Source organism: Notamacropus eugenii, chromosome Y (assembly GCF_028372415.1).
Source record: "Notamacropus eugenii isolate mMacEug1 chromosome Y, mMacEug1.pri_v2, whole genome shotgun sequence".
NCBI lineage: Eukaryota > Metazoa > Chordata > Mammalia > Diprotodontia > Macropodidae > Notamacropus > Notamacropus eugenii.
This window is the reverse complement of record NC_092880.1, coordinates 776,328-898,223: the sequence shown is the minus strand read 5'-3', so window position 1 is coordinate 898,223 and position 121,896 is coordinate 776,328. Positions and strand designations below refer to the sequence as shown.

General features: G+C 38.7%; 1 protein-coding gene, 1 long non-coding RNA gene and 3 pseudogenes across 5 annotated transcripts; 1 reads left to right on the top strand and 4 right to left on the bottom strand.

Moving 5' to 3' along the window:
- Window positions 1-540: 540 nt before the first annotated feature.
- On the bottom strand, window positions 541-94,418 carry LOC140516813 (uncharacterized). 3 transcript variants are annotated; one of them, XM_072627716.1, is made up of 6 exons: window positions 93,970-94,418; window positions 46,314-46,485; window positions 8,521-8,688; window positions 2,639-2,872; window positions 2,297-2,485; window positions 585-1,228 (listed from the first exon to the last, which is right to left on the bottom strand). In XM_072627716.1, exons 3-6 carry the CDS (start codon window positions 8,539-8,541, stop codon window positions 1,007-1,009), a joined length of 666 nt encoding a protein of 221 aa, XP_072483817.1. In that variant the 5' UTR covers window positions 8,542-8,688; window positions 46,314-46,485; window positions 93,970-94,418; the 3' UTR covers window positions 585-1,006. The 3 variants fall into 3 exon arrangements, with proteins under 3 accessions (XP_072483814.1, XP_072483817.1, XP_072483815.1); XM_072627713.1 differs by having other exon boundaries at window positions 541-1,228; window positions 2,297-2,872; XM_072627714.1 differs by lacking the exon at window positions 46,314-46,485 and having other exon boundaries at window positions 2,297-2,872; window positions 93,970-94,059.
- LOC140516766 (chromatin modification-related protein MEAF6 pseudogene) lies at window positions 25,164-26,440 on the bottom strand (annotated as a pseudogene).
- On the bottom strand, window positions 28,328-29,843 carry LOC140516562 (L-lactate dehydrogenase A chain-like; annotated as a pseudogene).
- Window positions 94,419-102,228: 7,810 nt separating the features above from the next.
- LOC140516812 (uncharacterized) lies at window positions 102,229-110,222 on the top strand. 2 transcript variants are annotated; one of them, XR_011971425.1, is made up of 3 exons: window positions 102,229-102,349; window positions 103,582-103,756; window positions 109,632-110,222. It is a non-coding gene; the product is annotated as an uncharacterized lncRNA (long non-coding RNA). The 2 variants fall into 2 exon arrangements; XR_011971424.1 differs by lacking the exon at window positions 102,229-102,349 and having other exon boundaries at window positions 102,891-103,756.
- A 7,888-nt stretch (window positions 110,223-118,110) lies between these two features.
- Window positions 118,111-119,275, bottom strand: LOC140516680 (olfactory receptor 4P4-like; annotated as a pseudogene).
- Window positions 119,276-121,896: the final 2,621 nt, after the last annotated feature.

Genomic DNA, 121,896 nt, shown 5'->3' with positions numbered 1-121,896 from the left:
TCTTATGATTTGGCTTCCCCAGTATATTGCATATACATTCCCTTTCCTTTCTGTTCTCACTGCAGCTAACCTAGTGTAGACCTTCATCTACAGAGCTGTTAATAGCCTGCTTTTCCCCGCTACATTTTCATTCCCTCCCACCCCACCTTTACACTGGCAGTGAAAAATTCAAACAGAAGGGAGCCACCAAACTACACATAAGAATCCCTTGCAGGGTGCATATTGACTTAGAAAACTACAAATTAACGTTATGTATATTCTATTGTATCTTTGTTTTATTTTATTTTTCAAATCAGTTTTTATTGTTATTTTCTGTTTCTTATATCACTATACTTATCCCATGTATCCCACTCCCACCCCTCCCAGAGAGCTATGCCAGAACAGTGTTTTTTTTTTTTTTAAGAAGAAAAAAGTCAGCACAACTAAGCAATACAAATGAACCAAGCAATACAAATGAACCGCGTATTTTTACTTATTTTGCTAAATGCTTCCCAATTGCCCCGTCCTGCAGGGCCAGTATGAGTGGGGAGATCGAGGAGAACGCCTACCTGAAGGGGATGGGTGAAAAGAGGAGTGAGACCAAAAAAGGGTGGTAAGCAAGGTCTGATTTTATTATTAGGGCTGCAAGCTTTTATAGGACGGAGAGGGGATAGGTATAGGAGGAACTGGCCCCAGGGGCTTTCCGGGGCGGTACTAAAACATTCTGTAGTCAGGACATCTGCTGGCAGGAACGTCTTGTGGTTCAGCTTGTCCCCGAACAGGCTACTGGGGGTGTGGCTTTCTCATGGGGTGAGGGGGCCCAGGCTAAAGTACTGGTCTCCAACATGTCCCCCATTTTATTTAAGTAATGCAGGTGAGAGGCCTGTCTTAGGCTATGAGGCCGGTTTCCATGCTCAGGGTGCGTTAAGGCAGTGTCCCTGTCTTAGGCTAAGCGAGGGGACCCCTGAGTGGTCATACCACAGCGGCCTCGCTCTACTCCCGTCATGGGGAACCACTGCAGCTGCACCTATCTTCCTGATGCATGGGGCCTCAATATTCCCGTCATGGGCTTTCTCACAGCTGCTGCCCTACACTTTTCCCTGAAAGCCTTCCACCACCGCGTGCAGCGGGACTCCGACTGCACAAGCTTGGAGAACTGAAGTCCGTCCTCCTCGTTGTCCGCAGGGTTCTCCAGAGATGCCAGGCGATGATAATGGATATTGATAGGGCTTTTAAGAGAAGCCTCAATCTGCGTTTTAATGAAAGAGGTTAGTCTACTAAAAGCCCAGGGCCCAAAAGAAAGAAGTAGGAGGAGACCAATCAAGGGTCCAAGGAGAGGGAGGAGGTATGGGAGGACTCCATTCAAGCCACTCCAGACGGGATTTTCGAAAAGTTCTTTACGTCTTTTAAGCAGATCCTCCTGTAGTTTTTTAATTTTATCCCGAACTACCCCAGATTTATTTGCATAGAAGCAACACCTTTCTTGTAAGGCTAAACAAATTCCCCCTTGTTCTGCCGTTAGTAAATCTAGGCCTCTCCTATTTTGAAGAACAACTCCTGCCAGAGAATCAATCTGGTCTTGAAGGTCATTTATAGTCCCCGAGAGGGTTTGCACATCATTAATCAATTGATGGGACAATTTTGTATAGGAGTCTACGGCGACACTCAGACCGGCCGTGCCGGTGGCAAGCGCCCCCATTATTCCAAGTCCCACAAGAAGGGGGATAAATACCACGGCCCTCTTAGGTCTCCCAGCAATGTAATCTAGACTGGGCAGTGGGACAGGTTCATCCCCTGGAATAATGTCAATATTGGGGAGGATTGATATTTGTGCGCAGAGTCCTGTCCAATTCTGGGGGAGGGCAGAGTAGGCCATATTGCCCCCACAGACAAAGAGTTGACCTGTTAGTGGGCAGAGGGGTTCCTGAGAAGTGTGATTAAGGATTTCAGAGCAGTTGGCAAAGGTTGCGAAGCCAACATCAATATCGAAGGTAGAGTTCCGGAATGGGGCTTGAATACAGGGGGAGGGACACAGATCTACGGGCTGAATCCTAAAAGGCGGACTGAGGGTGCAATTTGTAGAAGTAGAACCATTTTTAGACAAAATAGCTAGGGGCATAGGCATACCAAGGGCCATGCACAGCCAACAATTTGCTGCTAATTCAGGATTAGAATAATTAAGAGCCTTGAGCATAGCTTTAAGAATTTCCGAGGTCTGGACATCAAGGTCCGTCCCCCTGGATTTTGGCAATGCGAGCGGGTGGTAATGAATAGGGGGGTACATGCTTCTAATAATCTCATTTATACGTTCCCTTACCTCAAATTCTCTAATCTGGTCCGTGGGGCCACCCCCATCAGAAATATGGGTGGGTGCACGGGGGGGCCAACAGACATTCTTTCCAATATTTTCCTTGCCGCAAGAAGCCTGAGCATGTTTGTTAGTGGTACCACGAGAGCTGGGGCTCATCCCTAATTCACCTCCAAAAGTGCCAGCATATTTCCTCTCCTGCAATGCAGTAAGATATACTGTCCCTGAGGCACTACTGCACTGCTGGGTGGAGCTGTAGCATGTAGAGTGCAAGGCCTCAAGGTACTTGCAATCAGTGGGGCAGGGCCCAGGCTGGTCACCATTTGGAGGGATGACTCGGGGTTTTCTTACGCATTTCCAGGTTTGTTTGGAGATGCCTGTGGCCGTATGATGGTAAGCGAGGTAGGCCGTCCTGTCTGTACAATCGATCATTCGCGTATAGGTGTTAGGGCGGACAGTGACCGTACCCCCGCTGCAGTCACAAGGGCTCCCAAAGAGGGTATGGCTAAGCGCTTCTGGGTCGGGAGATTGAAAACCGCTGTGGCTTCCATGGAGCAGGAGGAGAAACGCTAGAAGTGTCATCTCCTGAAAAACGGGAAAAGAAAAACAGATGTGTCTCAGGGAGGTGTAGTCCCCTGGACGGTATTGTAAACATCTGGCTTGTCCATCAACTTGATCAGCCTTTCAGGCAACCATCTAGCATTTTGGCACTTTGAATCATAAATACAAGCATGGCCTTTGCCCCAGATTAACACAGGATCAGGGCCCTGCCATTTGCCAAGAAGGGGATCTTTCCATTTTGCCTGAGTGTAGGTTTGGGCCGTAGAGGACTGCCAAAGGCGGTCTGCTGCACTCTTTGCCGCAGCGTCAAGGGTGAGAAAATTTAAAACAAAAAGGGCGTGATTGAGCAACGTTTTGGCATTGCCAGCTCTGGGATAAAGAACTTCCCCCCCGACTGTAATTTCAGGACCATGTTTTTCAATGTCTGATGGGCCCTTTCCACAATTCCTTGCCCCTGAGGATTATACGGTATGCCAGTTACATGCTTAATATGTAGTTGTGTACAAAAGGATCTGAAAGAAGAGCTGGTGTAGCCGGGGCCATTATCTGTCTTAAGAATTTTGGGCTGCGGGAGGACTGCCAAGGCACTAATGAGGTGATTAATGACATGTTTGGTGGCCTCTCCAGGTTGCAAGGTGGCAAAGATGAAACCACTGAAGGTATCAATGGACACATGAATATATTTAAGCCGACCAAAAGGGAGTTAATGAGTGACATCCATTTGCCAAAGCTCCCCGGGAATGAGACCTCGGGGATTGATGCCAGTATGAGGTTCAGGGAGAAGAGTCAGGCAGCCAGGGCACTGTTTCACGATCTGTCTGGCTTGTTCCCAGGTGATAGGGAACTTGAGATGAAGCGTATGGGCATTAAGGTGATGCAGCTTATGGGCTTGCATGGCAGCAGCGACAGGAGAGGTAGACAGAGCAAGTAAAATGCGACGAGTTGCCTGATCAACCTGATCATTCCCTTCAGAAAGGGGACCGGGAAGGTCGGAGTGGGCCCGAATATGTCCAATGAAAAAGGGATGCTTACGGGAGAGGATTAGAAGCTGAAGAGTGGCAAAAAGAGGAGACGCATTAGTGGAGGGACGAATATACGGGGCAGTTTCCAATAGAGGGACCGAATGTGCAATGTAGGAGCTATCAGTACAAATATTGAGAGGACCCGGAACAGATTCAAAAACCTTGATGACCGCTGCAAGTTCCAGCAGCTGCGCAGAGACCGCTGCAAGTTCCACCAGCTGCGCAGAGATGAAGGGTGTGTCAAAAGAGGTGGCCTTCCCATCAACACTGAAGGCTGCCTTCCCTGTGGCGGATCCATCAGTGAACGCCAAATGGGCGCCTCGGATGGGCTCCGCCTTGGTAATCCTTGGGAAGACAACAGGTGTTTTCTGAAAGAACTGGACAAGCTTGTCTGAGGGATAATGATTGTCTATAATCCCTGGGTAGGAAATGCAGTTAACTGCCCAATCGTCATCATTCTGAAGCAGCCATTGAATCTGCGAAGCGGTGTAGGGGCAGACAATATGATCTGGTTCCCGACCAAAAAGCCGAAGGGCTGCCTCTCGCCCTAGGCGCAGGAGGCCAGCTGTTAAATGCGGGTAGGAGGGGAGGATCTTTGTAGGTGTGGCTGGCATATGAATCCAAAACAACGGATGCTCCTGCCACAATAATCCAGTGGGGGAAAAGGCGGTAGAAAAAATTAAGAGCCAAAGAGGTTTTAGAGGAGCGTAATACCCAATATGTTGATCATGAATAGCTTGCTCAATTAAGGCAAGGGCCTTACGGGCCTCCGGTGTGAGAGAACAGGGTGAATTTGGGTCGGGGTCTCCTTTTAGAATATCAAACAAGGGTCTCAATTCCCCCGTAGTGAGCTTAAGATAAGGCCTGAGCCAATTCAATTTCCCCAGAAGCTTTTGGAAATCATTAAGGGAGCAAAGGTGACTTACTCGCAAGCGAACCTTCTGGGAGAGAATGCGATTAGCTAAAAGTTCAAACCCCAAGAAGAGCTGCGGGGGGTAGGTTTGTATTTTGTCGGGGGAAATTTTAAGGCCCCGATTTTCCAATGCTCTAATGAGCTCCTGTGATACCTGGGTCAATTCCTCATCATCTGAACCTGCAAGGAGGATATCATCCATATAATGGATGATATAAAGCTTGGGATACCGCAAGCGAAAAGGGTCAATTGTTTGTGCTACATATTTTTGGCACAGCGTAGGGCTATTAGCCATGCCTTGTGGCAAGACTTTCCACTGAAAACGAGGGGAAGGGCCCACACAATTGGTAATTGGAACACTAAAAGCGAAGCGCTGGCAATCGGAGGGGTGGAGGGGAATGGAAAAAAAGCAATCCTTAAGGTCAATTGTATTTTAGAGAAACCTTGTGGTATGGCTACAGGGGCGGGGAACCCAGGTTGAAGGGCCCCCATAGGAACCATTGTTTTATTGACGGCTCGCAGATCATGTAAGAGCCGCCACTTACCTGACCTTTTCTGGATAACAAAAATGGGCGTGTTCCACGGGGATGTGGACGGTTCTATGTGCCCTGCAGCTAATTGCTCCTGCACTAAAGCGAACGCTGCTTCCAGTTTTATCTTGGGTAAGGGCCACTGGTCAACCCAGACGGGTAGGTCATTTTTCCACGAGATCCTATCTGCCTGGAGTGCAGGAGGACCCGTGGCCCTCACGAAAAATGGTTCTGATTATCTGGGCATTCAAGGCCAAGGCCTGCTCGCCCTTTCCTCCCTTCAGCAACAATTGGGGACGGTCGTCCTTGCCCTCTTTTGCCTAGCCCTTGCCCTGGGAGAAATCCCTGGGAGAGCATCTGACGGGTCACAACCGTATTTGGACTGCACATAATTACCCCCATCTGAGAAAGAATATCCCTCCCCCATAAGTTGACAGGTAGGCCGGGAACCACAAAAGGCTGGACAGTCCCTTTATTTCCCTCCTTGTCTTGCCAGGGCAACCATTGGGAACTCTGTAGAGTATAATGGGACTGGCCTATGCCCTGAAAGTGCGTCATGGATGGTTGAAGAGGCCAAGAAGGCAGCCAGCTATCTTTTGAAATAACAGTTGAGTCAGCTCCTGAATCTAATATTCCTTCAAAAGATCTGCCTTGAATGGTAAGCGTAAGCATGGGGCGATCCTGGGAAATGGCCTGAACCCAATAGATGTCTGAGGACCCGGGCTTGGAGTGGCCTCTAACGGTGGTGAGGGCAGGGTATGGGGTTTGTAGGGGGAGCGGGAGAGCCTGCGCAAGGCAAGGCGTTGCCCCTGATAGACAGTGAGGGGTCCCTGTAGGGTTGAAGCAAGTATCTGGATTTCCCCCATATAATCACTGTCAACAATGGAGGGGTGGATTAGAAGGCCATTAATAGTAGTGGAAGCGTGACCAAGAATAAAAAAATAAAAATTGGGGGGCGGGGGGCCAAAGATGCCTGTAGAAATTACATGCACCCCACCTTCAGGGGTCAATATTGTGGTGGAGGCGGCACACAGGTCCACCCCTGCGCTTCCTGCAGTGGCTCTGTAGAGTTGGGTGTGGGCGGGCTGGTCCCCGAGGCCCGCAGGATGGGGATCGGCTGGGGGGCCCGGGGCTGGCCCCTCCGGCCGTTTCCCTGCAGGGGGTGGCCATTGACATCTGTCGTGGAGCGACAGGTGTTCGCCCAGTGCTTCCCTTTCCTGCATCTGGGGCAGAGGGTGGAAGGTTGAGAACCCCTATTTTGGGTTGGAGGAGGAGGGGTATCTGGCGAGCTGGGGCACTGCCGGGCAAAGTGGCCAGGTTGCCCACAGCGGAAACACCCCTTCTGGGAGTCCCCCGGCTGGAGAGCCGCCCCGATAGCTAAATGTACAGCCTGGGACATTTTTGTAGTAAAAGGATCTATGTCTCTGCAGAGGCGTATCATCTCCTCTAAGGTTTTATCCCTCCATTTCCCGCGCAAGGCAGAGCGACAAGCAGTATTGGAGTTCTCATATGCCAGGCGCCTCACAAGCTGATCATTAGAGGCCTCCTGACCTAGGGTCCGCTCAGTGGCCTCCAGGAGCCTGCTAACGTATTCAGAAAAGTCCTCCTGAGTCCCTTGTATTATTTTATTAAGCGGGGCAAGAGGAGAACCAGAGGTTGGTAAAGCGCGCCAAGCGGCAAATGCCGCGTTGGCGGTTTGCGCCAAGAGACCTATGGGAAGGCGGCGTTGCTTGGCCTCACCTGCATATTTGCCTTGACCACTCAGCTTTTCATAGGTCCATTTTGAAGCGGGGGAGTTGGGGGACTTTTGATTGGCTGTCGCTGTGGATTGGCAGCGATCGTAAAAATCGGCCTTCCATGTTAAAAATTGCCCCCGTGAGAGAACTGCCTGAACCACGCGGAGCCACTCCGCTGGCAAAAGATACCCTCCACGGGACATGGCCTCGAGGGCGGAGAGGGTGAAAGGGGCGTTGGGGCCATATGCCTTAACTGCGGCATTGAGATCTTTAAGCCCCTTAAAATGCAATTTCCGTATTCCGGCCGTTCCCGTTCCGCCTTCCTACTGCTCTGCCCTTCTTCTCCCTCCTCTTCCTCTTCCTCCTCCTCCTTCTTTTCCTCTTCCTCCTCCTCTTCCTCACTCGTGGAGGAGTCCGTTAAGTTCACCCGCCCCAGGGGTTTGTGGGGGCCCAAGTCGGCGGGACCGAGTTATAACGGGGAACATCATGGGCTGCGCTTTTTTTGAGTTTTTAGTCTTAGCGCCAGTCCTGTTGGACGGGTCCTTGGTCGACTGGGGCTTACTGGGAGAAAGAATGACTGAGCTCTGGAGGGAGTGCTGCAGGGAACTCAACTCTGAAGAGAGCTGTACATATTGCTTTTGTAGGTCTAAGACTTCTCGGAGCTCCTTAACCTGGGTGGAAAGTTGGTGTCTAGCATTAGTAAGGACCGAGGGAGTGGGAACAGGGGGCAAAAGTACAGGGGCGCAGGTTTGGGATAAGTAAGGAGGAGGCAGATGTTGAAGAGCGGGCCAATCGGGATCATTATATCGGGCGGCCTCATCCTCAAGTTCCGCTTCATCCCTGGGATCTAACGTATCAGGGTCAGGATTCTTTAAGGGAGGGGTCTTGTGTTTAGTAATAATAGGGAAAGTTAGGGACTCGGTTGTAGGGTGGGGCCCTGTAGGGAGGGGAGGATAAATGGGCTTTGGTGGCTCTGGCGGAATGTCAATGACCACGGACGGGGGCCTTGGGGGACTTTTGGCTATTGAAGCTAGTGATTTTACAGAAGCCGCCCGTGGTAAGGGGCGCTCTAGTGACTTAACAGAGGCGGCCCATGACAAAGGGAGCAAGCAAAACTCTGCCACCGAAAGAAGCTGTCGTTCACCTGGATCTCCGGAGGCGGATTCCACTATGTCTCTAATGATTCCCCAATAGGAAAAGGCAGAAGGGGGGACGGCCTCCAGGCCCTCAGTTTGCAATTTCTTATTAAGCTCTCTCCCAACCTTTTGCCACTTGCCCGGATGGATGTCCGGCCCGTTAACAATAAACCAGGGACAGACCTCATCGACAAAAAGAAAGAAGTTCACTAAGTCCTTTTTCTTAACCTTAACTCCTCTATCCTTAAGGGCATGCTTAAGGTCATGGATAAAGACCTGTTCCTTGGAAAGGTTGGAACCCATGATTAGAATGAGGCGGACGAAACTCAACTTACCAAAACGCAGGGGCTCTTCATGAGCGATGAGAAGGAAGGGGTCGCGACGAATCGTCTCTCAATGTTGGTCCGCCTGGCAGAAGTCCGGACCTCGAGCCCCACGTCTGGGCGCCACTTGCCCCGTCCTGCAGGGCCAGTATGAGTGGGGAGATCGAGGAGAACGCCTACCTGAAGGGGATGGGTGAAAAGAGGAGTGAGACCAAAAAAGGGTGGTAAGCAAGGTCTGATTTTATTATTAGGGCTGCAAGCTTTTATAGGACGGAGAGGGGATAGGTATAGGAGGAACTGGCTCCAGGGGCTTTCCGGGGCGGTACTAAAACATTCTGTAGTCAGGACATCTGCTGGCAGGAACGTCTTGTGGTTCAGCTTGTCCCCGAACAGGCTACTGGGGGTGTGGCTTTCTCATGGGGTGAGGGGGCCCAGGCTAAAGTACTGGTCTCCAACACCCAATTATGGTTTCGTCTGACTGGGTGGCACTCAGAAATACTGAGGGTTGCATGTTTAACACCTCTGCTTACACTATTTCCAGAAAAAAATCTTCCTAATAAATAGCTCTGATCTTCTTTCCTCTATTCAAAAACTTTCAATGGATCCCCATTAAGTCCCAAATAAAGCAATTACTCTCCATGTTGCTAGCAGTTAAGACCCTCTTTAATCTGGTTCCAACCTAATTTTCCAAGGAAATCTCAAAATACTCTTCTTTCCTTATTTTGTATTTGAGCCAAACTGGAAGAGATCTTCCCATGTCATTCTGTCCTTTCCTGTCCTTTTGTCTCTTTTACCCAGGAACCCTAAAGGTCTTCCCCTCCCACTTTGATTTCTTTTTTTTTTTTTATTATTAAAGGGGCCAAGCCTGCAGTAACTTAAAGAAGTCTATTCATTGAATGGGTATATCTCACTCCAAGTAAGATTCTGATAAGACCTTAGCCTGAAAGGGTCAGAGTCTCCCATTGCCTCCTGGGCCATCTCCAGTCGTCCTGATGAATATCTAGTCACTGGATCCAGAGGGCTCAGGAGAAGAAAGTGAGGTTGATGACCTTGAACAGCCCTCCCTCACTCAAATCAAAATCAACTGCAAGTCATGTCATCAATTTGATGTCATGGTCCTCTTCCAGAATGAAGGACAAAACACACAAACAAGTCATTTCCTTTCTCTGGACCTTTGTCCATACTATCTCCCTTACCTGTAATAGAATAGAATCTCCATCTATTGAAGTCTCTCCATTTCTTCAAGGCCCAAATCTTCTACAAAACCTTCCCTGACACTCCTCACCAGCTCCCTTAATTCCCAAAGAAAAGTGATGTTTCACCTCAAATTCCTCACAGTACCTTGTCCAATTCCTCTCCTTTATAATTATCACAATCTTCTTTGTATTACTGTTGCATATTGTATCTTTTCTCTTATTAGATCATAAGATTAAGGCTTTAGAGGTGAAAGGGACCTTACAGGTCACCCAGTTCACCTCTCCCAGTTTTATAGTGAAGGCAACAGAGTTCCAGTGAAGTGAAACAACTTGCGTCCAAGATCACACAGGTAGTAAGTAGTAGAGCCAGGATTAACGTCATTTATAGTTTTCTTTGAAACCTACTCTTCCCTGAGATATCTTACAAAATAATCCCTCAATGCTTTTAAGACTGCATGCACAAATTTTCACATGATGTACTTGGTATATCCCAGCTGCTCTTCCCATTGTCATCTTTTCAAGCAACATTTTAATTTAATATAGTACAGCTGAGAGTGAAGTGTTAAGAGTCAAAATGTGGTGGTTCTGCTATGACTAATAATGAAAATAATTCTTTATAAAAACAGTGACAAAGTTGTTCAATTTTCCATTTTTTTGGTATCATCCTGGCAGCTCCATCTTGGAATCTGGATTAGCTGGTTCAGGGGAATATCATGAGAAACTTTGCATTGTTAGCCAATCTCACTTTCAATTTTGGTGAGATCTTAAAGGGCAAGGTCCATGACATACCCATCTTTGTAGCCCCAGTACCTAGCACAGTGCCTTGGACACATAAATGCTTAATAAAGCATTAACTCTTTTTTCTTTTTTTTGCGGTTTGTGGAGATCAGATTACTTTGTCACACATTAAACATAAAAGTTAAAATCCAACTAAGATTCAGGAAGTAAGAACTATTCTTTTCATATTTCAAATAACCATGTAATAAGTAGTCCTCATTAGAGGGAAGCAACATAAAGAAAATCAGCGTTCAAAGAATTAGTTTTGGGAATCAACACAATCCCATTTATGATGGGAAGCCAGCATCCATTTGTCTCATGGACTTACATCATATGGGGAAGTTGATGCCTGACAAGAAACAGGGATAGGTTAGCCATGTACCTGTATGATAAAATCAGATCCAGAATCTAGACACAAGAATAGTATTTGTGAATTTATGAGCAGAGGAGGTCCTTGTTGATAGCTTTCAGCAGCTTTGTAATGAGTAATTAGGCTGCTGATAAAACCAAAACAAAGCAAAATCAACAAAAACCAACTCTAGGTTCCCAACTGAATTTCACAGACTATTATTTTTTCGCATCTCCCATAAATGCATCTTCTGACACAAATGATCCCCACATATGCAGACCCTCAATACTTCCTGACTGACTATAGACAGAGGTCTTGAGGGTACATAACCCAAATAATTGTGTCCTTAGCTATTTACATTCATAGCTTTTAGAGTGCAAGATGGCCTGAGGCAGCAGAAAAAAAGTAAGTAAATATGACAAAAATAGCAAAGAGTCTTGTGAAGAAGCAGAAGAAAAAGGAGAAAAGTTGCAGGGAAAGCCTATTTGAGTGGGTGGCCAGAGTAAGGACTGAAAATAATTCTCCACAATATACAGATAACTGAGAGTTAACTGGGTTGTTAGTGACACAATTTGCAGAAGCTTTTTTTCTTTTTTAAACTTTATTGTTATTTTTTTAAGTAACAAAAGCTGTTTTGTTTTCAGGTGCTCCTTAGGAAAAAATCTCATCTAATCAGCAGATTTTAATCAGATCATTCCTTGGAAAAAGTTAAATCTGTTTCTACAAAGTCAAAAGCTGCTGGAGGGCCTGTTTGGACTACACATACAATTCCACCAGGGCTGCCCATTCAAGCTTGTCAGTTTCTGAATTAACCCCTAACCAAACATTAAGGTCCAGTTCCTCCCATATGTTTTTATTAAGTGATTAATTGCAGTTTAAGTAAATTCTCAAGTTTAATGTGTTTTTTAGGTGGGAATACCTTGGCAGGAAATTTCATTGTTTGAACTGACTCATGCCAGGCAGAAAACAAAGAGAAATATAGCATTGGATCAGAAGACAATCATTTAAAAACACTGTTAATCTTTATTTCATAACATCACCGATTTGGAGCTGAAAAGGACCTAGTCTGATGTCATTTTACAGATGAGGAAATTAAGGCCCACAGAGGTCATAACCTATTCAATGGCACTCAATGGTAGTAGTGACCATGAAATTAGAGCCCAGGTACCTTGACTAAATTCTTTAGAACATGTACCTTGATTTAACTAAGAAAATCAGAAATTTCACATGCCTGCCCCCTTCCAAATTTTTTTTCTTGCTATGTAACTTAATCTGGCAGTCAGTATTGTTCCACAGTACTATTATTCATCTGTCTGATTCCCAAACACTTCCAACTGCTGATATTTCAAACCTTCCTCACCTTCCTCAAGGATCTATTTTCACAAACAACTGCTCTACTAAGCTCCATCCTCTCTATTTCCTGCCATAGTTCCATGATATTTCTGAGTGCCAGTAGTTTCCCATCCTCCCACATCTCCAGTTCTCTCATTACTTATGCTCTCCTCCCTTTCTGTTGATGCAAAGGAACCCTCCAGTCCAAGGCTATTCCAATTAAATAGTCTCAGCAGTTATGTGCTGACTTGTAAGCATCCAACCCCCAGCACAGAACAGCAAGAGCACAATTGCGAGTTCCATCCTGTCTTCTCTAGCATATTTGCCTCCTCTACAATCCCAACTCTCGTTTATCTTCAGTCTCTCTCAGTCTACCTACTGCATCCCTACTACCTTTAAATATGTCCATGTCAGTCTCATTTCTCAAAAAACCCGCTTGATCCATCCATTCCTCTCAGCTATTTTCCTCCTTCTTCCATTTGAGCTAATCAATCAATGAATCAATATTTATAAGTGCTTGCTTTGTACCAGGCGCTGTGCTAAGCAATAGAGGCAAAAGACAGTCCCTGCCTTCATGGGAGAAACAACCTGCAAGCAAATACATTTAAAGCCAGCTAATACAGGATAGACTGGAGAAAACTGACACAGGGAATGCACTGGAATTAAGAGGGGCTAGGGAAGGCTTCTTATAGAGGATAAGATCTGAGTTGGGACTTAAAGGAAGTCAGTAGTCAAAGTGGATAGCCATGGGGGACAGCCAGAGAAAATGCTTAGAGCCTAGAGAGGGAGTGTTCAGAGATAAGTGTCACTGGATCAAGGAATATGGGTCAGGGAATAAGTCTTGAAAGACTGGAGAGAGAGAGGTTATGAAAAGTTTTGGATACCAATCAGATTATTTTTCATTTGATCTCAGTGATAGGGGAAGGGGTGGAGAACATGATCAGACCTACATTTTAGGGAAATCATTTTAGTGACTGAATGGAGAATGAGTTGGAGTGGGAACACACTGGGGAACGCAAACTCACCAGCAGGCTATTGTAGTAATAAGGGTGTGAGGTGATAAGGGTGGGTATATGAGTGGTCGCAGAGGCAGAAGAGAGAAGCGGACATATATGAGAAATATTGAAAACATAAAATGAGTAGGCCTTGGAAAGAGATTGGATCTAGATAGTAGGAATTCAGGATAACTCTTAGGTCATGAGCCTGAGAGACAAGGAGTATGGTGTAGCCCTCTACAGAAATAATAAAGTTAGGAGTGGGGGGTGGTTTAGGAGGAAAGCTAATGAGTTGTGTTTTGGACATAATGACCTTAATATGTGTACTGGACATCCAGTTCAAAATATCAGAAAGGCATCTGGAGATGTGAGATTGGAGATCAGCAGAGACACTGGAGAAGGATAAGTAGATTTGAGAATGCTCAGCATAAATGATGGTAATTAAATCCATGGGAATTGATGAGATCACCAAGTAGCACAGAGGAAGAAAAGAAAAGGGTCTGGGACTTCTTTTGGGACACCTTTGATTAGAGGGTAGGATCTAGAGAAGCATCCAGCAAAGGAGACAGAGAAGGAGCAGTCAGGTAGGAGAAAAATGAGGCGAGTGGTATTCTAAAAACCTAGAGAAGAGGGTACAAAGGAGAAGAGACTATCAAGGATTACAAAGAGATCAGTAGTGTCCAAGGCTGCAAAGGGTTCAAGGGGAACCTGGACTGAGAAAAGAGCATTGGATTCAGCAGTTGAGATCATTAGTACTTTTGAAGAAAGCAGTTTCAATGGAATGATAAGATCAGAAACCAGATTATAAGGAGTTAAAAAGGGAATGAGAGGTGAGAAAGTGGAGGCACCTATTGTAAAAGGCCTTTTTAAGGAGTTTAGTTACAAAGGGAAGAAGAGATACTACACCACATTTGTTGAGGGGTGGGGGGAGGAAGGAGTAGAAGGATCAATTGAGAGATTTTTCAGGATAGGGCAGACATGGACCTGTTTATAGGCAGTATAATGAGACAGTAGACAGGAAAAGAGGCAATGTTAAAGGAGATGAGACGAATGGAATCACTTAAACAAGTAGATGGGTTAACATTGGTAAGAAGTAAGTAAGTAGCAGAAGGCACTTGAGTAATAGGATATAAAGAAAAGGAGAAAAGAGGGCGCTCATGGTGAATAGCTTTTATGTTTTTTTCTGTAAGATATGAGGCAAAGTTCTCAGCTGAGAGAATGAAGAGAAAGAGGGTTATGAGAAGTTTGAAGTTTGAAATTAAAAAGTTTAGAAACACCTCTGTGGAGAATGGATAGTATGTGGGAAGGGAAGGTGTAGTAGAATTGCCTAGTAGCAGTGAGGGCCCAATCAAGGTTGTACAACATAAATTTGTAGTGAACCCAGTCAGAGTGTTACATGATTTTCTCTACCTTTGTTCAGTAGTGCAAGTGTAGGGTCTAGGATAATAAAATGGTGGGAGTGATGCAAACTGAGTCTTGGTCGGGTATAATCATCAATATGAGAAGAGAGCTAGGAATTCAAAAGGAGTTATTATAGAGTTGAATTAGTTGATTAATGCAGGGGAAATGGCCTGAAGGGTCAAGGGATTAGAGATCATGATGCCAATGAAGAGAAGGGCAGTGTGACGGAAGGCAGAGGAAGAGGTGAAAATCCAATAGGTTATGGTTGGATAAAGTAATTTCAGAAATTTTGAACATGGAGGTGGTACATTTGTGGGTAATGACAAGATCAAGTATATGGCCGTCTTTGTGTGTGGCTGAGGTGGGGTAGAAGAATAACTCATTGAATGTGAGTACCTTTAGGAACTGAGTATTTAGAGTATTTGAGAATCAGTTTGTATGTTGAAGTCCCCTAGTGTGAGGGCAGGAGTTGGGGAGGAGAGAAAAATTATAAGTCAAATATCAAACTCTTTGAGAAGGACACAATAGCTACTACATTTTTGATTGGGTAGTAGATAGGAATAGCATGAATGCCAAAGAGAGACTACTGAGTGGTATACATATATTTATACATATGTATGCAAATATACATCTCAATTTACCTTGCATTCTCTTCTAGATGACAAAATTTTTCAGTCTATTCCTTGACTTTTTTCATTATTCATTCTTTCTCTAGAACCTTGCAACCAAGTTTCTTTACCAGGGCCTTTACTGAAAAGTCTGTACTGAAAATGGCCCCAATGACCTTATCTATAAAATAAGAGAGTTCAATGATACAATCTCAAAAAGATTCTTTTCCATTTTTAATGCTTAAGATAAACTTCACATACTTATGGAATTAGAAGGGACTTTAGATTCAAATTGCCTCATTTTACATGGGGAAATCAATAGTTGGAGAAGTCAACTGACTTGTCAAAGGTCATACATCTAGTGAGTATCACAACTGGGATGAGAATGCAGATCTGCTAACTCCCGGTTCCAATACTCTTTCCAATAAACAACACTTACTACCTGATGGGCTTCATGAGAAATGAAGCCTATGAGAAAATATGTGAAGGCTTAGGAGGTGCCACATGGAGAAAGAAGAATCAGAGCAACACATATGCTGCAACTACGTCAACACCATCATCATCATCATGGCAACAAAATCCAGAGGAATTTACAAAAGGAAATGTTGAGAAGAAAGCAACATACTTCTTAAAACTTATAAGCAACAGAGTTTGTAATTTTACATGTGATTTTTAAAAATATTTTTAAAGTATTTGGTCCCAGACAAAGTTTGCAACCTAGGGACCAATTTAGCTACATACAAAAATGTTCATTCGCCTCGGTGATGAAGAATTTCATGGCAGTCCATGAAACAAAGAAAAAAAACTTTCTTAATGATTCTCAGTCTTGTGCAAGACCCATCCTTTGGATTCTGTTGTAGCAGGTAGAAATAATGAGATGAGGTAAGAGCACTAAGCATTCAAGACCATCTTTAAAGATTAACTTAACTGTAAAAACTGTAAATGGGATATACTTGTTCAGTTACTGACCAGCTGCTATTCCTGGAAGAACTGCAGCCCAGAAATATTGATATTCAGAAGATCAGAGAAGCTAAATAGCTCATGAGTTCTCTTTGGAGAGGCAAACAAAACATCTGGGGTATCTGGTTTCACTGTACACCCCAGGACAGTAAGAAACATTATGTTATGGAACGTCTGGTCTTCTTGTGTTCAGTGATGAGCATAACCCCCAAGGCCCAAAAGGAAAACAACCATTTATATGCTGGCATTTGCTAAAGAAGACGAAGAGGTAAAGAAATTCTATTAACTTATTGACAAGAGATTCCAGACCAAGTCAACATTTACTTTGATTATTTTACCAAATCAGGGTAAAAGCAGGCAAAGGGGAGGTAGAGAAAAGTATGTTGGAAATCAGGATCCATGTTTGAGACATGAAAGAGACCAAAGATCAGTAGAATGTAAGCTGCTTATGGGGGAGGTAAATAAGCATTTTTTTTAAGTGCCTGCTATGTGGTAAGTGCTTTTACAAATATTATCTCATTTGATCCTCACAAGAACCCTGTGAAATAGGTGCTATTATCACCCTGATTTTACAGTTGAGGAAACTAAGGCAGGCAGAAGTTAAGTGATTTTTGCACAGGGTCACCCAGCTAGTAAGTGTCTGAAGCCATGTCTGAACTAAGGTTCCTGACTCTTGTCACAGTGTAGCACTTAGGTGATTTAAAGGCTAGTTTCATTTTGTCTTTGAATCCCCACCACTTTCCAGTACTTGTGGCACATAGTCAGTACTTAAATGCTTACTGAATTAAATGGAAAGTGGCTAAAATGTCCATATACTTTGACCCAGAGATTACACTTCTGGGCATTCACCCCCAAGGAAGTCACTGACAAAAAGAAATGCCTCATATAATAACATCACTTTTTGTGGTAGCAAAGAACTGAAAGGCAAATAAATGCTAATCAGTCGGGGAATGGCTTGTCAAATTATGACTTAAGCATGCAATATATTACTGTGCTTTAAGAATGATGACTCTATTGAATACAGAGAAGCATGGGAAGGTTTACATGAAGTAATGCAAAGTGAAGTAAGCAGAACCAAGAAAACAATACATACAATGACTACAATAATGTAACTAGAAAGAGTCACAACAAAATAATTGAAAATGAAAATTGCAAATTTCTAAAGGCAACATTGGCTTGAAAGAAGAGTTATGATCAGGTACTTCTTACCATTTCTCTGAAGAGGTGGTGATGGTGGTGGGTGGTTTGAATGAGTGGTGAGTATTACAAATAGGGTTTTCTAGGTAATGTATTGATTGATTGATTTTGTAGATGTTTGTCCTCTTTTCTTTCATTTTAAAAAATTCTTTGTTACATGGATTAACTTTATGGGAAGGGAAAGGAAGGAATACAGTGGGAAAGTCAAGTGATATAAAAACAAAAGATATCAATAAAAATTTACTTTTTAAAAACAAGAGAATTGCAAGGTGCTAGTACGAAACATCACAAACAAAAAAGCAAAATGGACCCTTTCTCAAGAGAAGAAATGATAGGTTAGAGGCTGAAGACTTACGAAAATCTGTTCCTATGTAATCAGTGACTGACTAATTAAAGGTCAAAGTCCAACCAAAATAAGAATCAAGTTGATAGGGCACTTGCTGTTCAGGAATGGTGAAAATCAACATCAGTATCTTTGCCTTTTTATATTTAAAATAAAGGTAGATGTGACTCAGTAGATTTTGGAGTTAGGAAGATGAGTTAAAATCCCATTTCTTATGCATTATCTGTATGACCAAGGTTCATTTGCTATCTCTGAACCTCAGTTTCCTCATCTATAAAATGAGGATAATAACACTTATTAGTAATAAGTAACTCAACTAGGCTAGAATGAGGCATAAATGAAACAAAGCACATGAATGAAATGTTTTGCAAACTTTAAAATACTACTGTTGTTGTTGCCACTGATTATCACTATCTTCTCCAAAAGTGCCAACAAGATAGCCAAAGAACCCCCAAATCACATTACTCAGTAGGTGTCTGAGTGCAGGAGAGAACAAAGTTTGACCATAGCACAAAGAACCAAACAAAGTTCGACCCTTAGCACAAAAAAACAAATGAAAGCAAACAAAGAAGTTTCTGGTGGGACATATGAGTAAACACAAGAAAATGCCAAACACAATGAATAACATTATGAGTTAAAACAAGCCCCTAGTTAGAACAGACCCAGAAGAAGAGTATAGCTAACTACTCCACAAGTAGAGCCTCAGAGAAAAGAATGATTTTCCCACAAAGGCTACTAGAGTGGCTAGAAACGACACAACATGGATGAATTACCCACATATAAGACACTGTGAGGCCGAAGGAAAGTCTATTTAAATAAGGCTATTAATGGTTACTAATTCTAGAATAGCCAAAAAAAAAATTTTTAAAGAAAGCAAGTCTTCATTCCTGAAATTCACTTGTCAAGACAGAAATGTATATATATATATATATATGTAGTATATGTAATATACATATTCCTATAAATGGTTAATAACCCACATATTTACTGAGAGTCTTGTAATGGAGTATACAGTATCCCTACCTTAAGTTTATAATTAATTGTTGATGATCTCTCCTCTCCTCTCTATCCTCACCTGGGGTGCTCTACCCAGGGGAAAGTACACTTCCACCGCCAAAAGCTACCTTTTTCCTGCCAGGCCTAGAGGCCTGAGGGCTACCCGAGTCTTACCTTACCTATCGCAGGTCTTTGGCTGGCCAAACCGGATAAACGTATGAGAGAAGAGACTTTCCAGAGTCGAACAAGGGTTAGGCTTTATTCAGGGTCTTGGTTACATGTGCAGGGGGAACTCTTCCTGAGGAGAGAGGAATCTCCCCAGGAGGCAAAGATCTTAATGGAAGTGGAAGTGGGGAGAGAGGGGAGAGGGAAGAGCGAAGAGAGGAGAGAAGGAAGAGGGGCCTTCTGTCCTGTCAGGGCCCCTCAGCGCTAAGAGCGCCTTCAGGCTTTCCTGACCCTACTTAAGCTCTCCTGCCGCATAGTTTGCACCTGAATACCGTGCCTGTTAGATAACAATAGGTGTGCTCAGACCCGGGCCAATCTCGAGGGCGGGGATGCTCTCTCCCAGCACGTTTCCCATCCCACGGGAAGAGGCGGAAATGCACGAGATATCCCGGTCTCACACCTCAATTCCCTGCTGTTCCCTGGGGGGCCTCATGAGAACTCTAAGGTTTAGAAGTCCTCACTTTTACCTGCCCGAGACTGTCCACATGGAACTGAGCTTACACCCCCAACATTTTCCCTTTGGGTTTACTGGCTCGACTTCTTGCTCAAACACCAAGCCTTAAGCCCAGTTGGACAACGGGTCCCCACCCCACTTAGCACAGAGTGAATGTAAATACTAAATAGTGACTTTTTCTCTTTTACCTAGGAACCTTGAGGATCTTCCCCTCCCAGTTTGTGTTTTGTTTTTTTTTTTTTTATCAAAAAGGGCCTTCCCTGGAGTAACTACTTAAAGAGGTCTATTCATTGAATGGGTATATCTCACTCAAAATGAGAATCTGATAAGACTTTAGCCTAAAACGGCCAGGGTCCCACATTGCATTCTGGGACATCTCTAGTTCTGATGAATATCTGGACCCAGATGGCTCTCCAGGAGAAAGTGAGGTTGGCGACCTTGCACAACCCTCACTCACTCAAATCAAAGTCAACCACAAGTCGTCATCATCTTGATGTCACAGTCCTCTTGAGAATGAAGGACAAACAAAATAACAATTGTTGATGATGGGGGGGGGGGGTCAAACCTCTTCCCTGATATCCAATAGATATCCATAGAAGCATAGATTAGCATTTCTAAATAACTTTGGATTGTAAAGGGCTTTACAAATATTTTGTCATTACAACTCTGGGAAGGTTTTTACAGATAAAGAAACTGAGACAGAGGTGACGTGATCACACTAGTGTCCGAGGCCATATTGGAACTCAGATTTTTCTAGCTCCAGGTCTAATACTCTATCCAGCGTGCCACACAAACTTATCAAATTCACCATATCCAAAACAGAACTCATTAGATTTTGCCCAAACACAATCCTCCTCCTTCTTCCTCTCTTTTTGTATCAATAGCTCTATCACTTTTAGTCACTCAGATTCCCAGCCTAGAAAGGAGGCATCCATGCCTCTTCTTTCTCCTTCACCTCATCTCAAATCGATTACCAGTTCTTGTGAAGTTAACTTCTTACTTTAACATTACTTGTCCAGGGGAGGCACTGGAGACAGCTCATACAAGTTCTCAAGAGTTGGTTGTTAAAATTTCAGTGTGAGCATTTATATCTTAGCAAATCAATAAATGCTACAAATTAGGGCTTGATTTATTGTTTTATTGATTGTCTAGATTTAAGAATATAATGGAAAAATGTTAATGAAGATTAAACTTAAACATGGGTCACACACACATACACACATTTTTATTGGAGAGTCGGTTGTTAAACATTTACCAGCATACTCCCAATTGAATCAGTCCTACTCTCTTCACTAGAATTACTGACTCTCTGTTTCAGGCTGTCATTACCTGAATGTAAAGTCTCCTTCTCCTAACTGGTCTCATTAGGCCCATTCTTTTACTTGTCCAGTTCATTTGCCAAACAGCTACTAAACTGATATTCCTAATGTGCACATCTGACGATAACATTCCCTATGCTTCAGTGGTTCTAGGATAAAACACAATTTACACTAGTTGTCATTTAAAGTCCTCAGTCTGGTTCTTGTCTACCTTTCCAAGTGGTATTAGCTACTATTCTCCCTCACATAGTCTGTATTCCAACAAACTGCACTATTTATTATTCCTTATGCATTCCCTTTATTGTTTCTGCATTGTTCATGTCCCAAGTCTGGGAATCCTCTTAATCTCTAATTCTTGGAATCCAATTTCCTTGAAAGCTCTGCTCATTTCAATCATTAACTACCAAAAGAGGGTTTTCTGGTTATTAGTGCCCCACCACCTCAACCCCAGAAATTGCTTTGTATGTATCTTGTATTTATTTATCTCTGTAAACTTTGTAAATTCCAAGCTGAATATAAATCCCTTGAAGGCAGGGATTATATCCTAATTTTATCTTTGTAGCATTAGTGCCTGACATAAAAAGCACTTCATAAATGTTGGCTGATATGGCTGATACTTAATCATTGCTTGTTGAACTGAATCAAGTTGAATTTATCCTAGAAAAGAGAAAATTTAGGGTGGACAAGCATCTTTAAGTACTTGTGGAAAGGGATTATTAGCCTTGCTTTTACTAGACTATAGATATTCAAAGGTGTAATGGGCTCCTAGATAAGGTGTTAAATTCCCAACACTAAAAGTCAATTAGCTTGTGTTGCTGTAGTTTAGTTTTATTCAACTCTTCAAGACCCCACCACCACCACACTGTCCTTGGGGTTTTCACGGCAAAGATATTGGAGTGGATTGCTATTTCCTTCTCCAGTGGATTACTAGTCAAACAGAGGTTAAGTATGTAGGTCACACAGATGGTAAATGTCGAAGGCTAATTTGAATTTAGGCTTTCTAGACTCTATGTCCAGTGCTCTTTCCATTGGGCCACCTAGATGCCTCCCATTTGGCTTGTACTGCACTTTTAATTTCACATTCCTCTTAGTCTATTGTATTTTCTATACAGCCTTTGCTGCTCTACTCAAATGCTATCTCCTAGAATGCTTCCTTGTTCCCTTTTGATTCACAGAACACTTTCTTCTGTATAGCTTTTCACATAGGTACTGCTGTTTGTTGTTCTGTTATTTTAGTCATGTCCAACTCCTCCTGATTCTGTTTGCAGTTTTCATAGCAAAGATACTGGAATGGTTTCCCATTTCCTTCTCCAGTCTGTTTTACAGATGAGAAAACTGAGGCAATTAGGGTTAAGTGACTTGCCCAGGATCACACAGCTAGTAAATGTCTGAGGCTGGATTCAAACTCAAGTCTTCCTGACTCCAGATCTTGCAATCTTATATATTATTTGTTATGGTTATGGTTATGGTTAACCTGAGGGCAGAAATGTGGGCTATCTTAACCATAACTATTTGTTATATTAGATAGTGAGAGATCTGGGGTTAGGGTTAGAATTGAGAGCTCCATGAGAACAGGGACAGATTTGGTAAACTTCACTTCTCTCTATTCTCTCTCCCAATGTAGCAGCATACAGTGCACACTGTGTAGATATATAACAAGTAAACAAGTTTGCTTAATGAATGAATACTATATAGAGGGGATTCCTGCATAAAGAAGTTTTAGGGTAAAGGAGTTCTGAGGTCCCCTCCAACTCTGAGCCCTGATTCCATGGACTGTGTTCTTGCTTTTCATCATTATTTTACTTCACACAATTGTACTCAAAGAATCCTAAATTTTTGAACTGGATGAAAATTTATCCACTCTAACCTCCTTATTTTAGAGGTTAGGAAACTGAAGCATGAAGAAGTAAGATGATGTGCCCAAGTTACAAAGTTTGTAAAAAAGCTGGGACTGAAAACCAGCTCTCCCAATTCTCAATTCAACACACTTTTCAGTAGACTCCATCCATCACACTGCCACTGGCACCACCAAGACCACCTCATGCCCAGAGTATTGCTATAACCTGCTGGCTAATCTCCCTGCCTCAAGCCTCTCCCCACTCCTGTTCATCTTTCATTCAAGTATCAACTCTATAAATTCCACTGTTTCCCTTATCTATCTCTAGTAACAAAAATAAAATCCTTGTTTTGGTGCTCAAGCCTTTCCTGACCTATCCTAATGTAAAATATGTTAAGACTAACTGAGATTTATTTATCTTTTGAAAAAATCTTTCATGTTAATTAACCATACAAACTTATTCATAATAAAGGATGATTCTGTATTTTACTTTTAGTAGATATGCTGAAGTTAATTATACATTTTCCCCCTGCTTTTTCTGAGGTATGAGATAACTGAAATCTTTTTAACTTTTGTGCATGTGTTTTACATGTTTTTTTCCACTAATAGTATTTCATTTTTCTAATTACATGTAAAGATAGTTTTCAACGTTAACTTTTACAAGATTTTGAGTTCTAAATTTTTTTCTCCATCCCGAACCAGCCCCCTCCTCAATAAGGCAAGTAATGTGATATAGGGTATATGTATACAATCATATTAAACATATTTCCAATTTAGTCACTTTGTGAAAGAAGAATAAGAACAAAAGGGAAAAACCATGAGAAAGAAAAACCAAAACAAAAAAGAGAGAGAAAATAGTATGCTTCTATCTGCATTCAGACTCTACAATTCTTTCTCTTGATGTGGATAAAATTTTCCATCATTGCATATGTTTTTAAGGAAGAAAATAGCAGTGGCATTCAACATGTTCATACTCGCCAAGTCTTTGCAAAATCTGCAGGGCTTGAATTAAATACATTAATGTAAGTATTTTTAAAAGTATATTTCTGTACCAGTCAAAATATCAGCCAGGTCAATTAGCAAAACATTTTATCAGACTCCTTTCCAGGTTTCTTCCAATTCACACCTTCCCCATCCCACAAAGTACTTTTCAACCCACTGATGAGTACCTACTTGCTATTTGAGCACAAAACAGTCCATTCTCCCAACTCCAGGAATTTTCACTGGCTGTCCTTCATGCCTGGAACACTCTCTCCTCCTATTTTCTGGCTTCCCTGGCTTCCTTCTGGTCCAAGCTAAAATCTCACCTCTAACAACAAGCTTTTCCCATCCCCCTAAATTCTTAGGGCATTTCCCTTTAATTATCTCCAATTTATCCTGTGTGTAGTTTGTTGTATGTTATCTCCTGCGATATCCAGTGAGTTCCTGGAGAGCAAGAACTCTTTAGTTCCTTTGTATCCCTAGTGCTTGGCACAACAAATGTTTATTGACTTACTTCCTCCGTCTAAGTGGTTTTCTGGGAATACAAAAGATGAAAAAGCTAAACAGTCCTTGCCCTTAAAGAGTCCTACAATTTACAGTGACGAGAGGTGGCAACCAGGTGGGGCAGTGAATGGAGTTCTGGGCCAGGAGTCCAGGAGACTCATCTTCCTGAACTCAAAGCTCATCTCAGGCAAATACTAGCAGTGTGACACTGAACAAGACCTTAATCCTGTTGCCTTAGTGTCCACATCTCTACGATGCGCTGGAGAAGGAAATGGCAAACCACTCTATTATCTCTGCTAAGAAATGAAATCATGAAGTGGTGAACTGAACGACATGGGGTGAGAGGGCAAGTTGTAGTAAGTCTCAATAACTCCCCTTTCTTTCTACCATTCCCCTACGTTGCATTAAAATAGAAGCTTGTGTATCCCCCAAACTTTGGGGGGCATAGTTGCTTAATTAATGGAATCAGAAGGTAAATATAGTGGGGTGGGGAAGGGGCAATAAACTTGAAAGCCAATATGATTAAAATCCTGTAGTCCTAGAACCATTACCATGAAAAAGGTAGGTTGGGTAGGGGATAGAAAGTTAGCCTCTGCCCCAACTCCTCTTCCCCCAAGTCCTAACTGATGATTGACTCATTGGTGGTCCATCATAACTGGCTAGGCTCCCTACTAGCATGCCTCACTGTATTCTACTATTTCTTCACCACCAGCAACGTAGTAAGGTATCCTGTTATTCCCTACACTCTTCCACTTTTGGAACCATAATCAAATCAATATTGATCCTCCTCCTAGAAAGGATACTACTCTTTATGGCTCAAATCACCATCACAATAATCTTTCCAAACCAGAATACCATCAACCCCCTGTCACCAATCTCACTTTATGCATTGTGTCCCCATTAGCATGTAAGCTTGTTAAGGGAGGAAACTTTTGCCCCTCTTATTTTATACTTTTATTCCCAATACTTATCATAGCGAGGTGTCCCTTAAATACTGAATAAAAACTTTCATATTTATTCATTCATATAATCAGCAAAGAATTGTCCCTCTACATATGCCTCCCATCATTACACCTTGTCTTCTTTTTTTTTTTGAAGCCTGTGAAATTTTATTTTTTATACAAAATAATAAAAACTTATATTTTTAAAAGGATTCAAATTTGTGTTTTTTAGCTATTGCTATTTGTCTGTACATGAAAATTGCTTCCAAGTCAGAAGATGAGAAAAAAATTAAATAACCCTTTACTTTCACTCTGCAAAAAGACAAATAGGACAAGTCATCCATTTTATTTATGCTACTAGAGATTATCTGTGTTAGGATATCAGCCTCTAAGCCAAATAAAGATAATCAGATTCCAGAGAAAACAGCAGGAAGCCATAAGCTGTACAACTGTCTTACAAGAAACCCCTCAAAGAAAGCAAGCCAGTAACAGCAAACAACACATAAGGCAGAATAAGGAAATGCCTGATATTTACAGCCTCCATATTGCAAAACACAACTGGGTGCTGGTTTCAGCATAAAAAAAAAACCAAGACATCTCTCGATGGGTATCACAGAAGAATGTGATGCAGCCAGTGCTGGAAAGTACTCAATTCCAAGAATGGAGAACTGCACAAAGTGGGCAACCTAGGACTGCTCCGGGCCTTGGTCTTCCTGCAGTTCAATTACTAAAAATGACACGAGGTAAATGGTGTGATGCGGTTTTACGGAAAGGCTTTTCTTTCATCCCTCTTTAGAACAAACTACTCCTCAATGCAGGCACTGGGTCTGGGAGCGCAGACATTAATGGCTACTCAGTGGAGGGGTGTTTCTCTTGGTGAAGTTGTATGAGGGCAGGGCTCTACAGCCTGTAAGCTTCTGTATTAAAGGGTCTTGTAATAATCGGCTCTTGGCTTTTTGTTTAGCTTCAGATCAATCCTGTGTCGGTTTTTATTCTTCCTCTTTTTATGGCTGCTGTGATGACTCCCTGAAGAGGTGGAGGAAGCAGCCTTCTGGGGCTTCACCCCCTGCACGGATCCCTCCAGATCCCCTGTGTCCTCTTGGCTGGGTTCATTGTCCTGATTGTGAAAGTCTGGAGATGTGTCACTCTCTGTACCACTGCCTGGTTCCCTTTTTTCAATGAGTTGTTCCTGAACTCCAGCGAAAGCACTGACTGCCGCTGCTGAAGTAACTGAGGATTTACTGAAGAGTCGCTCGGCTTCCTTAAATTTTCGGTTCCTACGATCATTTTTGCTATTGGAGTTTTTTTGATTTGTCAGATAGCGGTCCCAGCCCCGAATAATTTTGCCACACATCTGGGTGTCTTCCACGTAGCTCCCTTCAAAAGCATAGATCTGTCTCTCCAAGTATGCCAGCGTCTCCGCCAGCTCCTGCTTGCGCTTCACCAGCTCGGCCAGTTCCCGCCGGGATCTGCGGCGGCGCCGCCTTGTTGTGCATCGCCATGTTGGGCCGAGGCGCGAGGAAGGAGGCAGAGAGAGAGCGAGCGGGGTGGGGAGGGAGCGAGCGAGGGAGGCCTACACCGTGTCTTCTTGAGGGTGAGACTGTCCTCCAAATTCCAGAAGATGTGGTTGCTGTAATTATAGGAACTAAAAAAACTGCCAGCTTACTTGTTTGTATCTTGTCTCTCCCCCCTGACCCCCATCAGACTGTGCGTTGTTTCTTGAGAGCTAGGACTGCTTTTGTGTTTGCAGAGGTTAGTAAGAACTTCTTAAGTATTTACTGACTGTCAGATCCAGTACCAGGTGCTGGGGATACAAACACAAAAGTGAAACTATTCCTGCCTTCAAAGAACTTACATTTTATCAAGGACACCACATGTACTCATATAAGAATATACAAAAATTAACACAAGATAATTCTTGAGGGAAAGACACCAATAGCTTGGAGTACTGGAGCAGAGGGAGGGTCAGGAAAGGTTTCCTGAAGAAAATGAAGAGGGAGAGGAATACTGAAGGAAACTGGAGATAGTAAAGTATACATTATGATATATTGTTTACTAGAGGGGAGAAGAGATGGGCATGATTTAATCTGTAGTATATTCCCATCTTTTGATAACTACCAGTAAGGTCTTAGTGTATGTCCTCATAACAGATGGTTCTTCCCCTCATTCCCCCAATACCTTGTATTTACTTCTTCATGATTCCTGTCTACTTATAATATGTATATATAACATCGTGCCTGGCATATAATTGGTGATCAAAAATTTTCTTCTAGAATAACATAGCTCCCTTTCCCCTTATCATTTTCTGACGTACACACACAAACACACACATACATACACACACATCACTGGGAGGGGAATTGCTCTGAGCTAATTCATGACCTGTCACAAGTGGCCAAAGAAGTCCCATTCCAGTGGAATAAAAATGAAATCCTTTCCCTGAGGTAAAACTAAACGCCCAACTTCCATGGTTCTTGGTTCTGGGGTGTGAGATGGAGATCAACCATTGATCCAATCCCATTTTAAATAGCAAAAAACCACCTCCTAATCCCTTGTTTCCATTTCTTACAGGAGTGACATCAGAAACACTTATTTCATTCCACACAATAATTCACTGCAATCCAAGGGAGCACAATGAGGGCAACACCATCTCCCAAGTGCTCATTACATCAAAGGTTTGCAGCCCAAATTCAATTTTATGATGTTAATCTTGGACCTGCCACTCAGAAATTTTCTCCAAGGGAGATGATTTTTCTCTAGATTTCATTTTAAAAATGATTTTCTTCATCTACAATCAATAAAGATATGTTTTCATCAAAAGACTCTATCTTGGCAGAATTCAATTGGCCATTTCAATCCCTTTTGGTGACACAGTATTAATTAAAATAGTTTATGTTGCACCTCAGCTGGAAAACAGGCAGTAAAAACAGCAGCCACTCAGGACACATGTACCAGACACATCAGCATGGAGGACGGAAATCATCTTCACCTTCTTCAGGTGACAGACATTAGCAATTCAAGAGAGGTATGCTATACGTTGGCTTATTACTGTAATCCTCCTGCAAGATACAAAGCTGCTCCTGCTCTTATATTTCTTCAACAGGAAATCAAAATGTATGTAAGATGGTTAAACAGCTAGTTTCAAAAACACTCCTTGAAGGGATCAGAAAGGAGAAACATGGAACCATATAATATAGCATTATTAACTGACATTACAACAGTTCCCAACTGATAAATTCAGACTCTATTGATAGAGCTTTGAAAAAATCTGCTTTGGAGAACAGTAAATGATCACTAAAATAGAACAACTTTTCTTCTTCTGACATAAGCAATATATAAACTCTATGGAAATTTTTTTTATCAGTTATTTGTTGATTATTCAGTATTTAGGGTTAGTATGACACTTGAAGAATTGGTTGTGTTGTTGTACATACACAGATCTTTTTTATATAATATGGAAATTTACAGGCAGACAAAATCAGGTCCTCTAGAAAGGTGATACATGGGGTCATGCTATACTGCCCTAATGGAGGACAGCACAAAGGTAATCAATGCATCAATAAAGAATTACTACTGTATGGTGTTTTGTATCCAGCAGTGTTGTCTTCTGGACCTGAGGGAACTTGTAGCACCTACATACAAAGCAGGTAGTTTATATACCTGTGGGGCATTGCCTCTGCTTGACACCAACCACTGAGACTATACAGGTCATATTCAGCATCATAGGCAAACTACAACAGGGTTCTATTCCCCATTTCTAACTGTAGGAAGAAACTAGAGTGTGTTCACAGGTTTTACACTTCTGGTGTTTAGTCACTAAGCAGAAGAAGGATTTGGTCTATCTGAGAAGCAGATCATAGATAACCCCTCAACCCCTGTCCTGTTCTCTTTACGGCAGCACATTCAAAGGCTTTAAAATTGCAGCTCCTTCTGGATTCCCCAAAGAGTATCTATGCTCTTCTTTAAACGGGTCTCCTCCTCCGGATATAGGCTGACCTTCACCACATCTGAAATGCCATTCTGCCCCAAGACACATGGGACACTAAGAAAGACATCCTCTTTAATGCCATATAGGCCCTTAATCATGGTGGAAATTAGATGCACTCTCCTAAGATTCTTCATAATGCTTTCTGCCAGATCTGCCACAGACAAGCCAGTGGCCCAGGAAGTGTAGCCCTTCAGTTTGATTACCTCATAAGCACTTTCAACCACCTGTTTATGAACATCTTTCCAATTTTCTGCATCAGCATCAGTTCCCAAAGAAGGATGAAGGTTCTTTAGAGACACACCAGCAAGATTCACACCGCTCCACGCAGGAACACTGGAGTCTCCATGTTCCCCAAGGACCCATCCATGACAACTTAAAGAATGGACACCAAAGTCTCTCCCCCATTAGGTAACAGAAATGGGCAGAATCCAGATCGCAACCACTTCCAATAACATGGTGTTTAGGAAAGCCACTTAGCTTCCAGGCCACATATGTCAAAATATCCACTGGATTGGAAACAATAAGCAGCTTGCAATTAGGGCTGTATTTAACAATATTGGGAATGATGAATTTAAAGATATTCACATTATGCTGGACCAAATTAAGACGACTTTCTCCCTCTTGTTGACGTGCCCCAGCCGTAACAATGACCAGCTTTGAGTTTCAATCACACTGTAGTCTTTGCCAGAAACAATCTTTGGCGTTGGAGATCCATCATCTCTCCCTTTAGTTTGTCTTCTATTACATCAACTAGGGCAAGTTCATCAGCCAATTCCTTTGTTAAGATACTAATGGCGTATGCCATGCCAACTGCACCAACCCCAACAACACTGATCTTGCTCTGGGGAACCTGGTCCTCCTTTAGGACGTTCAAGATAAGCTGATCCTTGACAGTTGATGCCATTTTGGATGGTAGCTGGAGGGATAGCTGGTCAGGCTGCGAAAGTTCTGAGATAGATGTGAGGTTGCTGCTCCCAGGCTTGCACTCTATGGAAATTTTTTACCCCACATTAAGATGGTAAAAAAAAAAATAATGGATTGCAGTATGGAAAATCAAGAGAGTTTTACTTCCTCACAAAGTTTTGAAAGTCTGAGGAGTCTGTGTGACTTCATTTGAGGGTTTTCTTGGCAGAGATAGTGGAGTAATTTGTCATTCCCTTCTCCAGTTCATTTTAAAGGAGAGGAGCTGAGGCAAACAGGGTTAAATGACTTGGCTAAGGTCACACAGCTAATATATATCAGAGGCCATATTTGAACTCTCGAAGATGAGTCTTTAAATTCAGGCTTTTATAATAACAAAACAATCAGGTACAAAATAAATTATATACAACTTCTAGGGAGTTCTTATTAAGTCACAGGATCATAGACTCAAGCCTGAGAAGGATCTTTGACAACCTAACTCTCTAATATTATATACCAGGAAACTGAAGCCCGTGGATATTAAATGAATTGACTAAGGTCACATAGGTAGCAAGTAACATAATTCAAACCTAGGTCCTCTTTACTCCAGACTCATGACATTTCCAATGTAATACATTGTTTTCTGCACCATATTCCTTTCAGTTTCAGGGACTGATCGCCCAAGTCATAATGACAGATCACAGATCACAGTCTAAAAGAAAAATACTCCAAAAAACAACATGATTAGAAGATATTGATGAGTACTTCTCCAAAAGCCCTGCCTTGGGCCCTCTCCTCCCTCGATACTTGCTAATCTCATCAGCAACCATGGATTCAATTATCATCTCTATGCCAATGACTCTCAGATCTATTTATCTAACCCTTATCTCTTGAATGACCTCCAGTCTTGCATTTCCAATTGCCTATTACACATCTTGACCTGGATGTACCATAGACACCATAAATTCAACAGGTCCAAAACTGAACTCATCATTTGCCCATCCCTCCCAACATTCCTTTGTTGCTCACTTCACAATATTGTAAAGGGTAACGCTATCCTCAGGCACCAGGCTTGCAATCTGTTTCCTTCACTCCTTATCTTCCTCATCCTCCATACCTATCTGTTACCCAGATCTGTGGCTTTCACCTTTGTGACATCTCATGCATAGAGCCTCTTATCTCCATCACCCTGGTCTGGTAGGACAATTGCTGGTTGGGCGCCCATCAAAACTCTCTCTACACTTCGGTTCAGCTGTCAAAGTGATCTTTCTAAAGTCTGAGTCACAGCACATCACCCCTTTCCTACCTACTCTATCAACTTCAGAGGCTCCCAGTTATCTCTACAATCAAATATAAAATCTGTTTAGCATTCCAGCCTCTTTCCACCTTATAGTCACACTCCCAACCCCCACATTCTCAGATTCAGTGACACTGGCCTCTTTCCTAGAACAAAACACTTCATCTCCAGATCCCAGGTATTTGCACTGGCCCCTTTCCATTCCAAGCTTGGAAAGCTCTTCCCCGCTCATCTGTCATCTGGCTTTCTTAAATTCTCAGCTAAACTCTCACCTTACAAGAAACCTTTCCTGATCCCCCTTTATTGTAGTGCCTTCCCTCTTCTGATAATCTCCAGTTTACCCTACATTTATCTTGCTTTAATGGTGAGGTCCTTGAAACAACACTGGATATGGGGTCAGAGCATCTGGGTCCAAGAATGAACTCTGATACTCTCTGGCTGTGTAATCTTACCCCTTCTGAGATCCAACTTCATCACTGGTTTGAAAAAAATGGTACAATAATATCTATATTACCTTTCTCAGAGGGTTGTTATCTGGAAAAGTGTTTCCCTGGTATCCTACTATTTGGCACATATATGAAGGAAGTATTACTGGAGAAATGTCTGAACAAAAAGGTATATTACTAAATAATACTGTAGCATATGAGGCATCTAGATGGCTCAGTGCATAAAACAGTGGGCCTGGAGTCAGAAAGAACTGAATTCAAATCTGACCTCAGACATCTGAGCAAGTCACTTAACCTGTTTTCCTTAATCCAGTGGAGGAGGCAATGGCAAACCACTCCAGTATTTTGGCCAAGAAAATCCCATAGACAGTATTGGTGTGATATGGTCCACAAGACCATGAAGAGTTAGACACAACAGAACAACAACAACACCATGCCATAAGAAATCACAAACCAGAGGCATTCGTAGGAAGATGCGTGCCCAAAGCAAAGCAATACTCCACCTTGGCTGGGAAGGACTTAGAATGAAACATGGCTTCCTCCTCTTGGCAGATAGGTGGAAGATTATACACTATTAGACTATGCCCGGGGCGACTCCCGGGCCTTCGCCTTCTACGGTCTTCGGACGTCTCCGGTCCCTCTCCCGGTTGGGGGAGGGCAATAAACAGGCAGAGCACCCGAAAGGAGTTGCAGTCAGCAAGCTTTATTGCGTTTCCTCTCCTCCAGCTCTCGTGGTCATCCCCTTTTATTATCCCCTGTCTCCTCCCCCGTACCTCCCATGGGCGGGCGAGCTCCTCCCAAGTGCCTCCCCGTGGGTGGAGCCAGCCTGTTACCAGGGCCATCCCAGTACCCCACAAGGGGGCAGGTTCGGACCCTCAGGCATCTCACGGTCCTCACGGGGGACCCTGGTCCAGAGCTGTCCCCCAATAAGACTAGTCAATGTACTAGTTTGTTTTGCTTAACTATATTTCTTTACTATAAGGAGGGGGTGGAAATACTGGGAGGGCAGAGAAAGGAAGAATACATTATGAAAATTTAAGGAAAGAGAAATTTTTAAGTACATTATCGAAGATGTAGCAACAATATTTTAAATTAACTTTAGTGTTGTTTCTGCTGAATAAAAATATTCCCAACTACCTTTCTTTTACCAATACCACAAAATTATACCTTCACTTAGATACAGGAACTTTTTAGTGTACAGAAAAGAGTACAATTGCAATTTCCTTCAAACCAAATTTCCTTCAGACACAATGCAAACTCACAAAATAAAACCCACCTAAAACACTTATGTGTTTTAGAATCATTCACATTCAGTGATTGATGTATGCTTCGCTCTAATCTAATTGAATCCTGCTGGACCTCAGATATCCAACAGGGTTATGCTGCTGTCTCTACATAGACTCACAGGATCATACACGATCAAATATAAAATGCATTGTTTGGCATTCCTTTCCAGGCTTTTTACAGTTTACTCCCCTCTACATATTCTAGCATTCAGAGACACTGGACTAGCTCTTCCTTCCTCTTCATCTCCACACTCTTACCTGGCAGTCTCCCAGGCCTGCATAATCTCCTGACTTCTTAAGACTCCTCTATGTCTTCTTTCCAGATTCAGTTCAAATCCCATCTTCTGGAAGAGGTTTTTTCTGGTCCCCCATCCACTCTTTGACCCCTCCCACAGCTAATGCGTTCTATCTGAATTATCTCTATTAATGTTGTATTTATCTTTGATCCAGCCATACCATTGCTAAATCTATATCTCAAAGACATAAAAAAGGTGGGAGGGGAACCTATTTAAAAATATTTAAAGCAACTCTTTTTGTGGTAGCTAAGAACTGGAAACCAAAGGGATGCTCATCAATTGGAGAACGGTTGAACAAGCTGTGGTATATGATTATGAGGGAATATTATTGTACTATAAGAATTAACAAGCAGGATGATTTAGAAAAATCTGGAAAGATTTACATGAACTGATCCAAAGTGAAGTGAGCAAAACCAAGAGAATGTTGAACACAGTATCAGTAACATTGAAAAACTATGAACGGTTTAGTTATTCTCAGCAATATAATGTTACAAGACAATCCCAAAGGACTAATGATGAAGTAAACTATTTGCTTCCAGAGAAAAAACTGGTATTATCTGAATATAGACTGAAGCATGCTACTTTTCACTTTCATTTATTTTGTATTCTTGTTCAAAATGACTAACATGGAAATGTTTTACATGATTGAACATGTATAATCTATATCTGATTACTGTCTCAGAAAAGTGAGAGGAAAGGTAGGGAGGAAGGAATAGAATTTGAAATTCAAAACTTAAAAAAACCCAAATGTTTAAAAAATTATTTTAACATGTAATCTGGGAAAAATAAAATATTGTATTTATCTTGTAGTCTCCCCCATTAGAATGTTCCTGCCTGGTCAGGCCAGAATTTTTGCCTTCCCTCATATTTCTAAAGCTTAGTACCCAGCCTACCACATAGTAAGTAATTAATACAACTGTTTGTTGACTGACTTCTCCCTCCCACTTTATTTTCTTTCTGGGAGGCAGTTAGAAAGGCAGAGGTCTGAAGGATATTTTCATGAAGTCAAAACAAAGAGAGATGGGGATGGGGGACTTGCTTTACTAAAGACAAACCAAAAAGAAATATTAAATTTAATTATACTCTGAAGCTAATCTCCTTTGCTTGACCTTGGAATCCTTTAGCATAAAACCCTGCTGACAGAGCCAGATGAGTGTTTCCTTCATTGTTTTGAGTCTTAGTCAGCTATGTTGAAATGAAAAACAAAACTGCAATAATTAAGGGACAGTGAATAAGGAGGTAGAAGGCCTCCCAATTACATCCATCTACTACAATTATCTCTCTCCAATAGGGCAAAAATAATCATTTTGCATTTTGGCATTTAGAGACAACTACTGCAACTCAATATATTTTTTCTACTTGCACCCCAAGGCTTGGTACTTTCTATTTTAGACAATGACTCCTACATACTTTTTTATTACTGTCTCAGTGATATTTAGTATAAATATTAGATGGAAGATTTCTTACATGAAAACTCTACCACGTCTTAGCCCCTTTTAGGTTCTCCCCAAAACAATTAGTGCAATTCTGACCACAAAGCAGAAGCTCAGAAAACATCTTTCATTGATTGGCTTGTGCCAATTGTCAACCACCTTCCCTGGCTTCCTTTAAATCCCAACGAAAATCCCATCTTTTCAGGTAGCCTTTTCCTATCCCTCTTAACACCAGTGCCTTCCCTGTTAATTATTTCCTATTTATCCTTTCTATAGCTTGCAGCGTGTCTGTGTGTGTGTTTGCATGTTGTCTTCCCTGTTAATTTCGAGCTCCTTGAGGTGGGTCACTGTCTTTAGCCTCTTTCTGTATCCCCAAAATTTAGCACAGCAGGGGCTTACTAAATATTAATTGATTGAAATAGAGGAAGAGAGCAATCTCATTTATCAGTAGTATTCTTCAGGGGCTGGCTGAATAACCTACAGGAGTTGATTTCTGAGTGAGCAAATAGAAAGGGAAAACCTTAATCTCAATTAATAATTGGTTATTAATATGAGCAGACAAAACAGGAGCAGAATAAGAATTGAGCAGTTCTACTTAATCTCTGTTGGCTGTTATCCCATAACCAAATAGCCCCTAGCTGTGGGAGAAAACAGGCCCCAGGGCAAGTGTCCCTGGTGCCACCCGCTGGCTGGGGGTTAGAGGACCAGGAAGAGAGAAATAAGGAAAGTCAAGTCTTGATAGAGCCCTGAGGAGGCAGTGGTCAGTAATGAGCATTTATTAAGTGCCTAGATATTCCAGGCTGGGGACTAAACTTCAGCTGGATCAGGTTTAGCTAAGGTAGATAGTTGAGAATTGCCTTGGACCTTGGATTTCCAGTTCAATTAAAGACGCATTTATTAAGTGTGTACTATGGCTAAGGTAAAAGCAGAATGACTTGGTGGACGGACGTACCACCTTAAAGAAAGGGAGATGGAGTTACTGATTTCCACGAATGGAGCAAGTTTCCACACCAGGAATTCCCAATACTGATGAAATTACAGATACCCCAACTCCCCCAAAACCAAAACGTGCAAGGCACTGCTAAGTACTGGTGATACAAATGCAAATATGGAAAATGGCTCCTACGATTAATCTTCAAGAACATGTGAACACAAAGATGAGGAAACAGCAGACTATTTGGGGAGCAAAAAGCAGGAAGTTTTGTGCAGAAAATAGCAGCTGAGATGAACCTTGAAGGAAGCTGAGAATTCTAGAAGGTGGAGTTGAGGTGAGAAGTACTCCAGGTATTGATGGGGCAGACAGGAGTAGAGAGGGGGGAGCCTCCTGTGCAAACATGCAGTGGGGGAGAGAGAAGGGAGCAGACTGGTCAGTTTGGCTGGAACTTAACCACCTATGAAGGACAGTGATATGAAATGCTTAAGGGGAATCAAGTGCACAAGATTTATGAAGCATCTGTTTTTGTGCCACACACTATTAAATGCTCGTGCTAAGGGGAAAAAGACAAAAAAACAGGTCTCGCTCTCAAGGAATTCACAGTTCAATGTGGGAGACAGCATGCAAACAACTATGTAAAAAAAAGATATATATGCACATGCATGTATATACACACGTATACACAGGATAAATCAGAGCTTCGGCCTGTGCTGGTCGTTCCTTGCCGAAGACGACCATGCCATCAGAGAAATGATGATATGACTTGCACTTGACTGTTTTGAGTGAGGGAGGGCTGAAATCAGAGCCAATGAAGAGGGGAAAAGACAGTCCATTTAAGGAAAACTGGGAAAGGCTCTTGCAGACTTCAGTTGACTTCTGCCAAACAAGGAGGTTGAGATAAGAAGCTGCAGGAATGGAAGAACACCAAGTAAAATGAATTGCCTGGAGTCTGGAGATGAAATGTCCCTTTGGAGGACCTTCAGGAAAGTCAGTATCACTAGGTTATAGAATATGTAGAGAGAAAACACATTTAAGAAGACTAGAAAGGTAGAAAGGGCTTAGGTTATAAAAAGCTTTAAATAGATTTCATACTTGATCCTGGAGCCAACTGGGAACCTCTTTAGTGTACTAAATAAACATAATCTGGAGTCAAATTATGAATGATGAATAAATGAATGAATGGCAAAGCATTTATTATGCACTTACACTGTGCTGTGCCCCTGTCCCCAAGTAATTAGGAGAAAGACCAGCACTTATAGAGGAAAGGTAAGAGTATATTGTTCTGGAGAGGTAGAAAAGTGGCGGGAGGAGGTGACCTGGGTTGCTAAATGGATGGAATGTGAAAACAGGTCTAATTATCTAAGGGTAGCTGTAGATAAATTGGCTCAGTGGACTAGTTTGTACACACTAAGTCACTAATCAACTGAATTGGGCCCTGGCAAGAGAGCTCCACAAATGAATGGATTGAGTTTCTTTAGGGAATGGAGTGTGGATTCAGGAAAACCTAGTGGGTAAGGCCAGGTGTTGTCTCAAGGTCGGGGGTACTGGTGGATTTTCCCCTTTTGGGAAGAAGTTATCAGGGAATATTCTGTACTCTCATATCAGGTCTATGGGTCATAATGATAAAAGGGATATAGACTTTTCAATAATGATAAAAGGAATATAGACTTTTCAAGCATATACACTTTTAAAACTGGGGGAAATAAAACACCATGGTTAGCCGAAATTATCGTTCCTGCATTTTTTTTAAGCAAATATAAGTATATCTGCTTTTCCTGGATTATTTTACTACTACTGTATTTTTACTTTGCAAGTTACTTTAGATTTTTTAAGCCTTAGTTCCAGAGGCTCCTCAGGATAGTACCAATGAAAGTGGGGTGGTGGTGGTGGTAGTGGTAGTAGTAGTAGCAGTAGTAGTAAATAGCATTCTTATAGAGCTTAAAGTTTTGCACATCATTTTACATATGTTATTAACAGAGAATTAATATTTCCTTTCTACAGTTAAGAATGCTCAGGACCAGGTAGTGCCAGGCACATGCTTGGATGTTGCTAAGGAGGTCTTTTTCTAATTTGCCTGGAGTAATGACCTTGGGCAAGTCACTTATTTCTTTGAGTCTCAGTTTCCTTATCTATCAAATGGGTCTTGAAGCTCTAAATCTATAGTTCTATATTATCTCTGTTCTCTATTGGCCTAACAAAAGAGCAGGTTTCCTAATTCCTAAAATCCTTACAATTTATCTCCTTTAACTTCTCCAGTTATTTAAGAGTTCTCCCCACTCCACCCCACCCCAAGCTGAAGGGCTGGGAGGCTGCCATTTCTTTAGTCTGTTTTGTACTCACAGCAAAGTAGCAAACTCCCCTTTACCCATTTCTACAAGCAAAACATCTCCAGCCTCAGTCCTGTGAAACAAAAAAACCTAAAATGACTGCTCACTTTATAATTCATTGGGCTAGGGGTTTTGTTTGTAAAAATGATTCAAGAAGGTCTGTGAATAGAGAAAAATTTCCCTGGTAGCTCTATTGCATTTTTATGATACTTAGATTGTTTCCACCTCTCCTCTTCTTAGTATTAAAGGGTTTTGTAAGGCTAAAATATGTCTCCACAGATGCCTGGGTAATTTGCCTTCTTTTCAACTAGACTACCTGGCTTATTAAACATACTGAATAGAAATAAGGCCTAAGGAAATGAACTTGGTCAAACCAATTGAAACAAACGAAAAGTATTTGTTAAACATGCATCTGTGATGGTGCTGAGCTTAGAAATGAAGAGTTTGTGCTAACCCAAATAGAGACCTGAATTTAAACTATGAAATAAAAAGGCTTGCAGGCCTGCAGAACTATTGACCATCAAATGAATACTTCACTATTGTGGGTAACTTTTAGGCTCTAAACCTGATGAAAGTGTAAACAAAGCTGCTGAAACACAAAACTAACATCTGATATTTTCCAGTTTACTTCAAAAACCTTCACACACACACACAGACACAGCCCAGGCTCCTTGTTGGCATCTGACCAATACAATTTTTATTTTTATTTTGACTTTTTAAATGAAGCCTATCCATTTGACAGCTTGGTGTCCTGTGACTGAAGCAATAAAATAAGGTGTTTGTTTTAACAGTTCTGCCTCCTTTTGTGCCTGTTGTCACAGAATCACAAAATCTGAGTCCTAGAAGGAAGATCAGGCTCCATCTAATTCAATCTACACAGAAAAAAGAATCCTTAATACAACATGACCAACAAGTGATCATAGAGTCTCAGCTTGAAGACCTCCGTGGAGGGGAACCCACCACCTATTGAAGAAGGTTTTGAGGTTGATTACTCATTGGAGGAATTTTGGTTCCCTAATCTTATCTGTGGCATTTAGTGTGGTGTTTTCCAGCTCAAAGTATATTATTATACATTGATATTTACATGATCTCATCCATGGTATTCCCTTTACCCATACAAATCACCAGCAACAGTTAGAAATAGTTTCACATGGAGCACCTTAGAATGTGTGGGGTGGAGCCTAAAGTATAGAAGACATTGGGCATGGCACAGGATGTATAGAAGACTGGCAGTCTGGTAATGAGTGGTAGGACAGCAGCAGCTCAGAGGACAGTCCAATTGTGTACAGTTTTCTGGGAAAGGGCATGAACCATCCTCCAACTTTGCAGGAGCAATGACATCAGGAGGATGATGTTTGGACTTGCAAGTGGATGGGATTTAAGTGAGGCAGAGCTGTGCTAGGTAATAAGCCTATTCCATCCTCCAGATTCATCAAGGTCCAGTGGCAAGACATAAATCAAGAGTAGTGATGGCTCCTTCCAGATTAAAAGCACAAAGATGGCAGTATCCAGGCTCTGTGCTCCCTGGTATGTTGGTGGTCTGAGTCAAACCCACCCACAAATTCTTATCCTCTACAATGCTTTTCCATATCCTTCTATAAATCCACCATAGACTACTTATCCAGTGCCCTGGACATTTTCCTCTAGATTTTTTTTTTTTAATATTTAGAGATATTAGTTCAATACTGGGGTTTCCTATCTGTTATCTTTCACCTTTACTAAATGACTGGTTCTCTTGCTTTTTAGATCAGACAACATCCTTGAGATTGCCCTATGCACAAGTATGCTACAGTCTTTAAACACCTTCCATGTGGCATCCCATGGTTTGCAATTACGATTTTTCTGATAATGATTGATAATGGTTTTCTGACAGTGGTTCCTGGATGGCTGCTATATGTTATCTATTACCTGCTCCTGCTGACTATTCCTGTCTTGTCTAAAGTTTAGCTTTCTAACTCAGCTTTTCTATTCTATTGTTACCCTCTTGATCATACATGCAGGGTACAAGGAGAAAGATGAATCAAGGTTTTAAGTTTGTAGGTTTTAAAGATAGATCTTTGATATTCAAATTATTTTAGTTGCAAGGAGGTAAAAGTTTGCCACTACTGTTTACCTTTTAAGTTTGAAGTCATCTGGTGTGGTCCACTATACAATAGACAGAAAGTAACCTCATCTGTAAAATAGGTGCAGGGAGCATGGAATATATTGAAATTGATCATCTCCCAAGTCTTTTCTGGCCCTAAATCTTATAACATCGATTCAAAAGGAACTATCTTTGGTAATTTTATAAAAGGCATAAATGAAAATGAGCAGTAGATAGAGGTTACAGAGATAGAGTTGTACTGAGTAAGCTCTTTAAAAAGGTTTTAAAAGCTACTGAGTTCTTGGAACACAAATAAACTCCTTCAGAAAAGCTATAGTCTTTTCTCAGCCTGGTGAAAGGAAAGGAGTGTTAGATTTGGAATCAGAAGGCATGGATTCTAATCCTAGCTCTACTGCTTACTTCTTGTTTTGCCTTAGGCAACTTATTGAACTTCTCGGGCTCTCAGTGTCTTCAACAATAAATTGAGGAGACTTTAAAGGTCCCTTCCAACTATTATTAAATTATTACTTCAAGAATTAATAATTAAATAAATAAAACTCTTGAATAGTGATTATTGATTTAATTAATAATTTAATATTTAAACTATTACTAATTCTATTATAATCAATGATGATAATAGCTAACATTTATATAGTGATGGCTATGTGCCACATGCAGTGCTAAGTGCTTTACAATTATTATCTCAGTTGATTCTCACAACAATCCTGGGAAGTAGGTGCTATTATTATTTCTATTTTACAGATGAGGAAACTGAGGCAGATGGAGGTTAAGTAACTTGCCCAGGGTCACACAGCTAGTAAATATCTAAGGTTAGATTTGAACTCAGGTCTTCCTTACTCCAGCCTGGTATTCTATCCACTGTACCACCTAGCTGCCCTATGATATTACCTAATAAGCTAACCATTCTCAAAATTTTTTGGCACCTGGACCCCGTTATTGAGGACCTCCTAAAGAACTTTTGTTTATGTGCATTACATATGTGTATATAAAACTATATTAGAAATTAAAACATCTTAGCATAATTTTGAAGATAGTTTTGACCTTGAGTACCACTAGAAAGGAGTTCCCCAAACCATATTTGAGAACTGCTCCATTAAGTAAAATTTTAATGAAAAGCAAGCAAATGTTGGGCTGGGTGTAAGAATCATGGTTATTGTGAAAGAGCATTAACATTCCATGTTTATTTAGTAAATATGCTTCTTTACAGCAAATAAATGTGTTTCTTAGATTGTCTGAGACATTCAGTCTATGAACTATCCTAAAATGAATTCAGTCTGACATTTTTCTTGACAGCAGTTCTGTGGAAAAGGGACAACCCTTGAACTTGGCCTCCTAATCAATAGCTTTATGCCATTCCAAATCAACATCTTTAGTTATACCTAAAAATGAACAATAACCAGTTCAGTTTTCAGGGCACAAGAATAATGCAAAATCTAACTCTGTTTTTGCTTATAATCATTTAAGGAAGAAATTGTGAAGAGAATTCATTTCACAATAGAATTTGTGGTTAATGGAGTTCATTAATTGATTACTCGATTACTTAATAACTAATTAGTTACTGAGATTCCACATAGACTTCCCACTATATTGTGACCTGAAATCAGAGATTCCATCTTATGCAAATTGTGTAAAATTGATTTGCATAGTCATAAGTTCTAAGAATAGGACCATAGGATTTTAGGGATAGAATCAACTGATAGATTTTCTATTCCAAAGCCCTCATTTAATGGTGAGGGAACCTAAGTACCAAAGAAATGAAATAAATGACCCAACATTACACTTGTAGTAATTTCCAATTGAACACTCCATCCAACATACCTACTCTTGATCAATAAATATTTGATAATGCTGAACAACAATTTTAGGACGTTGTTATTATTTTAAATAATTTGTAGATGTCTTTTGTTTTTATAACACAGTCATTTCCCTTAATATCTCCTTTCCATATGCCGTCAAAATTCTTCCCTTATAATAATGATTTTAAAAATTAAGAAAAACCAACAGGTGTAGGCATACAACATATTTCACCCGCATTTCAATGCATGATTCATAACAAATTCTTTGAGACAAGGAATATTTGCTATAATTAAAAAGAGCCTGACTTGCCTTTTCATTTACATTTTTGCAGTCCTGTGGATTGTTCTTCTGGTTCTACTTCCTTTGATCTATGTTAGTTCCCACGAGTTTTTCTGACTCCCTCACATTTATTGTTCGTTCCATCATTCCATTCATATGCCACAATTTGTTCAGCCTTCCCCAACTGAAAGACATTTGCTTTGTCTCTAGGGTTTTCTTTTGTTTCAGCGTTATTTTGTTATGTTACTCTTATTATTTTTATTTTTTTGCCACCACAAAAAATCCTGCTAGTAATATTTTGCTAAATATGGGGAAATTACTTGTGACACATTGCTTTAAACCATTATGCCCAGAAGTCTTACTCTATGTTGTAGATCAAGTGATTTCTGAGGAGCCTTGTCTCATAAGTCTAATTAATAAATGACAGAATTCACATATATTAATTTTTACTAGAGAGTATTTCAAAGGCTTACATAGAAAGCAAGTGAGATTGAAATTAAAGCCTTTTTTATAAAATTGGTTAAAAATATCTTTCCTGAATTAAGACCTTGTACTGCCAAGTTTTTACCTCGGACTGACTTTTCAAAGTAGTTATAAGACCCTGAAACTTGAAGTTAAAAAAAATAAACGATGGCAGATTCTTGATTATAGCAGTGCCATTGAGCAGCCTGATAATATAATATTTTAGGTGAAAACTAACATTTAGACAGGTTATTTTTCTTACACAAGCTTTCAAGGTCAAATGCATTTCTGCTTCAGGTTTTGGAAGTGCCTCCATTGAAAGCAAAATGAGACAAGACAAGTCAACTTATTTTTCAAATGATAGAATTTTCTGTCTCAGAAAAGGTGAACAGTGAAGCAATTTAAAGTTGTCACTGCAACAATAGCCACAACTAGAAGTTTCACACACAATTTCTGTGTCTCAGGAAGAAGGATAATGATATGAGACAGTGTAGCAGAATGGGTAACTCCCCGACAGTCTGAGGTTTGTGATCTCCTTGTGAATACTGTCTGAGAGTCTTAAATAAATGACTGCAACATCCTCTCTTTAATCATCAGTAAATGGAAGTTTCCATGAGAAAAACTGCCCCATAGATTTCTGCACAGTATGACATACAGTGAAGGTTAATTCTTAGAACTTAATTTCATGACCCCAGAAAAGGTCATGAAACATGGGAGTATGTAGTTAGTCTCTGAGCATTAGATTTGTTATCTCAGGCAAACCAATCTTAGGAACTTGTAGTCATCTCCAATTTATAATAATAAAAATACTACTCTCTACTTGTATGGTGCTTAATACTTTCCAAATCACACATATATGTAATATGTGTGTACACACTACATATTTATATGCACATTTATATACACTATATATATACGTATATATATACACATACTATATTTCATTATGGAAAGTGAAAAAAGACATTAAAAATCATTTACGTTTAGCTAAAGGATGAAATCAAAGAGTGCCTATGATGTTATTTACAAAAGATTTACAAGAGATTTCCTAAGTGTCAATCCTAAGCACTTATTTCCTACCCTTCTACATATTAAGTGCACAAAAGGATGTATGATTCCTTCAGCAACCCTTCTATGATTTAATAGGTAAGTCTGAGGTACCTAGGAATTAAGTTACCTGTCCATGTTCACATAGCATGTTTCATACCTACACAATGTCCTGCAAACAACACAAAATACTGGTTTGGGAAATTAAGTGTGTGTGTGTGTGTGTGTGTGTGTGTGTGTGTGTGTGTGTGTGTATGCATGCATGCTCACATGTCTGATACTTTCTACAAGCTCAGCAGAGAAAATAAATCACCAAGGAATCACTTTGAACTTGGGTCCATAACCAATAGAGGTCCAAAGTAACTTGGCCATTCACCTGAACACTGTAGAACCAAGAAGAAATTGTGTCAATCAAAAACACTCATAGACAGAGAAAAACACTCTGATATGTTCCTTTCCTGCCTTGGCCTTGCCACCTGGAACCTTGGAATTCTGCTAGGTTCAGGTGGGAAGAAACAATATTAATTTTTCTCCTCTACTAGTCTCTCACACCCATCCTTGGGGGAGCATTGTCTTTTGCCTTGCATCACCCAGCTTTGGAAAGCTCCTCTACTTTTGGTGCTCTGTTTCTCCCTAGAGTCAAAAAATGATTGATCTAGGAGTGGTATATATAAGGGATTGGATCATAAAATCATAGATTTTGAGATCTAAGCACACATTGCATTCTAATCCTCTCATTTTATGGATGAAGATAATGAGGCCCTGAAACTTTAGCTGACTTGATTACCAGGTAGAACTGAATTTGATATCATTTGATGTTTTCTTTCATCCATCACTTTCTTATTTTCCCATCCCTGAGATATGTCATAAAATAATCTCTTATGGATTCCAAAATTAAATTGTGTCCACCATGGATTTCTTGTTGGAGTAGATGATCTAACCCAGTAATATCAAATTCAAATTAAAAAAAGGTCATTAACCAATATGTAAGGATCCCTCAGTCACATATTTAGTTTCAAAATGTAATATGATCAATGCTTAGTATGTTTTTATTTATTTCACTAAATATTTTCCAGTTACATTTTAATCTGCTTCTTGCAACACTCATTGGAAGATAACAGCCAAATCTAGGAAGATGACTAAATTCTCAAAGGACTGAAAGGAAAAAAGGCTGATGGCAATTTACAGACTTTTGGTATAGATACAACAAAGAAAGGAAGGAGGGGAAGGAAGTTAAGAGAACATGACAGAACGGCATCACAAGTAGGGGGAAGAACAGTTTTGGTTACTGGAAGGTGGAAGGGGATAAAAGCAAAGATTGCTCACTGCAACAGTTTCTCCAGTTGCTTTCAGTCTTGCTCCTGAGTTTATTTTTATGGAAACGAGGGACATTACTAAAGCATGAAAGAAACCTCTTCATTGCCAGTTCCTTTGCAATTTTGCTAAGTAGAGTGGCACTGTGCCTAGAGTGCCAGACTTGGAATCAGGAAGACCTGAATTCAAATCCAGCTACAGACACTCACTAGTTTTATGACCCTGGACAAGTCACTTAATCCTGCTTGCCTCAGTTTCCTCATCTGTAAAATTAACTGGAGAAGGAAAATGGCAGTCCATTCCAGTACCTTTGCAAAAGAAAAAAACAAAACAACACAACAAACAAATTAAGTTACCTGTCCATGTTCACATAGCTTTACTCTATCCCTTCACAACAACACAACCAACCCAAATGGGGTCACAAAGAGTCGGGCATGACTGAACAACCACAAATCCCCCAGGATGTTTGAAGGGAGCTTAGGTTAAGGGGACCCAGTGGTATGACAGGAGTTAAAATAAATTTCAAATCTTAATTCAGATCAAAGTTTTACTGAAAGAGCCCAAGGTAGCAAAAGAAAAAGCAGTTAAGAACAGAACAAAACAAAACAAAGTATCAAAGCCTTCTTAGCCGGCTGGGCTCTGCCTAACGAAGAAAATAATGGTCCCCCACAGGAAAGAAACAGCATTTTAGTTTAGTACCAGGAGGAGGCAATAGAGAACATCACCAACTCATCAAATATGCAGCAGATATGATGATGTCATCCAACTCTATAGCTCTAAAAATGCCCTTCCAGATGTGTTTCCCACTCACAAATCCCCTGTATGTGTTCCTTTCTTCACTAGTGGAGTGTCACCTTATGGGGAGCGTATCCTTCTATGGATGAGGGGAGTCATTCTTGTCATTTACTTTGCTTTGTTACTCAATTAAGGTATCTTTTGCTTTGAACCAAGAGATCCTCTAGTTAGACTAGTTAGAGAAGATACATCAATGGAGGCTTGTGAGATCTGGCTTTTGAGAATATGCTGACCCATAAAATGCTTCTAACCTGGAATAGCTTTCCGGCACATAATATATGTATGTATAGGGCAGGTTCTATACCCAAAGCTAAGGGGATGCATGCAGCAGGGGAGACTTTGAAAAGAAATGGCAGGGCTAATAGCATGAAATGTTTCAGATAATGAGGAGAATAAAGAGTGAGAAATGGATTTGTGGTTAGAAAGTCATTGTTGACCTTCCAAAAAATGGTTTCAGTAGAAAGCATTCCAGTAGTGGAAATGAAAGCCAGATTTTAAGGGTTTAAGAATGAATGTGTGGCAAAGAAATAGAATCAATGGGTATAGACAGTTCTTTTGAGAAAAGAAAGTGGATTTGTTCTGGTTGGACCCAGAATTAGGAGCAACAGGTAGAAATAGTGAAGGGGTAAATTTAGGCTATGCAAACTTTCTGATAATTCAAGGGGGCAAAAGTAAAATGGGTTACCTTGAGAACTGGTGAGTTCCTCCAGATTAGAGCTTTTCAGACAAAGAGTGGAATACAACTTGTCAAATATGTTGTAGAGGGATTTCTTTTTTCATGTATATAGTAACGTAGAAATGATCTCCGAGTTACATTCCAACAGAGAAATTCTGTGATTCTGAGGAGCCTCGGGTGGCTACAAAGGAAAGAGATGTGACAGTAACTTTCAGTGATAGCAAGGTCAAGAGAATGTTTCCCAGGAAAGAAAGGATTTGACAATGTTTGTAGCCATGGAACAATTTAATTAAGACGGAAAGACTGAAAATATTTGTTGAATAATAATTCATTTTTATGCAGTAGAGGGAAGGAAACAAATATTTATTAATCACCTACTATGTGCTAGCCACTGTACTATACAAATATTACCTCATTTGATCCTGACAATTCCCTTGGGAGATAGGTTCTACTATTATTCCCACTTTTACAGATGAGGAAACTGAGGGAGACAGGGATTAAGTGACTTGTCCATGTTCAAACAGTAAGTATCAGAGGCTGAATTTGAACTCAGGTCTTCCTGATTCCAGACTCAGCACTCTATCCTGCACTTTTAAGGTTTACAAACCATTTTCCTTTTAATAATCCTATGAGGTAGTTAATGCAAGTATTAGTGATCCTTTTTTTTTTTAATTAGAAAACAGTTATAGAGAGAGAAAGTAACTTTCATGTTATTGTTCAGCTGTTTTAAGTCATGTCTGACTTTTTGTTACCCCATTTGGGGTTTTCTTGGCAAAGATAATAGAATGATTTGCCATTTCCTTCTCCAGCTTCTTTTACATATAGGAAAACTGAGACCAATAGGATTAAATGACTTGCCAAGGATCACACAGCTAATGTCTGAGGCCACACTTGAACTTGGGAAGATGTGTCTCCCTGACCCGAGCCTCAGTACTCTGTCCCCTGTACCTTCTAGCTACCCAGCTATAGCTTCTAGTCCTGTGACTTTCACACAATAACATAACTAGAAAGTGTCAGGACCAGATGGTACAGCTTCTGATTATTAGTCTAATATATTTTCTACTTTCCTATGCTGACCTAGGTGAATCGATCATTCAGTTGTTCAGTGACTGAATTCAATCTATCAAGAAGTTATTGGATCTCTTGTTCTGTTTTTTCTTTCTCATTTTCTTCCCATTTAGTCTCATTCTTTTATACAACATGACTAATGTGAAAATATGTTTAATAAGAATGGATATGTAGAGCATATATCAGATTGCGAGCTGTCCTGGGGAGGGGGAGGGAGGGAGAAAAAGTTTAAAACTTATGGAAGTGAATGTTGAAAACTAAGGACAAATAAATACTTTTTTTTTTTTTAAAAGAAGCATTGATCTAGAGCTTAGGTACTGTGGTAGGTACTGTGCTAGATGCTGAATATACAAAGAGGGTAAAAGAAACAGTCTTTGCCCTCAGGGATCCATTATATCAAGGGAAATACAAAAATAAATCCAAAATACATAAAACATAAATACAAAGTAGTTGGGGAGGGTGATGCTGCACTAGTAGCTGATAAGGTCAGAAAAGGCCTCATGTAAGAGATGATTGATTTGAGTTCTGAAAGTTGTTGGGGATACTAAGAGGTTGTACAGAGGAGAGAGAAGATTCTCAGCATAGAGGAATAAGCTTGGGTAAAGGCACAGAGATAGGAAAAGGGATTTCTTTTCAAGTCCTAATCAAAACGTGGGAAGGGACCTCAGAGACATATCCTTTCAACATATCCTTTAGAAAACACTCCCCTCACCCCCTGCAATAGTCATGAAGATTTTGCTTTCAAGAACTCTAAGAATGGAAAAGCCATTGCTCCTTTGAGGCAGCACAGTCTACTTTTAGATCATTATAACTGTCAGAAAGCATTTTCCTTACATCACACATAAATTTATCCCTTTGAAACCTTGACCCATTGCTCCTAGATCTGCCCTCTAGAGCCAAACATAACAGGTATAATTCCACTCCCACATGTACAACCTGTTTCAGATCAAGATTGCTGACATAGTATCCCATAGTCTTTACTTCTCTAACATAAGCATGCTCATTTCTTTAAATGAATCCTTATATGTTGTGTATTCAGTGCCTTTTATCATCCAGGTTGCCCTTTTCTGGGTGCACTCAAATTTGTGAATGTTTTTCCTAAAATGTTCACCGAACTGAACACAGTAGGCCAGATGCAGTTTGTTCAAGGTAGGGTAGTACAAAATGGTCCTCTCCCTTTTTCTGGACAGTGTCTCTCAACACAGATAAAATGGCACTAGGTTTTTTGGTCTACATGCCATATGCTATTGATTTATTTTTTGTTTATTGTTGTCTAGACATATTCTTTTCCATTTCTATAATTATGAAGTTGATTTTGTTTAACCCAATGGAAAACTTTGCATGTGTCCCCTTTACATTAAGTCATTAGATTTGGCCTCTCATATCAGCTCATTGAGATCTTTTGGAGTCATGATCCTATCATTCAAAACGCTTTGATGTGCCTACTACTTTTTTAACAGCAACTTTTATTAAAACACCAGCCTTCATTCAAGTCATTGATAAAAATGTTGAAGAATAAAAAATCTCAGATAGATCCAAGGGGACATTCTACTGGAGACCACCCTACAGAGTAATGTAAACCCACGACTGGTTTTTGGGCCAAATCTTCAAACAATTCCAAATCTACCTAATTATTCTATCAGTTATCTCACATCTCTCTGTCTTGTCAACAAGAACATTATGAGAGATTTGTGAAATACTTTGTTGAAATCTAGATGTTTTTACCATTCCCCTGAACTGCCAGCCTGATTACCTTGTCAAAAAAAGGAAATGAAGTTAGTAATGCATGACCTGCTCTTGATAAAGCCTTCCTGACTTATAATGATTGCTGTTTTCCATTCTAAATCATCTCTTTAATAGTGTGTCTTAGTTTTTTTCCATGTAAAGAAGTTAAGGTCTCCTTAACCTCCTTGAGCTCAAATCTGTTACCCTTAACCTAGCCTGGCTACATTGTCTGTTACCTCTTGATTGCCCCACCTGCTTCCCACCCAAGCCCTCCATTGTCTGATACTTCCCAATTGCCTCCAGCTGTTTTCCACACTTGATTACATCACTAGTTACCCTAGTCTCATCAAGATCCTCCTTAAACTCTCCTCTCAGACTACTAAACCACTCCCAGATCTTTCCCTTGGTCTTTCTGTTCCATCTTGCCTCCATGAAGGCACTCAGATTCAATCCAGCTCTAACTCTTTCTAGTGGAGATTCTATGTGGCCCGCTTGTCAATATAAGTGTCACAGTGTTTAGACTCCTTAAGAGTCAACCCAGCATAGCAAACCTTTAATAAACTTTGTTTTACTTTGGCTGGAAGAAGTCTTAAGTCAAATTTATTTGGCAGGACCCAACGTTTCAGCATTTTGGAGTCCCGACTACCCTAAACCTCATGATTCTCAGACCTCAACATCTAGCCTGCTGTTTTCAGATTCTGCCATCTTTCCATTTTTGGAAAATTGAAGCAACATTGGCCTCTCTTGATTCTGGTGCCACCTCTCCCATTTTCTAAAATCTTTTAATGATTGATTGATAACAGTGAGTTAGTAATCACAGAGTTTTTCTTTTCTTTCAGTACTTTGGGATAAAGAGGCGCAGTAGAAGGCATAGCTTTGGATTGTAATTTAGAGGACCTGGATTTAAACCCCAGGTCTGCTATTTACTACCTGTGTGACATTAGGAAAGTTAGTTTCTCTGCACCTCAGTTTCTGCATCTGTAAAATGAGGTGACTGAACTAAATGAAAACTAAATCTATAATAACATGTATGCCATGTGGTTGTAGTCATTAGAACTAATTGAAGTAGCTAAATTTCTTTATCATCTCTTTATTTACTCCATTAATTATTTTAATTTTTTCCCCATCTTACAGATTATTCTTTTGAGAAGAAAAAAAATGAGCTGATTAGTTCAGTCAGTTTTATGTTATCATCGTCCCATGTAACACAAAAGTCTATATTATTACTTCTTCCATCTTCCTGCCTCAATCACAGATTCAAAACAAACTAAAACAAAGCACTTTGAATTGTTCTTAACAGAAGCCTTAGGCTATTCTCAGTTTGGGCATGGCTGATATCATCCTTACAAAATGGTTATATGCTTTTGTATTCATCTATAATGAGAGTTAAACATTTTTCCCACACAATAGGCCTCAGGTGAGCTTGATTGGGGAGGCTTGTTTACTTGAAGGCTTTCACACCTTTTGGTAATTGGGCACTGAAGCATGTGGGTTGTGATGCCTTCTGGCTCTATATATACTCTGAGGGGAGGCTTTGCTTTAGGGCTCAATCTTTGGGTGAGTGTGTATGTGATTAGGCCCGATGAGACTTCGGGAAGCCACTTAGGAGCCCCCCCCCCTTCTCTTTGAAAACCCAGATGCTGATGCTTCTCTCACTGGTAACTATATATGTATGTATGTATGTAACTGTTAGATGTCTACTAATCTGTGGTGTATGTATTGCCTTTGGTCAGACAGTTGAAAGCCCTGCCTCCAATTGCTTGTGTTTTCTCTGTTCGTAGATATGTTTGATTAAAGTGATTGGTGACTCCTCAAAAGATGCTTTCCTTTTAGAAAAGCAGATGAAGGCACTTGTGTGTGATAGGCTCCCCTGTGTACGTTAGGGTGCTTCCTGATGTACCCAGCGCAGTACCTTACAAATGATAAGGAGGTGCTTTATAAGAGTTTATTGAATTAAATTGAATTAAAATTTACTAGTTGCATAGCTTAAATAAGTCACCTAACCTCTATGCTTTTGTTGTATCCAATGAATTAACCTCTTAAGTTTTTTCTGTCTCTATGGAACAAAGAAAAGAGTAGAGATCATTGTAGCACCTGGAATTTTAGTTATTAACTTAATAAGCATTTGTTAAGCACTTACTATGTGCCAGATACTGTGCTAGGCTCTGAGGATGCAAACACAATAGTTTAAAACCATCTCTAGTCACGTGAACTTTATGTTAAAAGGGGATAGGATCATATAACACATGAATAAAGTTACTTTGAGATAGAAGAAAGGCAACATGACTATGGGACAAAGAATCAATGGAAGAAACAGATAAAAACAATGATATTGATTCTGATGCAGCCTGTACAAATTCTGAAGATGCTTGTCTCAATTCCCACCCATACAGATGTATCTCGGGTCCTGTAGCAAGGCTACTTATCTTCCTCAAGTTCTACAGGTACCCTAGAGGAGTATGGGTGGTGATGGTGGTGGGATAATTGTTTAATACCATTGGTTCAAGCCCCAACTGGTGTGCTTCATCACAAGATTATCAGTAGAGATTGAGTAGAGATCCACTACCCTCAAGTAGCTTTTTGAAAGGGACATTTAGTAAGATGGTACAATGTAACAGCAAGTAAAGTGGGATTTTTTGTTTGTTTGTTTGTTTTCTTTTTGGAGTTCAGTTTCCCAGGCTCAGACTACATTGTAAGCATCTGAAGGCTCAATCTCCTTTGAACCCTGAGAGTTCACAGCTGTGCTGAGTCATATAGGTTTTGTGCCTACTGACTGAGCCAATCAGGGGCTGAGTCTTTGTTACGTATACTGGGAGGTTGGTATTTTACTTTGGGGTCTCCCTTATGAGAAGGATCTTGTGATTCCCTGATTGAGACTCTGAGTTGGGTGTATGTTCAGATCCCCGACTGCTCAGATGTAAAGGCTCTCTTGATCCAGGGGTATATGTAAAGTACATAGCAATATTGCTTTGATTCAGGCAGTAAAGCCCTGCCTGTTGGTCTTTATTTCTTATATTTTCTCTGTATTTCCTCTGTTTGTATTTTCTGAATGTAATTTAAAAGGATTGTTGATCCATTAGACATCTGTCTTTCCTAGTAAAGCATCTCCAAGAACCTGTGCTAGCAGCCATACTGGGTATGCCAGGGTGGTTGCCTTTCTATACAGTAAGAACAGCTGGTTCAAAATATTACCCAAAAAGGAAAGTACTTGTAGAGCCTATATATGCCATCTCGGGGAGGGAGGGGAGAATAAGGATTAGGGAGTGGAAAAAAAATCTAAGCTATATGGAAGTGATTGTCAAACACTGAAGCAAATAAAATAATTCAATTAAAAAAAAAAACACAAAATATTACCCAAAAGTATGTGATACTTTCCCTCACATGTATATGCAAGTCCTGGGGAAAGAGGGCTCAAGTTTCAAGACCACATGTGGCAGAGTGGTAACTCACACGCAGCTCCTGTCTTCTAGAAGTCCTTTTCTCTCATCTGGAGTGATCAAGTTCCCATCACTATAATTTCTTTGGTATGGTATAATTTCTTTCATGGACTTCTTGTAAAACTATGACTGTCAAATCTGTCCTTAACTCCCAATACAGTTGCTGTAGTCAATTGATCCAGAGACACCATTAGGAGGTCCAAAATTCTTTGTATACTTTCACATCTCTCAAGGAGACTTCCAGGCAAAGCAAGTGGGAGAAGAGACCCGGCCAAGGCTTCTCTTCACCCCACCCCCCCCCCACCCCCCCCCCCCACGGAAGTACTTTCTTAGGCATTTTATTGGAAATTCAGGCTTGCCTCAATCTCTATAACTTCTGATTTGCCACTCATTGAAACTCTTCTACTCCATCTTAGTGCTCTTATACAGGAATTGAAGGGCATGAAAAAAATTCCTTAATCAATTAGAATAGGTTTCCTATCTGGTTCATTTACATTATCAAATAGGTATCAAAGACTTCTCACACTCAGTCTAAGGACTATGATTGATCGATTGATTGAGACTTATTTCTATCTAATAAATGTAGAAGGGACAAAATGGGGTGGAGTGTTTTCAACTTCATTGTGATATTTAAAATATATGCTGCAACAAAGTTATTAGGCCTATCACCCTCCAAAAAATGTCTTTGCATTTGCCATGGACACACTTTTTTTTTTTTTTTTGCTTGCTTATTTGTGCAAGTTCCATGGGGTTTGAATCTCCATTAAATCTGTAAGTATGCTGTGTCTTCTAAGGAGAACTAAACTGCTTGAAGGCCTAGATTGTTTCATGTTTGATTTTGAATCCCTAGCACTTAGTACAGTGTCTGGCATACAGCAGATACTTAAGAAATGCTTATTGAGTTGCATGGAATTGAATTGAAGGGGATTCAGGTAACAAAATTATAAATTTTAAAAGAAGGAATGAAATAAACCGATGGCCAAAGAGGTCAAGTGATTTCCCAGAGGTCACCACAGATAAGAAGCAGTAGAGATGAAGTTTGAACCCAGAATTCAGCCCCTGTGGTTAATGCCAGAGCCTTTTCTCATTATCGCTCTTTATCCCTTCTCAATCTCGTACTCTTACATGCTTACATTTTACTTTCTGAGGGCAGGACCTGTATTCTGTTTTTGTCTTTGTGTCCCTAGTGCCTACCATATTGTCTTGTAGATAGTAGGCACTTAAATGTTGAAATGAATTGAATCTTCTTCAACCACATCAAATAAATATAACTTTCTTCCAAGTAGTCACCTTGGGAAGACGGATATTGATTTCAAAGATAGTGCCCTCACTCAAAACAGGTTCTGAATTTCTCTTTATGTAGTACCTTCTGAGCCACACAATTAAATCAATGTCAGCATTTCTTACACTTTGGTTTTGAACCTCAAAAGGAGGTTCTATTTGTTCATTCACTTCATTCATGGCACTGAGCTCTGGAAGGTTTTTCCATTGCTTTTAGAAATCAAATCTATTTTCAAAAGTCTAGAATTTGTCACAAATATTTGAGAATATTTAAAAGAATATGCCTTAGTCTTAGAGGACTTCCCAAAGAGAGCTTTCCGCAGATGTGGGAAAAAATGTCAATTTCTTTAGAACAAATGTGTACCTTCCCAAGAGTTCCACACCAAAAATGAAATGCATTCTCAAGGATGTTCAAATTTGTTTAAAAATCAGGTCACATCAGGTTATAGCTATAGCTCATGAAATAATTTCCTGATTCCAGTAGTGTCAGAGCTGAGGGACAAAAGCAGCCTGTTGGTAGAGCTCCTGGATTTTAGCCAGCTACAAATATCACTATATCCTCCAGTCAAGAACAAGTCCTTGTTCCCTACCATCCCATCAGCCCTGCATAATTAGTGCTTAAAATCACCCTGGACAGATGTCATCATGTTAAAACATGGAGGAACATTAACTTAGAGTACATTAGGCTAGTGTCAAGCAGGGAGGATTTATTATGTCATCTTACCTCTAAGTGTGATGAAATGCTGATGGAAAATATGTCACTTTTCATGTCAACAAGACATTGTCTGTAAAGATAAACTATAGGTCCATGCACTCAATATGCACATACATACATATTCATATATACACACATTTATAAAATACTTATATGTGTGTTTATATATATGTACAAATATATAGCATGGAAACGTATCTAGATGTACATAGATCTATGTAGATAGATGTACATACACACATATATTAATAGTTAACTAGCATTTATTAAGAAGTTACTAATATGCCAGGTAATATATTAAACACGTTTATATGCACATGTACATATATAAACTCACATGTTTATGTGTCTATGAATGCTGGAAATTGAATCTGCCCTTTGCTAAAAGCATATACAATTTTCACAAATTGCTTTAGGGCAAATGTCTTTTTGGTCATATCTGATCCTCAAAACAAGGAGGAAGTTCTTCTGAGTGCTGACCAAGGAATGTTTTATGTGGAAAAGAAGAATTTTATTGATTTATTTTCATATAAAGTAAAAATATTAACCATAGGCACATGTTTATTTTGGAGCATCTGTTGAAGGAATACAATGATATACATGGGATGTTAACTGTTACTGACTTTACATAGTATTTTACATGTATTATCTCCTCTGAGTCTCACAACAATGCTGTTAGGCAGGTAATGAAAGCATTATCATTCCCATTTGCCAGATGGGGAAATCAGTCTTCAGAAAGGCTGTTCAAGTGACAGAGGCAGAGCTCAAACCCAGTATAATAATAGCTAGCCTTTGTCGAATGCTTTGAAATTATGCAGCTCTTTACAAATAATATCTTATTTTATCCTTACAACAATCCTGGAGGTATTATTTCCTCCATTTTACAGATGAGGAAACTGAGGTATACAGAGCTTAAATAATATTCCCAAGCTCACTGGATTTGAACTCTGGTCTTTCTGAATCTATTTGATTCAGTAAATATGTATTAAGTAAATAAACCAAGTATTGGGTTAAGCTTTAGGGATACAAAAAAAAAAGACAGAAGATAGTTCCTACTCTCTAGGAATTTACAAACTAATGGGGGAGACAACGTGCAATATATATATATATATATATATATATATATAAAACAAGCTATAGATAGTTTATAAATAGGAAATAATTAACAGAAAGACAGAATTAAGTTGGGAATTAAAGGAAACCATAGAGGTCAGTAGTTGGAATGGAGCCGGGAGAACATTACAGGAATGGGGGGATAGCCAGAGAAAGTGCCTGGAGCTGAAAGATGGAATGTCTTGTAGAATAGACAGGAGGCCAGACATCTCTCCATCTACCTTCCTCATGTAGTATAATATATTAAAACCTGAACATAGGCCCTCTGACTCCAAATCAAGTGTTTCATCCAGCATAAGACAATATTATTGTTCAGTAGTTTCAGATGTGTCTGACTCTTCATGACCTTGTTTGGTGTTTTCTTGGCAAAGATACAGGAGTGTTTTGATATTTATTTCCTTCTCCAACTCGTTTTACAGATGAGGAAACTGAGGCAAACAGGGTTAAATGACTTGCTCAGGGTCATACAATTAATAAGTATCTGAGGCCAGATTTGAACTCAGGAAGATGAGTCTTCCCGACTTCACATATAGCACTCTATCCACTGTACCACCTAGCTGTCCTCTAAGGGAAAAACTTGGCCCAAAAAATCAGTTTGAGTCAAGGAAATGATTTAAAACGTGGAATTTCTTACCCCCTTCCAAATTCTCTGGGACTTTGATAATGAAAGAAGAGCAAGAAATAACTTATATTTCTACATTGCTATAGTTTCCAAAGCGCTTTCTATCTAGTCCCTTATTTTAGTTTCTTAGCAGCCAGCTGGTGCATTTTTTATTAATCTAATTTTACAAATGAAGAAAAAAAGGCTTGTAAGAGATTAAATAAAAGTCTTGACTAAGTTCATATAGCTAGCTAGTGTCAGAGACAAGATTTGAACCCAGAGCCTCTGGATTCTAAGTCCAACATGCCTCCCTGAAACGTACCAAATAGCCTCTCTAAAAAATGATAATAAAAATATAACAATAAAATGATATATAAATATTATAATAAAACATACTTTCTGATAAAACATTTAATTATGTAAGATAATGTGTTACAATGGAAAGAGTATTGGATTTAAAATCAGAGGTCCTAGGTTTGAATTCTGATTCTGTCACTTACTACTTGTATGACCTTGGGCAAGACAATTGATTTCTTTGGTTTCAGTTTCTTCATCTGTAAAATGAGGGAGAAGGAATAAATTACCTTTAAGGTCTATCTCTTTCAATTCTAAACCTATTATCCTGTGATCTCTATTTCCTCTAGTTGAATGAATTATTTTCACAATTCTATGTATCAGTCAGTTGGAAGCAATTTTAGCATTTGCATTTCATTGGGTACCATCATAAAATGTGTTGGTGTATTTTTTTGTTTTTCTTTTCCTTTCCCCTCTTCAGTCTTCCAGAAGAATGTGAAGTTGTAGCCTTTCAAATAAATAATAAAAAACTCAATTAGCCAAATGAAGCCATGATTTTCGATGACAAGATTATATGGGGTACAATACATAGAAGTGCTTTCTTCTAGATGAGTAATATGGTCAATGAGATCTATCAGTGTTGATAAGAATTTATGAGTCAGATGTAAACTAAGTAGAGTAACTTTAATTGTTTTCTTTCTTTGAGGTTCAACAAAGCTTAAATCAGGATTGAGTACCATATTGAAATGCCTGTTTGGCTTATTTTTTTAGGGTCATGAACTTGACAGATACGAACATACATGATAATTTTCACATAAAAAGAATAGAAAAAGGGGCTTGTATATGAAACTGACCCTTTATTACATATAACTTGTTTTAAAGTATATATTAAGCAACTCAGTAGATCTTAGACTGCTCTGTTTATCTGTATCTCCCTATGAACTTCCTTCTCCTCTCTTCTAAATATTTCTACAAATATTTCATTGACAGTTGTTTCTTTCTTTTCCTCTATTTTTAGCCTCATTATCACCACCCTTTTCTTCTACCTACAAATCCCTCCACACATACAAATAAAAGCCTTCTCTTATAACTAATAAGAATAGTAAAATGAAACAAGCCTACACAGTAGTTATGGCTAAAAACATGACTCATTATGCACTTGTAGCTCATCATCTCTCTGCCAAGAGATGAGAAACAGGTACCACCATCTGTCTTCCAAAGTCGCAGTTGGTCATCACAGTTCTTATGGTTTTTCAGTGTTGTTTTGTATACAGTATTGTAATCATTGTATAAATTGTCCTGATTCTGCTGACCTTACAGTGTGACAGTTGATACAAATGTTCCCAGGCAGTCAAATTATTTTATTTTTTATTATTTTATTTTCTTGTTTCAATTAATGAGCATTTACTTGCCTCTTACCCCATCCTCAATTGAAAAAAAAAATGAAAAAAAAGACCACCTTTTTTAAACAAATATTAGTAGTCAAGCAAAACAAATTCCCACATTGGCTCTATATGCCTATCTATCTATCATCTTTCTATCTCCCATATCTTGAATCCATCACCTTTTATCTAGGGGTGAGTATCAGACTTCATCCTCAGTGATAATGTTTGGTCACTGAGCTGACTGATCAGAGTTCTTAAGTCTTTCAACATTATTTGTCTTTATAATGTTGTTGATATGTAGGAATTGTCTTCCTCTTCCTATTCCCTTCCCTCTGCATCAGTTCATACAAGTCATCCCAAGTTTCTATGAACCCATTTCTTTTGTCATTTCTCATGCTTTATAGCTCTTCTGGCAAGGATGGACAAACTACCTCAAAGGAGGCATAAATTGGTACAGATCCCAGGAATTGTATTTGTTTCAAGCTAGAAGAAAGAACAGGGCTGTGGACCAGAGAGCTGCAGGCACAGCATGAGTTAAAACAAAATCAAATTAAAAAGCTCCTTGGAGAAGGACTATAAAAGAATCAAGACAGAGCATAATGATCATGTTAATGGCAGCAATTGGAGGATTCTTCCCCAGGAAATTGAGTCACTTCTTAGAATTGGAAGCCCATTCCTTTACCTGGCTCCCAGCTCCAGTTTATTAAGAGAAGCCAACAGAGAGCGACTGAATTCTAGCTTCTTGAGAAATCACTGGTAAATTTATTCCACTCACTCACTGTCTACACTTTTGTTTATTGCCTGAAGGCAATGGGTGACAAGGTTAATCACTAAGGGCTGCTTTGGTATAGAAATGTATTTGCGGGTGTGTGTGTTTGTTCACTAGTTTTTTATTTTAAAAAACAATATGATGATTAGATAACGATAAGATGATTTTAAAGGGAACCAGAGTTCATGTTTTGCAATAGAAAATGTGAGAGAGAGAAGAATATTTGGATGCCGATAATGATTCCCCCTTGGCAATCAACAGATGGTCTTGAAACATATCATGAGATATATTTTTCAATGGATATTTTAAGGTTTTTTATTTTTAGCTTTGGAGAAAAAGAAAGCCCCTTGGAACTGGGAACTTCATCTTCCATTAAATCCCTCCTAAAGTTTGGTGGGATTTCCCTACCCCCCACCCCTCTACCTTCCCACTGACTAGAGATTATATGTGTGTAAGACATGGTCAGTCACACCTGTAGAGAATGGGGGAGGGCAGTGGAAACCTCTAGAGTGACCAGTCACGGTGAACACTGCTGGGACACATACCATAATATACTATTTATACCATAATATACCATTATATCAGTATATAGATCAGTCATTCCCAAATTCATGGGGGGGGGGGTTCAGATTATTTTTGATAAGACCACATCCATAATATTGATAAATTGTATGGAGCTAGAATACTTGATACATTCTGGTTGATGGTTATGTTTCTCTTATAACCTCCTTAGGACCTCCATAATCTGACCCCAAACCTACTCTTCCAATCCTATTTTATATTACATCACTCCATAGACTTTTAAATCCAGACATACTTGTGACTCAAGTCAAATCTAGTCAAATCAATAAGCATTGAAGTATTTATTATATCCCAAGCACTTTTCTTGGAGACAGAAAAGGCTAAAACAAAAGCAAAAAAAAAAAAAAAAAAACCCCAAAAAACCCAACATAAAACAATCAGTCCTTCCTCTCACTTACAATCTTTTTTTTTTTTTGGTTTATTTTAATGTTATTCATTTTATTTTTAACTTATGAAATAAAACCAGCATTCCCATAACACAGTAATATCTTACACCATTTGCTAAGGTCAAAATGGATACCTGACCGAGGTATAAAGAGAGATATTACAAGAAAATTTGAAGAACCTAGAATGTATTACTTCTCAGATTTATGAATAGGTGAACTATTTAAGAATAAATGAGAGAGAGCAAGGTGAGGTATAAAATGGATAATTTTGATTACATTAAATTAAAAATGTTTTGTACAAATAAAACAAATGTAGCCAAGGTCAGAAGGAAAGCAGAAAACTGGGTGAAAATTTTTATAGACAGTTTCTCACATAAAGGAGGTTACAATGTAATGGAGGAGACACCAAGTAAACAATTATGGGTAAATAAGATATAGGTAAGATAAATTGGAAATAATTACAGAGGGAAGGCACTCAGATTAGGGAAATGAAAAAGGGGTCTTGTATAGGTGGGTCTTTAGTGGAGATGTGGGGGAATCAGGGAAGCCAGGATTTGGAGATGAGGAGAAAGAATATTTTACTCATCAGAGATAGCCATTGAAAATGCTTGAATCTGGGAGATAGAATGTCATATGTGAAGAACAACAAAGAGCCTAATGTCACCGGATCACAGAGTTTATGGAGGCTAATAGTGTGTAAGACGACTGGAAAGATAAGAAAGATTGAAGTTATGAAAGGTTTTTAAAAAAAACAAACTGGATTTTCAGTTTGATCCTTGAAATAACAAAGAGTTAGTGGATTTATTAAAAGAGTCAGATCTGTGCTTTACAAAGATCAGTTTAATAACTGAGTGGAGAATACGCTGCAGTGGAGACAGACTGGTCAGAGATAACAAACAGTGAGCTATTTCAGTAGTTCAGGTTTGAGGTGATGAAGGCTTACATCAGGGTGATGTCAGTGTCAGAAAAGAAGAGGAGATATACAAGAGATGACACTAAGGTAAAAACAACAGTACTTGGCAACTGGTTGGAGATGAGGATGGGGGTAGAGAATGAGGAGTGGAGGATAAAAGGGGGTGATCAGCGGAGGTGGGGGATGAAGGACCTGAGTGACAAGGGTTGTCAGTTATAGGGATGTTAGGAAGAGAGAGAGCAGGGTTTAAGTGAGAAGATGACTTTCATTTAAGAGTGCTGCAAGACATCCAGTTAGGCATGTTGAGTAGGCAGTCAGAGGTATGAGACTGGAGATCAGGAGAGAGGTTAGGGGTAGACAAATAGATCTGAGAATCATTAGCCACATTCACTCAACGTCAAACATTCATTTTGCTTTCTACCATTGGTAATTTTCCTTCTACTGTACAACTCTCTAGAATGATAGGTAATATTTATATTTATATGGTACTTACCATGTGCTAGGCATTGTGCTAAGCTCTTTGCAACCATTATCTCATCTGATCCTCACAACAATTTTGGAAAATAGACACTATTATTATTTCCATTTTACAACTGAGGAAGCAGTGACTTGCCCAGGGGTCACACAGCGAGTGAATGTTTGAGGCCAGATTTGAACTTCGGTCTTCCTGACTCCAGGTCTGGATGCTCTATCTACTGAACCACCTAGTGCTACCTTCTCCTCTGCCTATCCAAATTCTATCATTCCTTCAAAGTATAGCTCACATTCTACATCGGTGAAAATTTCCCCCATCATCCTTTGTTATTTGTTATTTATCCTTCCTCTAAACTCCTATGGAACTGATTATTCTGAATTATTAGTACTGAATTTGGAATCAGAGCATCTGATATGAAATCATTCAGTTATCTTTGTGATATTGGTCAAATCACTTCATATTTCTGGACCTCAGTGTTCTCTGTAAAATTATGGCGGTGGAGTAGATGACCTGTGAGATATCCCAAATTTTCCTAGAGAGGGCCAGGTGGATGGAGCCATGCCATGGTCCATAGAAGCCTGGCATTGTGGACATTTGTCTGAGTACAGTTTCATGCATCATAGGGTGCCCTCCAGAGATGAAGAAAAAACCAGGTCTTTTCGGGCCTAACCTAGAATAACATTGAAAATATAGGAAGTTTCTAAAAATGGCCCCATTTTCTTTGGCAACAACAAATCTAGTCTTTTACAAAATTTCACTTTGAAAACCTACTACAATCCATATCAGTGCCTTTTATCCTGCTCCTGTAACCCAGGTTCCTAGCAAAATCCTCATACCAGTCTCCCCTCCCTGCCCTGGTCAATTAATGCCTGCTTTATTATTGTTAGGTAATAACGGTTGACTTATCAAATGAAATAATGCATTTTCACAGGAATTCTTTTTTATTTCCTGTCTTTTAAAAAATATTAATTTTATTCTGCATTTAAGAAATAAAACAAGCATTTCCATAACATAGTAGAATAGAAAAAAGCTGATTGTACATAAAACTACAGATCCATTATTTACAATTTGCTTTCTTTTAAATTATAATATAGTTATCATGTAACTTTCTTTTTTCTCTTGTTTTCTTCCCTCCCCCCACTCTGCCCTAGAAAACACACACACACACACACATACACACACACACACACACACACACCCCATTAAACCATTCTATATGTACTTCTATTTATCAGTTTTTTCTCTGGATGCAGATAGCATCTTCTTTCATATGTCATTTATAGCTAACTTGTGTATTCATAATAGTCAAAATGACTTAGTTACTCAGTTCTTAAAACAATATTGTTATTACTGTATACAATGTTTTTTTAATTTTGCTCTTCATTATTTTGTGCAAGTCTATCCATGTTTTTCTAAGATTGTTGAACTCATCATTTCCTATAACACAATAGTTATATGTGATCATCATGATCATATACTATAACTTGTCCAGTCGTTCCCCAGTTGATAGGCATTCTCACAATTCCCAGTTTTTTGCCACCACAAAGAGAGCTGTTGGAACACATAGGTTCATTTCCTTTTTCCCCTAATCATCTTGGGAAATAGACTTGGTAGTGATATTTCTGGGTCAAAGGGTATAGGCAGTTTAATAACTCTTTGGGCATAATTCTAGATTGTTCTCTAAAATTTTTGGATCAGTTGACAGTTACATCAACAGTGAATTAGTGTCCCAATTTTTCCACATTCCTCCAACATTTGTTGCTTTCCTTTCAATCATCTTAGTCAATCTGACAGGTGTAAAATGATATCACAAAGTTGTTTTAATTTGCATTTCTCTAGTCAATAATGATTTAGAGCATTTTTTCATATAACTATAAATTGTTTTGATTTCTTCATCCAAAAACTGCCCACTCATATCTTTTGACCATTTATCAATTGGGAGTGACTCACATTCTTACAGACATGACAAAGTTATTTATACATTCGAGATAAGAGATCTTTATCTGAGAATGTCTATAAATATTTCCCCCAATTTTCTGCTTTTCTTTTGACCTTGATTATATTTGTTTTATTTGTGTAGACTCTTTTAATTTAATAAAAATTATCCATTTTATACTTCCCCCTGCTTTCTATTTTTGTTTATTCATAAAATGTTTACATATCCATAAGTCTTATAGATCATATGCTCCATGTTCTTCAAATTTTCTTGTAGTATCTCTCATTATATCTAGGTAATCTATCCATTTTTATCTTACCTTCATAAATTGTGTAAGATATGCTCGATTTTCCCAACATTTTTTTTTGTTTACCAAATAATGAAATTTTATCCCCAAGACTTAAGTCTTAATTTTTTGAAAAATGGGAAAATCTTTATGCTTGAAAGAATGAATTCTTATTGGTAGAATTTAAGGTGGTAAAGCTGGTGGTTTTGAGCAGAGAGCTTTCCAAGCATCACTCAAAGGGTCTAACATGTAGGCAGGCTCCTAATAAGCCTAGTTTTTCTAATGACCCAAATGGCTTTCCCTTCCCTTCAAGCAAAGGAGACCCTAGGAAGTTCAAAAACCCTGAGTCACACTGTAAATAAGTAAGTAAGAGTAAAACCAGAAATAAAAGCCAAAAGCCCCTTCCTATTACTCCCTAGACTCGAGTAAAAATACCATAACTCCACCTCCCAGCTCCTCAAACTTCACCGTTTGCGTGTGCCCCATCCTATCCAGGGCCCCAATAGGATATACCACTTTCTGTCAAGACTCCAGTTGACTTGACCTGTTTCCACTATTTTGTGAGTATGTCTCCTTTACTTTCTTTGTGGTTTGCTCTGTGTTTCCCTGTACTAGATTTTGGTATTCCAAATATTAAGACATTAGGAGGATGGCTAGATACAAGAACTGAAAAAAGTCTAAAATCATTGTTCCCATGTTGTTCCCGTACTTGCCCACTAGAGGGAAATGCTACACCAGATTTATAGTGCCATCCAGTTTATTACAGCCAAGTTTATAGAGAAACTTACCAGAAGTTTAAATTTTAATATCTTCTTTTGTTCTTTATTCTAAAAGGGGATCAATATTAGGTGAGAATACGAGTCTTTTATTTTTTTAAAGAAGTTCTTAAACCATCTCATTACAATTTAACTGATTGGAAAGCATTCTGGAATGCCTGTTTGCTACTCTGGTATAGGAAGCCAAGTCACAGATTCCCTGAATCCTAATTTGAGTGATCCTGGGTCTTCAAATCTCTGTCATTCCTTGTCCCTTGCCAAACCCCAAACATGGGCAACTTTCACCATGTGTGTTCTCCAGTCTTACTCAAAGTCATGCTGAGTAACACTGAATTAACAAGTTAAAGTACTGTGCCAACTAGATCAAACACAAATTTATGTTATCTACTCTCAACTGTACCAATAGTGGTGCATGAAAATCAATTTATCCTTGCCTGATTACCACATTTGAAACAGAGCTGTTTCAAATTTTTTTTTCCATTCTTCAGCCAACCTGCGTTACTGTTTTCCTTTCTCAGATACTCTTCTTTAAATGACAAAATTATGACTATCCGTTATGATATCCCTCTTTACCCCAATTCTACATCTCAAAAATCATTTCCCATTCACCCCTTCACTGATGTAGTCTCTAATGAAGAGGTTAAATGTGGCCTCATGAATACAGCCAATCTCTCTATTTTTTGCTATTGATTCCATTCCCTCCACTTCCTCTACAACATTGGCTCCTTTCTCTCTGATCATCATCAATATTCCCCTAATTCCTTATAAGCAGGCTTTAATACCCAATGCCAAAAAAAAATCTTCACCCATCCTTGCCATCTCTTCAAGTCCTTTATATCATCTCCACTTCTATCTCATCTCCCTGTCTATACTTATTACTTTCACTTCATCCTTTCTCTTTTACTTCAGAAACCACTAAAAGAAGGCTCACCACTCTATTTGTCTAGAACTACTCTCTCCAACTTTGCCAAGAAAATTAACTGCTAGATCCAAATAAAAATTATTTTCTCAGTTCTCATCCCTCTTAAACATTCTACTCCCAAACTGCCTAGGAGAAGGAATGGGAGAAGAAAAAAAGGATTTGAGTCAAAGAGAAATAAAAAAGGAAATCACATAAGTAACAGACAGAATTGGACAAGTGGAGTAAATCAAGAGTCGATCAACAAGTCAAAAACTAGATCATAGGCTAAATCTGGGGAGGCAATTTTTGATGAAATTAAAGACAGTTTGTAAGAGCAAAATTTTAATGTCTAGAGACTTGTCCAGGATCTACTTCTAGCTGTAAAGAAGAAAAGGATCAAGGACAAACAAGCAGAATATGCAAGGTTTAAGGAAGATCAAGAAAGATCAGGAAGCAGCAACTACAGAAATAAACAAAAAAGAAGAAAGCAAAGGTAACTGGCCAGGCAAGGTAAGAAAAAAATAAATAAATGGAACAATTCAGAAAATAAAGCAGAGTGGGGTCTGATGGATGGAGCAAATTCATGAAACAGAAGGTTTAGGGAAAGGGGCAAAGGAAGGTGTATTGATGGAGTTATTAAGACTGAGGAAAGAAAGTTGAAGGGGGTTACTTTTGTTGTTGCTGTTGTTGAGTCATTCACTCTTGTCCATGGGGTTTTCTTGACAAAGATACTAGAGTGGTTTGCCATTTCCTTCTCCACTGAATTAAAGGAAACTGGTTAAGTGACTTAGCCAGGGTCACACAGTTTTAACTCAGTGGATAGAATACCTGAGTAAAGAAGGGCCAAGTTCACATTTTACCTCAGACACTTAATATCTGTGTCCTTGGACAAGTCTCTTTAACTTCTGTGTCTGTTGCCTCAACTGTAAAAAAGGGGTAGCACCTACTTTTCAGAATTGCTGTTAGGATCCAAATGGAATAATATTTGTAAATCACACCGTCTGGTATGTAGTAGTTGATTAATAAATGCTTCCATCTTTCTTTCCCCTCTCCAAAGGAGGGAACGCAGAGACTCAAGATCAGTGCTCATTATTCAAGACTATTAGGGAAAATTAGTGAGCTTTTAATGACAAAAGTAAATGGGATCTCACATAGGGAAGGGAACTCTTGACTCCTGTCAGGAAACTAGGCAATGGAAAAGTAGCAACAGAACACAGTAAATATTTGATGAGATCCTGAACTAGGGTGGTGTTCATGTATGTGGAGAGAAGCGAATGGATGGAGAAAGAATGAAGAAGACCTGGCAACAAACTATAATGCAGGTAGGAGGTCATAAAGAGTCAAGAATTTCTCCAAGGTTATGATTCCGGATGATTGATAGGGTGGTAATGTCTCAAGAAATGAGAAGGAATTGGAGCCAAAATGGCAGAGTAAAGGCAGGAACTCAGCTTAGCTCCCCTAAATTTCCCTCCAAACATATTTAAGATGACATTTCAAAACAAATTCTGGAGCATCAGAACCAGCAAAAGGATAGGGTGAAACAATTGTTCATCCCAAAACAACTTAGAAGTTCAGAAGGAAAAGTCTGTCTCAAATAGTCATGGCTGAGAGTGGAGCACAGCCCAATGCAGGCTGCCCCTAAGCAAACTAACAGCAGCCCTTGGGGGTTACTGTTTTGGTAGCAACAGCAGCTCCCGAAGCTATCAGTCTACAGGTAGCAAGGGGTTTGGACAAATGGTAAGAAGATTAAAGGACACCCTTTGCTAGCACTGGGGGCAGGACTTAGTTGCATTGCCCATATGCAGTTCCAGGTCACAGTTCCAAGGTAAGAAAGAACAGCAGGAGGAGCTGAGTCCCTGGTCACAGTCAAAGGGCAGAAAAGAGTGATTGTGGTCACTGACACACCGGAACACAGACCAGAAGAACAGTCAGCATGCCTCTCCTTGGATCTTGTTTTGTTAGAGTAACTTTATCAAGGGTGGAGAACTTTGCAGCCTTGAGCACAAATGTGGCCTTCTAGGTCCTGAGGCCACAGGTTCCCCACTCCTGAACTATAGTTTTATAAGCAATATAAATAGTTATTCACTTAGTGATTTTAGTAACAAAAATGCTGTATGCTTCAAATATCCACAATTATCAAGAATTACAACCTGTTTCTCTTGATTCTAGGTCCAAAGATTTTTACTACGCCAAACCACCTAAAAGTAGTAAGGCACCTTTCAACATAACCCAATCAATATGGATATTTTAAAATGAGAGCTTTCCCCCATCCCCCTTTTTAAATTCAAACAGAATAAACAAGTTTTATACCTTTTAAAGGGGAATGTTAGACTCCTGGAAATCTACATATAATAAACATAGAAACTGAAAAAAAATCAGTCCAGCTTGTTCATAATCAACTTTCCTGATCCAAATAATACAAGGTTCACTGAGTAAAGCTGAACTCATGGAGTCATTCTATCTTTCATAAGAAACAACGGTTTTTGATACTGCCCCCTGGAAGTATTTTGTGGTCATAAAAATATCATTTAAAAAAGGCCACGAAAGAAAAATGTGGACAAAACATAACATAGTAGCATCAGAAAGAAAAATGAGCAGTGCTATATAGATGTAAAAATATGTAATTAGGAAAGAAAAAAAGTCAGTGATGGCAACAAACCAATGGCTACACTCATCCTTCTGTCGATGGGGAAAATTTATGTAGTATGTCAAATGTTTTCATTTTAATATTCGAAGCACTACACATTACCACTTAATTTACTTTTATTATTCAAACATTCATTTTGCATTTTAAATGATGTTTTAAAAAAATTCCCATCCGTGTGTTTTACTGGAATTGCAGATGATCTAAGATCTAATCTTCACTGCAATAGTCTATGGTTTTATCTAGTTATTTACTTACGAATGGACAGTTATAGCCTGCCTGATGGCTGACAAGAATATTTACTGAGAACTGCGTATTACACACAAAGGCTGTTGCAGTCCTTTTCTAAGCATTGTTTTACCTTTCCAATAGTGACTGCCATCTTCCTTTGCCACAAAAAGCTAGCTCTTTTGTTCTATCTGTAATATCATCTGAACATTATATATTCGACAAACAATCCAAAAGCATAATTAGTCAGTTAAATATTGCTTGCATTCACAGTTTTAGAAGAAAGAGACTCAGTTCTAGAGTAGAGCCATTATCATCAGATTAGAATCATCCCTGCTCACAATATACACTTGAACTACACAAAAAAACGGACCTTCCCCCTTGAGCCTGATAATCATTCCAGCTGTCATTTAGGGGCTCTGGAATAGGTAAGAAGTAATGACAACAGAACAATTATAATTTTTCCCCATTTTTGTGAAAATGCCGAGTTCATGACATACAAGCACTGCTTCTTCAGATTAAATAACATCCCTCATGGCTCAGTCCAAGTTGTACCCCTTCCATTCAGTTCTCCGTAACTACATAAGTCCACATAGATGTCACTGAATAAACTGTCAAGGACTCAAGGGAACAAACAGCAACCCCTCAATGGGAGCAGGGATATGGGCAACAAGCTTCTGCAGTATAAAAGGTGATGCTGAGGGAGAAAGGAAAAAGTCTCTGAACCATTCGAATATGCCTCTTCAGAACCAGTCTTGAGTTCCTGCTGTTTCTCTACAACCATGAAAATATTTATTCTATTCTATAATCTTTCTGCTTAGGCCCCGATTTAAGATTCATGATGAGGAAAGACAAGGTTTTTATTTCCATTCCTGCTCTTTCCCTGGCTGTTCCTCCTACAATGGCCAGGTAGGGCAAGACTATGTGTTCCTATATCAGTGCTCAACGGTACTTGAGTTTAACAGCGAAAGATGAGTTTCGTTTTCTCTTTCAAAGCATTCTTTTGCTGACTGTATTGTAAGTATTATAAAAAGTGAGGACAGGGACTATATTTTATACTCCTGTACATGCCCACTATACATAACAGGCACTCAGTAAGTAATAGCTGAATTTAACTGAAAAGAAAATACTTTGTCCTATTGCAGCACTCCCTCCATAGGAAGGAACTTCCCCTGTCTCCATGGTTCCCAATTTTTCCCTTCTCACATCTCTCTTTTCCTCCCCTCAGAGGCTCTATTTTTTTTTAATCAGTCCTTCTGCTCCCTCCTGCCAAAAAATAAATAAGTAATTAGTTCAGAGACCACTTTGCCTTTTTATCCCTTCATTATCGGGTTCACATTCTGGCAATGTGCCAGTAAAGAACAAATGTAGCTTATAATCTAAAAGCAAAGAACAATTAAACAGATTACGAACTGTGCATGAATTTACCCATAAAAAGTAACATTAACTTAATAAACCTTTTAATCATTATTATAGTACCTCCTAAATGGAAGTATTCATTGAACCCAGAATAAAGTCTCAAACTTTGGGGACATTCCAAAATATTGTAGAGACATGTAAACACATTTGAATGTACCACATAAAGGTAAAAAGTTTTTATTAAAAATAATTTACCTTTTAGGAGAAAAAGTAAATTTAAGAAAAATGCATTCATTTGTTCTACTCTGATTCTAATATGTGACATTTGATATTTGGTCATAATGCATGGATTACGCTCTTTGAGAAAAAAATACATACACACACTTCCGATTAAAATACCTTTTTGGTACTCTTTTTTAAAAACTTTTGAACTGGAGAATTTTCAAACATTTCAAGGAAACGTGACTGGGCAAATTTAAATTCAGATTGCTTTGACACAGCACTAAATGCTGATGGCATTATTTGATCTGAGTAGACAAGTAAGCATTTAAAAAAAAGAAAAGAAAAGAAAGCCAGTGTCAATCATTCAGTAGATTTGGAGCGAACTTCCTTGTGTAAGGAGAACTGTTATCTGTTATTTTTTTTTTTAACGTAAGCCTGTGCTTTGCCATTTGTAGAAGCTGCTCCTCTTTCAGCACACTTACAGACAGCTGACCTGCTATGGCAAACATACTCATTTGCTGACTCCAGCCTATTTATTCCAGTAAGGCCAACCTGCATTATCACTAGCTGACTATCTAAAATTTATGTCACTAAATTACAAAAACGTGGTCACAAGTGAAAGTGGATATGACAACAAAGGGTATTAAACAGGCTTAAAAATCAAATACTCAGGAGTTCCTCCAAGACAGCTATCAAGCAGATGGATATATTTTATTTGTTTGGTTTCGCCCAAACCTATCCTTAACACTTCTACAAGGATAACATTATACCTGAAAAGGTAAAGAATTTCCTAAAGTTCCTTTCACACTTTCTCTGGGAAAAATATAAAAAGAACAAGGCATATCTAGCTCCACTCAGTTTCCAATCTTGGTCACAGATATACAGGCTCAAATTCACACAATCACTTTTTGTCACTTTACTACCCTAATTTATACATCATCTCAGTCTTCCATTCTTTACAAAACTCATGTGTCCCTGTGTCACCACAGTGAGAACTGACTGCCGTGATCTGGGATGGGGAACCTGCAGCTTCAAGGCCACCTGTGGCCCTCTAGGTCCTCAAGTACAGCCCTTTGACCCAAACTTCACAGAATAAATTCCCTTAATAAAAGGATTTGTTCTGTAAACCTTGGACTCAGTTAAAAGGCCCCACCCAAGGACCTATAAGGTTGCATGTGGCCTTGAGGCCACAGGTTTCCCCTAAATGATGAAAACTGTGCTTGACTATTTAAAAGAGAAATATGACCAGTGCTGTGATCACTAGAAATTACATTATCAACAGAAAATCAAGGTGTACTGAGAGTAGGAAAGAAAAATCAGCAAGTTTATGATTTGTCCTTGGTTACACTTCTTAAATACAGTTAAAACTACACAGGTTTTGCGTTTATTTCAGGCCACTAATAATTAAATCCATGTCCAGTAATTAATCCATTGTATTTTCATTCCACAAGTATGTGTTAATTTCAAAAAGCTTTACAATTTATACCACGAAATAAGATCCATCAGAACGTTGCAACAGTAATTTAAATGGAAAAAATTAAATTAAATTAAAAATTAAATCACCTGGAAGCCTAAGTCACATGTGGTGGGAGGAGCTTGCTGAACAAGGAACAGAAAGGGGGACGTAGAACGGGAAGGAAGGGAGTTGGGGTGAAGATGCAGGCAGGCCCTCAACGAGGCCCAGTTTGAGAGCATTTGCTTGTGAGAAGGCCTTGGCTGAGGAGGGGAGGCCTGGGAATGGCTTTGCCCCCTGCAGTGATCATACTTATTAACTTCTTGGTCGCCATGACGGATTTTGCTTTCTGGCTGGAATTTGGTTTTCTGGTGTCTGAATAAATATTTTTCTTCTGTCTTCTATATGGAGAGTCTTTTATATTTTGTGATTGAGAACTATGCTCACATATTCGTAGTCACCACCAGTGCTGTGAATATTGCCTTGGCGATTCACATGTGAAAAAAAACCCACACATTTATACATTGTACAAAATATTAAAAAAATTAGCTGCTAATCTTTGGAACTGATATAAAAACAGTCATATGTAGCTCCTGTGCCAGTGGGTTGTGCTTAACATTTTTTCTTTGTTAATTCTTTGGGGCAGGGGGGCAACGATTGTGGTGTAAAACAAAAACAAAAAATGGTACAAAAACATTTTTGTAAAAAAGTGACAAGAGACTTCCTGAATTTTCTAAGTATTCTTTCCTTTTGTAGATATTTAAAAAGTCTAACTGGACTCTAATCCCAAGAGATCATATATCTAAATTGTAGCCAATTTTGCTCACCATCATGTGGGAAATACATTGATAAAATAGGATGGCAAAAAAAATGATCAGGCTTCTGGAAATCATGGCACAGGAAGAACAGTGGAAGGAACTAACTGGAGATCTTCAAACTGAAGAAGAAAAAAGTAATATGACAGTCTTAGTCAAAGTCTTGAAAAGCTTTTATGCCAGAGAAGGTGGAGACATGTTTGGTGTAGATATTATAGGCAAGCAAAATTTTATTGTTAGACGTTTCTCATGATAAGAATGATCCAATTAATGGCTGCCCGTAGGAAGTGGTAAACTCCTCATCACTGGAGGTATGTGAGTAGAAATTTAAATACTATCCATCAGCAATAACTTAAAAGAAATTCTTGCGTTGTGTAAGATTAATCGGATACAGCCCTTGTTGTGTCTCAATATGTGACCATAAACATTTGTAACAAGTTTTTTTTTCTTTTTCCCCGCAGGAGAACAAAGTGTGAGGGAGAGAAGTGGAAAAACATATTAATTGAAAAGTCTCAAGAAAATAGGTTTATTGGAAAAGTACCACCTTGAGACCTCACAGGATTCATTTTTCTTACGCAAATGGAGAGGTTCAATCTAGAAGAAAGGCAAAGGGTCTAAAAAGACTACAGAGGTTAATTAAATTATTTCTCTGTTGCTCATGAGGAAACTGGTGACAGCTGGCCCAAGTCAAAGGGTCAGTGTCTGCTGGTAGAGTCACTTTCTGTGTTCAGCATCAATGCTAAGTGTGATATACTTCAAGTGCCACTGTCCTACTGTCTCTACCAGGAATAGCTTACACTCCAGAACTAGACCTTTACAGACCTCACCTGCCAATATCTGGGGGTAATTAATGTATCCAGTTTGGGGATACAAGGTATTGGTGTCTAGATTGAGGGAGGGAGAACAAAAGAATCCATCCTGATCTCGGCTCTCTATATTCAGCTGGTCCTCAAACCTTACATACCATACTTCATTCCATTCACCATCCACAAGAAGAGCAGGGCCTAAGGAATATGGACTTAACACCTGGCCATTAGTTTGACCCCTCGTTCAAGGAACAATAATAAAAGTGAAATGTCTACTGCTACTGTAAAAGTCATGAAAATCTATTACTGCTTTATGATTCCACTCACAATCCCTCTGACTGCCTAGAAGACCAAAGTCTCCTTCCTTAGTCCCCAGTATGTGTTGTATCTTTCCAAGAGAATGTTTACTTTATGAGGGTAAGGATAGTCTCAATTTTCTATCTGTAAGCTAAGCACCTACCACAATGCCTAGCATACAAAATGTACTTAGTAAATGTTTGTGGATTAATGAGGCTGAGGTTCCTGACAGATTCTTTTCCATTGCTTTCTTAAAACCCAATATTTAATGTGGTTAGGGCAAGTAGGTGGCATAGTGGATGAAGTGCTGAATCTGAAATCAGGAAGACTCATCTTCCTGAGTTCAAATCTGGTGTTAGACACTAGCTGTGTGATCCTGGGCAAGTCACAACCCTGTTTGACTCAGTTTCCTCATCTCTAAAATGAGCTGGAGAGAAAAATGGCAAACTACCCCAATATCCTAGGCTAGATAACCTCAAATGAGGTCACAAGGAGTTAGATATGAATGAAACAACCAAACTGGGGTCACAAGGAGTTGGAAATGAATGAAACAACCAAATGTCAACAACAATTTAATGTTGTTTACTTGGATAAGTAAAATGTATAATATAAAGGAAAGCAGCATGATGTTAACAGCAGCCTAGAGTAGAAACCTACAGTAGAGAAATTAAGTCCTTGAGTCCTTGATTTGAAATCTCAATCCAGACATTGTCTAGCTGGATAACACCAGGAAAGTCTTCTTACTCATTTGGCCATCTAAAAAATAAGAATCATGAAGATTCCTTCCAGCTCTAAAGCTATGATTATATGATCCCAAGTCACCAATAACACTAAATAGTTGGATGATTATCGGATCCTATCACTCCGTATTTGTAGCCACCTCTGAACCCAGACAATTGTATGGGCTTAGGCAAATCACTTGAGTTTCTTGGGTCTCTCCTTCCTTATCTACAAAATGAGGGAGTTACAAGAGATGATTTCCAACCTGCCTTTTAGCTTACTATGGTTTTCCCATGACAAGCCTACGATTTTCTGTGATAACTAAAGGATATACATTTTGAGGCATTATTTTAGGGAAAAAAGAAAAATGTAAATGAGTAAATAATGAACCTCTGTGTCTGCTGTTTTCAAAGGAGCTGAGATCACAGGGAAGATGTATACAGGTTAAAATATGGTGCTGATGACATTCAGCAGGGATGTGAAAATGGAACAATTAACTGTCTGCTACAAGCACATATACACACCAAAAAAAACCCCAAAAAACAAAAACACTGAAAAGCCATGAGGAGTTTGGGGGATCCAAAGAGATGGGTCTACGCTCATTCACTCGTTCTTTGCTCCCCTGCTTCTGTTCTCCATCTGTCCCTCCCTCTCCCCCTCTTGTTTCTGCATTTCTAATCTCGCTCCACCTCAGACTCCTTCACTGATGTGTTCCTACTTCTACATTATTCCTGTCTTCCAAATCCTGCCAAACGTGTAGCTTTAAACTATCTAAATAGCTCTATGATTCCTCTTCTACAATTCAGCTCCAAAATTATGTTGTGCTGCTGTTCAGTCATGCCCTACTCTCTGTAACCCTATTTGGGGTTACATCTTGGCACCGTTCTGTCATTTCCCTTTCTGGCACATTTTACAGATGAAAGACTGAGGCAAACAGGGTTAAGGGACTTGCCCAGGGTTAACACAGCTGGTAAGAGTGTGAGGCAACACAACGGTTTTCCTTACTCCAGGCCTGGCACTCTATCCACTGCACCACCTAGCTGTTAGAATTCTAAAGTATGGCTTTGACTTAAACATTAAACACCATGCTGATGTGTAAGCCATCAGAGAGGTTCATTATACAATTACTTATAGTAAATTCAAAGAAGCAATGGGATATAGTAAGTAAAAAATCTGCCTGGGAGTCAGGAAACCTAGGTTCAAGTAATGTCATTGTTATGTACTAGTTCTGTCACACTGGGCAAGTCACATAACCTTTCTATGCCCCAGATAACTCTTAAGACTTATTACTATATATCACACTATTTTCACTTTATTTTTCTCATCTATTTGGGGGGGCAGGGTCTGTCTTTTCTTTTACACCATGACTAATATGAAAATATGCTCCGGATGAGTGAACATGTACAACCTATATCAAATTGCTTACCATATCAGAAAAAGGAGAAGGGGGAGAGGGAGAAAATTGGGAAGTCAAAAATGTTTAAATGAATGTTGAAAATTGTTTTTATGTGCAATTTGGAAAAAAATAAAATGTTATTAAAAGGAAAAAAAAAGACTTACAGCTATAAATTGCAGAAGAGTTTCAGGGGATAGGTCCTAGTTTCATTACTCAACCATTGGTGAGGAACTATTGGGCACTCCCCCAAAGCAGTACCTGAACATAAAATTATTTATTCCACACATGTGAAATATACTCTCTTTAGAGGAGAGGAAAGGGGCTGTGAGGAGGAAATGGGAATAAATGAAGAAATGCATACTGTATTATTAATTTCTATATTGAATAAAAAAGGCCACTTTACTCTCAATATTATAGTTCTTAAGGTATGTTGAGAGAAAAGTTATATCAGTGGAGGAAGTTTGAATATAGGGTGCTCCCTATTTATGAAATCCCATATCTGGATCACACATACACAGATACACATAAACAAGTAAACCCTCACCTCTTAGAATGCCATTTTCAGCCTGAGCTCCACAGTTTCTTATAATGTCACATATATTAGCAATGGAGAAGTGCTATAGCTGGGACTGCAGCGTGGGAGCTGGGGTGTTTATTTTCTTGGATTTCTGTATGGTTTAGACTAGTGTTCTATATTAGTACCTAAATGGATCCATAATATCACTTATGTTAACAATATTGCTGCCAATAGTGAATATGGCACTCTAGTCAACTCTAAACAGAGAGGGTGCTAAATAGATGTCACTGTTATAAAAACTTAAACTCAGCAAAGCGAGCAGAACCAGAGGGACAACATCTGAGTGCAATAATTTTTATGAAAAGAATAATAAAACAAATTTGAACACTGAATAATTTTAACGAGTAATTTCATCTCACAGAAGAGATGATCAAATTCACCTTTCTCCATTTGGTAAAAAGCTAGGGACTTTGGGTGCTGAACACTAGTCAGAAGTGATTACTAGATCAATTTATTTGCTTAACTCTTTTGGTGGTGGTGTTCTTGGGAGGGCCCAGTGGGGGAGTTCATGGTACATCAGCAAAGGACTGTGATGTAAAAAAACAAAACAATAACAACACCTGATTTAAATAAATGATTATTTCCCAAGAGAGTCCAGAGTTTGAATAAATACCTCTATCTCCTACCCTGTCCATGCTGTATATTCCGTGGTTGTAACATTGCTGGTTACAACCAACGGAAGAGTAATGCAAAGTACACTATATATATACATATATATATATAAAAGTATACACATACATATATACATACATACATACATACATATATATATACACACACACAGAGAGTTAAAGTTTCAGAGTTTGAATCTCATCTCTGCTACTTATTACAAGTGTGAACTTGGACAAATCATTTCTCCTATCTGAGCATCAGTTTCTTCCTTTTTCAAATGAAGGGGGACTGCACTATATGATCTTTTAATAAATATCTATTTGAAACCTGTGTTTGTTTATTCAAAACTTATGAATCTATGAGTCATCCTTTATAACACTGTTGGGTAATCATTCTTATATGTATTCCGGACAGTGTCACTCCTTATCTCAAAACGTGGTCGAAGGCTCCCGTCTGCTTAAATAAAGTGCAAATACATTCTCCTGATATTCAAGTTCCTCCAAACCATATGGCAACCTTACCTTTCTAGCATTATCTTATATTACAGTTTTCTACACTTGTTGATTGCACAGTTCAAAGACTTTCTTCCCCAGCATTTAGCACAGTGCCTAGCACACGGTGTTTAATAAATATTTGATATGGTGATGATAATGTAATTGAAATGGGAGCTCAACGAGAGAATTTTTCCTTAATTCTCATTGGTAACAATCTTCCTATGTGCTTTGATTTATAACTAATATACTTTTCAATACTGTACGATATAGCTGTATGTATTTGTTTCTAAATACTCAAGGCTAAAGTCTGTGTCTTATTAGTTGAATGAATGAAAATATGGGACCCCACATGAATGTACATTTAAAGATTCCCATACTTCTAAACCTGGCTTTAAAAACCAACTGGATTTTTCCTGTTTTCAAAGTTTGGAAAGAATCAGTAAAGAATGACTTGAAGAGAACTTTTCCCCTTAGGAAAAAAATATACTAATAATAGCTCACATTTATATAACATCCTAAGATTTATAAAATACTTCCCTCACAGCAACCCTATGAAGTAGATAGTGAATTATCTTCATTTTGCAAATGTTTAGGACTTTGTGGAGCAGTCAGTGTTCATCGGTAGACTACCTGTCTATCACCACACAATTGGCAAAGATGCATTCTTCTCATTTTTCTGTTTGTTAATTATAAAAATGCATTGGATTCAGTAAGCCAAAATATCACCTTTAAGCCTCTCCTCCAATAGAATGTATCCCACACATGTAATGAATAGATAAGATACCTTGAAAAAAGTAACTATTGATAACCCCTTTGATATAAGGAGAGAGAGAGAGAGAACAAGGAAACTATTCTCATAAAGCCACTCTCATGGGGAAAGATCTAGTGTGTAGTCCAAGTCCATGTTTCCATAGAGATGATGAGGTCCTTCAGATGCTCCTGTTAAAAGATGGCATTGTACTAATTGCATCAAGTCCTTAAACACGCTGCAGAAGCCCTCTCTATCCCTCAATAAGATACACAAATATGCATATATCTTAGTCTTGTGTCTATTCATATACGCAATACGTTGCAAACAAGGGATTTCCAAGGAGAAGTGAAATAAAAGATGTCATTAGAGCTGTTTATGAGGGAAATGAAAATTGGATAGCTATGTCGTAAAAACAAGGAATAACAAATGAACAGGTGTTCTTGTGATGTCAGAAAATAGAGAAGGTACCAGAACATCACATGCTCCCCCTGTAGTAAGCTTAAAGAAGAATAGAGACAAGAGGCAAGCAGGATAGAAAGGCAAGGTGAGGTCTTGTTTTATTTTTAACAGATAAAGGAAATGAGGCTAACAGAGGTCAAATGTTTTGCCCATGGTTAAAAAACCATTAACTGTTAGAAGCAAGAATCAATCAAACCAATGTGACCTGATTATATGTCTAACCCTCTGTTATACCACAATTCCTGTCAAGTACAATTAGAACAGATCAACTAATTCTCCCTTAGAGAAACTTCACTACTCCAAAAAAAAAGTACATTATAGTTATAAAGACAAAAATAATACGAGTATAGATTTAAAGAAAAACCAAAACAAATACATTTATAATTCATGGAAAGTAATTATGAATAAGCACGTATCAGTTAAACCACGAAGGAGCACAAAGCCTAAGAGTGGACAAATTCAATAATAAATAGTCCTATCTGTTCACCATCACATAATTTATCCTTGATACACCCAAGATTAGGATATCACTAATTTGAATTCTATTATAATGTTCTCATTATGTCCAGGGTTACACTGAGTTTCCAAAAATTACTTTATACTTGAAGAAGTTCCATTGTAAGATCCATAGTATCTTTTGAAGCAATTTCAAACAAGGAAAATTATTTAACATGTACTTTTCCCCTGAGGTAAGGGCTATTCTTTTATTTATTGGATGCAATACACAAGTATTAGGCAAAGATTAATGTTTTTACATATAGACACTTATAAATACAGCTCCTTGATGTTATAATGGAACATGAATTTGATGTTTTGCACTTGTTTGCTAATGCTATAAGAAAACATAAAAAGCTTATTGCTGTAGTGACCCCCCCCTTTCTTGGAAGAATGTTTTGACTGCTACATCTTTCTGCCAAGATGCTTTTCTTCCTTTCCTAAAATGCATCTTATTATGATTTTCCAAATATACTGAGTTTCAGGGAAAAAATACAGACTGCTACCTCGTAAATTTTTTACAGTGGTTATTTTCCTTTCTCCTTCAACTTCTCACTTACAATGTCTTATATATATATATATATATGGGGGGGACGTCAAACGTAGATATATATATGTATATACATATATGTGTGTATATACATACATACACACACATATACACACAAACATATGGAAAGAGAGTATGACTATGGAGAGAACAAGAGAGAGACAGAGAGAGGTGCAAAGTACACACAAGTAAATGGGAGCATTTGATGTCCACATGAAAAACTGGTCACTGTTTTTAAAAAGTCCCACCAAGAAAACAGCCATGAAGGGCAACTGTTATAAAACATGGCATTTGTGTTATGTGAATCCTTTTCTTCTTTCTCTGACCACTATGGGGTATAAGAAACAATCAAAGGGATAATTTCAGGAAAAGGAAAACTTGTATGAACTGAAGTAGTGTGAAATGAACACTGAAAAAATGAATATTTTTAAAAGACTTAATAACTTCAATCAATTTAACAGGTCAAATGAAGAATGCTACTCACTTCCCGACACAATGGACCACAACAGGTTTGGAAAGTGTCCTAGCAAAATCCATACAATATTAATGAAACACAAAAATCTATCACTGTAAGATAGCTATTGAAATTTCAACATTTACTATTCTAAAAGAATAAAGAAGATTGACAGGCATTCTCTGTGAGTATGCTAAACTGTCAAAAACCTATAGGAATAATTTTTGCATAAGCCAACATCAGTTCACCCAGCAAGAGTAAAGACTGATATCAGGGACACACCACTGAAATCATTTATTAAGCGAAAGTTATTGCTATGAAAAAACTAAAAGCAAAATCAAAATAAAAATGTTCAATGGGCAATAACTACATGAACTCACCAACAGCAAATTGATAAATAAGCAATGCAAATTGCTTACTATGAAGATTTACAAAAACTTTAAGGTTTATGAAGAAATCAAAGTAATCAATAAATTAAGAAAAGTTGCAAAACAAGGAAACCATTCTCATAAAACTAGTGTCATGAAAAAGTTCTAGTGTAAAGTCTAAGTCGATGATTCTAGATAGATGTTGAGGTCCTTCAGATGTTCCTGTTTATAAATGGCTTTGTGTTGACTGATTCAAGACCTCAAACCCAGCAGAGTCCCATGCATAAGATTAAAATTATGCAAATGTCATCCGAATATGAAAGCAACTTTCTTTGGCTAACACTTCATTATGTTCAATGCATAGAGAAAAATACTTCCCTACCAAGAAAAAAACTGGCAATAGAAATTACATAAGATGTCTCTTTTAAAGGACCTGTATTTAATGATCAATAAAGGATATGCAAAGGAATAAAAAACAAAACACAACACTGAAAGCTGAAAAAAAAATTCACAATTACTGAATACCTGGTAAGTCATGACCTGGTGACTAGAATTACATACATGAGAAGCTCAGTATCCTTCACAAGGCAACAAATGAAAAAGCCATAATATTACAATACAGACCTCAAAATATCTTTGAGAATTCAGTGAATAAACTCTACCAAAACTGGACAAAGAGGGCAGACCAAATGCTGCTCAAATCACGCAGATAACATTCCCCTGACTAAGAAAATAACATTTTTTACATAAAATACTTTCAACAATACAGCTATGTTGAATGCTTTCAAAACATAAAGACCTAGCAGGAAAAAATCACAAAGAGACGGGAACATGCTATCTTCCCTGCAATCCCATCTGCTCTTGGTGTTGTCCCACAGGTGCTTTCATTGAGCCTACAGAAGATAAGCTTACATTTCATCATTTTAATTAAATTTCAATTTTCCATTCAATTACAAGAAGTAGTAACCTTGTCTGTTTTGCAATAGTCTATATAAGATTAACAGCAGGGTAGTAACTTATCCCAAGGCTGTTTTAACTGAATTTCTTGTATGTCTATGCATATATCTTGCAATATACATTAATAAAAAGAATGTGCATAGCAATGCAATTGCAGCTGTCAAATATGAAAGAATCAAATGATGATGCATTTTTAAGGTTTGGGATTTACCAAAATCCTATTGCTTGAGAGATTATAAGTACTTCAATCTTAAAAATATATGTATTTATTATTAACACGATAAGGACCATAATTTAAAAATATCTTAGGAGAAGAGAGGATTCTGGGAAGATGGCAGAGTGGGTTAGAAAATTCCAGGCTCTCAAGATTTTCCACCATAAAAGAGAGAAAATAGCACCTTAGGGAGAACAAAGGGTGGGTAAAAATAAATAAGACTAGAGGCACAACAGGGGTCTTCCTGGAACAATTTGAGAAGATTAGAAGAAAAATCCCAGGAAGAGGTTTGGTCCCCAAGAAGAGTAAACACCTCCAGGCTAGGTTCCCCTTTAACAACAAGCAGCAAGCTGAGGGGTTAGCTGGTTTGAGAGGCTGCCTCAGGCCCAACCACAAGAGCTTTTACCCCAGGGATAGTGAGGGGAGTGGGGTGTCTGAGCCTGGGAAGACCAAGGGAACCTCTGTGGACAAGGAAAGCCAGACCCAGCTGTGAAGAGTAGCAAGGGCTGGAAGGAAGCAGCACACGTTAGGTGAGTGCAGAAGCTGTGGGGCAGAAAGCCCATGGCTGTGGGCATTTAAAGGAGGTTGGAGGTTTGCCTTTGGTTCCAGGCTAGAGAGGAGAAGTGAAGATCTGGGGCAACAGGCACCGTCCCCCATAGACCAGGGCTAGAAGTGATTACAAAAATTAAGCTGTTACCACAGAAAAATGCACAGGCAATCATAGAAAGCTATTATGGGAATAGAGAAGACTGAGGTTCATCTTCAGAGGAGGTTATTGAAGTAAAGAAACCCAGAACGAGTAATGTAAAATGGTTACGTAACCTACTGAAAAAGAATGCATGGAAGATTATTTAAAAGACTTTAAAAATCAAATGACAGAGAAGGAGGAAAAACTTAAAAAATAAGAATAATCCTAGAAAAACAAAAAGATTATGAAAGGAAAGTCAACCAATTAGAAAATGAGATCCAGAATCTGAAGGAAGAAAATGATACTATGAAAGTTAGAAATGGGCAAGGTGAAGCCAATGAAATTATAAGAGATCAAGAAATAGTTGAACAAAATATGAATAATGAAAAAATAGAAGAGGAAGTAAAACGCCTGATAAGATAAAACAGATCAAGAAAAGAAAATATAAAATAATGTAACTAAAAGTTATGATCAAAAAAGAATCTTGATACAATAATACAAGAAATACTTAAAGAAAATTGTCCTGAATCATTAGAACAAGGAGGGAAAGTAGAAAAAGAAAAAAAGACCAGGGCGGAGAGTGAGGGGGAGGGGACAAGAGGGGAGAAAATGTGGACCCCCAAATTTGGCGAAAATGAATGTGAAAAGTTAAATCAATAAATGAATAACGAGTGGAACATTAAAAAAAAAGTAAGAAATCAGGATAAAGTCACAGAAGGAAGTTGCCATACATTTTAAAATAAGTAGTACTATTAATAATAAATTGGACTCATGTAAATAACCTAAAATTTACAAAAACCTTAAGAATCTGTTGCTCCACAGATTTTGATCAGTCTGTAAATGAACAAAAGAAATTACTTTTAAGTAAATTTTGTTTTACCTCATATAGAAGCTATAATGAACATGTTTGCAGCAGCCAGACATACAAAGCCCACATTTTACATTTACATATCTATATCTTCATTTCACAGCTAAATGTATTAGCGAGGACTCTGACATATACGGGAGGACCTGCTATAAAGGTTCTTAGATCTGCTTTTCTAAAAGAAAAGCAACTTTTGAGGGGTCAAAAATCTACCTTAAAGATTAATCAAGCACACATCATTCGCCTACTTCACAAGAGTCAGCACCCTGAATGAACACTTCAGAGATAATACACAGGAATAAACCCAACAAAGAAGGCTTCCAACTGTCTGACCAGAAGTAAAACAAACATAGTTACCACAGACAAATGGGTTTTCAAAGGGAAGGGGTTCCTTAGCAGCTGCCCGGAGTCTCCTCTGGACAAACATTTCCAATAGCTAATTCCCAAAGTAAAGCCTTACCTCAGAGCTGGAGGGCAGGACTCCTTAACAAAAGATACTGAGGTCTACTAATGGGAGGGGAAGATCTTTAACTCTTCCCCCCACCCACCGTTAATCTTAAATTACCATTGCACTAAGGAAATTGAGGCACAAAGAGATAAACAGACTTGGCCAAGGTCATAGATCTTACACAGACACATACACAAAACCAACAGAGAAACTAGCCTACAAAGAAGTATCTTCACAGAAAAGGCAGTGTTACTACAGAGAGTTAAAGAGCAATAAGCACTTCTCAAAAGAACACTGGAATGTATGCTACCTAATCAAAAGAGTCCCCTTGGTTGAGCTTTTCTGGGCCTTGCCCAATGACCAGATAACTTGAGATTCCTTATACCCCTCCTCAAAAATTTGGAAAATACACTCAGTGGTGAGAATGGATTTAGACAGTTTGGATTGGGGTGGAGGAGGAAGGCAGAAAGGATCCGGGGCGGGGGCAGGGGGGGGGGATGAAAAGAGAAGGCAGTGAAGACTATTATCTCCTTATTGTGGATAAGAACACTGACTAGCAGCTTTACCCATAAGATACCTAGAGGCAAATGGCAACTACAAAACTGTGATGGGACCTGGGTTCCAGGATCCATGACAAATACTAATATTATTAATAATAATACCTACATTTATTTACCACTTTAAGGTTTAAGAAGCCTTCTCAACATCTCATGTATCTTAAAAACAGCACAGATATGTGCTATTATCTTCATTTTACAGATGAAGAAACTAAGGCTGACAAAGGTTAAGTGTCTTGTCCAAGGTCACATTGTCTGAAGCAAGATTCAAAATCAAGTCTTCCTGACTCCAAGTCCAAAACTATCCACTGTACCATCAAGCTGCTACAGAAAGAAATGAGTATGACACTCAAAAGGTCAAAGGTAGGGAGAAAATGGTATCTAATGTAAGGAAATAGAGGAATATAACATTTGAGTAACAACGTTATTTATTGATATCTTCCAGTCATGGAGTTGAGCATATAAGTGGTCACTGATATTTAGGGCAGAACTCTGAAGGGAATTTTCATTCAGGTTGACAAAGCAGAAGCTAAAAGCCTGAGTACAAAGGCATCAAGTAGTCCTTTGTGATAAGGAGAACTGTGAGATTCACATCTCCTCCATGGAAAACACTGCCCCACCCACCTACAGGCAAAAATTGAGGACTTTAGACTCAAGGCGTAAAATCAAGTAAAAAAAGAAAACAAAAAGTGGTGGATTTGAAATTTGAAAAGCTGAGTGAAGATCATTTCATTTCTATTTCTATATAGTACGTATAGTTTCCTGACTTCTTAAATAACTGACTATACACACACAGATAAGTATATTTGTATATTAACTGTTGACCTTAAAACTTTGAAAGAAAGGCAACAGGCTAAGTGCATACATTTTATGATTTAATTAATTAATTGATCAATTCCCTATTAAAGAAAACAGTTACATAATGCATTATGGAGCCAGAAATGTTCTGGCTACCCAGTGCAGAAATCTTCTGGCTTATATACATTTTGCCGTGAGAAAGCAACTCTTCTAGTTGAACAAATCATAAATTTAGTAAGACAAGACAATTAACAAAGTAATGTTGGTCAGGCCTTGGGATTCCAGCTGGGTAAGCATATGTCTCAGTGATAAGGAAAGAAACCCCACCACTAGTAAGTGGTAGGCTTCCTCCCTTAAACAGATAATTGACGTAGGAAAGGGTAAACAATGTTCAATAGAAATTATGATCTAAGATGTCTATATTTTCTTTATCATTAATACGCCATAACATAGTATATGTCTATAGATCAAAGGAAAGTCCCATTATTCATAACATAGTATGTGTCTATAGATAATAAGATTCATCAAAGGAAAGTCTCATTATTCATCAAAGGAAAGTCTTATTATTCAAGATATAGTGTCTTAGGTTGAAGGTCTCCTTAAGGAGTGTGGAGTCAGCCTTGGCTGGCTTTTGCTGACATAGGAAGAGGCACTCTCTGAGTTTACTTCAGAGAGAACAAAGAGATTATTCTAAAATTTTATATTAAACATTATCAACACACACACAATATGTCTGTATTATCAAGAGACAATCACAACTTTGTGAAACTTATGTGAAAACTATGTTTATTATATGAGAAATTAACATGCATGTGGAACCCAAACAGTTCATAATCCATACACAAGTTTGCATATTTATAGCAGTACAAAAAAGGAAGGATAAGGAAACACAAATCTCACCCTAAAGGGGCATGGCACAGGAGGGGAAAATATGCAGTAAAGGCAAGTAAAAAAAAAACACCTCTGGAAGTGGAGGGGCAAGGCTATGGCAAAAACACATTCTTTTCCCTTGGGAACTGCTAGACCATGAAAACAGGATGATCTACAAGGATCCCAGCTGCACAAGCAGTTTCTCAATCTAATACAGACTGACTGGTGCCTGTCATAACACCCAAGACCTTCCATACAGGAGGAGCTGGTGAGGGAGGCTTCATTCTCCACACATTCAGGGCCTCCTGCATACTCTGGGTCCAGTGTTTCTGGATAATATGGCAACTCAAAAAAATAAGTTCAGGGGACTTCTTAACATTCCTTAACAGTATATATGTGTGTGTATATATATATAAACACACACATATGTATAAAACCTTAAACTGTATACATCATGCTAAAAGCCTTAGAATGGATGATGATATATATAGGATCCCTTGTAGTTCTAAATCTATGACAAATTTTATAATAAAAATATCATTCCCCCTTCTTGAAGGGCTTTAAGTAGAGACCACATAATCATATAGGAGATGTGTTATAGTAGAGATGTCTTTTACATACGTGTTGAACCAAATTGCAAGTAGAGTATCTTTCTATTCTCAAATTCTATGACTACAACTGAAACAGAAATTGAACATTCAATAGAAATTGAAATAGAAATCACCTAATCTAAGTCCTCCATTTTTCAGAGGAGGGTAGCAAAGGAGAAATAAGGAATAAGCAGCACTGAGATCGGCCTCTTTAGTCTTGCCCTGCCCAGGATTTAAACTGAGCCAAAACCAAAACAAACACAAAACTGGCTGTCACACTAGAGGCAACAAGTAAAAAGAGAAACCACACAGAAGACTCAGCTTCAGCACAGAAGAATAATGACTTAAGAGGAAAGTCATCTCCTTCTGCAGGCTCAGAGAAAAAAATTAGGGCTCAAGTCATTGGTTACACCATCTCTAAGGAAAAGGGGTTGTCTTTCCCCTACTTCTGCTCATCCATTAACAGACACTGTAACATGCTTTATTTATCTTTTTAGGCCAACATTTTTGCTCACCTGAAGTTTTACATTATACTGTCCTTATGAAGAAAAGGAGGAAAAAGACAACCTGATTGTTTTAATAGTGTGGTTGCTTAAATATCCAGAGACAAAAAGGGTAGAGTGGAGGCCACATTTATAGTATGCTGTAAGTCAACTGCATTCTACAGTCTCCCTCTCTAGGGCATTACACGTTAGAGCTCTTGCATTCAGAATGATGACAATAGGAACATAGAGGAAGGGATAAATTTGATAAAGATTTCATGAGGATAGAAAAGAAGCTGCCTCAAATTAGCCTGTATTTACTTATCTGTGTAAGTTCCTCAAAGTCAGTGATTATTTTTCATTTTTGTCTTTAGCAGCATGGTACCTTGCATATAGGAGGCATTTTCAAATGTTTGATGAGTGGAACTTAGCTGATATTGTAGAGAGAAATCACACTAATGTAACATCAGTGTTACAATAGCTGAGGTCCAAACATGTTAGACCTGTGGCCAAGGCAAAGAGTTGACGCTGGGCAGTAATAATAGTCTAAGGAGGACAAGTGGTAAAGAATTTTGTGAAGAGTGGCGGAGGAGTTAATAAAGCACATATTAAGAATTCTGAATTCCGTAGGCCTCATTGAGAAATGCAATGACAAGAGCAGAAGATTATTATTATTCTATTATCAATGTACAGGACAAAAAGAGATAGAAGCAATTCATAAGACTACGCACTAACTAGATGGAATTGATTATACAGCCTTTTAACTTAGTGAAAATAGACAGTGAAGTACTAACAGTATGATTTCAATAGAGCAAAAGATGATAATGCTGAAAATAAATTACTCCAAAAATTATATTACATATTATTAACCTAGATTATATATATGGCTAAAAATCATAATATAGAGTATATTGTACATACTAAGATTGCGTTTGAACTTCATTGCCAAAGAAGACCATGCCATCAGAAAAATAATGACATGACTTGCACTTGACTTTGTTCTGAGTGAGGGAGGGCTGTGCAGGTCACCAGCCTCACTTCTCCTCCACAGCCATCTGGGTCCAGTGGTCAGACATCCAACAGGGAGACTGGAGATGACCCAGGAAGCACTGGGAGACCTTGGGCCCTTCAGGCCATGGTCTTTTCAGGTACTCACTTAGGGTGAGGCAATGCCCACTCATTGAATAGGTCTGTTTAAGAAGTAGACAGGGCGTAGCCCCTTTAATGAGGCAAAGAAAAGAAAGACATCAGGCTGGGAGGGAAACAGCAACAGTTACTATTGATAATCACTCAAAAGCAAGGAGGGTCAAGAGGAGCCCTTAGGCAGTGCCCTGTGGTGTCCCAGTTTCAGGGTGCAATAGGTTTAAGGTTTGGGGAGAGGACAGGACAGCACAGAACAGGAGAAAGGGACCAGGAAAATCCAAGTCAGCTGGGCACCTTTATATACATTTTACAAGGTATACTTTATACAGATGTATGTATATGTGCATATATATGCATTTGTTATAAAATATTACATATTATATATAAAATGTATATTCACTGCAAATTATAACTCTGTATTTGGCAAAGTGACCTTTTATGAGATTCTAATGATGGCACTACTATTAAAATTTCCAAGTGTTTTCCTTACTGTAAAACTACAGAACCCATGACTAAGTTCAGCATAGAGTAAATACCCTAATATAGGGTTAACCAGTATATCATTTCACACACTTCTATTTCCCATGTTCTATTCCATTTATACATGCAGAAAGTGAAAGAATGAAAGAAAAAGGATGCATATTAAGAGTATGCTACCCCATAATACAATGAGAAATAATGACAAGGAGCAAGCCTCCTAACAAGAAAGCCCTGGATTCAAATTTCACTTCTGACTCACTGGCAAAGCCCTTAATTTCACTAGTGCTCCAAGTAACTCTTAAAGACTTCAGATTACAAAATAGTTGGTAATTGGAACTGACGGAGAAAGAGAGAGACAAACAGGCAGACAGACACACCGAGAAATCTCACCTGCATCCTATTAGTGACAGCAATTTTAACACAAAGTACCTAAGTCAGTGAGACCTGAAAATGAGTATATTTTATTTAACCCACTTTATTGAGTTAGATGATAAATATTTACTAAGTACGCACTATGTACTGGGCCTTGTGCTAAATACAGGTGATACAAAAAAGTCAAAAGAGCCCTTGCTTTCAAGGAGCTTAGTCTAATGGGAGAGACAAGATAAAAGCAACTATGTGTAAACAATCTGTACACAGGATAAATAATCAAGAAACAGAAAGCACCAAGATTAATGAAGATAGGGAGAAACTGGTAGAAAGTGGCATTTAAGATAAGACTTGAAGGAAGTCTAGGAAGCAGAAATGAAGATTTTTCAGGCATGGGGGAAAACCTATAAGAAAGCCCAGAGTCAGTTTTCATCAAGTGTCCTCTCTGCTCTACTTTGGCTTCTCACACACACATACAAACTGCACCATCGTCTGGTAATTGCACAGAACTCAAAGATTTTAGAAAACAGTAGACATGTAAAACAATTACCAAGCTCTCCACCATGTCCCTGCGTGCCACTGGATACGAAATGCCATTGATCTTAACCAATTCTAAGCTATTATTTCCTTGTTTTGAAACATATAGGTAAAAATCATTAAGTATATCTTACTTGCTGTATCACCCATTAACAGTTTGTTCTCTAGAGATAATAACGAGTTCACATTTTCTTTTCAACTTTATCTAATTTGTGCTCACTGGAATTTTTGCACATCACAGTAAGAGCCCAGTATTTAGAATTCAGCCCTTTCTCTAGATTGTGCTAAATGATTTCTGACAAAGATGACTATAACTCTGCCTGCCTTTAAGCTGAACCATAAAAATTGATTATAAAGGCACTTAGCAAAAAAACCTGAAATTCTATACAAAGGTAAAAATCATAAAAGTAATAGCGTTCATGCTATCACACAGAAGCGTACTGAAGTACAGGCATATGCCCTAACCATATGACCTAGGGAACACTGGTTTTTGTTGTTGTTGTTTTTTTTTTAAATGAAAAAAGGGTGGAGGAAGGTTGCAAATAGCTTCTTTTGGCTGCTACCAAAAATCCCTAACGAGAAGTAACAGTACTAGAACTGACTGCAGTTTGTCCTAGAAATGCCAAGAGGCTTAGCCAAAAGGGACTGGGTTGGTCAGTGATTCACCACTGCCACAATCCTGTCCTTCTCTAATGGAAATCAATGTACCACGAAAAAAATTACATAGCCACTTAGTTCATATTCATTCTCCATAATGCAAGAATAACTAGCTACAGGAAAAAACCTTCTGAAGCAGTGGCCTCTAAATTTTTCTCTGTAACGCCTTTCCACAAAAAAAAAATTAAAAGGTTGAAAATATTTCCACCTTTTTAGGGAGAACTATTGCAATCTGGCATCATCATTATTACCATTATTATTCATGAGATAAGAAAGGTCAAACTAGAATGAGAAGATAAGGGGCAAGGATAGCAAAGCTATAACTGGGTTGATGGCTAGAAATAAACATCTAGCACAAAGTTTCCACTGTCACTTAAAAGGACACTCAGTCTAGAGGTGTTCTTTTAAGTTTCTTTGTCATGAGTAGAGGTAACCAGGTACTCCCAAACTCTTTGTCAGAACATCCGACCATGCTGCAAAGGGGTGAGGAAAGAACACAGAATATGGAATTAGGCAGACTAAAGATCAAATCCCCAGACATTCTGGGTGCTCTCAGTGACCTTGGGAAAGTCACTTAACCTCCATAGGCCTCAGTTTATTCATAAATAGATTAAATTATCTGAGGTAATTCCTACCTATACCACGGTCCTATGCAATACAACACAAAGACTGTCAAAGGATAAACCTGAGTTAAGCTCAGAAAGGTTTATCACCAAAAGTTGGCTATCTAGTAATAAGCTTCTATGAAAAACAAAAAGCAACAAAAAGTCATTAAACTTTGCATTTAGGGATGTGGGGTTGCTAATTTGAATTGGGGTCAGACTAAGGAAGTCAGGAATTATATTGGAGGGGGGAAAATATGATGAATTAGGTGAAGAACTTGCAGTTAGAGAATATTCAGAAGTGGCCAAAATGTACCCCTAAACATCCCATCAAACATGCCTGTATAAATCATTTTCTATGGCCTCATAGCTTTCTGTGAAGCTGTTCAATTAATTCCAAAAGAATGGTACGCCCTAATAACTGATTTGTGTATGCATGTATGTTTTTTACAATGTTTGGAAAGAACATGAATCTCACTTAAGCCTTACTGTGAACCTCTACAATTATTATGCTCTCCATTTTCACAGGTAAGGAAATTGAGGCCAAAACAGATTAAGTGACTTACTCAACAAGGTTACACATTGAGTTAAGTGGCAAACCCAAGATTCAAAACAAGATGTTCCAAGTCCAAATCTATTTCTCTTTTTTTTGCCCATTTTCTCAAAATGTGTTTATCACTCTCTAAAGTAGAGAATCTGACATTTACAGTTTTTCTTACAACTTCTGCCACTCATCTGCACTTACTCATCAATGTCTTCACAGAGCAGTTTTTAATCCAGTATATTATGCAAATTGTTACTTTTATATAGGTATGTACATTTATATTATACATGTCCACATACTACGCTAAGTTCTACCTCTAAAAAATTTCTACTCTCAATCTCCCTTGTGATCTCACCTCATGAGACCATTCTTGATGCCCTAACATCTCTATAGAGAAAATGCTAATTCTTTAGAAAAGTAGTGTATTACAAATAGAAGAGTCATATTTCTAAAATTTATGGTTTTCTTGACCTGATGGGAAATGATCACATTAATGCATCGTTCATGGAGCTACAGAATTGGTCTGGCCATTCTGGAGAGTAATTTGGAACTATACCCCAAAGTCAGTTAGTCACTAGTGATAAACTTCTATGCAAAGCAAAAAGCAAAAAAAAGAAAAAAATCACTAAACTTTCCATTTAGGGATGTGGGGTTGCTAATTTGCATTGGGATAAGTGAGACTAATGAAGTCAGGAATTTGGAGAAAGTGTTTAATTATATTATATATACCCTTTGACCAAGCAATAGTACTACTAGAGTTATTTTCAAAGAAATTTTAAAAAATGAGGAGCAAGTGTTCATGTAAACAAAAGTATTTAATTTAGTTCTTTTTAACGTTACAGAGTACTAGAGAGTAAGGTTGGACCAAACTATGGTACATGAATATATTGGTTCTGTAAGAAAGAACAAAAAAAAAATATGGATTCAGAGAAAACTGGGAAAGGAATGAAATAATGTAGAAGGAAGTAGAAAAAGGAAAAACAGTTTTACAAAAAGAGAGTTGTTTAAAAAAAATTAAAAACAAGAATGCAACAAATAGCCATAATCCGAAAGTACCTATTACAAAACATAGTGCCCACTACCTAATTAACTCAAAATACTTAATAAGAAATACATTTTTGGACATGGTGGCTGTGATAGTTATATATTTGAAGTTTTTGCTTAAAAACCAGCAAGTTCTACATGAGAAATTTACAGTTTCATATACAATCTTTTCTTCTTACTTTTAGAAATATTTGCTTTATGTGGTGTTTTTATAAGAAAGAGAACTTAACCCCCCCAATGGAAGTCTTCCTGCATTTGGACCAGGTCCATAAAAGAAAGTGCACTCCTCTAATCCACTCTATCCTCCTAAACCACTTTCCTCCAAGTTTTTTTCCACTTTTTGTCCTTTTTGTTTCATCACCATGCTTCAGATTCCTTATGTTCTTCTAATTTTGTGCATCTAGAACAGTCTTCCACTTCATATTAGCGGAGTCCTCCCACTGCACTCCCAGAGACATGTTAGCACTGGATGGAACTACAGAGATTATGTATGCAAAGGTCTTTATGTCCTTGATAAAAAACTGAAATGTAAAAATCAGAAGTGACTTTCAGGGGGTTTATGAGGTTGGATGGGAAAAAGATCAGGTCTTTATTTTCATGAAGCAACCCATAGGTGAAATTTATCATTTCTTTCAGTTATGAATTTTTTTTAATCCCCCCAAAAGGTCTACAGGTTTCAGACTGCCAAAGGGGTGTATGAGACAAAAAGGTTAAAAATTCCTGTTTTGGACTGTTACGCAGGGTATTAGCTAGCATGTGTCCCTATGTCAGGCTCAGCGGGGGGTGGGAGGGCGGACCCTGGTCCAAGGGCTTTGGTCCCTGGATGGCCCTGCCAGCTCCCTCAAGGTCTACGCGTTGGACAGCCTCCCTCAAGGTCTACGCGTTGGACAGCTCCCTCAAGGTCTACGCATTGGACAGCTCCCTCAAGGTCTGGGATACTCTCTATCGTTTCCCACTAATCACTTTCGAAAATACGTGGACCGTTAGATTCTTCACATGCCCCTGTTTTGTACATAAACCCAGCATCATCCTCCGTCTGTTGTTCGTTCTCCTAAGGACCTCTGCCCATTTTTGCCAAAGCATTGCAATAAATCCTTTGCCACTTGATTAAGAGGAGCTTGAGGGTATACATTCATTCCAGGCCACTCTGCTTTGGCATTGTTGGGGTCCCAGCACGCCAAGCCTCATCATATACAAAATGTGCGTGTGTATGTGTGTGTAAATATATATTGTTTAATACTAATGTGACGTCATATCCAATATCCCAATCACCTTAATACAGTTTTAATCTATACATGATATTTAACTATTATACATCATATAGCGCTGTAAAGATCTCACTGAGGTTTTACGGTTTATAGCCTAACCATGCATTAAGACACATGTAAATACATAATGCAGTAGGTGCAGATGCACCTCCACATGTATGACACACACGTGCATATACAGCACATCTAGTGTACGTGCGCACGCGCACACACGCCCTTGAGTCAGGTAGTTAAGGGTCCCAAACACCTTCCAGACTCCCCCACAAATCGGAGGCCCCTCTAATTGTTACGACCCCGTTTGTTTTGACAGCTGCAAACCTGACGTCCCGAGAAGGGAAAGGGTCTGCCCAGGGTGACACGGAGGTTCTGAACCCGCACACTCCTTCCGGTTCTGTGAAACCTGGACCTCGGTGCTGGAAGGAAGGAACCCACCGTGTGACCGCACCCCCGAACCCCGAAAGCCTTTTTGCATCCCCAACCGCTTCAACAAATGAATAGTTAAGGTCCTCACAGTTAACAATTAATAAACTGATGTTGCTATTGATAATGTTTAATATAAAATTTTGGAATAATCTCTTTGTTCTCTCTGAAGCAGACTCAGAGAATGCCTCTTCCTATGTCAGCAACAGCCAGCCAAGGCCGACTCTGCATTCCTTGGAGACCTTTAACCTATGACATATCTTGAATAATGGGACTCTCCTTTGTATCTTATTATCTATAGACACATACTATGTTATGACATATCTTGAATAATGGACACATACTATGTTATGGGATATTAATGGTAAAGAAAAAATAGGCATCCTGGGTTTCTATTGAACATGGTTTGCCCTTTCCTGCGTCAGTTACCTGTTTGGGGCAGGAAGCCTGCCACTTACTAGTGGTGGGATTTCCTTACCACCTGGGACGTATGTTTACCCAGCTTGGAATCTCAAGATTTGACTGACATTGCTTTGTTAATTGTCTTGTCTTACTAAATTTATGATTTGTTCAACTAGGAGAGTTCCTTTCTCACGGCAAAATGTATATAAGCCAGAAGATTTCTGCACTGGGTAGCCAGAACATTTCTGGCTCCATAATGCATTATGTAACTGTTTTCTTTAGTAGGGAATTGATGAATTAATTAATTAAATCATAAAATGTATGCATTTAGCCTGCTGCCTTTCTTTAACCAGGTTTTCAGGTCAACAGTATTTATTCCTCACTTACCTCGTCTTAAGGAAGAGAAGCAAGCGCTGGGTCAGCAGTCCGGAGAGATCACAGAGGCAGAGGAACAAGAGCCTGGGTGCCAAGGTCCCTCTTCACCTGGGTAAGGGGAGAAACAGGCGAACTGCAACTCCCAGGAGTCCCGGGAGGCTTCCCTTTTCTGATTGGCTGGCAAGTCTGAGAAACGGCTGTATCTCCCAATCGGCGGGGGTTTCCAGGCAGAGTACCTACAACGACCAATGGTAGGAGAGAAGTACCCACGTGTTCTAACTGCGCGCCCACCCTCGGGCGCCTGAGCTGCGTTGCTCCGCTGGTCTAGTTCTAACGAACTTTGAAGCACGTGAAGCTGTTTGGTTTTGTTTTTTAGCCCGTGTTCCCGAAGTGACTCCCGCAGATCCCGTGCTTCCTCTGGGGAGTGAAGCCGTCCCGCAGGCACGTCAGCTGCAGATTGTAACCAATGGGGAGAATGCGCTCATTAATGCCGTTCCCCGGCAACCCCAAGCCCATGAGCCAACGAAAAGGCGTCCCGTGCCCGGGGGACACATTCACGCGACCACGGCTGTACCGCTGTGTGTAATAGGAGGGCCCTGGGCCCAATCGCGTCCAGTCCCAAATGGTATAAATTACCTTTCTCCCCGCCCCCTGACCCTTACCCCCCTCTCCGGCCTCTGACCCTACCCCCCTCCCCGCCCTCTGACCCTACCCCTCTCTCCGCCCCCTGACCCTACCCCCCCTTTCCGCCCTCTGACCCTACCCCCCTCTCCGGCCCCTGACCCTACCCCTCTCTCCGGCCCCTGACCCTACCCCTCTCTCCGCCCCCTGACCCTACCCCCCCTTTCCGCCCTCTGACCCTACCCCCTCTCTCCGCCCTCTGACCCTACCCCCCCTTTCCGCCCTCTGACCCTTACCCCTCTCTCCGGCCCCTGACCCTACCCCTCTCTCCGGCCTCTGACCCTACCCCCTCTCTCCGCCCTCTGACCCTACCCCCCCTTTCCGCCCTCTGACCCTACCCCTCTCTCCGCCCTCTGACCTTTACCCCCCTCTCCGCCCTCTGACCCTACCCCCCCTCTCCGGCCCTTTCTCTCCCACTGTCTGCCCCGATCTATAGAAAAGCCCAGCGGGGTCACGGACTGAGACCCAGCTGAAATCACTGAACAACAAAACTGAAGCCAAGGAAAAGTTTCTCTCCCACTAGTTAAACTATCCCACCTTTCAACCTCAATTTTTTTTTTATCCGAAAAATGAAGGAATTCAGAATACATAAACGCGAAGGATTCTTCCAACTTCTGTTGACCTGAAAACTTACCAAGAAAAGGCAACATGGCTAAATGCATACATTTTATGATTTAATTAATTAATCAATTCCCTATTAAAGAAAACAGTAACATAATGCATTATGGAGCCAGAAATGTTCTGGCTACCCAGTGCAGAAATCTTCTGGCTTATATACATTTTGCCATGAGAAAGGAACTCTCCTAGTTGAACAAATCATAAATTCAGCAAGACAGGACAATTAACAAAGCAATGTTGGTCAGGCCTTGGGATTCCAAGCTGGGTAAACATATGTCTCGGAAATCCCACCACTAGTGAGTGGCAGGCTTCCTGCCCTAAACAGATAACTGACATAGGAAAGGGTAAACAAAGTTCAATAGAAATTACGACCTAAGATGTCTGTGTTTTCTTTACCATTAACATGCCATAACATAGTGTAGGTCTACAAATATTAAGATATGGAAAACGTCCCATTACTCAAGATAGTGTCTTAGGTTAAAGGTCTCCTTAAGGAATGTAGAGTCAGCCTTGGCTGGCTTTTGCTGACATAGGAAGAGGCACTCTCTGAGTTTGCTTCAGAGAGAACAAAGAGATTATTCCAAAATTTTATATTAAACATTATCATTCCCTCCTTTTGGTCGAAGGCAAGCCGAAGGCTTCGCCTGTAGATCAACAAAGATATGGCAAAAAAAAACCTCTAAATAACGAGTAGTGTGAGAGTTTACTCTTCATGCAAGTCTGGTCCAGGCTCTTGGGAAAGCTGTCTATGTCTGATGGCATCTTCTTCAGGCCTCTTCAAAATCGGAGGGCATGATCCACTCAGGAGCAGGAGCAATGGAGGTGACAGATGGATCCAAGAGTCTATACAGAAAACTTGACAGGGTCTCCCAGAAAACATATGATTTGATAGTTGAGATGAAACAATACAACATAGTTAACATGGCTAAAGGCACTTAGCAATAGTTCAGTTTCCCAGCCATGCAGGGCTAGGTTCAAACAACACAGTGAAGTTTTTTTTTTTTTTACAGTTCACAAATTATATTTTTACATTAGGTCAGGTACAGATTAAAACTTAGATGGCTCACAATAGACTAGTTTTGGAAGGGAGATTTACATGTCACCAATATAAACAAGAAAATTAAATATGAACCACACAAATCAATACAATTATTTCAAAGTTAATTAACATTAAGTTCCTTGTATCCCAGTAATCCATTCTTAATTTTCATTTAACTTTGAATCCCAGATTTCTCATTTTGTTATCTGATACCTAGATATCTTTTCTTTGACAATAGGTTTTATTCTTGGGACAGTTCAAAAAGAGAATTCTGCTTTTCTGGTTAAGATCTAGAAGTTCCCAGATACTTCAGACAATATAAATTAGTACAATCACTTAAAATTTGTTCTCCACTTTTGAAATTTCAGAAAATTTAGGTTCACATTATTTGCTGTTTCTGTCTTTTCCTAAATCTTGTACCTGGAATAAGAATCTTTTAAAATGTGAGGGTTAAACTATAAAATGAACTCATCTGCCCTTTAAATTATTGGACAAATATTTTAACGGAGAAGAAATAATTTCACTTACTTTTACTACTATCCTATATAAATTTTATGCAAAAATCGAAATTTGAGATCTTATTATCAAAAGCATGACAAATTTTAGAAGTCAATCATATCCATTTGCTTATGATTCTTAGAGGAATCAGGCTGATCCTGTTGTTTTTCCTCAAAATTTGCTACTCTATTTAATTAGACATTTATCACATTACATCTTTGTCTCATTACCTGATCTAATCATTTCCTTGATGTTATCTCTATATTATATTATTTATTTGGCCAGGAATATAGGTTAAAGTTGTAAGCTATTCATTCCTGCACCCCATTATAATAACTCAGAGATGCTCCAATTTCCATTTATTATTTGATAGACTTAGTACTGTACTTTCAGAACTTCTTGATGATAAAGATTTGCTATAAAAGAAAAAGAGGGACAGTGTTAACAGAAGGAAAGGATCTCCTTAGTTCTGGTTGATTCCAGGAATAAGCCATTATCTGACATGTAATCATGAGGTTACCAGGTGCTGAAAGCAGGGCTTAGAGGTAATCAGGTGGGGAATTTCCTTTTTCAGAAAGGAAATAGCACATTTGGGAAATAAAGTTAGGAAGATCCTACCTAGGCCGTGTCCAAGGTCATCTTCAAAACCTTTCCAAGCATCCACCATTAGCCTGCAGCACATGTCAATTGGCTTTATGATAACTTAGACAAGTATTCCTGTAACCAGAACTTCAAACAATAGTAAATTGCAGTCCCAGTCTTATATAGCAAATAAATATTGGCTGGTATCCCTCAGATAAAATACTTCCTCACTCTTTAAACCATCTGAAACTGACACAAAAGTGTCCAGAACAACTATAGAGGAGCAAGAGGGGTTTAGAAAACCCATATTTCTTCCCAAATCTTATCTACTTTTCATAGTTTCAATCAGAACTTAATTTATCTTTCCAAATCTCTCAATCCTATTCTTCCACTTGCTTTTACATTTTAACCATAAGACAAGATAGCTCACAAGTTATTACTTTTTACTAGCATAACTGTACTGGAATCTCATTCCAGCTTAAACAAAACAAAGAGGTTAATGACTAAATTTATAGTTTGATGGAATTCTGTCTTTGTTTCTCAAGTTGTTATTCTTCCCTAATTATACTCACTCTGGAAGAATGAGATACTTCAGGAATTAAATCTTTTACATAATAAATTCAAACACAAACCTTAACTCTAACTTAGGCCATAGAATAACTACATATTCAGATCAAAACAATTTAATTTAACAGCATATTATTTTGAAGTTTTAGTAGGCCTTCTAAGAATCACACATGATTTTTCAAAACATTTCTTCTAAAAGTATTTTCCTTCTTTGAAAACAGTTTAAAATTTACTCTAATGTTCACTAAACTCTTACGAAGAAAACTAGTTGGAAACTTTTAAAATGCTTGATATCTCTTTCTCCGTTTTTTTCTTAAGCAAAAATAAACCTTTAAAACTGTAATTCATTAAAGCTGAGTTGTTACAAAAATGTTCTTAAGTAATATGAATTTCCAAAGAATTATAACAAACTGAATTCTTAATTATTGCAGTGTTCTTAGATATGAGACTGACTCACAGAAAAACACTGTTGCTTTTAAATAGTTTACATAAACTTCTGCATATGTTCTAATTTCAGATAAAAATAATATTAGATTTCCCAGCAAGATTACACAAAAGGCTCACATGTTTTGCTGGTTACTTGTTATTGACCACAGAAATTTGCTATAGAAGGAAAAAGCAGGGACATATGACATACTAAATATGACAGGATAAAACATCCTTTACTCTGTTTGAATTCAGATGGGAGTGAAATTCTCCAATCATGCAGTATCTGTTTCATAGCCAGACTCAGGAATAGAGAAACTGAGCTAGGGGAATCCCATCCTAGATTGAGTCTAGAATTGTTCCCTCGATGTTTAGTTAGATGAGAAATATTCCATTGTGGCATGTGTCTCAGATACTGATTTAATGCAGACAACTATACCCAAATTCAAACTCAAAACCAAAAATTGTTATGGTCCCAAATGCCTTTTTCCTTAAACAGCAAGTCTCACTAATCACAACTTAGAGTCAGATAACAGTTATTTCCACTCTCTTGGAGTTACAATAAACAATAAAGATTTACTAGGACACACACACATAAGGGATTCCATTTAACATCTTTCCTTCTCAAATTTAAAACTTGTCCTGATGTAAAAACCAATTATTAAAAATTCTCTCTATTACAACTTCTGTGTAAGTAATATTCATTGTTTAGAATTTGCATTAACCAACCAAATTCCTTTACTAGGACTGACGATCTTACCCACAGGAATGGGAGGACTGTTCTGAATGAATAGAAGGAATTTAAATAAAGTTTTCACTCCATTGTGGGACTGTTCTGAATGGGCAGAGGGAATCTAAATAAAATTTTCACTCCATTCCCTCCTTTCCATACACAGGAATCACTTAACAATTTTAGGTTTCAGCATTCAAACAGTAATCCCAAATAACTTAGTTAACAACCCTACAACTTCACAGAAGATAGCCAAATTGTTTAGCTTTAACTTTTTTAACAGACAAGGGTGAAAATACCTGATTTTCTAAATGGCAATTACAAAACATTATAAGACAAAGTTAGCAGGACTGATAAAGTAACATAACTGGTGTTACACAATTTTCCCAACATCTTTTAGTTTCAACAAAATTCAAATTAAAAATTGCTTTGTCTAACACTATTTCTAGATTGCAGTGGTCACTCAGTTTTCACAATCTAAGAGAAATTCAGAAATACAATCCTAGAAATAGTTTTAACACAACAATAACTACAGATGGTATAATTTGCATTTCCAGAAATTATTGATCTTATTACTTTTAGCAATTAAAACCACTTCAAAGGTAACAATTACATTATAGATAATGTTGTATGCAACATATACTAGTCATTATGTTAAGCATTTTACAATCATTTTATCATTTTGATCCCATAACAACAAGCATAATTATTTTTACAAATCAGAAAATGGGTCAAACAGAGATAAAATACTTTTTGCAACTGAACAGAGAAGTGAAGCTTACCAAGAGCAGAGAAACTGATGTCCCAGTGGTGATTTTCGCAGGCAGAGTTTAGAGAATGCTCGCTACAGGCCTGATTCGTCCACGTTTACCAATCCCCCCCAAAGCAGCAGAATTTACTGAGCCCCTAAGGCGATATGCAGGTGCTGGGACAGGGTGGGCGGAATGCTTTACCTAGAAAGGTGGGCTACTCACAGTCTTAGGAGTTATTTCAAATGATCAGTTCCCGAAATATTTTTTTTAATTTCACAACATACAAATCTGCTAAAATCATTTTCCCTAAGATGATCTAACTTTCCATTGTAATTCCAGGTTGGCCAGACCAGAATAACAAGGAAAAGTCTCAAAGTTTTGTTTGTTTATTTCCCTAGCTGCAGCCCTTGAAGTCTGGCTGCTTGCACTTAAATCTTACAAGATAACACACTCATTCACAGCACACATGATACGGACAGGGACATACACCAACAGACAAACTGACAACAGGACAAATACAAACGTAGCTCACAAAAAACAACCCAGAAAGAGAAGGCAATTAGAAGCTTGCTAGAAATCCCCATCATGAATTGGCTATTATCATTCTGAGGAAAGGATGCTGCAAGAATCCAAGGTCTGATAATAAAGGGGAATCCTGCAGCCTTTGCTCAGAGCACCCCTGTGGTCGTTGGAGGGGTGGGGAGCCTTGGTGTCCCAAAGTTTCTGTCTGTCTTAAAGGAACAGGCCCCATGGGAATAGTTTCAGGCCTCTAGTTCTTAGGTGGATTGTAACTGTCCTCTTCAGGACCAGAGCCCTTAAAGGAAGGTGGGGAAGGGGAATGGGGAGGAGGGAGGCAACAGAGGCTTGAACAGAGGCTGCCTTCCTCAGGTCTAAGGTAGGGGAAGGCGATGGGGAAAGATTGCATCTAGGTGCCGTCAGTTTCCCCAGATCAGAGGCCTTCAAGGGGAGGGGGAGGAAGGAAAGGGGTGAGGAATAGGACGGAGGGAGTGAAGGGAAGGACAGACTGGAGCCCTTGAGGAAGAAAGGATTTTTGCCAGGACACGGCTAGGTGCTGAAGCAGCTCCCAGCCTTACAGTGAAGAGGCTACCTATCTTATGTTCTTGCTCAGCCAAGAAAGCAAGCCCAGGATGAAACATTCTCGCTACTGGCTAGTTGTTTTGTTGGCCTTTCTTAATCTGGTTGTAAGATAAAGTAACTTTGACCGGTCCAAAAGAGCCCTGTGGTGGCCAACATAATTTAGGGCTATCTTTAGTTGATTGACACTAGTGCTAGCAATACCTGTACTAAGTTTCCTGAGATCGATCGCCAGAGGAGACCTAAGTAATACAGAGCGATTTAACGCGACTTGGTCTCCGGTCCCCAGAGTTTCCCTTAAAGGGAATTTAATCAATTCCCTATTAAAGAAAACGGTAACATCCCCAGAGTTTTCCTTAAAGGGAATTTAAAGTGAGAGTTCTTTGGAAGCTGGGAATGGAAGGACTTACCCCGACCCCGTCAAGGCCCAGGACTCTAGGAAAAATAGTTCCTACTGGCGCCGGAGTCCTGGCGTTGGCGAGATGAGGAAATGTCCATTCGGTTCCACAGTTCCAATCCACGTTTGGGCGCCATAACTGTTGACCTGAAAACTTGGTTAAAGAAAGGCAGCAGGCTAAATGCATACATTTTATGATTTAATTAATTAATTAATCAATTCCCTATTAAAGACAACGGTAACATAATGCATTATGGAGCCAGAAATGTTCTGGCTACCCAGTGCAGAAATCTTCTGGCTTATATACATTTTGCCGTGAGAAAGGAACTCTCCTAGTTGAACAAATCATAAATTCAGCAAGACAGGACAATTAACAAAGCAATGTTGGTCAGGCCTTGGGATTCCAAGCTGGGTAAACATATGTCTCGGAAATCCCACCACTAGTGAGTGGCAGGCTTCCTGCCCTAAACAGATAACTGACATAGGAAAGGGTAAACAAAGTTCAATAGAAATTACGACCTAAGATGTCTGTGTTTTCTTTACCATTAACATGCCATAACATAGTGTAGGTCTACAAATATTAAGATATGGAAAACGTCCCATTACTCAAGATAGTGTCTTAGGTTAAAGGTCTCCTTAAGGAATGTAGAGTCAGCCTTGGCTGGCTTTTGCTGACATAGGAAGAGGCACTCTCTGAGTTTGCTTCAGAGAGAACAAAGAGATTATTCCAAAATTTTATATTAAACATTATCACTTCCAATGTCCAGGATCCCAGCAAAAGCTTCATTTCTGTGGTAACAATTCCAGATGGTGTTACAAGACTTTAAAAATACGAGACACTCCGTAAGTTCCCCAGACCAACCCCTCACTTTAAAACTAAAGGCTTGGAAAACAGACACAGCCTAAGTGAATTTCTCCAGAAGGAAACGGCAGGCCAACATTCAAACTCCAGTTCTTTTTAAATTCGGCGCTCCTTCCCCGAGGCTACGATGCCTTTCTATGTGCAGGTATGGAAATAAGTTGTGGCTTAATCTTACGGTGTGTGCCCAGAGGTGAGGATGGTAACTGATCTAGTGTTGTTAATATTTAATACAAATTTTAGACTTTAATAAGGGCCAAAGTTTGAATTAAGAAGAGCCTGGACCTATTAGTCTCCTTTGTTTAGAGGATGCCTTTTGATGGGCAAATGGGACGTCCTTATCAGACTCTTCTTCTAGCATCCTAGTGTTAAGAGAAAAACACAAATACCTTGGGGTGTGACTTCAGCTTTTGTCAAACTCTGTTAAGATAACAACTTCAAAGGCCTGTGTAGGACAGGATGTCTGTTATCTGGGTGGTGCGACCTTTTCCTTATCTTAAATCACAGAGATATGCTACAGAAAGAAGATGCCCATAGCTTGGAATCATAAAACCCAAATGACGCCACTTTGTTTACAATGTGTTTAAGAGAACTCCTTCCTCATGGCAAAATGTACTTAAGACAGTCAATTTCTGTACTAAGGGAGCCAATTCTGATCCTGGCTCCATAGCGCTATGCAACTGTTATCTTTATGGGGAACTGATTAATTAATTAAATCATAAAATGTATGCATTTAGCCTGTTGCCTTTTCTCTAACCAAGTTTTCAGGTCAACAGTGTATATTGGATAAACAGCAGCTTTTATTTTAACATTTTCTGCAGAAAACACATAACAAGGATTCACAATAGCTTCTAAACAAGTGCAATTCCCTTTCCTCTCTAAAGAATCTCAAGTTCCCATTGGAGCCTTCTACAATCCTCTAGACTCATAGTACCACCCTGTGATTTGGTATCCCCACAGAAGGGGAACAAATGACATTGCTAGACAGACAATCTGCTTCTCATCAGTTCCAATATATTCAAAAGGTTCCAATATATTCCAATATTTGCTACCAAAAGGAAAAGTCCTTGTCCAGTTCCAATATATTCAAATATTTGCTACCAAAAGGAAAAGTCCTTGTCTCCTACTCGCTCATGCCTTGGCGTCTTCCTTTGTTACTCTAATAACTCTAGAAAACACATGCATAGTCTTATTCTTATCAAGAAGCTGCTATTGCCTGCTGCTTAAGAACTCCTTCTTCTCCCTGTACAAGTCTGGGTTCTGGGATTCTCTTCTATTCAAGAGAATGGCAGTGTCCCAAAACTTACTCTTCTCGATGTTACTAAAAAGGTACAACTGAAACTGATTCTTGCCCTGGTCTTCCTTCTTTCTCTTTGGAAGGCTGGACTTCAGAATCCTTTTCTTTACAAATGGCCTATGAAGACTTGAGAATATCCTTCACCTCTCCAAACACCCCTACTAAGGAAGTTCAAGAGCCTAGGATTCAGGAGTTCTCTAAGAAGTTGTCTCTCCTCTATCCAGGAGGCCGAGTTCCCCTTAGACCTAATTTGAGACAGTGAGTATTACTATTCTGTGCCTCTGTCCTAAGAAAGCCATTCAAGATTCTAGGTGACCACAGGGGAGGAGAATGTGACATGCATACACTTCTTCAAAGACTCCCAGGCCCAGAACAACCCAGGTTTCCTTGTAGCTCTGTTGCCAGAAAGTCTTTCCTCCAGAAAGGAAAAAAAATAACAAAAAGGGTCTACCTCCATAGCTGACTCCCTCTTAAAAGCACAGAAGAAATAGGTGATTTCAACCTACAATAGTGTAAGTCAGCCATTAAAAAAATCAATGAGAGATGATCAAAGTCCTAAACAATGTTATCATCCATCAGGGAACTTCTCTCACTAATCACTTTCAGATAAGATATATATTTTATTTTTCTTTAATTTTAAGTGTTTATTAATTAATTTTTAGTTTTCAACATTCATTTCCACAAAATTTTGAGTTCCATATTTTCTCCCCATCACTCCCCTCCGCCATCCCATAACGTCTTGCATTCTGATTACCCTTTCCCTCGGTATGCCTTCCCTTCTATCTCACCCCTCCCTTCCCTTATCCCCATCTTCTCTCTTTTCTTGTACGGCAAGATATATTTCTGTACCCCATTACCTGTATTTCTTATTTCCCAGTTGTACGCAAAAAACATTTCGCAACATTCGTTCCTAATACTTTGAATTCCAACTTCTCTCCCTTCCCCCCTCCCCACCCATTCCCCACTGAGAAGGCAAACAATTCAATACAGGCTATATATGTGTCGTTTTGCAAAAGACTTCCATAACAGTCATGTTGTGTAAGACAAACTATATTTCCCTCCATCCTACCCTGCCCCCCCCCTTATTCTCTCTTTTGACCTTGTCCCTCCCCATAAGTGTTTACTTCTAATTACTCTCTTCTCCCATTTGCCCTCCCTTCTATCATCCCCCTCACCCCACTTGTCCCCTTCTCCCCTACTTTGCTATAGTATAATATAGATTTTCATACCAAATTGAGTGAGCATGTTATTCTCTCCTTAAGCCACATGTGAAGAGAATAAGCTTCACTTTTCCCCTCTCACCTCCTCCCTTTTCTCCTCCATTGAATAAGCTTATTCTTGCCTCTTTTATGAGAGATCATTTGCCCCATTCCATGTCTCCCTTTCTCCTCCCAATATACTCCTCTCTCACCCCTTAATTTTATCTTTTTTAGATATCTCTTCTTAATCAACTTCTTACAAACTTCTATATTTCTACTATGTCATTATTCTTTCAGGTTCCCAGGTTCTACCTAAGGAGTTATCCCTGTCTCTCTCACCCCACACATTCAATCAGTTAACTAATCTGCTTTTGGATGCTCTCCCTGGATTCTTTGGCTTTTCAAGATAAATAGATAGATAGATAGATAGATAGATAGATAGATAGATAGATAGACAGACAGACAGATAGACGATATATAGATAAGTATTTATTAAGTGCATACTACATTGAAGGTACTGTACTATGCAATGGAAATACAAATACAAGCAAAAATATAATACCTATTCTGAATGGTACGTTGTAATGGAAAAAAGTCAACACACAAAAAAGGAGCTAAAAAGCTGGTGGAGGGGTGTGTGGAAACAGTATACATTGTTCTTTTCTGATTTGCCCTCTCCTTCAATCTTCTTTTGTTTCCTCCTTCCCTCTAAGAAGTGTCTCTCCACTTTTTTCATTATATTCTCCCACTCTACTCTAAAAGTTCATTGATTTATGAATAATAGAAAGTTACTCTCTCTGTTGTCAAATGAGTATTAACAAATACTCTACGCAGCCAAATGATCTATTCCTTTTATCCTTGATAATGAGATTTCACAGGCTGATTTAGATCTCTCACAGGAATATAACCTTGGGGATTATGCTATTTTTCATCCTTGTATCTAAAACACCTAACTCTATGCCTTCCACATAGTAGGGGCTTAATAAATGTTTATTGAATGGAATGGAATTGAACGTTTCTCGATAACCTCAAACCCCACATGATATGCACATCCTTTCTGGGATATGACTAATAGGCACTATGTACAATGAAGAAATGTTAGAAGTTTCCTTATAACCACAATTTAAAAATCAGAGGCAAAAGTTGGGCAGCTGACAGTATGAGTTCTTTATGAAACACGTTGCCAGAAGGAAGAGGAAGAAAAAAAGAATACTCAGATGTTTTATATGTTAAAGAATAGTGTCATACTTTCACTCCTTCATCTCGTGCTTGCTTGGTATTTGTCTAGATATAAAAGATCTAATTTGTTTATTTTTCACCTAAGTGGACCATTCGATATTTTCCCAAAGAAAATTTAGCTATGAAAACAAAATATTTTCACTAGAGGGATGCATTCAGTTAAGACAGGATTGATGTGGCAAAATCAGAAATAAATCTTGGAATAAGCCTTATGCTTTTGGCATTCTGATAATCCTGGTATTAAAGATATAATATTTCACATGCTTTCATGCAAGATGCAGAGATGGAAAGAATAAAAGCTTGGGATAAAATAAATAGTGAATAGGGAGCAAAAATAAAAAGGGGGACCCAGAATTGAGTTATATGTTATATGAATTGTTTGTACATTTTCAGAGTAAACAGCTTAGATCACCATTGAATCACGCTTTTGTCTAGGGTACATTAAAGAAGTTATAGTTATGCATCAAACTATAGGTGACGATATATATACGTAGTCTTTACAAAGATCTGTTAACAAATTACCTCCTTTGATGTTAATAATAAACTCATGAAAAATACGGTCTAGGTATTACCACCTCTATTTTACAGATAAGGAAACTGAGGAACAGGTATGTTAAGGGACATACCCAAGGCCATATAGTTAGAAAATGGCAAAGCCAGAAGTTAAAACTAGTTATTTTTATTAAATGTTCATTTTTGCCTTTTGTTTTATATTATAACCATATTCAATTGTACCCTGCCCATTAGAAACTCCTCTTATAAAATAAAAAAGTTAAGAAAAACTGTCTCATCAATTGCATCCAAAAACACATACAGCGTGCTATCGCCACAGTCTCCTACCTCTCCAATGAAAGATGAGTGTATTAATATTTTCTCGTGAGTCAAATACATATGTACATGCATACACATATACATACATAGGTGTGTATATCTTTGTTCCTTATTCTGCATCAGTTAATACAATTTTCTTTATATTTCTGTGAATTCCTATTAACATTTCTTCTCACACAACAATATTCTATCACATTCATGTGAACAATTTATTTAGCTATTTTCCAATTGATACATACTGCTTCTGGGCTAGATGAACAGGAAAAACCACAAGATGGGGTATCCTTCCCCTTGCTTTCTCTTTGCCCCTTACCTGTCCCCTTCTGACCAGATCCCATGAGGAACACTGAGAGGAAAAGCAGCAGGGATGGCCATTCCATATGGATGAGCTGGGCATCAACATTTACAAGCCTGAACCATCGAATCTTATCATCTACCCTCCTACTAAATCCTAGTCCTAGCTGCCCTGCTACGGTAGTCTGCAGATACCCTCAGGCCTTGTCATTTGATGTATCCTAAAGACTTCTGGATCTTACCATTCGTTTCTTTAATGTACCCTTAGGACGTTTAGACCTTTCTTTTGTCCATACAAACATCTGAATTCTTTTATTTTGTGTTGTCTACCCCAATTAGAGTATGAGGTCCATGAGAGCAAGGATTGGCTGAATTTTTCTATTTGCTTTCCCAGCACTTGTCACAGAGCTTTGCTTCTAAGTAAATATAAGCAATACTTTTTCATTCAATAATTCATCCATTCATTCAATTTGTCATTTGCTACAAAAAATCAGCACTGCTACAAATAGTTGGACTATTCTTCCTGTCCTTTACCTCTTTGAAATATATTTAAAAGGGTATAAAGATTTTAGGCTTTTTTTTTTTTTTGTGCACAGTTCCAAATTGGTTTCCAGGATGGTTTGATTGCTTAATATGCCTCTTGCCCTTAGGTCATTGATTATTTCTGTCTTTTGTCATTTTTGCCAATTGCCTGATTGTGAGCTTTTAATTTGTATTTTTTGTTCTTAGTAATTTAAAGTAATATTTCATATAGTTGTCACTTATGAAAAAATACATATACGTTTTAGTAAGCATATTGCCTTACTGTTATAAATTCAGTGAAAAGCAAATAGGAAGGTGATGAAACCCCAAACCAAAGATGAAAGGAAGTAGAATTGTTTCACCTGGAGAAAATATGATGGCAGGGACATGATAGTTATCTTCAAGTACAGTCATGTGAAAGACTTCTCACACAAGTTTTACATGGCTCCAGAAATCTGAACTAACTCCCAATTTAGACGCAGAAAGGCAAATTTAATCTTGATATAAAGGGGAAATTAACTAATCTTAGGAACTTTCTAAATGTGAATTAGGCTGCTTCAGGAGGCAGTACATTCTTCTTGAAATTTATCTTGAAATTTAGCTCATATGATGCTACTCCACTTTAGCAGAAAATCAGTTGCTTTTGTTGGAGAATACTAATTCATTAAGGGGGAAAATGAATGATTAACATTGTCTCTCAGGATTATTGTAGCTCATTGCCCCAAATGATTTTGTTTCAGCTTGCTGTCTTCAACTGACTTTCACCATTTCCCTCTCTTTTAAAATACCTCCTTCTGAAGAGTTGTATTGCACTTAACATTGCATCACTCACCCGTGGTAAGATTTTTTTTATGAACCTCGGGGAAGGTTAATAAGCCTTTGCCACTAATTATCAGTAGCTTATTGTCATCTTTATGACAATATCATTTTCTTCCTTTTGTTCCCATTTTTAGCTGAACCCAATCCTCGTTGTTTGTTTCTTGGTTACGTAGGCTAAAATTAATGTAGAAACCCAAAGCGCGCTGGGAGGATTTGCTTGAACCAACTAAAAATCCATTAAAATTCCCCCTGCTCTATTTTTTTTTTAAGTGACTATGCTTATGTGAATTATAAAAAAGATGAGTTGACATTCATAATAATTGTTATGTGGTTATTAGTAATATAATACATTAGCCTGACCTGTGATCATTAACTATTTTATAGCTTCAGGGGAATATCTTCACAGAGAAATAGTTAAAAATGAGGGAGGGAAGGAATTCTTGAAATGTCTCAAGATTTATGTTTTGACAGTAAAAAAGAGAATAACACTGAAAAGCTTATTTGAGTCAATATGGAAGAATTGATTTTCAGCCCTTAATATGTTCCTTCAACACATTTTCTTCATGTGTCTTATACCTATCTAATAGACATTTAGTTTTAATTGTCAAACATCTGTTTTATTACTTGAGCTCTGAAAATATATCTAATTGGTATGAAAGAGGAATGGAAGGAACAGACATTTGGAGGAAGATGGCATCATCAAATTTAGAGCTGAGAGGGATTCGAGATAAAAACTAACTCAATCTCTCATTTGATTGATAAAGAAACTGAGGTCCAAAGGTGGCATGGGATTTACCCAAAATCATACAGGTAGTAAATAACAGCCAGATTCAAATCCAGGTCCTTAATTTCAGAAACAGCACATTATTCACTGCATTCCATCTCATACTTATTCTCACCCAAATGTCCAGAACATTCAGGATAGAAGATAAAAGTATTAAAGGACACAGACAAGGAAAAGAGTAGAATCCTTTCTGTGACCTCCTTCCAATTATGTATAAAGTTGATCTAATATTTGTTCCCATCCTTTCATCATGCACAGTATTATCTATTCCTGAAAAAAGCCATTCAGGTAGTATGCACACCAAGTTTTAGAGAAAAGCACAGTCTTATTAGAACTTCTAGTTCCCATTTGGCAGTTTATTTCCGTGTCAGTTTTTGTTTGGAATTATCTCAAAAGCTCCTTAAGGGTAAAAAACATATTTCATATATATTTCTATCCCCTACAGAACTCGAAATGTAGCATGCCAAGGATTTCAAATAAATGCGTTTCTAGATTGTTTGAAGGGAACAAGAAAAGCCATGCTAAAAAACTTGAGAGACTCATCAATCGAAGAACATTTATTAAGTGCCAACTATGTGTCAGGCACTATGGTATATCCTGGAGAAAAGAGTGGAAAAGAAGTGACCCTACCCCTTTTTCTTCTTAATAAAACAGATTTTAGCCTAACCCTAAACTTATTCATTTCTGTCTTCCATTTCTTAAGAACCTATTATGTGCCAAGGACCACTATAAGTGCTTTACAGATATCTCACTTGATTCTCAAAACAGCCTTGGAGACTAAGTACTATTATTATTCACATTTTACAATTGAGGTAACTTTGGCAGAAAGGGCTGCATAGCTAATGAGCAAAATCTAAGGCTGGATTTGAACTCAGGTCTTCCTGACTCCAGACCCAGTGTTCTGTCAATAATATTGCTTAACAGACAAAGGTGAGGGCTCAGACTCCTTAAGAGTCTAACCAATGCTGAGATTTCTTAACAGTCTGACCAATGTGGCAGATTTTTAATAAATTTTGTATTTTTTCTTTGGCTAAAAGAAGTCTTGGGTCAAATTCATTTGGGCAGGATCCAGGTGTCGCTATTTTAGGGTCCCAACATCCCTAAACCTCAACAATATGAGCTGTTTCAATATATTGACCACAGTGTTCCTCCACCTAAAACAAGAGAACAAAAGCCAAGGAAGGCTTAATGGAATTCTTTTAAATATCTTTGCACATAAATAGAGAACAATGGCTGTCATGATGCTGGTTCCAGAAGAACTATGCAGCATCCATTAATTCAAATAAAGACTTTGGCCCCCTGACTACACAGATGATCCTTTGTGAATAAGAGAATGTTTAGAGCCTAAATGTATGGAAGAAATATTAATGTAGTGGAAGACCACTGAACTTTTAGTTGACAAACTATATTCTAAATGTGGTGTGACCATGGGCATATCACTCTGTCCCCTAGCTCCTTCATATGCGAAAACAGTATGATGATTCTTGTATTAACAACCCACGGGGTTGTTGGTGAAAAGTGCTTTGAAAGTCTTTAATAGTGGAGGGTTGGAGCCAAGATGGTGGAGCAAAATAGGGACTTGCTTGAGCTCTCCCCCAAGCCCTCCAAATACTTGTAAAAAATGACTCTAAATAAATTCTAGAACAACAGCACCTACAAAATGACAGAGTGAAACAAATTTCCAGCCCAAGAAAACCTGGAAGGTTGACAAGAAAGATCTGTTGCACCAGTCTGACAGAAGAGCACAGTTAAACAAGAGGATTGGCCCAAGGAGACCTCAGGGGACTGAATCACTGGCAGCTGTGGTAGTTTGCAGACTTCTCAACCCGCAAATGCCAAAGACACCATAAAAGATCAGTAGGGAACGTCTGTCTGACCTGCGTGAGAAAGAACTAAGTCTGGCCCCAATCCCAGGCAGCAGCAGCAGTGGCTGCTTCCAGAGCTCTCAGCCCACAAACAGTGGTGGGGGGATCAAGTGACCGTTCAGAGGGGGATTGAAGGGTTCTCTTTGATGGCACTGAGGCAGTATTCTCTTGCTGTGCCCTGCTTGGATCTGGGGCACAATCATGGGTGATGATCTTGGAGCAAGGAAGAGTGCTGGCATGAGTTTTTATGTGGGCCTGTAAGACTTGTGGTTTACGAATATAGCTTAGATAGCTATTTGAAAAATAGTCTCATAGAGGTCGAACAAATTGTGAAGAGTTTTCAATTCATGAGGAGCTTTAAATATTTCACAAATGATCATATGTATTATTTGATAGTTAATAGGGAGTTATTGTAGGTAAAAGTTCTCAACAGTTTGAGGAAAAAGGACACAGGATACATATGACATGCAAAGTGAATGAGTGGAAATAAATTATACAACAAAACATTTAAATATCAGCAATTGACTGAGAAGTAGGGTTGAGGGAAAATATATTCATTTCCTTTGTGACTTATCTGGTTTCTATCCTAATTGCTCTTCCCTCATCTAACAAAACAAAATAATTCACTCATATCCTTTATCAGTCATTCATGATCTGCAATTAAATTCCCCGAGCAAATTCAAATCAAGGTACACAGAGTATAATGGATAGAAAGATTCCATCTGCAAAGCTTGAAGACTTCACAGAATTTCAGTACTTCTTTTACCACTTCAACCTGAAACTCACGAATATTTACATTCTATTTATTCTGGATACTGTTATCCATCTAGACTTTCTGATCCTGTGTAGTTGTTGCAAATGTCCACTAAATAATAGAAATAAAAAGAACTCCCAATTATGACAACTGATGACATACATTTGTCATTTGTCGACTGCTATCAAATTTCAATTGAACATAGTACTAACAAGAATTTCTAAAGAAAACATCTAAAGATAGGAAAGGAGAGAAATACTAAAAATCAAATAACATCAGTAGACAGAATTTGGGGAAAATAACTGAAAGTGATACAAGAAAACTATTTTAAAAAGAGAATCAAAAGTTTGGTAAAAGACGCATATAAAATGTTGAAGAAAATAATTCCTTGAAAATAAGAATCAGCCAAATAGTAAAAGAGATACAAATGTTAATTGAAGAAAATAACTCCTTAAATATTAATACTGATCAAATGTAAACTAATGACTCCAATAGACATCAAGAAACAATAAAGTAAAATCGAAATAATGATAAAAATTGGAGAAAATGTAAAATACCTCAAAGAAAATAAATTTACTTTAAATTACCACATTAACAATAGCCAAGGAGGCAGAGCCAAGATATTGGAGTAATGGCATGGACTTGTTAATGGTCTCCCTTGAACCTAACCAAATACATCTAAAAATGACTCTAAACAAATTGTGGAGCTGCAGAACAAACAGAATGATGGAGGGAAGCAAATCTCCAGTTCAAGACAGCCTGGAATATCTCAGGGAAGTGTTTATCGCACCGTGCAGAGAGCAGAGCACAGAACAATATGGGCCATGCCAAGAAAGATGAGGCCTGATCAGGTCTTGGGGGAAATGTAATTTGAAGTTTTTGTGGCAGTTTCCAGACTTTATGACCCCAAAACGATGAGGACAAGTTGAAAGGTCATTGGAAATATCAGGTGGGACGTCTGTGAAAGAGCAGAGTTGCTGGGCCTCAGGTTTGTGGAGGCAGTGGAGGAATCCACAGAAGAAGAACCTGTGGCAGCAACTCTTTATGGAATTCCCAGCTCACACATTGTGGGGGGAACAATCGATTGACAGTGCACCCCCACCCCCACTGGAAGCTGAGAACTACCTAGAGAAAGTGCACAAAAGTCAAGTAAATACCTTGAAAACAGAGCAAGAACTGGAAAAAGAATCAGACTGTAGGGGGTGGAGCCAAGATGGCAAAGTAGAAAGACATACAAAGACAGGCTCTCCCCACACAGCCCATAAAATAACTGTAGAGAGGGACTCTCAACAAATTTTGGAGAAGCAGAGGTGGAGAACAACAGAGTGGAGGAGATTTCCAGCCCAGAGTGACCTGAAAGGCCCATGGGAAACATTTGTTGCACAGACATGGAGCAGAGCGGGGAGCCCAGCCCAGCCCAGCCTTGGTCATGTGGCTTAGCTTGAGAACAGTCCTCGGGGGTGGAATCTCCAGTCCCAGTAGCAGGAGATTCGCAGACCCTCAACCCTCCAAAGGTCAGTGACTGGGTTTTTTTCAGCTGGCCAAGGAAGGGAAAAGGGCCTTCCCATAGCTCCAGCATCAGGCAGCAGCTGCAGAGGTCACTTCTGGCACGCAGCAGCAGCTCCCATCTCAGCCCCTACAGCAGCCTGAATCCATTGTTGGATCGTTAAACGTGTGGGGGCACTGAGGAGCTAATTATTATCTTGGCCCTGTGTAGAGGCCCTGAGAGAGCCGGTCTTTGTCTCACACTGAATGGTGGCCCTGCCTCCACAGTTTGACTGAATCCCAGCCTCCCAGTGCTGACTTGGCAGAACAGGAGACCAGGGCGCTGTGGAGAGGTAACTGCTAAGATTTTTGCCACAAAATTCTCTCTCTGCTCCCAGACCAGTATACATACTTGATTGTGCCACCTTGGAGGAACTGAGATTTTACAGATTCCCAGATTATACCCTACTCTTGACAAAGGATCCAAAAGTCAAGTAATTTGTTGGGAAAATGCCCAAAAAAGGGGAAAATAGGGGGAAAGGAGATGGAGGGAAAGACATAGATAGTAATCATAACTGTGAATGTGAATGGGATGAACTCTCCCATAAAATGGAGACAGATAGCAGAATAGATGAAAAACAATAATCCAACAATTTGTTTTTTACAAGAAACACATTTGAAATGGGAGGATACACTCAGGGTAAAGGTGAAAAGTTGGAGCAGAATATATTGTGCTTCATCTGATGTAAAAAAAAAAAATCGGGGGTACCAATCCTAATCTCAGATAAAGCCAAAGCAGAAATAGATCTAATCAAAAGAGATAAAGAAGGAAACTATATCCTGCTGAAAGGTACTATAGGCAATGAAGCAATTTCATTGCTAACCTTATACCCTCCAAGTGATATAGCATCCAAATTCTTATAGGATAAGTTAAGGGAGTTACAGGAAGAAATAGCAAAACTACACTAGTGGGGGACCTCAAACTGCTGAAGAAGAAGTCCTCGCAAATTATTTTTATGATACAAATATGCTTCTGATATCTAAATCAGAAAGAGTCAAAACAGAGAAAGACAATTATAGACCAGTTTCTCTAATGAATATTGATGCAAAAATTTTAAATGTTTTTAGCAAAAAGAATATAGCAACTTAGCATGAGAATAATACATTATGATCAGGTAGGAATTATACTGGGAATTCAAGACTGGTTCAATATTAGAAAAACTATTAGCATTATTGATCATATCAACAGGAAAACAAACAGAAAACACATAATTGTCTCAATAGATACAGAAAAAGATTTTGACAAAATACAACACCCATTCCTATTGAAAACACTGGTAAGCATAAATGAAACTATCCAAAAAAAAAATAAGCAATATCTACCTAAAACCATCAGCAAGCATTATATATAACGTGGACAAGCTAGATGCATTTCCAATAAGATCAGGGGCAAAACAAGAATGTCCATGATCACTACTGTTATTCAGTATGGTAGTAGAAATGCCAACTGTAGCAATAAGAGAAGAAAAAGAAATTGAATGAATTAGAATAGGCAAAGATGAAATTCAATTATCACTCCTTGCAGATGATATAATGATAGAGTATCCCAGATATTCGAGTAAAGAAATTACTTGAAATAATAAACCAGTTTGGAAAATTTGCATGTTGCAAAATAAACCCACATAAATCATTTGCAATTCTATATATTACTAACAAAGCTCAACAGCAAGAGATAGAGAAATTTCATTTAAAGCTACAGTAGACACTGTAAAATATTTGGAAGTCTACCTGCAAAAACAAACTCAGGGACTGCATGAACATAATTACAAAAATTTTTTCCCACAAATAAAGTGAGATCTAAGTAAGTGGAAAAATATCAGTTGTTTGTGGGTAGGCTGAGCTAATATAATAAAAATGACAATTCTACCTAAACTAATTTGCTTATTCAGTACCATATCAGTTAAACTACCAGATAATTATTTTCTAGAGCTAGAAAATATAATATCAAAATTCATCTAGAAGAACAAAAAGTCCAGAATATGAAGGGAACTAATGAAAAAAACATGCTAGAGGATGTTGCCTCACCCACCAGATCTCAAATTGTATTATAAAATCAGCAATCATCAAAACAACTTGGTACTGACTAAGAAACAGAGGGGTAGGCCAGTGGGTCTAAGCAGGTTAGATACTGAAGACATAGCAGTCAATGATTATAGCAATCTACTGTTTGATAAATGCAAGGAACCCATCTTCTGGTATAAGAACTCACTACTTGACAAAAATTGCTGAGAAAATTGGATAACAGTGTGGCAGAAACTGGACATAAACCAATACCTGACACCATACACAAGAATGAAGTCCAAATGAATGCATGATGTAGCTATAAAAATTCATACTAAAAACCAATTAGTGGAGCAAGTAATAGTGTATCAGATTTATAGAGAAGGGAAAAAATTTGACTGAACAAGAGATAGAAAACATTATGAAGTAGAAAATGGATAATTTTGGTTATATTAAATTGGAAAGTTTTTGCACAAACAAATTTAATGCAACAATGATTAGGAGGGAAGCAGAAAACTGGGAAAGAATTTTTACATCTAGTGTCTGTGACAAACACTTCCTTTCTAAAATATATAGAGAACTGAGTCAAATGTTCAAGAATACAAGTCATTCCCCAATTGATATATGGTCAAAGGATATGAACAGGGAATTTTCAGAGGAAGAAATCAAAGCAACCTATAATGATATGAAACAATGTTCTAAATCACCACTGATTAGACAGATGCAAATCAAACAACTCTGAGGTACCACATCACACCCATCAGATTGGCTAACATGACAAAACAGAAAGATATAAATGTTGGAGAAGATGCGGGAGAGTTTCAACACTAATTCATTGTTGTGAGCTGATCCAACCATAGTAGAGAGCAATTTGGAACTATGACCAAAGTGCTGCAATAATGTGCACACACCTTGACCCAGAAATATCGCTTCTAGGACTGTACCCTAAGAGATCATAAAAATGGCAAAGTGTCCCACAGGTACAAAAATATTTATAGCAGTACTATTTTTGGTGGCAAAAAACTGGAAATCAAGGGGATGCCTACCAATTGGGGAATGGCTGAACAAGCTCTGGTATACGAATGTAATGGCATATTATTGTGCTGTGAGAAACGATGAAGAGACAGACTTCAGAAAAGCCTGGAAAGACATATATGAACTGATGTTGAGTGAAAGGAGCAGAACCAGGAGAACATGGTACATAGCAACCACCACATTGTACAAGGAACTTTTCTGGTAGACTTAGTATTTTATTGAAGTGGATGGACTGAAAAAATTTCCAGTGGACTCCTGAGGCAAAATTCCTTCCATATGCAGAGAATGATCTATGGAATTGGATCGCAGATAGAAACAGACTGTTTCCTTTTGTATTATGATTTGTTTTGTTTTATGGTTTCTCCCATTCATTTTAATTCTTCTATACAACATTCATTTAATAGGAATGTACGCGTGGCCCCTATGTAAGATTGTATGCTGTCTCAGGCAGGGTGGGGGAAGGAGCGGGAAATGAGGGGAAGGGAGTGGAAAAAAAAATCTACATATATCTAAGTGATTGTTGATCACTGAAAACAAATAAAAAAATAATTCAATAAAAAAAGAAAGTTCATCTGTTCTTTGTCATTTAATTATTTTTCAGTAATGTCTGATTTTTGTGTATGACCCCACTTGGGGATTTCTTGACAAGGATAGTGGAGCGTTTTCCATTTCCTGTTCCAGTTCATTTTATACATGAGGAAACTGAGACAAGCAGGGTGAAATGACTAAGGCTCACACCGCTAATAAATGGAAGAGTCAGTTCTTCTTGTCTTCAGGCTCATCACTCTACTTTTCCGCCTGCCTGACCTCATCTTCCCTAATGATGTGCACAGATCATTTTAGAAAGTCAGCTTTCAGATAACTCTCTCCTCCAATGACAATTTCCCGTTAGTCTCCTGAGAACATCAAGAAATTCCTGAATGGCCAGGAATGAAAATTGTTTGAAAATCAAGTGCCAGGTTCAGACTAGAATATTCAGAATCCACAGGAAATTTTACGAAAAGCACAAAGGAAGATGTTATCATATCATTAGACCAATGATTTTTAGAGCTATCTATCTATCTATCTATCTATCTATCTATCTATCTATCTATCTATCTATCTGAGGCTGGGAGTAAAGAGTAGGTGGTAAATTTTGAAACCTATTAAATCAAAAAGTAATTGAGAAAAATTAACTTTTACTTGCGTTTAGTCTCTGGGTATGTGAATCATGTTTATTCAGGAGGTCAATTGGAAGAAGCAAGAATCATTTCAGGAGATAACACCTAAATACATATGTATAAATATAATGTATGTTTATATAGAGAGATTATATGCAAATATACTACATATATATTTGTTCCTAATTCTGTTTACTTTTAAAGGAATATATATAAATATATTATATATATATATATATGTACACACACACACACAAACACACATATATGTCCTATTGAAAGTATTATTCAAAACCTCATACTATGAACCAAAATAGTGGGATGTAATAAATACTTCAAAAACGTGTGAATTGGGAGATTACAAAAATCCGGACAGAAAATAATTGACATTCATATTTAACTTCCCTTATTAGCTAATATATTTGTCTTTTCATTACTGCAGTCATGCTTATCACCCTGCCTGCTATCGAGTATATAAGGCCTTTCCTTGAAGTATTTAATCCTAAAATTTTATTTGAAATTTAAATCTCTTGTTTTCTTCCATGAAATATCACAATAGATAAATTAACGAAATTCATTTAGATTTCCTTTCCAAAATACCTTTTGACACCACACCTTTCTCATGGAATTTTTCATCTCAGTGTTTCTCAGAGTATAAATTATGGGGTTAAACCTTGGAGCAATGATGGTATAAAACAGAGCAAGCACTTTATCCTCTGGATAGGTGGTGGGAGGTCGAAGATAGGAAAAAATTGCAGGTACAAAAAACAAGACAACCACTGTGAAATGAGACCCACAGGTGGACAGAGCTTTCCGGCGCCCTTCTGCTGAAAGGGCGTAGGGTCCATAATATAATGGCATAAGAAACGAATAAGATCGCAAAAATTCCCAAAGCAATTATCCCTGAATTAATGACAACAAGAAGACCAGTGGTGTAAGTATCCGTGCAGGCAATTTTCAGCAATGGGAAGATGTCACAGTAATAGTGATCAATTACATTGGGGCCACAGAAGGCCAATTTGAGAGTCATGGACAACTGAGGGAAGGAGTGAGCAGCCCCACCAGCCCAAGACACTAAAACAAGAAAGTTACGTTTCTTTCTGCTCATGATGACCATGTAGTGGAGAGGTTTACAGATGGCAACACAGCGGTCAAAGGCCATTGCAGTCAGGAGGAAGACCTCTATACTGCCAAAGAAGTGGACACTGAAGATTTGGAACATACAAAAATCATAGGAGATGATTTTTCTCTCAGATAAGAGATCCCCAATTAGTTTTGGTGTAACACTGGAAGTATAGCAGATGTGCATAGAAGACAAGTGACTGAGGAAATAGTATATTGGTGGAAAAGATGACTGCAACAGATAGAGATGAAGATTAAGAGGTTTCCTATGAGGAGACTGATGTAACAGAATAAGAAGAAGACAAAACAAAATATTTTTATGTTCTGGTCATAGGAAAGTCCATAGAGAATGAATTCTGTGATGTTGCCCTGAGTCCTCATTTTTGTTTTGATAATTAATATTCAAGATTAAGTTCTGTATCTGAAATTAGAAAAAATATATTTTAGTGAATGTATATTCATATAAAATGTCTTTAATTTATTAATTGTAATGCAGAGTGTGTACACTCTGAGATCATACTAGTAGGATGAATAGAATTAGTAGTTGGTACTTACCCTGGAGAGGAGAACTTTGGCATGCTGTGATAACTGTCTTCAAATATGTGACAGTCTATCAAAAGGAACAGGATCCACACACATACATAATATATACACAGTAGCACATACATGTTGTATTTCATGCACACATACACGTATCCACATGTTCATTCTAATATGTGTGCTTATTTGCGTATTTACAGACATCATGCATATATGTATATTGAAAGAAAGAGTTTGACCTCAATGAAATGAATTATTTTTTTCTAAAATTACATCTGTTTCAAAATAAATCTTTGTACCTATTAACATAAATTATTCTCCCTCATAATAAGCTTTCAGATCAATGATAGATATCCATGGATAATACACCTTTTTGAAGAGACTCTTCTTGAGGAGTAGCTTGAATAAATTTAGAATAAATGTCAGATTTAATTTAGTTTTGGGGAACTGAGTCTTAAAAAAACAAAGTTATGAAATATTTAAACATGATTTAAAATAATTTGTGGGTGATGTTAATTCGTTACTTGTTGGTATTAATTGAAATTATCAATCCCTTCAATGAAGTGATATTTGTTACCTCACAAATATTTGCATTCCCCGTTCTTCTATATCCCAGGAAGAAAAATCTGAGCTAATCATTTCATGCCATAATTTTATAATAAAGTCATTGTCTACTGAAATAAAAAACACATTTTTACTGTAGCTGGTATATCACAAAAGTTATTTATCCATTCATAGGCTGTTGTACTTTACTGTGAAAACTCTCTCCAAGTCTGAAGTGTAAAAAATAAACTATAAAGGAAGAAATAAAATGCTCAGGAAATATTACACTCACTCTAGGCATATTTGAAAATTGGATCCAGCTTCTTTAATTGACCCTGACAATGCAATAGGTTTGTATGACATAAAAACAAAGTGTAAGAATCTACTGTACTGCCAGAAATGACCCTCAGATCGCCTTCTAGTTGTTTGTGGTATTCATAGCTGAGCCACCTTAGTTGAGAGGAGAAAAAATAGAATGTCAGTTTTGGAAAGGACCTCAGTGGTGTTTAAATGAGCTCCTTATGCCCTTGATTCATCAGGCTGAGTTACAGCCATCATTATAACTTTCCTTACCCCAGAGATTATAGGTGACCATTTATCAAATCACTTTTTCTGATCATTAGCTATGAAATACAATAAATTTGGTAATATCCAGTTAGCCTGGAATCTAGTTGTTATATATGTACAATAACATCAGTAGCTTAATATTTCACTACCCTACATACTGGCTAGTAATTAATCTTACAAGTAGCCATGTCTGATTTCACCCACTGGTCAAACACACCTATCAGAAGATTACTTTATTAAGAAGTCTGATTAAATGCAGGGGTTTATAAACTAGAAATGGACAGATCAAGTCTGTCGCAAATCATGAAGAAAAACCTTTGCTTTCCACAAGAACTGGAGAATTCAAGTCCTTGCACATACAGCTTCTGAGAAACCGAGAAGAGATAATTGCTTCCCAGAAATGAAAACGTGGCTGAAGACTGACACACATATTTTTATCATAAATTTTTAACTCAGAAATAAAGGAAGAACATTTCTGCATTACAAAGTAAAATAAATATAACATTCAACTCTCTTAATGATCAGTTTAAAAAGAAAGAATATCCAAGCAGATTCTAACATGTGAGCAGAAGTATTTAAAAGGCTTTGAGAATCTGAAGAAATGATGCTCCCAGAGGGAGTTTAGGAGACTTTTTTTTTCAATTAAACAGAACTAGTCCTACATTATGCCCTCCAGGGCAAATGGACAGTTACCTCCTAATGCCATGTAGTGGAGGGAAAAGAGCACTGTATTCAGAAATACAGGCAATAAATGGACAATTATTAGGTCCTATCTGCCTACTGTAGTTTTCTGCAGTTGTCCCTCGTTTGGCACCGGAAGAGAAATAGCAGCAAGTGTATTTACAAGTGTATAAAACTTCCTTTGGCTACAATTTGTAAGAGTGAGGGGAAAGAGGCAGAGACATAGAGGAAGGCAGAGAGAGAGAGAGAGAGAGAGAGAGAGAGAGAGAGAGAGAGAGAGAGAGAGAGAGAGAGAGAGAGAGACAAGGACAAATGAGATATAGAGACAGACACACAGAGACAGATACAGAAAGAGATAGGTAAACAAAGAGACAGGCAAAGACAGAAACACAAGACAGAGACACAGAGAGAAGAGGATGAGAGTCTGAAAGAAAGACAGAAAAAAAAGCAAAAGTTTGGAGGTCCAATTCTCTGGGAATGTTTCTTTTTTTTCTAACTTAAATATTCTATGTTTCACAACTACTAATGGAAAAGATTGAGTGACTGAGTGTAATGGAGAATCATACCATCCTAGATATGATACGGAGTCATTAAAGCTTACTGAGTTGGACAATACCTTACAAGAACTCATCAAGGTAAACTGCTCAGAGGTCGAAGATCCAGAGGGCCAAATAGGCATCAAAAGAATCCATTGATCATCTCCTGAAAGGGATCCCAAACTGAAATCACCTAGGAATATCACTACAAAATTCCAGAACTACCAAGTGAAGGAGAAAATAGTGCAGGCAATCAGAAAGAAACAATTCAAATATGAAGCAAATACAGTCAGCATCACACAGGAGACTTTTTTCAGTATTAGAATAGTTGGAAGTATTATATACGCATAGACAGAGAGCA

Coding starts and splice junctions, on each gene's coding strand:
- LOC140516813 (XM_072627713.1), bottom strand. CDS start 8,541: ATGAAGAGCCCCTGCGTTTTG. Junction 2,873..8,520: donor TGAAGAGCCCCTGCGTTTTG/GTAAGTTGAGTT, acceptor CCCGTTTTTCAG/GAGATGACACTTCTAGCGTT. Junction 1,229..2,296: donor ACCAGATTAGAGAATTTGAG/GTAAGGGAACGT, acceptor ATTAAAACGCAG/ATTGAGGCTTCTCTTAAAAG.